Source organism: Lepidochelys olivacea, assembly GCF_965140295.1.
Source record: "Lepidochelys olivacea isolate rLepOli2 genome assembly, chromosome: 5".
NCBI lineage: Eukaryota > Metazoa > Chordata > Testudines > Cheloniidae > Lepidochelys > Lepidochelys olivacea.
The window spans coordinates 85,011,873-85,156,051 of record NC_140415.1 but is presented as its reverse complement, the minus strand read 5'-3'; the positions used below and the strand labels follow the sequence as shown (position 1 = coordinate 85,156,051).

General features: G+C 41.5%; 1 protein-coding gene across 2 annotated transcripts; it reads left to right on the top strand.

The window, feature by feature from the left end:
- Nucleotides 1-65,927: 65,927 nt before the first annotated feature.
- SYK (spleen associated tyrosine kinase) lies at nucleotides 65,928-143,904 on the top strand. 2 transcript variants are annotated; one of them, XM_084628631.1, is made up of 14 exons: nucleotides 65,929-66,601; nucleotides 100,520-100,972; nucleotides 102,119-102,279; nucleotides 115,900-116,038; nucleotides 117,602-117,683; nucleotides 118,495-118,547; nucleotides 127,285-127,353; nucleotides 131,485-131,572; nucleotides 133,028-133,205; nucleotides 135,406-135,615; nucleotides 136,041-136,230; nucleotides 138,303-138,443; nucleotides 138,735-138,847; nucleotides 140,919-143,904. In XM_084628631.1, exons 2-14 carry the CDS (start codon nucleotides 100,559-100,561, stop codon nucleotides 140,989-140,991), a joined length of 1,911 nt encoding a protein of 636 aa, XP_084484757.1. In that variant the 5' UTR covers nucleotides 65,929-66,601; nucleotides 100,520-100,558; the 3' UTR covers nucleotides 140,992-143,904. The 2 variants fall into 2 exon arrangements, with proteins under 2 accessions (XP_084484758.1, XP_084484757.1); XM_084628632.1 differs by lacking the exon at nucleotides 127,285-127,353 and having other exon boundaries at nucleotides 65,928-66,601.
- Nucleotides 143,905-144,179: the final 275 nt, after the last annotated feature.

The window sequence follows — 144,179 nt, the reverse complement described above, 5'->3', positions numbered from 1 at the left end:
ATCCATATAACTGCAACAAATAAAAAGTCTCTCTATTGAGATGGATATTAAAGGCATATGGCCTGTTTCAGCAATAACTGGTTGCCTGAAGGCAAACACATGAAATTTTGCAACCATGCACCAAAGCTAAGTCTCCTACTCAAGTTGTGCATATTGACACTCAGTTTTAGTGAGTGCCCTGCAAGCATATGCCACTGGTTTCCAGTGTACATCATATATTTGCAGTAAAGTTGCCCCCATGCCTTCCTTTGAGGCATTTGTAGACACCTTAGGCTGCCTCTTGCAGTCGTAAAATCTAAGGACAGGAGCCCACTTAATTAGCTATTTCAGGTTTTCAAATTCCTTTTGTCGATCGGCATCCCATGTCCATTGATAATCTTTGTGCCAGAGTGCTCTAAGATTGCTGGTTTTAGCAGCCAAATTAGGTACAAACTTTCTCACAAAGCTGATTATTCCTAAGAATCTTTGCACTCCTCCTTTGACTACTGGGAGGTGACGTGTCTGTAATTGTCTTAACTCTGTTGGGATTTATTTGGACTCCCTGTTCTGTAAGTTTTTCTCCCAGGTATGTGATATCTTGGACCGAAAAGTTTCATTTCTTCTTTTTTTAAAGTTTAATCTTAGCCCTATCCCTTTCCAATGCTCTCTGTAACCTGCAGTCATATTCTTCTATTGTTATCAAAATACCTTAGCTCCTTCTATATCTTCAACTATGTGTTGCACTATCCTATGAAATACCTCTGGTGCAGTCTGGAAAAGCAGTATCTATCATATGGTGTATTAAAGTTACATAAACTTGTGCTATTCTCATCTAAGGGATTTTGCCAAAATTCTGCTGATGCATCCAATGTGGAGAAATATTCAGCACCGGACATTTCTCCAAAAATGTCTTCCCTAGTGGACATGGAAAAATGTTTAGTTCTTTCAAGTCTAAGTCTAAGTGTTCCATCTTTCTTTTCTACAATTACTAATGAATAAACCCATTCTGTAGGTGCTTCTACTTTCTTGACTATCTTTAGTGCCACTAATCTATGTAGTTCATCTTTTGAGCTTTTTTCAGAGCTAAAGGAACATTTTTAGGACAATTAGGCTCTGACAATTCACTTTGATATTCTGTTGGCAGTATTCCTATGACCTTATAGACATCCTGAAGCTGCTCCTCAATACCTGAGTCCCCTTATCCCTCTAATGAGTATAGTCTCTGTATGTAAGCAGTGTCAGGATGAGCTCCACCCTGACATCTGGTGGTGAGGTGTGGCAAGTTGTGGAAAAGAACTTCAGGGGCAGATCTCATTTGCATAGGCACACCCACCGCACCTAGAATGAGACCATAGCTGCCCAAATGGTCACTTTGGCTGCTGTGGGATCCCCAGTGTCTCTGTTATTGGGGCAGGAAGAATAAATTGTTATTACCCTGATTATGGGAACTGTGCTTGGAACTGTACGTGGCCTTTTGTTACGATGGAGGGATTCACCATCATCTAAGTAGCACTCGCTAGGCAAGGGTCATGGGTTCCAAAACTGTGTGAATGGAGAGAGGCTGGGGACAAGTATTAATACTTGGTGGCATCGGCCCCTTGGTGAGGGCCTTATATGCTGATTGCACTTCCTCTTCTCTCCACTGTGGAATATCAGAGCTAATTTTGATTTCATTAGAAGTCTAGTTATAGGCTGCTGAGCTCACTTTGGGCTGACAGTGCACCGGCACTGGGGCTCCCCTACTATAAGCTGAATTCACCTAAGAGCTGAAATCACTGAGTGTTGTGTTAAGTAGTGGGGGAGCCTGAAGATATATTGTGGAGCAGTTTGCAGGACGGCTGGTGAAGCAGTTCAACACGGAGCAGTGTGTGGATGGCAGGAGCTGCTTGTGGGCCGTGGAGCTGAGCGAAGGAGTTCGTGGGGCGGTTGGCGGAGCGGAGCGCAGCTGAGCGAAGGAGTTCGTGGGGTGGCTGGTGGAGCGGAGTGCAGCTGTGCGAAGGAGTTTTGTGGGGCGGCTGGCGGAGCGGAGCGGAGCGCCGCTATGGAGCTATGGGGCGGTCAGCTTCAGATCACGTAAGGTGCCTCTTACCCCCGTCCCATTTCCACCCAGGTTGGGAGGTAAAGCTCCGCCGATAAACTTTCGAACTCTGGGGCTGCCCTGACCAGGGACAGAGACTTTTGAGGCATTGGACTTTTGGGGTTGCTGGACTCAAGAACCAAAGGGAAAAGGGCATGCCCCAATTTGCCTGGGGTGGGGTTGTTTTTGCTCATGGGTTGTGTTATGAATCCGGTTGGTGGTGTTTCCCCAACATAATGCCACATTGTTTCTCTCTGTTATTAAAAGACTTTTGCTACACTCAGACTATGTGCTTGCGAGAGGGGAAGTATTGCCTCTTGGAGGTGCCCAGCGGGGGTGGTATATATTTGTCCCAGGTCACTGGGTGGGGGCTCGAGCCGGTTTGCATTGTGTTATTGGAATGGAACCCCTAGATATTGAACCCGGCCCTTGTTGCTGCCAACTCTGACGGGCAGAAGGGTTACATTTTTGGGGGCTCGTCCGGGATCGCCTGGGTCAGTACCCCTCGCAAGCACCTGTTGAGTGATCCACTACATTGGGAAACAATTTATATTTTTTTTTGTTTGTGCTTATATTTTGAGGAAATTACTGTTTGTATAATGGCTAATATGTCAGGTTTGTTGGGCCCTGGCTCAGCAGCTTCTAGCTCGGAGGCTGCAGCCTCGGCTGATGATTGGACAAAAGCTCTGGGGCAAATATTGGAAAAGGTTGTGCTGCCCCATGCTGAGTCAGACTCTTGTCGTAAGTTAAGATTATTTGCTGGGGAGGAGGAGTTTGAACCCTGGTTAGAGCATACCACTGAAATGCTGCAAGAGTGGGCCGTACCAGATGCAGAAAAGCGAAGATGCCTTATAGAGAGCCTTGGCGGCCCAGCATTAGATGTGATTCGCACCCTGAAGCTCATTGACCCTGGGGTCAGTGTGAAGGACTGCCTAGAGGCCCTTGAACACAACTTTGGGAGCGTAGAGGGCCCTGAAGACAGCTACTGTAAGTTCCTTAATTCCCGACAACAAAAGGGCGAGAAGGCTTCAGCCTACATACAGAGACTGGAGAGACTGCTTCAGAGAGCTGTCATGAGGGGAGCAGTGACTGCTGAGCAGATGGATTAGACCAGACTGGCTCAAATTGTAAGAGGAACTCAGTATCAGAACCCGATTCTACTTCATCTCCGGCTAAGAGAACGACGGGAACATCCCCCAAGTTACTCCCAGCTGATAAAAGAGGTCCGAGAGGAGGAAGAAAGGCAGGCTGCCAGTGAGTTTTGGGAAGCCCAAACATCGGAGCCAGCCAGCACAACACCACTGCAAATGGCCAGTGTACTGATGGTGAGCACCAGAGAGGAACTTGCCCAACAAATGCAGGTCCTGACGGAACGGATAGCTGAGCTGCAAAGTACCGTTGACCGAGTTAAGACTTCTAGGAATAAGAAGCCTCAAACTGTGGCGATTGAGAAGCCCGCACTTAGAGCCACCATCCCCCCCAGGCGAAGGGGGAAAGGTCAATTCTTCTGCTACCGATGTGGTCAGGATGGACACAGTGCTGCCAAGTGCCGTAATGAAGAAAACCCCTCCTTAGTGTATGGAAAGCTGAGGATCAGTTGGGAGAGATCCGGTAGCTGCCAGAGGGTCTGGGGACGGGGACCCCCCAGGTCTGCAGGATTTGAAGATTCCCCCAGAAAAGACTTTCCAGCTGGGATCCCTGCAGGACTGATAGGGCCTCGAGCAGAGGTCATGGTGAGGATCGAAGGGGTGGAGTGTAAAGCAGTGCTTGACACTGGATCTCAAGTGACTATTATATTTCAGTCATTCTACCAACAGATGCTTAGGCACCTGCCTATACAGCCACTGACTGGCCTTGGCCTATGTGGCCTCAGCATGGATGAATACCCCTATCAAGGGTATGTCATAGTGCACCTGGAATTCCCAGAGGAGGTTGCTGGGGTAAGAGAAGAGGTAGACACAGCTGCCTTAATATGCCCTGACCCTAAAGGGACTTCTGATGTGTCTGTGCTGATAGGGACCAACTCCAGTCTCTTCAAGGTACTCGCGGATTACTGCAGAAGGCGGGCTGGGGACCAGTACCTGAATACCCTGATGATCCATACGCTTTGTGCTGAAGCCTATAGGAAAATTGAGAGCGCTAAAAGGGACACATCTGAGCTACCGCTTGGGGCACTGAAGTACGCGGGCACAACCCCCTTAGTAGTGCCTGCAAGGACGGAGCAAGAAGTGCTTGTCATGATTACCTGTCTGAAAGGCAGTAAAGGGACGTTAGCAATGATAGAGCAGCCGATGGGAGGAGAGCTCCCTGAAGGAGTGCTGGTCCCCAGTGGAGTCATAACCCTACCTGCTGAAGCCCAGGAAAGGGTGACTATACTGATTGCTAATGAAACGAGTCGTGATATTTTTGTGAAGCAAGGACAAAAGATAGCAGACCTCTTTGAGCCTGAGTCGATTGTAAAACCCCAGTATGAAACTCCAGTTCCGGCAATAGACCCAGCAAAGTTTGACTTTGGAGATTCACCAGTGTCCGAGGACTGGAAAGATCGCCTGAGGAAGAAACTTTGTGAAAGATCCAAGGTGTTCTCACTGTATGAGTGGGATGTGGGATGTGCAAAAGGAGTAGAGCACAATATCAGACTACATGACTCTCGACCTTTCAGGGAGAGATCTAGGAAGATTGCTCTCTCTGAGATGGAAGATGTGCGACATCATCTTCAGGAGCTGGCTGCGAATGGCATCATTACAGAGTCCCGCAGCCCATACGCCTCACCCATTGTGGTAGTCCGCAAAAAGAATGGGAAAATCCGGATGTGTATTGACTACCGCACCCTAAACAGCCGTACGGTGGTCGACCAGTACACTATGCCTCGAGTGCAAGACGCCTTAGACTGTTTGCTGGGAAGCCAGTGGTTCTCTGTGTTGGATCTTCGAAGTGGATACTACCAGATCCCTCTGGGAGAAGAAGATAAGGAGAAGACAGCCTTCATCTGCCCATTAGGGTTTTATCAGTTCGAACGCATGCCCCAAGGGATTTCTGGAGCACCTGCCACCTTTCAACGTCTCATGGAGAAAGTTGTGGGAGACATGAATTTACTGCAAGTGTTAGTTTATTTGGATGACCTGATTGTGTTTGGAAGAACCTTAGAGGAGCATGAAGAAAGACTTCTTAAAGTGCTTGATAGGTTGGAGGATTATGGTCTGAAGCTTTCAATTGACAAATGCCAGTTCTGCAGAACCTCAGTGAAGTATGTGGGTCACATTGTGTCCCAAGAAGGTGTGAGTACTGATCCTGATAAAATAGAAGCACTCACTACATGGCCACGTCCAAGTAACTACAGAGAACTCAAGACCTTCCTTGGATTTAGTGGCTACTACCGCAGATTTGTGAAAAACTATGCTACGATTGTAAAGCCTCTGAATGATCTTACCAGGGGACATCAGTCCAGCAAGAACAAATCTAAGTCCAAGAATAAGGGGAGGTCCCCAAAGCCTCCTGTGCAGAGACACAATGGCCCCTTTGCACCATTTGGGCCACGGTGGGATGAGAGATGTGAAAGGGCTTTTCAAGAAATCATTACTTGCCTAACTCATGCTCCAGTCCTAGTTTTTGCTGACCCAAGCAAACCATTTATCCTGCATACTGATGCCAGTTTGGAGGGTCTGGGAGCAGTCCTGTACCAGGAAGTGGAAGGCAAATGTAAACCTGTAGCCTTTGCCAGCCGAGGATTGTCTGATAGTGAAACTCGCTATCCCACCCACAAGCTGGAGTTTTTGGCCTTGAAATGGGCCATCACTGAGAAATTTCGAGACTACTTGTATGGTGCTCAGTTCCAGGTGTGGACAGACAACAATCCACTGACTTATGTGTTAACAAGTGCTAAGCTGGATGCTACAGGGCAGAGATGGGTGGCCGCCTTGGCTAGCTATGAGTTCAGCATTCAGTACCGATCAGGGAGAAGCAATGTAGATGCAGATGCATTGTCCAGGCGTCCGCAGGCTCCAGAAGTTGCTGTGATACCCACAGATGGAGTGAGAGCTATTTGCAGTGTGAGTCGCCGAGAGCCAGAGGCCCGTGAAGACTTTCAGGGATGTGTTGCAGAAGCTTTGGGCCTGCCCCCTGAATGCATGCCTTCTGCTTCGGTGAACTATATTGCATTAGACCAATCTCCTTTGCCCATGCTCAATGCGGCTGACTGGCAAGAAGCCCAGCGGCAAGATATTGACATTCGTGATACACTACTTGCCAAAAGGGAGGGGCGAAGCCCAACTGCGGTTGTCCCACCTAACCCGGAGGGTAAACTACTATTGAGAGAATGGACCAAACTAAAACTGATTCAGGGAGTGCTACACCGAATGACCACTGACCCTGTACAAAAACAACGAGCACAACTAGTACTGCCAAAAAAGTACAGAGCCCTGGCCATGAGGGCCCTGCATGATGACTTTGGGCATTTAGGGATGGAGAGGACCCTGGAACTTATTCGTAGTAGGTTCTATTGGCCCCGAATGGCTGAAGATGTTCGCAGGAAATGTGAGACTTGCGCTCGATGTGTTCAAAGGAAAACTCTGCCCACGAGGGCTGCATATCTCAAGAACATCACCAGCAACAAACCTTTGGAGTTGGTATGCATTGATTTCTTGTCTGTAGAGGTAGACAAGAGGAATGTTGGAAACATTCTAGTAGTGACTGACCATTTTACACGGTATGCACAAGCATATCCCACACATGATCAGAGGGCCACCACCGTTGCTCGAGTATTGTGGGACAAATATTTCTCAGTCTATGGATTCCCGGCTCGGATACACTCTGATCAGGGGCGGGATTTTGAGAGTCACCTTCTGAAGGAGGTGCTGAAGATAGCAGGAATTAAAAAGTCTAGGACAACGCCTTATCACCCCCAAGGTGATCCTCAGCCAGAGAGGTTCAATCGAACCCTATTAGATATGTTGGGAACTTTGCGACCAGAGCAGAAGGCAACCTGGAGCCAGCATGTCGCATTTCTGGTGCATGCCTACAATGCCACAAAGAACGATGCTACGGGAGTCACCCCATATCTCTTGATGTTTGGGCGAGAACCAAGATTACCCATAGACTTGTGCTTTGGTGTATCAGAGGATGGAGATAGCTATGAAACTCATCAGCAATATGTATCCCGACTAAGAGAAAAGCTGCGGGATGCTTATCGCTTAGCTACCGCTGCGGCTCGGAAGAACGCAGACCGCAACAAACATCGATATGATGCTAGAGTGCGTTCACAGGAGCTCCAGCCGGGGGACAGAGTCCTGCTGCGAAATTTGGGTATTGCTGGCAAACACAAGATAGCTGACAGATGGAAGGCAATACCTTACCTGGTGATGGAAAAGCTGGGAGATCTGCCGGTCTACAAGATCAAACCTGAAGACGGTCCAGGGCAAATAAAGACGGTGCATAGAAACCTTTTGCTCCCTGTGGGGGAATTGGTAAGCACCCCTTGTGAGATGGGCCACGGCAGGGCCGCCGGGCAGAACAGAGGTGCTAGACCAAAGCCGCCATCCAACACAGACAGTGGGCCCCCTGCAGCTAACTTACCCCTATTCTGCACATCTGAGAGTGAGTCTGAGGAGGAAGACACAACCCTGGTGTATCCTGGGATGGAGACAAGATTTCAGTCTCGATCAGCTGAACCAAACGAGAGTTTTCCCTCTTCCGCCCTAAACCCAATGGCGGAACTATTTAGGCCCCTTTCTGATACCCCGGTGCTGCTGATGAGACCCCCCTGTGATGACACACACAGGTTATTGGACAATGGGGACAGACAGGTAGAGGATGTCCTGGGCACCTTGGACCCTCCAGCGTTAGAACTAGGAGTGCAGGGGCCTACGCCAGTAGCCGAGGGACCCTCCAGGGAAGCCTCTCCATCCGTCACTCAAGAGGATGTTCCCCTTACTTCGGCAACAGAGATTCTCAATAGACGAGACAGGGTGATAAGACCAGTGAAACGGTTAACTTATGATGCACCTGGGGTGACTAGTGAGGAGCCAATACATTTAGCACACAGGCTTGTGGAAGCTAAAGTGGGCTTCCTGAGGCCCTTTGGAGGAAACCAATGAGTTGGTATAAAGGGAGTGTGATTTGTCGGGACGACAAAGTCTCGGCTGTGGGGAGGATGTAAGCAGTGTCAGGATGAGCTCCACCCTGACATCTGGTGGTGAGGTGTGGCAAGTTGTGGAAAAGAACTTCAGGGGCAGATCTCATTTGCATAGGCACACCCACCGCGCCTAGAATGAGACCATAGCTGCCCAAATGGTCACTTTGGCTGCTGTGGGATCCCCAGTGTCTCTGTTATTGGGGCAGGAAGAATAAATTGTTATTACCCTGATTATGGGAACTGTGCTTGGAACTGTACGTGGCCTTTTGTTACGATGGAGGGATTCACCATCATCTAAGTAGCACTCGCTAGGCAAGGGTCATGGGTTCCAAAACTGTGTGAATGGAGAGAGGCTGGGGACAAGTATTAATACTTGGTGGCATCGGCCCCTTGGTGAGGGCCTTATATGCTGATTGCACTTCCTCCTCTCTCCACTGTGGAATATCAGAGCTAATTTTGATTTCATTAGAAGTCTAGTTATAGGCTGCTGAGCTCACTTTGGGCTGACAGTGCACCGGCACTGGGGCTCCCCTACTATAAGCTGAATTCACCTAAGAGCTGAAATCACTGAGTGTTGTGTTAAGTAGTGGGGGAGCCTGAAGATATATTGTGGAGCAGTTTGCAGGACGGCTGGTGAAGCAGTTCAACACGGAGCAGTGTGTGGATGGCAGGAGCTGCTTGTGGGCCGTGGAGCTGAGCGAAGGAGTTCGTGGGGCGGTTGGCGGAGCGGAGCGCAGCTGAGCGAAGGAGTTCGTGGGGCGGCTGGTGGAGCGGAGTGCAGCTGCGCGAAGGAGTTTTGTGGGGCGGCTGGCGGAGCGGAGCGGAGCGCCGCTATGGAGCTATGGGGCGGTCAGCTTCAGATCACGTAAGGTGCCTCTTACCCCCGTCCCATTTCCACCCAGGTTGGGAGGTAAAGCTCCGCCGATAAACTTTCGAACTCTGGGGCTGCCCTGACCAGGGACAGAGACTTTTGGGGCATTGGACTTTTGGGGTTGCTGGACTCAAGAACCAAAGGGAAAAGGGCATGCCCCAATTTGCCTGGGGTGGGGTTGTTTTTGCTCATGGGTTGTGTTATGAATCTGGTTGGTGGTGTTTCCCCAACATAATGCCACATTGTTTCTCTCTGTTATTAAAAGACTTTTGCTACACTCAGACTATGTGCTTGCGAGAGGGGAAGTATTGCCTCTTGGAGGTGCCCAGCGGGGGTGGTATATATTTGTCCCAGGTCACTGGGTGGGGGCTCGAGCCGGTTTGCATTGTGTTATTGGAATGGAACCCCTAGATATTGAACCCGGCCCTTGTTGCTGCCAACTCTGACGGGCAGAAGGGTTACATGTATATACCTAGAGTTTGACCTGTTTTCAAGCCCAGTATAGGCACGTTTTTTTCCCCTGGCATAATTACAGAATTGTTATTTCAATCTTATCTTTTAACTGCAGCTTTAGTTCACATGTACCCAGAGTAGAAAGGAGCTCTCCACTGTGAGCCCTTAGCTTTACCTGTCTATTGTCAGTCTATCCAGTTTTTTTCATTAGACCCTTTAAAATATATTCTGTTACCACATTTGCTTGAAGTGTCCATGGTCCCAAAAGTTCCATTCATTTCCAAACATTTGGTACAGCTGCTTCATTCAAAGCTCCTTAACACAATGCTAACACTGTTCTCCCGCTACACAGCATGCATACATTGTTTCTTTTTGTCCACCTGCGGTTCCTACTTGCACAGTCTTGCAAAATGACTTCATTGCCCTTGTTGCAACATTGTCCAAAGCCTGGCCAATGATGAAGTCTGTTTGCTTCCGCACCTTGTGCAATTCTTTATGTTGTCCTCAACAAACTCCTTTTTTGTAAACTCACTTTTTGCATATCTGCTCTGCACTGCCTTTGTGCTTTCTCTTTGCATTCAGGGTTTGTGAGTCTATCCTTCAAAGCAGTGTCTTGTTTTCCATCCATAAGTGTCAATCTGTTCTGGATAACCTCTGCTGCTTGGCATGTTCTTACTGCCTTGCCAGGTTCAAATCTGAATCTTCCAACAGTCTTTTTTTTTCTAATCTTTGGATCTTGAATACCCAGCACAATTTGATCTCTGATTATTAAATCTGTGAGCTGTACTTAATTACATGTTTGGTTCAGCAGTGTGAGATCCAACATAAATTCTTCAAATGACTCTCCTCACTGAGTTCTCATGTGAAATTTGCATCTTTCAAAAGTTTCAATCATTTCTGGTGTTTAGTAGTCTTCAAACTTGGCATTACCATCTTTTAGCATGCCTTGCTCTGTCTGACACAGCTGCATCCTATAATAAACATCTACTGCTTCCTGCTCTGCAGTAATTTAGAAAAGATAGCTACCTTCTGCTTATCTTCTTATTCATCTAAGCCACTCGCTTGCATGTACAGGCTGAATCTCTGTTGAAATGTCTTCTGGTTATCTGCTTCATTCCCAGATAACTTCAACGCCAGTGGAGCTCTCAGCTGCTCGACCTTCTTTATCCCTGTTGTCTGTCTGTCTGTCTGCAATCACTCTTATCGGTCTACTCCTGGCACCATGTAGTGTTTGTGGGGTCTGCATAAGGAGACTCAGAGTATATTGTTTATTATAGATTCAGCTCAGCAGTGACGTTACTACCTAGATGGCTGTATCAGAACCACTCACAGCTGCTCCTCCTAATGTGTCTATTCAGCTAAGTAGGGTACTCTCAGTCTCAGTCCTTGGGCTGACTCCCCAATCCTGCCCCCTCAGCTCTGCAATGAAATCACACCAATTCCATAGTAGGCAAGGAGGGCAGGATTTGATCTTGTGTGCAAATATGTTGCTACCAGCGTGTAATCATAACCCAGTTGCTGAATTAGGAATCAAATACAAAATTGACTTAAAAACATGTCCTTCCCTTGTTCACTGTCATCCATTATAGTGCTGAAATCATCTACTTCACCCTCCACAGCCCGTTTTGTCAACCTTTCACTTTATCCGTTCAAACCTCCTCAGCATTTTTGCAGACGGAGGTCTTGCATCTCGCTGGCAGTGTTTTAACAAGTAGTGCTCCATCACCTTGCTAAGAATAGCCCAGGATTTAACATTCTTTTGCTGCTGCTGCTGCTGTGGGAAACACTGACCTTTTTTTTTTTTTAGCTGATTAACACTCAGATTCTGCATTAGCAGCCACATTTTAAATAGCAGAACAGAGTGCAATAACCAGCTGCACGCTTTTTTAGCAATTCTGGCTGACTCAGCTAGAATTTCCCTAGGGACCCTGGTGATGCAAAGGCTGGCATGGCAGCTCTGCTGTTTTTGTGCGGGATGAACTGCACGCTCACCTCTCCCTCCCCTATGTCAGCCTGTTCAACCTAGCTCTGCTTGTCAATGTGAAGGTTAAGCAGATCAGTATTCCAGCCTTGTCTGAGGAGGCTAGCACTAGCAATGGCAACAACCAACAGCTATCCTTGGTTCCAGGGCCTCAAGGAGTCTTTCTCCAGTCGTTGGAGCGCCTGTGAAGGGACCAACCACAATCTGGTCCAAAATGTGTTAACTGCATATGGTACATGTGATTAACAAGAACAAGCTGGTAAATAATTGATAGATAGGAAAAGGCCTGTCTGCTAACTATGCTAGGTCTCTTTTGGGCCATATCTTGCTGCCATTTATTTTTATGCAAAATTTCCATGTGCTTCGCAAAGGCAGGATAGGGCCCTTTGAGTGTAACACTTCAGCTATTGCCATTACAGTATTTTTCAGTCTGTTAAACTCACTGATATTTTTCTCTTTGAAGGCCTTTTCTGGCAACCTACATCATTTAAATCCTTCAGGTCAGATGCTCCCTTCCATTCAGAAGTAAGAGAGATGAAGCATATTAGTCATATAAAAACAGACATGTGTCATGATGGAGGGAGAAGTCCTTTATTGCTTTATTGCCTTTTCCCAAATTGTTCCCTGCACCATCTAACACCTCTTGGGCACTAATTATTTTATAGGCAGGGGGTGCAGTTAAAACCTTCATTATGGTTGCAGAGATATTTTAGGCATATGGAATCTTTCTGAAAACATCAGAAGTCAATGCAAGTCCTTTGCAGCTTGTAATCATCATATGGCAGGAGAGGTCAAACTTGCTGACCCCACGAGCCACATACTACAGTCTTCAGAAATTTGAGAGCTGGGGCTCGGGGCTTCAGCCCTGTGGGGAGGGGTTCTCAGGGCTTCAGCCCCATGGGAAGCACCTTCCTGGGCTCAGGGCTTCAGCCCCACTCCTGCTGAAGTGTCGAGCTCCAGCTTAAGCCCTGAGACCTCCCCTGCTCCAGGCAGAGGGGATGCATGGCGGGGTCATGTGGGGTCACATCCCCCCCCCCGAGAGTTTTGACAGGGTTTGCTGGCCCTGCTCAGTCACATAGTGCCGCCAAGTCCCTTCCCTTCATGGCAACTGCTGGGGCCGGCAAGCTGGGAGTTGTGACCGTGGGGAGAGGCAATGGCAAACAGCGGGGAGCTGCAGGGAGGGGCCCCTGAGGGAAAGGTGGGGGGGCATGACACCTTTAAATTATGCACACACACACCCCTCCGCCCCACTCTCAGCAGGCACCAGTCATCTCTGGCAGACGCCCCTAGTCCCACCACAAGGCAGAAGCCCTGAGCTCTCCCCCGCCCCCCCGAGTCTAGTAGGCAGAAAATAGGGGAGGCCTGGGGGGCTCCACGAGTCACATTTTAACTGTAAAAGAGCCGCATGTGGCTCATGAGCCACAGTTTGGCCATCCCTGTCATATGCACTCTGTCCAATGTGTCTATCCATCATGTAATTCACACAACTTGACTTCCTGTTTTGCTGTCTCTCTGGCTGAGTCTAAAGTCATGCGCAATCAACAAACCTCTTATGTTCACTGATCTTCCTGAGAACATCAACCAGTCTCACTAATTATGATATCTGATCCCAGTCCCAAAACTAAATGGCAACGCTCACAAATGTGTCCTAATGAGCTAAGCATGCAGCAATAAAAGAGTAGAATGTTTACTGTGCTTTACACAATTCAAAGCCACTCAAGGGTGCTTTTATTTTCCTAAATGATTCTAGGAGACGTGCATGAAAAGCAATTTTCTGAAGGGCATTTTTAAGATAAGTATGGCTTCTTGTTGGCAGCAGCAGCACCTCTGTTTTGCATACTCATTTGGATGAGGGTGGAAACCACCATTTACCCTTCTGAAAAACATTCTGGGTAGCTGACAATATCCATCTCTTTTTGGAATATTGCTCAAACTTGCATAGATTGTGGGGCAAAGTTGCAGGTACCCCATAAAGAGGAATTTATCACCAAATAATAATAATCATACCTCCTATAAAGCACTGTTCAAACTAAGGTAAGTGTCTGAATCCTTATTTTACAAACGGGAGACGCTGAAGCACAAACGTGAAGTGACTGGCTCTGCAATTTGTTAGCGCACAGTACTTATAGAACAGTGCTGCATGGAGTGATGCTGAGGTTGTGAGTTCAAACCTCACCTGAAGCATCCACTTTCTTTAAGCAAATGGATTCTGCCATTCATCTTGCCCTGTGGCAAATACAATTCCAGCTCAGAAGACACCAAAGTGCCCTTCTTACAGAGTGCAGGGCAGATTCCACAGATCTACGAGGCTCTGCTCTCCACCAGCAGCTTGTCAGGATGGTTCAAGCAGATCCCAGAGTGCTGCCCATCCTGTGATTCTTCATCCCCTGACTCCCCCTCAATCTTTGCAGGGGAGAGGGATAGTTCTGTGGTTTGAGCATTGGCCTGCTAAACCGAGGGTTGTGAGCTCAATCCTTGAGGGGGCCATTTAGGGATCTGGGGCAAAAATTGGGGATTGGCCCTGCTTTAAGCAGGGGGTTGGACTAGATGACCTCCTGAGGTCCTGTCCAACCCTGATATTCTATGATTCTAAGGTCACCCAGCAGGCCAATGGCAGAGCCAGGAATTGAAGCTAGCTCTCCTGAATGCCAGTCTAATGCTCTATTCACAAAGCCACACTGCATAGCTAAAAGAAAAGGAGTACTTGTGGCACCTTAGAGACTAACCAATTTATTAGAGCATAAGCTTTCGTGAGCTACAGCTCACTTCCTCAGATGCATATCGTGGAAACGATATGCATCTGAGGAAGTGAGCTGTAGCTCACGAAAGCTTATGCTCTAATAAATTGGTTAGTCTCTAAGGTGCCACATGTACTCCTTTTCTTTTTGCGAATACAGACTAACACGGCTGTTACTCTGAAAACTGCATAGCTATTCACTATGACTGTAAAACCTGGGGTGGGATATTAAAAAGTACCTAAGTGCACAGGTCCCATTTAATCTCATTAGGATTTTTGCCACTCAGTTACTTAGGGCCAGATTTACAAAGGTATTCAGGTGTCTAAAAATGCAGATAGGCATCTAGTGGGATTTACAAAAACAGAGATATTTTTGTAAGTCACAATAGGTTCCTACCTGCATCTTTAGACACCAGATTATATTTGAAAATCTGGACCCAGACACTTCTGAAAATCCCACCTTTATTGCCCACAACCACATTCTATTTTCATAGATTCCAAGGGCAAAAGGAGCCACTGTGATCATCTAGTCAGATCTCCTGCATAACACAGTCCATAGAACTTCCCCAAAATAATCTTAGAAAAACATCTGAACTAGATGTAAAAATTGTCAGTGACAGAGACTCCATCAGGACCCTTGGAAATTGTTCTAATGGTTAATAACTTTCACCGCTAAGAAGTTATGCCTTGCTTCCAGTCTGAATTTGTCCAGCTTCAACCTCCAGGCTCTGCATTGTGTTATATATTTCTCTGCTAGATTGAAGAGCCCATTATTAAATATTTATTTACCATGTAGGTACTTGTAGACTGTATCAAGTCACTCCTTAACCTTCTCTTTGTTAGACTCAAGGAGCTCAATCTATTTATTTTATCAGTATCAAGCATGTTTTCTATCCCTGTAACCAGTCTTGTGGCTCTTCACTTAGCCCTCTCCACTCTGTCAACATCTTTCTTGAATTGTGGCTGCAGAACTGGACACACTATTCCACCTTTAAACTAGGAATTTGGGGGAGATGGTTGGGAGATGTCCAGGTAATCTCCACGCCAAATTTTAGCATTGAGAGGGAAGAAAACAAAGTAAGAAAGGATACAGCCGTGGCTAGGATAATGGATATAAGGAGGAAGGGCAGTGTGGATACCAGTCTAACAGGTTATACTGGCTGCAGAATGACCGTGCCTAATTGGGTACAGAATGTGAGCGAGGCCAAACAGCAAAAATTGAGATGTTTGTACACCAGTGCGAGGAGCCTAGGTAACAAAATGGAGGAACTAGAGCTACTGGTGCAGGAAGTGAAACCGGATATTATAGGGATAACAGAAACATGATGGAATAGTAGTCATGACTGGACTACGGGTATTGAAGGGTATGTGCTGTTTAGGAAAGACCGAAATAAAGGTAAAGGTGGTGGAGTAGCATTGTATATCAATGATGAGGTAGAATGTAAAGAAATAAGAAGCGATGGGATGGATAAGACAGAGTCTGTCTGGGCAAAAATTACATTGGGGAAGAAAACTACTAGAGCCTCCCCTGGGATAGTGCTTGGGGTGTGCTATAGACCGCCAGGATCTGATTTGGATATGGATAGAGCCCTCTTTAATGTTTTTAATGAAGTAAATACTAATGGAAACTGTGTGATCATGGGAGACTTTAACTTCCCAGATATAGACTGGAGGACGAGAGCTAGTAATAATAATAGGGCTCAGATTTTCCTAGATGAGATAGCTGATGGATTCCTTCATCAAGTAGTTGCTGAACTGACTAGAGGGGATGCCATTTTAGATTTGGTTTTGGTGAGTAGTGAGGACCTCATAGAAGAAATGGTTGTAGGGGACAATCTTGGTTCAAGTGATCATGAGCTAATTCAGTTCAAATTGAATGGAAGGATTAACAAAAATAAATCTGCAACTAGGGTTTTTGATTTCAAAAGGGCTGACTTTCAAAAATTAAGGAAATTAGTTAGGGAAGTGGATTGGACTGAAGAACTTATGGATCTAAAGGTGGTGGAGGCCTGGGATTACTTCAAGTCAAGGCTGCAGAAGCTATCGGAAGCCTGCATCCCAAGAAAGGAGAAAAAATTCATAGGCAGGAGTTGTAGACCAAGCTGGATGAGTAAGCATCTCAGAGAGGTGATTAAGAAAAAGCAGAAAATATACAGGGAGTGGAAGATAGGAGGGATCAGCAAGGAAAGCTACCTTATTGAAGTCAGAACATGTAGGGATAAAGTGAGACAGGCTAAAAGTCAAGTAGAGTTGGACCTTGCCAAGGGAATTAAAACCAATAGTAAAAGGTTCTATAGCCATATAAATAAGAAGAAAACAAAGAAAGAAGTGGGACTGCTAAACACCGAGGATGGAGTGAAGGTCAAGGATAATCTAGGCATGGCCCAATATCTAAACAAATACTTTGCCTCAGTCTTTAATAAGACTAAAGAGGATCTTAGGGATAATGGTAGCATGATAAATGGGAATGAGGATATGGAGGTAGATATTACCATATCTGAGGTAGAAGCGAAACTCAAACAGCTTAATGGGACTAAATCAGAGGGCCCAGATAATCTTCATCCAAGAATATTAAAGGAATTGGCACATGAAATTGCAAGCCCATGGCAAGAATTTTTAATGAATCTGTAAACTCAGGGGTTGTACTGTATGATTGGAGAATTGATAACATCGTTCCTATTTTTAAGAAAGGGAAAAAACGTGATCCGGGTGACTATGGGCCTGTTAGTTTGACATCTGTAGTATGCAAGGTCTTGGAAAAAATTTTGAAGGAGAAGGTAGTTAAGGACATTGAGGTCAATGGTAAATGGGACAAAATACAACATGGTTTTAAAAAAGGTAGATCATGCCAAACCAACCTGCTCTCCTTCTTTGAGAAACTAACAGATTTTTTAGACAAAGGAAATGTAGTGGATCTAATTTACCTGGATTTCAGTAAGGAGTTTGATACCGTGCCACATGGGGAATTATTAGTTAAATTGGAAAAGATGGGGATCAATATGAAAATTGAAAGGTGGATAAGGAACAGGTTAAAGGGGAGACTACAACGGGTCCTACTGAAAGGTGAACTGTCAGGCTGGGGGGAGGTTACCAGTGGCGTTCCTCAGGGATCAGTTTGGGGACCAATCTTATTTATTCTTTTTATTACTGACCTTGCCACAAAAAGTAGAAATGTGCTAATAAAGTGTGCAGATGACACGAAGCTGGGAGGTATTGTCAATTTAGAGAGAGACCGGGATATCATACAGGAAGATTTGGATGACCTTGTAAACTGCAGTAATAGTAATAGGATGAAATTTAATAGTGAGAAGTGTAAGGTCATGCATTTAGGGATTAATAACAAGAAAATTTTAGTTATAAGCTGGGGACGCATCAATTAGAAGTAAGAGAGGAGGAGAAGGACCTTGGAGTATTGGTTGATCACAGGATGACTATGAGCCGCCAATGTGATATGGCTGTGAAAAAGCTAATGTGGTCTTCGGATGCATCAGGCTAGGTATTTCCAGTAGAGATAAGGAGGTTTTAGTACCATTATACAAGGCACTGGTGAGACCTCACCTGGAATACTGTGTGCAGTTCTGGTCTCCCATGTTTAAGAAGAATGAATTCAAACTGGAACAGGTACAGAGAAAGGCCATATTTGGGGTCGGGAAGGAATTTTCCTCCAGGGCAGATTGGAAGAGGTTTTTCGCCTTCCTCTGTAGCATGGGGCACAGGTCACTTGCTGGAGGATTCTCTGCTCCTTGAAGTCTTTAAACCATGATTTGAGGACTTCAATATCTCAGACATAAGGTGAGAGGTTTTTTGCAGGAGTGGGTGGATGAGATTCTGTGGCCTGCGTTGTGCAGGAGGTCGGACTGGATGATCATAATGGTCCCTTCTGACCTTAATATCTGTGAATCTATGAATCTATAATACGCGTGCCAAATACAAACATTAAATAACTTCTCCACTCCTACTCAAGATTCCCTTTTTATGCATCCAAGGATTGCATTAGCCCTTTTAGCTACACCACTGAAGTGGGAGCTTAGGATCAGCTGATTACCCACCCTGTCCCCCAAATCTTTTTCAGTCATTGCATCCCATGATACCGTCCCTCATCCTGTGAGTATGACCCACATTCTTTGTTCTTAGATGTATACATTCACATTTAGCCATATTAAAATGAAGATAGTTTGCTTGCAACCAGCTTACTAAGTGATCCAGATCACCCTTTTTCAGTGACCTGCCCTCTTCATTATTTACCACTCCTCCAACTTTTATGTCATCTGCAAACTTTATAAATGATGATTTTATGTTTTCTTCACTATCATTAATGAAAATGTTGAATAGGGTAGGGCCTAGAACTGACCGCTGTGGGATCCCCGATAAACATACCCACTCAATGATGGCTCCCCATTTACAGTTACATTTTGAGACTTGTCAGTTAGCCATCTTTTAATCCATTTAACTTGTGTTGTGTTAACTTTATATCTTTCTAGTTTTTTTAATCAAAATATCATAGAATCATAGATTTTAAGGTCAGAAGGGACCATTATGATTGTCTAGTCTGACCTCCTGCACAATGCAGGCCACAGAATCTCACCCACCCACTCCTGTAACAAACCCCTAATCTATGTCTGAGCTATTGAAATCCTCAAATCATGGTTTAAAGACTTCAAGATGCAGAGAATCCTCCAGCAGGTGACCTGTGCCCCACGCTGTAGAGGAAGGTGAAAAACCCCCAGGGCCTCTACCAATCTGCCCTGGAGGAAAATTCCTTCCCGACCCCAAATATGGCGATCAGCTAAACCCTGAGCATATGGGCAAGACTCACCAGCCAAGGATTGCAAAACCCAGGAAAGAATTCTCTGTAGTAACTCAGATCCCACCCAATCTAACATCCCATCACAGGCCATTGGGCATATTTACCGCTAATAGTCAAAGATCAATCCCATCATACCATCCCCTTATCAAGCTTAGTCTTGAAGCCAGATATGTCTTTTGCCTCCACTGCTCCCCTTGGAAGGCTGTTCCAGAACTTCACTCCTCTGATGGTTAGAAACCTTTGTCTAATTTCAAGTCTAAACTTCCTAATGACCAGTTTATATCCATTTGTTCTTGTGTCCACATTGGTACTGAGCTTAAATAATTCCTCTCCCTCCCTAGTATTTATCCCTCTGATATATTTATAGAGAGCAATCAGACCTCCCCTCAACCTTCTTTTGGTTAGGCTAAACAAACCAAGCTCCTTGAGTCTCCTTTCATAAGACAGGTTTTCCATTCCTTGGATCATCCTAGTAGCCTTTCTCTGTACCTGTTCCAGTTTGAATTCATCCTTCTTAAACATGGGGAGACCAGAACTTCACACAATATTCCAGATGAGGTCTCACCAGTGCCTTGTATAACGGTACTGAAACCTCCTGATCACTACTGGAAATACCTCGCCTGATGCATCCCAAGACCACATTAGCTTTTCCACGGCCATATCACATTGGCGGCTCATAGTCATCCTGTGAGCAACCAATACTCCAAGGTCCTTCTCCTCCTCTGTTACTTCCAAGGGATGTGTCCCCAGCTTATAACTAAAATTCTTGTTATTAATCCCTAAATGCATGACCTTGCAATTTTTACTATTAAATTTCATCCTATTACTATTACTCCAGTTTACAAAGTCATCCAGATATTCCTGTATGATATCCTGGTCTGTCTCTGTATTAGCAATACCTCCCAGCTTCGTGTCATCCGCACACTTTATTAGCACATTTCTACTTTTTGTGGCAAGGTCAGTAATAAAAAGATTAAATAAGATTGGTCCCCAAACTGATCCCTGAGGAACTCCACTAGTAACCTCCTTTCAGCCTGACAGTTCACCTTTCAGTAGGACCCGTTGTAGTCTCCCCTTTAACCTGTTCCTTATCCACCTTTCAATTTTCATATTGATCCCCATCTTTTCCAATTTAGCTAAAAATTCCACATGTTGAACCGTATCAAATGCCTTACTGAAATCGAGGTAAATTAGATCCACTGTGTTTCCTTTGTCTAAAAAAACCTGTTACCTTCTCAAAGTAAGTACCAAGTCAAATGCCTTACAGTAGTCTGTTACATCAACACTATTATCTTTATCACCCAAATTTGATATCTTTTTTGAATGAGATTACAAGTTAATTTGACATGTCTATTTTCCAGAAAGCCATGTTGTTTGGCATTAATTATATTACCCTCACTTAATTCTTTATTAATCAAGTCCCATATCAGCCACTCCATTATCTTGCCAAGGACTGATATCAGACTGATATACCTATAATTACCAGTGTCATCTCTTTTAAAATATTTGCACAACGTTAGTTTTCTTCTAGTCTTCTGGAACTTCCACAGTGTTCTAAGACTTATTGAAAATCAACATTAGCAGTCCAGTGAGCTCCTCAGCCAGCTCTTTTAAAACTTTTGGATGGTATTTGGGTCCTTTCTTTTTAGTGCTATCACACTCATACACTGAACCTCAATGGTGGTCAGCTGGGACCACATAACTGAAAAAAATGTAATCCCTATGACCTTTATATTGAATAGGTGGTGGTGATGGGGGGAAGGAGGTTAGATGTGAGAAAGTTAACAGCGGTAAGTGAACAATATCAGGCCTCTTATATGCAATTCAAGCTGTGGCTCTTGAGTTCAAAATGTTTTTTTCTTGATGTACACTAAAAGTATATCAGCAATAGAAAGTTGAGATACCCAGGAGCAGTTCATGAATACAGATATCTCAGAGACACACACACAGCTAGTTGCCTCACTTGTTTAAGCTGGAAACAAAGTTTTTCTATCTACTGTAGCATGTTAGGGATGTGATTGTAATAAAAATGTTCCCTGTTTGAAATGTAATTGCCCTTTTCTGTTTAATTTGATTGTCCACTGTTCATTTAAATTACCCACTGTGCGGGCTGTGGGCTATAATACTGTGCAAACACAACAGGAATATATACTATTTGCTTTTCCTACCATGTTACAGAAAATAATGTAATTTTAAAAAGAAAATTCACTGACAAAGACCCACTATACCACTAATGAAATACAGGCTCGTTACACAAAGGATACTGCAATTTTTACTGTATAGTAAAATACTAACATGTAACAACATGGATATTTTAATGAACTTAAATGACCACTAGGAAGTGGACTGTGCGCACTAAGTTATTTTGTATAGATAACCAAACAACCAGTTTGCTCAATCAAAACTCATAATGTCATTGAAAGTTTTTCTTGAAAAATAATTCTAGGATTAAGTCCCAGGCATCATCAATGTTTGGTCATTCAGAATCCAAGTTGCAGGCATGACATAGATATTCCCAGGTCCTGGCATTTTTACAATGTAAGAGTTTAAAGCACTGGATTTGCTATGCTAAAATCTGCTCATTTACACTGGTGTAAATTTGGCATAACTGCACTGGAATCAATGGAATCACTTCAGAATTAAACAGTGATATCTGAGAGTAGAAATTGGCCCACCAAGTCTACATAATTACTATAAAATCATAAACATGTTAATCTAAACTATTCTTCTAGGGTCAAATTCTGCTCTTGTTTGTACCCACATGCCATTGACTTCAAATACAACAATACTTGGCACACAGTGTAATAACACTAGGGGTGAAGTGAAAATAAGAGCAGTTTTCCACCTTGTTGTTGTTCTAAGCATGAACTGAAGCACCAGTAGTTTTATTTAAGATGACAACACTTTTATGCCTCAGTGAGACATTTTATTTCCAATCTTATAGAACATCCTAAAATTGTCTCATAGTCCACACCTTTCCAGCACAGCTTTTGTACAGGAGGTAAGGCTGGAGACTTGGGGCCAATACTCAGCAGGTATAAATCGGCATAACTCCATTGAAGTCAAAGTTGGAGCTGGGCCAGTGCACACCAGCTGAGAATCTGTCCCTTTCTGTTTGTGTGTGTTCTAACTAAATGGGAACATTCCAATCTGTAAAGTGTTGATTTCCTGCAACAAGGATGAGTGCTGGTATATTGCACCTGAATCAGTTTTGTTGGCATAGGCAGAGAGAATTAACTTGCATTAACTGCTGCCACTTCATCCTTCTTCAAGTACATGATCTCACTAAATCTAACAAACATTCTTCCTCTGCTGAATTTGCTGAAGTTTCCCAGATAAACCTGACAACCCTATTCCATTTCTGTAGGGAAGTTAAATGTTTCCTTTTATAAAATACTCTCAATATAACATAAATAACAAGAAGAACTATGTTGATGCATAAAAACTGGAAATAGGCAAACTGTTTATTGACTTAAATTTTGAATGGAAAAAGAATGGCTGAAAAAGACATGTTTAGAATTGTTTTCATGACAACCTGGCCTTGTTGCCTGTTGTCAGCGCCTCTGATGCTGTGTCATTCCCCCACCACCACCCACATCCTTGGTCTTTGTCCAGCCTCCTGCTGTGAAGTCTGAGAGATATCAGGTTTTAGGCATGCTCAGAGCATATCTACAGAATTGGGCCCTGCTAGCAAGAGAGTGGTTCTCCTGCCTAGTTTAAAAATTCTGCTTAGGAGACTTCTGAGTTTTAGCTTGAGCTATGGCTCTGAGCCACGTGTTAGCTGTGGGGCATCAGCAGCACTTAGGCAGCTTTAAAAATGCCAATCAGTGAAAATTTAGGCACATAGTGGACTTAAGACATGGGCCCAGAGCACAGAAAGTAGCATAAACTCCCCTGTGCACCTCGTCTCTTTAGTGAAAAATATTACTCAAAACTAGCACAACAGACTTAGCATTTATCTTGTCAAGCTGTTGCCTTTCCTTCCCAGACCGTACAGACTTTTGTTTCTTGACTTTAGCAAAGCTTTTGACACGGTCTCCCACAGTATTCTTGTCAGCAAGTTAAGGAAGTATGGGCTGGATGAATGCACTATAAGGTGGGTAGAAAGCTGGCTAGATTGTCGGGCTCAACGGGTAGTGATCAATGGCTCCATGTCTAGTTGGCAGCCGGTATCAAGTGGAGTACCCCAAGGGTCGGTCCTGGGGCCGGTTTTGTTCAATATCTTCATAAATGATCTGGAGGATGGTGTGGATTGCACTCTCAGCAAATTTGCGGATGATACTAAACTGGGAGGAGTGGTAGATACGCTGGAGGGGAGGGATAGGATACAGAAGGACCTAGACAAATTGGAGGATTGGGCCAAAAGAAATCTGATGAGGTTCAATAAGGATAAGTGCAGGGTCCTGCACTTAGGACAGAAGAACTCAATGCACAGCTACAGACTAGGGACCGAATGGCTAGGCAGCAGTTCTGCGGAAAAGGACCTAGGGGTGACAGTGGACGAGAAGCTGGATATGAGTCAGCAGTGTGCCCTTGTTGCCAAGAAGGCCAATGGCATTTTGGGATGTATAAGTAGGGGCATAGCGAGCAGATCGAGGGACATGATCGTTCCCCTCTATTCGACATTGGTGAGGCCTCATCTGGAGTACTGTGTCCAGTTTTGGGCCCCACACTTCAAGAAGGATGTGGATAAATTGGAGAGAGTCCAGCGAAGGGCAACAAAAATGATTAGGGGACTGGAACACATGAGTTATGAGGAGAGGCTGAAGGAGCTGGGATTGTTTAGCCTGCAGAAGAGAAGAATGAGGGGGGATTTGATAGCTGCTTTCAACTACCTGAAAGGGGGTTCCAAAGAGGATGGCTCTAGACTGTTCTCAATGGTAGCAGATGACAGAACGAGGAGTAATGGTCTCAAGTTGCAGTGGGGGAGGTTTAGATTGGATATTAGGAAAAACTTTTTCACTAAGAGGGTGGTGAAACACTGGAATGCGTTACCTAGGGAGGTGGTAGAATCTCCTTCCTTAGAGGTTTTTAAGGTCAGGCTTGACAAAGCCCTGGCTGGGATGATTTAACTGGGAATTGGTCCTGCTTCGAGCAGGGGGTTGGACTAGATGACCTTCTGGGGTCCCTTCCAACCCTGATATTCTATGATTCTATGATTCTATGACTGAATATGAGTGATTTTTATCTATCAAATAACAAAATTTCCTCAATCGGAGGGACTTGACCCTGTGGCTAAGTAAAGACAATAAAGTTACCCCTTTGTTTTCAATACAATCTTTGTTTTCCTTTTATTTAAAGATAAAGTCTGGCCAGTTTTGCTGAGTTTTTGTGTGTGTCACATTAGGTAGGTTTCACTGTACATCAAAGTTAATTATAAGTCAGTTCTACTGTATCTAGAGTAAAACTTGTACCAAGCCTTTCTGTAGTCTTCGGGCCAGATGCTCAGCTCCTTCCACCTTTTCTTCAGAGTCTATGTTGTAAGCATTTTTAATAAGTAGAATGTACAGTTCCACTTCTAACAAAGGAGAAAAGCAACTATTTCTCATCGGTTGCTTTAGACCATATTTTCTTTGTGGGAATCAGCATTTTTTGGAAATTCATCACAGAAAGCTAAGAACACTGTTACCAGAATAGGTTTTCCTCTCATCTGGCCTACTAAGAATGCTGCAAAGGGAAGTTCGTGCCACGTCTGAGAAGTTGCCTTCTTAGAAGTGTGAAAAAAACAAACTTTTTTGTCTGTTCCCTTTTCTGCAGCTTTTCACAGTTTAACTAGCCAATAATAGCAATCCAGAATGTCCTCTGTTGCAGCAACTCTGAAATCTTAAAAAAACCACCCTACAACATGGCAAGTTTAGGGGGAAATAAACTAAAATGTAACTGACAAATTAGAAGTGAAAACACTCATTCTAGTTGCTTCCTCTAATTCTTCAAGGAAGGATTAGAGATAGAGAGCAACATTCAGAAGAGGTGTAAACCAATAAAACTCCCTTGAAATCAATGGAATTCAAATGACTTACACGAGGAAAGAATTTGGCCCAAAGGTGACATTTCACAGATTATTTTAAACCAATACATAATCATGTGGGGTGATGTAGTGATTCTTTAGCCATAATTAACAGAGAATTAGTAAGGAGAATCTGAACCCTTTACACACTACCGTCTCAGCAATCCTGGAAAATGATTAGGGGACTGGAACACATGAGTTATGAGGAGAGGCTGAGGGAGCTGGGATTGTTTAGCCTGCAGAAGAGAAGAATGAGGGGGGATTTGATAGCTGCTTTCAACTACCTGAAAGGGCGTTCCAAAGAGGATGGCTCTAGACTGTTCTCAATGGTAGCAGATGACAGAACGAGGAGTAATGGTCTCAAGTTGCAGTGGGGGAGGTTTAGATTGGATATTAGGAAAAACTTTTTCACTAAGAGGGTGGTGAAACACTGGAATGCGTTACCTAGGGAGGTGGTAGAATCTCCTTCCTTAGAGGTTTTTAAGGTCAGGCTTGACAAAGCCCTGGCTGGGATGATTTAACTGGGAATTGGTCCTGCTTTGAGCAGGGGGTTGGACTAGATGACCTTCTGGGGTCCCTTCCAACCCTGATATTCTATGATTCTATGATTCTATGTTCTCAAGTTAGACTCCAAAGTGTATTTCAGAATAGCCTTCAACCTTACACTCACTCTCTCTTGCTCTCTCTGACACTGTCATAAAAATCAAGCTGGTAAAAAAGCACATCAGGAAACGGACTTTAACCCAGAAAAGCATGGAAATTCAGCGCTAGTGCTGAAGTCCCACTATTGTAAGACTCAGTAACATCAGGATCTGCAAACTTGTCCGTGGGTCTTTCACATCGAAAGTGATACAATACCTGTGCATGACAGGATGAATTCATAATGGAGTTATAAGTAATAGCCAGCATGGATTTATCGAGAACAAGTCATGCCAGACCAACCTACTTTCCTTCTTTGACAGGGTTACTGGCTTGTTGGATAGGGGAGAAGCAGTAGATGTAATATACCTTGATTTTAGTAAGGCTTTTGACACAGTCCCAAATGACATGCTTTTTTTGCCTCTGTCTTCACTAACAAGGTCAGCTCCCAGACTGCTGCGCTGGGCATCACAAAATGGGGAAGAGATGGCCAGCCCTCTGTGGAGATAGAGGTGGTTAGGGACTATTTAGAAAAGCTGGACGTGCACAAGTCCATGGGGCCGGACGAGTTGCATCCGAGAGTGCTGAAGGAATTGGCGGCTGTGATTGCAGAGCCATTGGCCATTATCCTTGAAAACTCGTGGCGAACCGGGGAAGTTCCGGATGACTGGAAAAAGGCTAAATGTAGTGCCAATCTTTAAAAAAGGGAAGGAGGAGGATCCTGGGAACTACAGGCCAGTCAGCCTCACCTCAGTCCCTGGAAAAATCATGGAGCAGGTCCTCAAAGAATCAATCCTGATGTGCACTTGCATGAGAGGAAAGTGATCAGGAACAGCCAGCATGGATTCACCAAGGGAAGGTCATGCCTGACTAATCTAATCGCCTTTTTATGATGAGATTACTGGTTCTGTGGATGAAGGGAAAGCAGTGGATGTATTGTTTCTTGACTTTAGCAAAGCTTTTGACACTGTCTCCCACAGTATTCTTGTCAGCAAGTTAAGGAAGTATGGGCTGGATGAATGCACTATAAGGTGGGTAGAAAGCTGGCTAGATTGTCGGGCTCAACGGGTAGTGATCAATGGCTCCATGTCTAGTTGGCAGCTGGTGTCAAGTGGAGTGCCCCAAGGGTCGGTCCTGGGGCCAGTTTTGTTCAATATCTTCATATATGATCTGGAGGATGGTGTGGATTGCACTCTCAGCAAATTTGCAGATGATACTAAACTGGGAGGAGTGGTAGATATGCTGGAGGGGAGGGATAGGATACAGAAGGACCTAGACAAATTGGAGGATTGGGCCAAAAGAAATCTGATGAGGTTCAATAAGGATAAGTGCAGGGTCCTGCACTTAGGACGGAAGAACCCAATGCACAGCTACAGACTAGGGACCGAATGGCTAGGCAGCAGTTCTGCGGAAAAGGACCTAGGGGTGACAGTGGACGAGAAGCTGGATATGAGTCAGCAGTGTGCCCTTGTTGCCAAGAAGGCCAATGGCATTTTGGGATGTATAAGTAGGGGCATAGCGAGCAGATCGAGGGACGTGATCGTTCCCCTCTATTCGACATTGGTGAGGCCTCATCTGGAGTACTGTGTCCAGTTTTGGGCCCCACACTTCAAGAAGGATGTGGATAAATTGGAGAGAGTCCAGCGAAGGGCAACAAAAATGATTAGGGGACTGGAACACATGAGTTATGAGGAGAGGCTGAGGGAGCTGGGATTGTTTAGCCTGCAGAAGAGAAGAATGAGGGGGGATTTGATAGCTGCTTTCAACTACCTGAAAGGGCGTTCCAAAGAGGATGGCTCTAGACTGTTCTCAATGGTAGCAGATGACAGAACGAGGAGTAATGGTCTCAAGTTGCAGTGGGGGAGGTTTAGATTGGATATTAGGAAAAACTTTTTCACTAAGAGGGTGGTGAAACACTGGAATGCGTTACCTAGGGAGGTGGTAGAATCTCCTTCCTTAGAGGTTTTTAAGGTCAGGCTTGACAAAGCCCTGGCTGGGATGATTTAACTGGGAATTGGTCCTGCTTCGAGCAGGGGGTTGGACTAGATGACCTTCAGGGGTCCCTTCCAACCCTGATATTCTATGATTCTATGATTCTATGACAGTCTCATAAGCAAGCTAGGGAAATGCAGTCTAATAAAATTATTATAAAGTGAGTGCAAAATTTGTTGAAAGACCATGCTCAAAGAGTAGTTATGGTTTACTATCAAAATGGGAGGATGCATCTAGTGGGTCCAGTACTATTCAATATTTTCATTAATGACTTGGACAATGGAGTAGACAGTATGCATATAAAATTTGCAGATGACTCCAAGCTGGGAGGGATTGCAAGCACTTTGGAGTTCAGGATTAGAATTCAAAGGACTTTGGCAAATTGTAGAATAGGTCTGAAATCACCGAGATGACAAGTGCAAAGTACTTCACTTAGGAAGGAAAAATCAAATGCGCAACTCCAAAATGGGGAATAACTGGCTAGGCAGTAATACAGCTAAAAAGGATTTAGAGATTATAATTGATCACAAAGTGAATATGCGTCAGAGATGTGATACAGTTGCAGAAACAGCTAATATAATTCTGGGGAGTAATGACCAGAGTGTTGTTTGTAAGACACTGGAAGTAAGTGTCTGCTCTAATCAGCCCTGGTGAGGCGTTAGATGGAGTACTATGTCCAGTTCTGGGTCTCACACTTTAGGAAAGATATGGACAATTGGTGAGCATCAAGAGGAGAGCAACAAAAATGATAGAAGGTTTAGGAGACCTGGTATTTGGGGCATGTTTAATCTTGAGAAAAGAAGACTTAAATGGAGTCTTGGGACCTGATAACTGTTGTCAAATATAGTAATGGCTTTAATATAGAAGACCACAAGCAATTGTTCTCCATGTCCACTGATGATAGGACAAGAAGTAATGGATGAATGTGCAGCAAGGGAGATTTCAATTAGATGTTAGGAAAATCTTTCTAACTATATGGATAGTTAAGCATGGGAACTCATTATCTAGAGAGGCTGTAGAATCCCTGTCAGTGGCAGATTTTAAGAACAGGCTGGACAAACACCTGTCAAAGATGGCTTAATTTACTTGGTCCTGCTTCAGTGCAGGGGGCTAGACATTATGACTTCTCAAAGTCCTGTCCAGCCCTGCATTTCTATGATTCTATGAATTTCAGCTTCATCTTTGAGTTTCTTGGTATTTAAGAATTAGTCAAACAACTGATAACATGATAACTTCATTAGAATATTCATATGTTGTATGGGCCTGGTTCTTCTTTTATTTACTCAAGAGTAAATCAGGAGTAACTCCATTTAAGTCAATAGAATTATATGGGCCCTGATTCAGATCTCAGTTACATTAGGATAAATGAGGAAGCTCTCCTGTGTAAAGCCCAGGTGTAAGCGAGTGCTGAATCAGATTCACTGTATATACAACCAGCATGAGAGGAGAATGAGTTCCCATGTATCTTTTATTTGGAAGACTGAGGCCTCTTGATTCTGGCTGAGTTCTACTAACATCACAGGGTGCAAAGGAGATTTTATGTCATCTTTGCATGCCTCCAGTTCTGGGGCCACTGGAAGCTGAATCAGCACCCAGAGCAACTTCAATAGACCCGGCAGTGGTATACACCAGGAAGTAAACCAGCTGAATCCCATTGTGTTGCAGGCCTCAGAACCTCAGAGAAGATGTAAGAAGAGTCTGTTTGTGTGAACCTCCTGGATTGTGTCTGATATCTAACTGGGGACATGACTAGTATCAGTTCTGCTGCCAATTGCGTCTAGCTGCTCACAGACCCTATAAGCTATTCCAGCAGTTGTGGACTGCCAGGGCACAGCAGTACTACAGCGCCTCCCCATTTTCCTTGTCCGTGCCCCTGTACACAGTGAGGGGCAAAACAGGGACATTGTGGAGCTGACTATACTGGCTTTTTATCACCTGGGGATTCCCCCATGACATGAGACTCCTTAAGAGACTGCTTAAACCAGCTTTATGGCCCCTTTGTGCCACCAGACTGGCACAAAAGGGCTGGAACAAGGTCAAGTATATGGTCCTTAGTCTCTAGTACTGTTTTTTTGGATTCTTCAACATGTTCCTCAGTTAATTTTCTAATACCTTCCATCTCATCGGTACTAGAGCTATGAAGGAAATGGCTTTTCTCTGTGCACTGGGTTCATGTTTTGATTTTATTTCTCATTTGTCTGAACTAGAAATAGAGATGTGCTATATTGGAATCTGCTAGGTTATTGCAGGCAGTCAAAAACAGGTTTGCCATGAATTCAAAAATAGTGCAGGGTTGGTTTGTTTGTTTGAATCATTGGTGGCAATAAATTGAATCAGCCAGTTCATCTTTGCGTTAAGAATAATTATCTGACATGTATGATTTTTGTTTGTTTCTTTTGACATACTGTGGCTTGTTTCACTATAACTGTTTCTTTTACTGTGTAAAGCAAAAAATATGTGGCATGACAGAATACTACAATATGTATGGAGCAGTGCTGGAAATTCAATCTAAAGTATATTGTACTATGACTCCGTGTTTTGTTTTGTGTCTTGGCAGGTAATTGAGAGCAGAAGCAGCTGAGGAAAGTGGGTCGTTATTAAGCTAAGGGCAATGGATAATTTACTACATATACTCTTGTTTAAGTTAAGTGGTTTACATCTATAAACAGTGCTGTAGTTCATGTTGTGAAAGCTACAAGCATAATTGACAAACAGAAAGATCTTTCGAACTTCAGGCCTTTGACTGTTTATTAATAACCTTACACATTTCAGGAAACATTCTGACACCACAATATCAACCAGGTACAGTGACACTGTAACTATTATTTTTGTTTTGGTGTTTTCATCCTATCCCTACCATAGTTGATTGAACCTAGTATTGTTTTCAGTGTTGTAGCCATGGGTCCCAGAATACCAGAAAGAGAAGGTGGAGAAGGTAATATCTTTTATTGGACTAACTTCTGGAAGGGGCAACCTTTCAAACTTTGCAGGTCTGAAGAAGAGCTCTATGAAGCTTGAAAGCTTGTCCCTTGCACCAACAAAAGTTGGTCCAATAAAAGATATTACCTGACCTACCATGTCTCCCTAATGTTGTTGATAGTCTCAGTTTCCCAATTGTCCCTTCATATGCTGCCTTATTATACAGCACTCTACCTTGATCAACAAACTAGAAACCAGGACAAAGCAAACAAATTAGGTCTGCACTTCATTTACCTGTGGGAATAAGTTGCAGTTACAACCATTTTAAAGCCCATTTATATTGTCAGAGTATTGTAAAGGGGTCTAATTGTAAATGGGGCCCTTTTTATTTCCACCTGGATAACATGTAATTCCTGGGTAACACATGCAATTACTTCTAGGACCAAATTCTTCTTTCACTTCTACCAATTAACCCCTGTTGAATGATCCAAAGTTATTCAGGGTGGAGCATGTCCAATTTTCCTGTTTGTATATGAAGTCTGGGTACATATAAACAGAAGTGTACATGAACATGAATTCATGTACGTATGAATTAAGTGCAGATGGGTTTCTGCTCTAGAGGTCAAGGCAGAGGGGCTAGAAGGCAGTTGAAATCATTGAAGCCAAAGTAGAGCTAGCAGGTGCTTCCAGCTGCATAGGAACATTAGCCTAAAGGTAATATTTAATAGTGTTTCCACTATTAGATGGGATAGAAGACCTAATTATTCATCTTTATCTAGATTCTCTTCAGTTATTGTCTGGGTTGCCTGCCTGTAATTGAAGACAGAATTTAACCCAATGGGATTATGCTAAACCAGAAATCAGTGATTTCCCCCATAGATTTATTTTTGTGTTAGTGATTTTTAATGTTTATCAAATATGGGAAAATAATTTCACATATGCCTTTGCCCTTTTACAGATTTATTTATTTCATGTTTAAAAATAATCTCAGGCCCCTTCCCCCCATAAATCTTATAAAACAAGGATATTTTACTGAGATACCAATAAATATGACAGAACTGTACTGCCCCAAAACAATAGTCACTCCCACAAATTCTAATTTAACTATCTTTCATTATTGCAGATATCCAAAGCACGATATTGAGCTGCTAATAATTAGCACTTCACATGCTCAAAACTATGTACATTCACTGATTACTTAATCCTCACAGCCACCCTATCCCCATTTTATATTCAAGGGAAACTGAGACAGTTCAATTAAGGGATTTAGCCAATATTTCCGATGCCTTGTTTATTCATTGAATGCATATTGACCCATGGCTCTTTGAGAACCTCAACCACAATAATGATCACTGAGGCTGTGTTAACTACTGGTTCCACATCAATGCTGCTTATCTCTGTACTGTGTTTTTACATATTCAATCCCCACAGGTCAGTCAGCAAAAAAGCAACATTTTGAAAGGCTGGTTCATCCAGCATTTGAAAATTATCAAGAAAATACAATTAGCACAGATCCTATAGCCTGTTTATCCTGTTAGAGTATGGTGATAGAGTGAATAAAAATGCCTTGCAAAGCTTTTTAGGCTTAAGAGGGTGTGACAAAATTGATATAACTGAATCTGAACCAAGTCAACACTTGCCAACCATGTACTACTGAAATCTATTCACATGAGAGTGCTTTTAGGAACTGAAACCTACGTAAACTAACAGAGACGTTTAATTTCCTGATGGTCTCAAAAGCTGTTTGCCAAAAAGAGCTGTACATAAATTGAACATATTCAAGGTATGTCTAAGTATTTTTAGGATCAAATGAAAGCAGAGATCATGGCCTCATAATCATGCAATATTGAAACATAGTATTGAGTGCTATAGGTTGGATTGCTCTAGGGCTGAACAGCTCCAGATGTACATGGGCCTGGAAGAGCATAGGATGTCAGAATTAACTCCAAAGAAGATGCTGCTTTAGATTATACATTCAACTAATTTATTTGCATGGCAAATTTTCATATAAAACATGTCTTTTGAACATGAATATTAGTAAATCAAAAGGCATATGGCATTGTACATTTAAACTAATGCTATACCACCACGAATGACTCCATAAAAATAGTATTGTGGGACTGCTTCTTGGTGACTTCAGGCCACACTAGTATTTGCTCAGTTTACCAGTAAGACACTTTTTCCTAATAGTCAGCCTGGAAAAGTCAGTTAGGAATTGGGAAATCAAACTGTGCTCCTTTCTGCACTTATATTATTACCAATAGCCTGCCTCAGCTGAGATGTATTATCTGTATACTCGCAGACTTGCAAAATTGTTGTTAACATATATCAGCCCAGGCACAAAATCTACTTGCTTGCCTTGTGCTATGATAATTATGAGACAACATGGTGTTTCACTTGCCTGGGACCAATGGCTATGTTTATTGTGGACAGTAAGTCCCACGTGGCTTTCCCCATGTGATGTTTTTCCCCAGCAAATACAATCTGAATTTGAATTACCCTGATAAACTTCAGCATCAAAATGTTTGAATATCCAGACAGAGAAAAAAGTATGTATCCCATGTTGATGGGAAAATGTTCCTAATGCATTTTAGGTTCAAGTTAATTGTTTTGCACATCTTTCTTTAGAGCCATCATTTTTAAGTGAGTCACAATAAAAGGTAGAATTAATTATAAAGAAAATGGAGGAAGCTTTGGATTATGTTATACATTATAAACAGAGCAACATAAGGGTTGAGATACCCCCCCTCATCCCATATTAAATAAACCTTGTCTTCCTGGTTGTAATTAAACTGGACAAATTTGTCACAGAGATATTTTGTTGCATAAGAAAAGGGGTATGTGGTACTGAAAAAGTGTTACAGTGGCAAAACAAAATGCAGCAATTACAATTTTATGGATTCATTTACCTTCTGTTTTCTAAACATTCTTCTAATCTCTTAATTAATCATAAATTATTCTTCTGATTAGTGTACAATGCTGATTAGCAATCTCCTTTATCAAAGTGCATAACCAGGGATGAATGAGATATACAAAATGCCATCCTTGAACTAAATATTGAAGAATTTAAAATCCAGATCAAGACATGAAAAATTAGCACTTTTGCAACAGGTCCTTATACACACACAAATCAAGCTGCCAAAGTGTCACATCTGAAGATATTAATCACCACTTTGTCAGAGTCTTTCGTTTTCAAAACCACTTTGGTCTATTTATACAATAAAAGGTCAACTATAATCTGGTAAAAATGCAAAAATAAAATACAACCAGTTTTGTTCTGATGCAAAAGTGCATCCTTGGAAAATGTTAAAGAACTGTCATTAATATGTGATGGAACAAGCCAATCCTTAGCTCACCTGTTTCTGAGTAAGTCTTAAAGGGAAAGAACAGAAGCAAAATCTGCAAAAGAAATGAAAGTACCTTTAGTTATTTCCATCTATCATGGAGGCCTGCTGTTGCTATTATTATTTAATAATTCTATTATGATACTGCCGAGAAGCCCAGAGTAGGATGAGTGCATCATTGTACTTGATGCTGTACAAAGAGGTAAGCATTCCCCCAAAAGAGATAGTATCTAAGAAACTATATTTTGTTCTGAAATAATGTATTTAGCAGCAAGATGGATTTCTGAAAGTCACACTGATGGTGTCTGGTTAGAAAACTAGCTAATCACAAAATCTTTGCATCTGCAACAAAAGTTTAATATAACTGACATCCAGCTCATTTGAACCCAGCTGTACACCACCAGAGGATTTCTTTGTGTCAGGTGAATCCCCAGCTACTCCTTGGATGGGGAGTAGAGAAATCTAGCCTATATATGTGTCCAATCACATCATTCATTTTCAACTTAGACCTCTGGTTCCAAGGATTATTCACTTTTCCTATTTTCCCATGGTGTTTGAGTTCTCTAATGCAGCTGTCCCTGCTGATTCTATGGCTATTATTAAAATGCAATCAATAGGGAAGTGGCATCATGTGGAGAGGTTTCTGAGATGTCATCAGTGGCTTTTAGAGTTGTTATTCACACTTCATTATCCATTACCAGGCTATGCATTTAAACCTAGCCTACCTCTCAGGGATCATGCCTGGCCATGACTTAACAGACAGGTATCAAATATTAGACCACTAGTTTTATTTATCAGTGCTAGAGCTCTACGGTACCTGCCTGGCTGTAAAGGTCCACACAGGTTGCAGATGTGAACGACACAAGGGGTGGAATTCAAGTTTTTCATAAGAAATCGGTAGTTGGTATAACTGCTTTTCCAGGGCTCTAATCTGTTGAAGGAGGACCTCAAAAAGGAAAACCAAAGTGCCTTCATAGTCCCCAAAACTTTTCATCCTAGAGGCATTGAGTGCAGACCCATTCTTCAGTACACAGCTTTGTTAATAACTCTTCAACATTCTCTTTTTTTCTTCAGTGGAGAGGGAGCATAGAACATTGAACCCTCAGCACTAGTTCAGCTTTCCAACAGAAAGAAGGAAATGTTAATGAACCCTCACTTCCTCAATTATTATTAGCTGTATGGGGAAAGTGCCTAGTTTGTAAAGGCATTTCTCTGTTTTTGACCTCCAGATCAGTAGCCTTGCTTGATTCTAACCCCATTGCTCTATGATTTTAAGAGGAAGTTCTGCTGCTCCTATTTCACTGGTCTTCTTGCTGGTTCAGTCCCAGTGAGTCTTCAAATCTTTGTTCCAGTGAATGTGGTAATATCCCAGGAGACTAAGCTATATTCAGTGGCATACCTTCAGAGAGGGCTGCCACAGATTAATGTTCAATTCCTGGTCCTGCTTTTGCCTAGGCCTTGGGCTCAAATGTATTAGAGGACAAGCACAAAGATGAATGTGTGTGTCTTTGTAGCACAGTTATACAGCACAGCAGAAGTTGTGGAGGTTGTAAAATAATTGTGCTCTGATCTTTGTGATCTGATCTCAGTGAACTGAATGAGCCAAATGCTTTACTCAGTTACATAAGCACAACTTCCTCATTCTGTAGGGATTGCATTACATCAGGACAACCAGCTAACCACTCTGGTGGAAGTTGCATTGCTGACCTTTACATATGAATACTCTCTTTATTATCTAAATAAATTGTTTTAATCACTTTTCATACCATCTATTTTGTAAAGTTCAAATGGATTAATTTTGTATCAAACCATGATGTTGACCTTTCAATCAAAATTGTTTTAAAAATCAAGGAGAACACACAAGGAGAATTTCAATTAGACATATAGAGTAGGTGCTGTAAAGAGTATTATTGCCTCAGACTTCAGAGACAAATTGAGGGTTTGTTCTCTAATTAAGTTTAGTGTTAAGAAATGACTTTTATTAATGCCCTGGCATGTTTTGTTTGCTTGCTTGTTTGTTTTCACTGCTGAAAGGTGGAGTTATTTATCCACGTGGTCTTAAAATAATTGGAATGAATGAAATGGCTGAAAAATATGCTTAAGTAGTCAATGAATCATGGACCTCTCTGAATTTGAGGGCATTGCATTACCATTTATGTCTCAATATAGTTAGATACATACGATAGTAGTTACCAAAAAAAAAAATCCACATTTCTCTCTCCTTTTATATTTGGCTGAATTTGGGTATTTGTGGTATTTCCTGCTGCAAGAACAGTAAAGTTGTAAAATTAAAAAAAAAAAAACCAGCACACTACAACAGGAAAGTAGCAACTGGGAACAGAGGGGGAAAACTGGCCAGATCATAGGCGCCGACTTCTGCTTGCACCAGTGGGTGCTCAACCCCAATCTGCCTCTGCCCTGACTCCACCCCTGCCCCACCCCCATTCCAACCCCTTCCCCAAATCCCTGCCCCGGCCCCGCCTCTACCCCTGAGCATACCATGTTCCCGCTCCTCGCCCTCCCTTCTGGAGCTTGCTACAGCTGTTTGGCAGCGGCAAGCACTGGGGAGTAGCCGGAGGAGCGGGGATGCAGCGTGCTCAGGGGAGGAGGCAGAGGCAGAGCAGAGGTGAGTTGGGGTGGGGGGGAGGGGAGGGGAGCGTGGCTGCTGGTGGGTGCAGAGCACCCACTCATTTTTCCCCGTAGGTGCTCCAGCCCCGGAGCACCCACGGAGTCAGCGCCTACGGGCCAGATAGCAACCCTAGACCACTGCCAATAGTAAGTAGTGTGCGTAACATGTAGGGCTGCAAGTGCCACTGGGTATACAGGTCTGAGGAACAGCGGGGGGGGAGGGGGAGAGGAATAAACATGGGGAAATAGTTTTACTTTGTGTAACTATTTCCCCATGTTTATTCCTCGCCTTCCCCCCCTCTCGCCCCCCCCCCCCCCCCGCCGCTGTTCCTTAGAGGTTCTTGTCAACTGCTGGAAATGGCCCATCTTGATTATCACTACAAAAGGTCGTGTGTCTCCCCCCTCCCCCCGCTCTCCTGCATGTAATAGCTCACCTTACCTGATCACTCTCGTTACAGTGTGTATGGTAACACCCGTTGTTTCATATTCTGTGTATATAAATCTCCTCACTGTATTTTCCCCTGAATGCATCCGATGAAGTGAGCTGTAGCTCACGAAAGCTTATGCTCAAATAAATTTGTTAGTCTCTAAGGTGCCACAAGTCCTCCTTTTCTTTTTTCATAGGTATTGTAGATGACATAGTCCTAGAAACGTATATTTTGCTGTCACTTGTGTATGAAGCAGACAGTGAGTAAATATGGGGGTGGGGAAGTGTTACTACAGTGTTTGGAACCTTTGTGGTAGAATACTAGTGTGTTTTATAAATGTGCTTGCCTTGTCGTTTATTGTCTGGCCATTGTTGGATAGCTGTTGAAAGAGCACATATTAAGCATGTATAGACATGCAAAAACCGCAACCCCAAAATCTTGGGGTTATTTTCAGCAGTGTAGCCAAACTGCCTATGCCAACTGTTAAATCATCAGACCTGGTCAGGAACCAGAATTTTCATGCCGGGGGAATTCTGACGTTTCAAATATTTTTTTCATTATGAAGCAGAACAAAATGCTGAAATTTCAAAATTTCCTATAATAAAAAAAATCTGAAAAATTTTGATTAGGGACTATGGAAATGTTTAATTTCAGCAGTGCTGAACAACATTGCCATTTCAATTAATTTCATTTTGACTATTATATTAAAATATTAATTTGAAGATTACATTATATTTATATATTGTAGTTGACTTAATATTATGTACCTATAATATATACAGCATTTAATTTAATGCAATATAAAAGTCAAAACAAAATGAATCGAAACAACACTATTGAAATTAATTTTTGACATTGTTGGAACAAAATGTTTTGACTCTTGCCCATCTAAAAATATTGTCAAAATCCACATGTTCCCGCAAAACATTTCAATTCTGATGAAACTATTTTTTGATAGAAAACTGTTCTCTTAACAATTTTTCAACAAGCTCTATTAAGAATGCCATGATTATGTGCTATTTTGCATCCTCATGGGCACTTTGGAAACTTATCCCTTAGTTCCATGTCCCTTCCTCCCACTGAGAGCAAGGAGCCCCAGAGTAGGTTACATCCCATTCCCTACCACACTTTTGGGACAGAAGAAAGGATTTAACAACAAGGCAATGTTACAATGTATTGATATTATATCAGGATTTGACGAGATGATTCCTTTGTGCCTGTGTGCTGTTCCATCTAATTATAAAAGGGCTTTTAAGTGTTGGGGACTAAGTATCAATGAGACAGAGTTCTTTAGAAATGATCATCTATTTTGTGATTCTGAAATAACTGTGTTGTTCAGTAAGCCTGACTTGAACTTCCTTGATTAGGAAAAACTTGATGAAAATTAGAATGCAAATCCATTTAAATCAACATCTACATAATGAGACTCATCTACAGTAATTGTCTCAGATTAATCATTTAATAATATTTTTAATGAACCACCAATGAAACTCTTATTCTTTCTTTTATTTTGTAGTGGAGACGTGCAAAATATGTTGATTCTGAGTAAATTAACCTTGGATGCCTTTATATGCTCATGTAAGAAGGCAAGTGTCTGTAACTAAATCAGTAACAGTCAGGGTTCCTGTGATGGGGTATATAAACCCCACACTGGGATAGCAGGGTCCAGGTGCCTCTGTCCTGCTGCACCTGCAGAGCCTGTGCCAGCTGGAGGAGGAGCTTAAAAGGGAGCGAGACAGCTCAGAAGGGGGCAGAAAGGATAGTAGCAGAGACTTATATTGGGAGTTCCTGAATAAGGGTCCAGCTAGACTCCTAGCTGCACTGGAAAGGGCTACAAGCAGCAGCTAACCCAAGCCCTAGAGGAGGAACTATCCCTTTCCTAGAACTAGGGAACCATTCACTCCATCTTCTGGTGGATCATCTGTGAGACTTTTGACCACACCCTGGACTGGGTGGGTAAATGGTAGAAAGTGGCTTAGGGAGGCAGCCCTAAAGAGCCTGTAGGTGTCTGAAATTGCTGCCTCTTGGAGGACTCTGGACCAGAGCTCAGTGGTGAGGTTGGGCCTTGGCTCTTCTATCAATTCCCCATCCTGCAAAGGGGGCACAAATCCCTTCCCTCCTGGAGCTAAGGGGGACAGATACACTGTAAGACCTGAGGTTAGGCCACACTGCCCCCCGAGATCTGGACATGGGCTGAAGACTTTTGTGTGGAACATTGGACTTACCTGTATATTTTTTGGACTCCTTTATTCCTGCGCCCTCAGAAGGGGGAAGACTGAACTGGGGACTTGGCCAGAGAATTGTATCAGTATCTACTAGAAAGGAGTTCACCATTGCAATGGAGTGACCATCAGCAACGGACGCTAGAGGGAGAATCATGACCCATGCATCTAATCAGTATGTGGAATGGTTGTTAAGCACAGCCTGTCACTGCTTCAATGAATATTTCCTCCAAGATTTTCTTATAGCAACAACTTTCTTGGCAAGCGTTTTTCAATAAATTGAAACCGTTAGACACAGGTTAGAGTTAGATGAAGGCAAATAATATCAAAACAGGTACTTGAAGCCATGGACTACAGTAGTTGCTCATGTGTTAATTTTGGACTATACTCTGCATACAGATCAAGGAAAATGAATTGTATAGGTTCAAAGAAATAGCTTGTTTCAGATAAATAGACCATCTGACCCTGTGCTCCTTTTCAATGTTGTAGTTAACAATTGGTATAGTATGTGGAGGGACTAAGAGTCAGATTAGAGTTAAAGGAGAAGAGAGACACAGTATGAATGATCAGATTGTTTTGGTACGCAACATCAGGGACCTAACGAAGATACTTGAATAGACAGGAGAGACATGGCATTTGGTCTCTGGGTCCAAATCGCAGATGCAGCAATTAAAACAGACAGGGAAGATGAGGAAAGTCAGAAGTTACAAAGGGGATTCTGGCTGGTGAGAGAAGGGGAATAACAATAATGGAATTTCTTGCTGGTATTTCCTACTGCAGATCTTCTCTAATATTTTAGGCTCATTTTTTATTGTAAACCAAATGTGCACTTGTTCTCCACCCACAAAACTTCGTGTGTGATTTTTGTTGCTCACGAAAATCAAAGACTAGTTGCATAGCCTGGTGCATAAGCTGTCCCCACACAGCTCTGCCAGTACATCTCAGTCCCAAATACAACACCTCCACTGTTCCTATCCTGAGCCTCTTGAGCAGAAACTGTTAGTCATGTCATATTGCGTGGGGAATTCGTGATGTGAGAAAACCCTGCTATAGACTAGAATGATGATCAAATGCATTTTCACTTGTGAGCTCTGAACTCAGGACTTTAGAGGTATAAGACTAGTGTGTGAATATACTGCCCTGCCTGGAATTCCTTACCTCTTTTATTTTCAGCCACTTAACAAGCTTGTTGATATCTTGCCATCAACTTATTTCAAGGGCTCAATTCTCAAGTGAGTTATGACCCCTCTACTCCGGGTGGCAGAAGTGGCTGTAATCTATCTACATATTCTCAGCAGAGAATTCCTCTGGCAGAACTCCCTAGTGTGACTGTGTTAGATCTGGCACCCACCAGTGCAGGGATATGTTGAGGGGATAAAGGGTAGATGATGGTGGAGAGTTCTGCTATGCCAATCCTTCGCTATCATGACAAGAACAATCCGTCAGTGGCAAAAATTAGAGTTGCTGGGCAACTCTAAGGGGAGACTGAGTATGAGAGAGATGTAACCTTCTCTCTTATTGTCCTTCTTCATCTCCCTAAGAGCTGACTGGAGTTCTGGTGCAAGACAGGATCTTGCCTAACATAGCTAAAACTGAACAATCTATTTGCCTGATCTATCTAGGTACTTATAAAGCCCTCTTCAACTGGGTATCTGGGTGTCTGAGATTCCAATTTCCTCCACTCCCCCATTCTCTCTCACTATAGCTAACTCCACCACCATCAACTCTGTCCGTCAAGTCTGTACAGATCTTTGATTTCTCCCTTCTCCTTGGTTCCTCACATCCAGATTGTATCCAGATCATATTGTGTCTTACCCACAACATCTCCAAAATCTGACCTTTTCATTACTCCACACCAGCAAAAATTCTCATCCAATGCCTTTATTTCACATCTTGAAAACTGCGGCCTCCTTTCTAGTCTCCCTGACACCAGCATTTCCCTCTTCAGTCCATTCAAAATGTTGCCATTAAGATCTTGTTGTTTGCCCCTTGATCTGACAACCTTTGAATTACTCCAGAGCCAATGCCAACTTTGCTGTACCAAGTTTAAGCTTCCCCTCATTTTCAAGAACTTACATAATTGTCCTCCCCCTAGTATTATTTGGATTACTTATGGCACTGCTGTGCAAGGCACTGTACAAACAAATAAGAGAAATGGACCCCCAAAGACTTTTCAGTCTAAGAAATCTTACTCTTAGCTGATTTTGTTTTTGCACATTGCCCCTTTGGAAATACTGGTGGAGCAGAAGGAATATTCTTGATAAATATTAATGATGAGACACTAAGTGGGGAGGACTTTGAGTTAATACACAGAATTCTTTCCCAATTGTCTGGCTGGTGGGTCTCACCCACGTGCTCAGGGTCTAACTGATCACCATATTTGGGGTCATGAAGAAATTTTCCCCCAGGTCAGATTGGCAGAGACCCTGTTTTGTTGTTGGTTTTTTTTGCATTCCTCTGCAGTAGGGGGCACAGGTCACTTGCAGCTTTAAACTAGTGTAAATAGTGGATTCTCTGTTACTTGAAGCCTTTAGTGACTTAGCCAGAGTTTATGAGTCTATTACAGGAGTGTGTGGGCAAGGTTCTGTGGCCTGCAATGTGCAGGAGGTCAGACTAGATCGGGGTAGGCAATTTATGGCACGCAAGCTGATTTTCAGTAGCACTCACACTGCCCAGGTCCTGGCCACTGGTCTCGGGGGCTCCGCTGCTGGCCTGGAGTACCGGCCGCCGGCCCCCTACCAGCTGGGGTTCCGTCCGCTGGCCCCACTCAGCCCGCTGACTGTCCCGGATCCTGGCCACCGGTCTGGGGGCCTCTGTTGCTGGCCTGGGGTCCTGGCCGTCAGCCCGGGGCTCTGCAGCTGCCTCCAGCTGTGGCCCACTGGCCTCAACCTGGGGCAGTGAGGGGTGCAGAGAGGGACAAGAGGGGGCACAGTTCAGCACCCCCACCTTAAAAATTGTTACAGCACCACTGTACTGGGATATTTTTAAGTCCTGATTTGCTGTGTACATCACTATCACGCCACGTGGAACAGCGTACTGAGTTTGACATTGAGATTAGAATGTACATGCAAGAACTGGAATCAGAATTTTCTGACAGATTTCAAGCGATTTGGCCTAATGCTTCCTTTTCAAATTAAACCTGAAAAGTTCAACGGAAGCGACTTGGATTTGTCTGTATTTCAGTGGATGGGTGTTGAAGAGTTTGAAATGCAGCTCATTCAGTTAAAAAGCTCAGAACTGAGGACCATAGAGGAGACATGAATTTTAGGGTCTCAAACAAGCTCAGACGACAACGATAGTCTTGTATTCTCCTACTGGACTTCTTCCTAGAGGGTCTGATCAGTATTACATTAATGTATCAGAAAACATAGTATTAACTAAGTCTTTGTACTGAGGATATTTATGCTCCTTTTCCCAACTCGTGCTATGTGTGTGAAACTGTTTACTAGGATGGCAAGATCTTATAGGGCCTAGTGTTTTTGACCATTACAATGCAAACATTTCAGCTTATAGTCCACACAGGACTCTATCAGGTATTTGAAAGGATTTGATGTGCCATACCACTCATGGGAACACGGTGCAGAGCAGTCTATTACAACATTAGCAACAACAGTAATTCTTTACGCGATGTTGTCAAGGTGCTAGGCCTGCTTAAAACTAGATTTGCCTCTTGTTTGCCCCTTCTACTCTACTGGTTAAATCCTGGCCCCATTAAAGTCAATGGGAGTTTCCCTACGGATATCCATGGCAACAGAATTTAACCATATGCGCTCTGCTCTAATGATCAGGGTATTGAAGTGCATGAGTGCATTTCCAGTATTTCATGAGAGAGAACTCGGAACGCTCATAAAAACAGAACAGGCAGGCAGAATGAAGAATTAGCATGCTGTGGCACTCATAAAGAAACCGGGTTGGTTCTTGGTGATCATCCTAGTTGAGAAGCTAGACTTATATCACGGTCGTAATCCTGGGGTCTAACTCTGCTCTGCAACACCTACACTGCCTTCCTCTGGGTTTCAGGAGCAGAATTTTCAAGAGCAGAATTTGAGCTCTTGCTTTTAGGCAACCTCGGGACGTTTAGGGGTCAACAGAATAATTTGTGTCATTTTAAAAATAGGCTGCATACTTGGCTTGACACTCCATGACAATATTTCTCTAAATAAATCCTAGGCACATTTTTAATATGACACTCTGGTAACCCTTAACCCTGGTTTATTATGAGAGATTTTCTAGACATTTAGAAAATGAACATGGTCATAGACCGTTAATCCCTGGAAAACATCCCCAGCACTTCACAGAGATGAAGGAACACATTCTGTTCTCACATCTGTGAAACCCACTGACTTCACTGGGCTAAAGCCTGTCAAATGATCTATTCTTGCTCGCTCTTTTGCCTTAACAAGTCTGTCTGCAAAAATTTAGCCAAAAATTCTTTCTGAGGAAATCATGTATGAAGTACAAGGAATCTCATTGTCTTGATCAAAGAGATATTTACCTGCATCTTGTGAACCAAAGTATGAAAAGCTGATTTTTACATCTGATATCTGTTGGTTTTGCTTGTCTTGTTTTTGCTTAGACATCTGCATTGCACGTGGAGGAGGAGTGCTTTGTATTCTAAAAATCTGAGTGAATGTTGGACCTGTTTTTCAAAACCCAAGACGCAAAATGTATGACATTTCTTATCTTCATGTGTAATTTACCACGCATATAAATGAGATGTACGTGCACATAAATGATAGGCTTTTAATCTGCTGATTGCACATAAATATGTGTTTTGTTCAGAGAGTAGTGCTAATTAGGCATGGAGTGATGTGCATTTTTACATGCAATTGCGCACACACTTTTGCATACAGTCCTAGTTTATTGATGGTTTGAAAAGCAGGCTTCAGTGCTGGGATAAAAGGATTTAAAGAACATGCTTGAACTAGGCATAATATTGCTTGGTCTTCAGTTGCCACAGCAATGGGGTAAATTCTTATACCTAAAGATAGAGGTCAAATAGATTGGCAGGTTTTTCCACAAGAATTCTGTCAATTTACTCTAGTCTTTACCTGCAGCACCTTTTTTCCCAATCTTTGGCCTTTCGAGGGCAGAGGCTGCCAGTCACGTGGTGGTTTAATGATGAACACAATTGTGGACTAAGGCGAAACAGGAACATTAATGTTCACTTATTATAACCTATGAGTAAACTGGGATTTGAATTCAGGTCTCTTGTGTGTCAGGCTAATGCACTAACCTGTTCATCTGCTCCATTAGTCTTCCTCTCTAGAAAGCTGTTAGAACTGTATAGCAAACAAAGCGCAGGCTTTCTATTGTTAGTATTTAGATATATGCATTTAGGAGTTACCATGCAGTTCACTTTGCTAGGGCAGTATCATTCTACAATGAACATACAGCTTTGCACAGGAAGAAAAAGGTGCTTTCGTAGTCAGTGACAGACAAAATCATTCAAAGGGTTTAGAAGTGAGTAACTTGTTCTGTGCCTGTGCATTCAGCTTTGCAGCCATTTACACTAATTTAACTAATTTTATTTTTTAGTTTTAAGTTCTCTCTATTTCGGGGTACTAATGACAATGGAATTCATTAGCATATGTAATATAGAATGCAAATGTATGTATATGTGTGCATAATTTCTGGGGCAACTGAATGGTACAATAATTGGTATAATAAATGGAATTTATAGCCTCACCAATTTGTGTCCAACCCAGTTTGGTACCAAAATTAAAGCAGTATTGACTCTTAGAAGAAAGACCAAGTAAGGAATGGTGTTTGGAGAACACATTATCCTGTCATATCAGCAGTGCTCCTTCTAGAACAGGGTTGAGCCTTATCGTGTCTTCCACACATGGCACTGGAACTCCGTGAATGGAACTTGTTTTTAAATCCACACTGGCCAGGTAAACTATGTTTAAACTATATTAGCCATAGACTACCAAGATGAGTGGGAAGGAGATGCGATAAACTGATTCTCAGATCTCAGTGAAGCTGGGATACTGCTCTCACACACATTGGAGTTTGAGGTAAAGTAAAACAAAAGATTTTTGTTTGCTTTCCAAGAAAGATTCAGCCTGAAAGGGGCATGCTCGGTTCTAGAGCCCATGAGTAAGGCTAGCTGTGCATTCTCTCTATATATATTTAGTTAGGGATTATTCTGTGTGAACTCCTGTAATTAAGACTTTGACCTTGGGTATCTGGACCCTTTCCTTTCTTCCAGCTGTAATAAAAATCTCCTAATGTCCTGGATAAGAGTGCAAGTGGGTAAGAACATATCCGGTGCTAGGTACTTTTGCATTTAACGTCTGTAATGCTTTCGTGCTGGCCTTTAATATTATCTCACACTAGGTACTCTACAAGGTAAAACAGGGGAAACTGGAAACGTTCATTGATATTTCGAATGCTAAATGGTTATCAGACAAGTCCTCCTTTTCTTTTTGCGAATACAGACTAACACGGCTGCTACTCTGAAACCTGTCATTCAGCAATATGCCTTCACTGTTACAATGTGGTTGCAGTTCTTTAAAATCAAGGTTCAGTAAGTTTCAGACAAAGAACTCTGTACTACTACTGTGATAAACTCTGATAAAAGTAACATACTACCTATGAAAAAGACAAAGGTTTATTTGATTTGTTTTGTGCATTGAGATAATTTTAAAAGAAATGGTTATTAAAAACTGTTTGACAGTATTGCACAGCTTGTACATTGGAATGAACAGTATGTGGCTTGTATTTCAGAAGCTGGGACAACCCAAAAGCTCATTCCAGGTGAAATCAACAAAATCTGAGAATCATAACCATTTTGCGAATCTGTATTTAATATTTCCTGCAACACACCATGCCACCTGCTGGAAACAGAAAATAAGGAGCATGGAATTGCACTACCCTCTACAGGACATAGAGGGTAAATCAAAATGCACACACAGTTTTATGACCATTAGCTGTACATTTTCTAACAATATGGTAAAGCCTAAAGTTAGGTAAAACTCAATGGAAATTCACTTTATGTAAAGATTGCAGGATTTAGCCCAGTATCTTTGTAGTGGTGGCATGGAGGTTTAAAAAAAATACAAAACCAAAGATATAAATTGAAAATTGCTAAAACAGTTTTTGGTGGATTTTAAGTGGAAACTTTTGTTTGTCAAAACAAACAAATAACCAACTCATACTTACAGTAATAGGCATGGACTGAAGTCTAATGACTGTGTATACCAATCTGGGGGGGGGGGTGTCACTCAGAATGGGGGCTAGGCTACAGAGGCAGAGCCTTGGTTGGAGTGGGGCCTGTAGTCTAGGGCCCCAGGCTGCCATAATCCAGTTCTGCCTTGAACAGCATTTGCAGAGCTTAGCTGGTGGATACAGAAATAGTACTAGCTGGGCTGCTACCAAAAAATCAGCATTGAGAGACCTCAGAGAGCAATTCTCAAGGCTTCCTCTTAAAGGGAAAGTTCCCCTCCAGACTTATGGAGACAGCTGGGAGTGAGACCAGGTGATGAAAGTATAGTCTTTAACGGTGGGACTCTCAGCCATCCTTAAAGGGGCAATAGATTTCAGGGGGGATATCATTAGTCTATGGTGAGACCACAGAGGGTCAGAAGTGGATAAGGCCAGTGACACAGGATTGGTGCTCAGAAAGGTTGTGGCTGACAGGGTCTTTCATGGTGCTATCAGAAATAGCTGTCAAAGGAGAGCCCCAGTTGGAAGCAGACATTGCTAGAATACCAGATGTCCACTCAAGTTTGGCCTGTAAGGTCAGAAACACACATGCATATGTGTATTCACACTTACAGGAGATTAGACTTTGATAAGTAGCAGGCGTCAGAAGTGATAGTTCATATATTTGACAGGAAACTATGCTGTTAGGGGTGAACAACTGACACAAGCTGTGTAGCTTAAACTTTCTAATGGGAAGATGTTGGTTAACAATAGATAATGGGATTTTCTTGGCTGTTTGGACAGTCACCTTTCCAAGTTCACCCATCTCTCTGCTGGAAGAAACATACAAACTAGGGAGGCTATAGGGATATATATAAGGGGATGGGGGAGGGAAGGAAATGTATACTTGCACTGAATTATGATGTTGGCTGTGCTTCATCTTTATGATCTTGTAGAATTCCATAAATATTGGGAGCATCCTCCATCTATGTTTGTTGCAACTGCTGTGTCAATATACAGCACTTATAACTGACAATTACAGGCTGAGTTGCCTAAACGTCTACCATGTAGCAAGATGTGACTGTTTCAGAATTTCTTGTTTGTACAGACTAGCTTTTATCTTATTTTGTCCAAACTGTTTCTTTCTCAGTCCAAGCTGCCACATTTGATTGATAAAACAATAACTTATAGAAGTTTACTAAGGAGAACTGCACTACTGTGTCATAAAAGCTCTCAGCCTCATTGGCATTTCCAAGGCAATCTCGTTCACACCACAGCATATTTAAAGAATGGTGTGCTGCAGTGAAAGGACAGGTCAGAGCCTCTTGTAATGATCCTACAGAATAGGCGGAAGTGTCAGCAGGGTGTTCTAGTCTGAAAAGGAATCCTGCTTGTCACAGCAGCTGACTCTGTGCTCCTATACTTTCAAAATTAATGAACGTTTGTGCAGGTGACTATTGTACCCTGCCATCTTGTGTTGACTAAATGCAAACCTCTTTTAGCAAATACAAAGGAAAGGAGAGCATGGTGTTCTGTCCAAACTTCCCTCAGCTGTTTCAAAACATTTTCCCTGAGCTTCTCTCTGAATAAACTCGGACTGCAGTCCATTTGAAAAAAATGTGTATGAATGTATTGGTCTTGAATGATGCTAGGCTGGCAGTCCCAGAGAATTAAGTCTTCCATTTATTCACAGATCTGTACAGCATGGGCTATGACAAATTAAAGCTTCTCAGTACTTTTCTGCTACTGTTTCTCATTTCATCTCTGGAGGTCAAAATAATTTAGTCCCACTGCCCCTCAGTCTTTGGTCTCTCTGCTGAGACTGCCAACAAAGGAAACAACTAAAACCAATTGTGGAGGTATTGGCTTTCATTTTGTAGATACTCGGCCATTGGTAAGCGGACTAAGAACTCCACATAAGCCATCAAACAGCAATCAGATAGTACCAGTGTTTTGCCATCCACCCATTTAGACTGAATTTGAACAAATGTCCTTGGGATGTTGGCCTCCTTTTCAAGTTAGACATGTCTATGTTTAAGCAGTACATACAAATCAATGAGACACTAAATTAATGTAATAAAAATGTGTTTCTTACTTGAGATATATGTACATTGTCGCTGCTGTAGCTTGAATTTCTGGGACTGAATTGTTCATATAATGGTATGCAACTGAACCACTTTGGTGCTAGAACTGTTTTTATTTGGCATCAAGTAGATGAAGAGAAGATGCACTGACTACTTAAGAACAGTCTTATAAGAGGTGTGGCAAGACAGCCCTTCTGCCTCACTGGACTTAGTGCTCCCTCCTCTGGCAGGACCTGGGGTAAATCAGCCCCCTACGCTGGAGCGTGTCTGTCTTCCCTCTTTGGGGTTTGTTTCTCAGAGCCTTCCTGGTAGGCCTTGGGGCAGGCCTGAGGAGTGCTCCTCTGCCAAACAAAGGGAAAAAGTCTATAACGCACCAAAACAAAAGGGGAATACATTTCCCTGGCCCCCTCACTGGGGCAGGTGTTGTCCGATCGCTGGCCCCAGGGTGTCAGTCCTTCCCCTAAACGGGCACTGGGTCTTGCGTGTCTCCCCTATGGGGAGGAGAGCACTCTCTCACACTGGAGAAAACGTATCTCTCTGCTGCCTCCAGCCTTGCAACAGTTTGTCTCCTCCCCCCAGGAGAGATATTATAGCAGGTTTCAGGCAGCCCTTAATTGCACTGAGGTGTCTCTAATTGACCTGAAGTAACCCCTTCCCAGCTTGTAGGAAAAAGGGCCTTTAGCAATCTAGAGCTAACATACCTGTTTTCCTGGACCCTCCTGCAGCCATCCGGCCTGACTTTGTCACAGAGGAAAAAGGTTACAAAACTTGTTAATGAAAGAAATTAATGTAATAAGTTATCTTGCTTTTCAACTCTGTCAGTTACTTAAAACTTTACTAAACTGTAATCATTCAGGCTGAATTTTTTCATGCTCAGTGTCTGTCTCACACTGTCATTTTTTAAAAATATATATAATTTAAGCTCCAGCTAAAATGGTTTGTCCATTCCCAAAGAGGATAATAGGGGGAAATGTTTTGCCCATCTGAGAGGGTGAAGGAAAACTTTTATAACCTTTCATTGATGAGCTCAGGTGCCATCGTGCTTTGGAACAAAACCTTGGAACTCTGCAGAGGGATTGCCCTTGTGTCAGAGATGTGTCATTTGCTGTGAAAATTTCCCCCAAAATTTGGCTTCTAAAAAAACCCCTCAGTTGGCACATGCTCAGTAGAGATTTGTTAGACTTGGGCAGCAAAACTCGCTAAAGATGCCACCTCTGCTGAGCAGGAATTGTTGCAACTGCTGCTCCAGGTTGCTGTGCTGCTAGACACCAGAGTTGACAGTGGGAAACTATCTGCCCTGTAGTCTCCAGCTGCTGTGCAGAGGCAGTTTGGAGGATCTGAGTTTTAGAAAAGACAAGAGCTCCAACTAAGGAGGGAGATAGCAGAAAGAGTAAATTGGGACAAAGACTGGGGAAGACTGGGACAGGGTGGGCAAGGACACTGAGGGTAGGTCTACACTTAAAATGCTGCAGCTGTGCCACTGTATATATCTTGATTTTAATATGGTTTTTGACATAGTCACACATGACATTCTCTTAAACTAGGGAAATGTGGTCTAAAAAATTATTATAAGATGGGTGCGTAATTCGTTGAAAGACCATACTCAACGAGTAGTCATCAATGGTTTGCTGTCAAAATGGGAAGGTGTATCCAGTAGGATCCCACAGAGGTTTGTTCTGGGTATGGTATTAGTCAATATTTTCATTAATGACTTGGATAATGGAGTGGGGACTACGTTTATCAAATTTGCAAATGACACCAACCAGGGAGAGGTTGCAAGCAGGTTGGAGGACAGAATTCCTCCAATTCAAAATGACCTTGCGAAACTGGAGACTTTGGTCTGAATTCAAGATGAAATTCAATAAAGACGAGTGCAAAATACTTCACGAAGGAAGGAAGGAAGAAAGAATTGGAATTTCAGTCACAGGAGGTTTTTAACAAAAGGTTAGACAAACTCCTGTCAGGGAAGTTCTAGGTCTACTTGGTCCTGCTTCAGTGCAGCGGGCTGAACTTGATGACTTCTTGAGGTCCCTTCCAGCCCTACATTTCTATGATCACATACTTTTTTCCAGAGGACCCTGCAGTGCACAGTATCGATAGTGCTCACTTACTGCATAGCCATTCAATATTTTATTTTATCCTGGTTCAATGTGTGGCCTATGACCTTATTTACTGACCACCGTTCAAATCCTGCTCTAAAGACAGAATTAACAACTTCTTCAGGACATTTTTTTTTTAATGGTGCACATCTCTGTGCTATCTGTGTGCTCCACAAACATTAATTTATTTTCACAACATTCCTGCAAATGAGGGGAAATCATTATCTGCATTTGATTAGATTGGGAACTGAGGCACAGAGAAATGGTGTCCACTAATTTTGGGTGTCCAATTTGAACTCACTAAGATCTTTTTTTTTTTTTTGGCGTACTTAGCATTATTTAGCACTTGCTGTGTTCAACGTATAAATCCCATTAACATCAGTGGCAGTTGTGAGTTCTCAGCACATCTGCAAATCCTGCTGGAGGGTCTCAAGTAGGGCATCCAGAAAATGAACTCACAATGACCACCTGTGAAAAGTTTGGGTTTAGTGACTTGTCTAGCATCACATAGGAATTTTGTGGCAGAAATAGAGAAAGGATCAAGTTCTCCAGTGTGTCATTCAACTGTAATCATGAGATCCTTTTTACTTCATGAATGAGGCAAGGGATTTCAGGATGACACACATTCCAGCTCCTACATAGACAACCTTACTTAGGAAATGCCCAAATGTTTGAGTGCTAGACATTGCAACTTTAATATTGTGTGTGTATGTGTATGCAACTTGTATTCCTTTACAGAACAATATTCTCCCAAGAACAATACTGTGTTTTTGTGGGTGTACTATATACTATTATAAATATAACCTTTTAAAATTCAGAGCAATCTATTCTCCTTTAAATGTGAGTGGCGACGTAGGAGCTAGTGAGTCTTGGAGCTATGTAGTCTAGTTGTTAGAACACTGAACAGAGTGTTAAAAATGGGCTCTAGGCTTGTCAAAGCCTGGCTGTGAGACCTTGGACAAGTGACTTAGGCTAGCAGTTTTAAAGGACCCTAAGGGAGTTAGGCATCCAACTCATTTGTAAATCATGAGATTTGGGCACCTAGACCCAGTTTTTGAGAAGTATTCAAGTGCCTAAAGATGCAGATAAGTGCCTAGTGGGATTTTCAAACACACCTAGGCACTTGAGTCTGAGTTAAATGCCTAGACATTTTTGAAAATTCCACTAGGCACCTAAATACTTCTAAAAATTTAGCCTCTTGTTCCCCTAAACTCCTTTGAAAATCCTTGCCTCTCTGCATCTGTTTCCCTATTTCTAAAATGGGAATAATAAAAATAACACTTATTAACAAAAACAGGTGTTGAAGCATTTGGAGGTTCTCTCTCTTGCAGGTTTGTAGCAGTGCTGTGGTGAGGATCCAAGCACACAGGAAAGGATATTCCTCACATGTGGTTAAGCTAGCTGGACATACCATAGACTGTGTTACTTCCTTCTCCTCAGGGCCTTCTGCAGTATAGTGTCCATCAGCCATATGACTTTTTTTAACCTAGACAGATATTTTTTCTTGGATTTACATAATCACTTTTATTGATTATCTGTGCCAACAAAACACAAATTGCATCTTTTGGTACATTTCCCTTTATCATACATAGCAAAGAAAGCGATTGTGTGTGTCTCAGGTACTTATATGATCCTCATGACTAAGCACCTCATAATCTTCAATGTATTTATCTTACAGCTCCCTGTGAAGTAGGAAAGTAGTAGTTTCCTCATTTTATAGAGGAGGAACTGACACACACTCCACTGAAGTCACAGTAGGTACACTTGTATAAAACCAATGTAAGTGAGATCAGAATCAGGCCTACTTTTGTTTCCTGTTCAAGGGACACAGTAGTGGAGCTATGAGACTCTCAGCAGTTTTGGTTCTTAGGGAGTTAAGGAGATGTTTTATATATGGGTTTGCACTTCGAGTGAAGCTCTTCTGCAGTTTCAGCTTTTAATCAATTTCTCCAATGCTCATGCAGTGAATAAAGAAAGAATTCACCCAGTACCTGACTCCAGTTCAAGGTTCACTCAAAATGTTTTTTGACTTTGTCATATTTGGTTCATGTTTTGAGCTTGAAATGACTCTTTCCTAGCTCCATTCTGGAGCCCTGTAGAGATAGCTTTGCATGACTTTGACTCTTGCTCTTCCTCCATTGCTGTTCATAATCACACAAGCAAGTCAGCCCTAATTTCTAGTGCCAAAGATGAAGGAAAAGCACCATCTTTCTAACTCCAGCTCTTTCCATCTCTCATATGCACCAAACAGTTGAGTTGGCTGGCTGTACAGGGGGAATAATTCCTCTCAAAGCTCCCCTACCCCACTGCCAACAGCAAGCTATGCCTTAAAGGCACACTGAGTCCTAAATTATTTAGTCAGATAAAAGCTTAGTGTGTGCACATACACACAGAGAAAAGCATGTTATAATTTACCATTTTTCTGTCCTTCTGTCTTTTCTCTGTCACTTGCTTTTATGGTGTTGAACAAAAAGCAAGCAGTTAAATGGACTAAAATTTCAGAGATGGTAACATTTGACTGGAATTAAAGTTAGGCCTTCTTTAAGACATCCCTTTTTTTAAATACACACTGTACACATAGTCCCTTTGGGAAGAATCCCAGTGACTCATCAAATGTGACTAAATGAATGACTCTGTATAATCAACATACTCACCAGAACAGGCTTCTGAAAGATTAACAGTGTACATTTTTCTGTCTCCTGTTCCCCAAATTGTAGGCATGTGTGGATTCATACACAGTATTTAATGGCAGGGGAAACCCAACAAACCAGTTCCACTACAAGAAAGAGATTATAGTATTCAAACCACTCTTAATAGTAAGAAAAATGTATTGTTAAATAAAATTTAATATAACGGTGTGTGTGTATATATAAACTTTAACAGTTATAACTTAACTGTTTTTGAAAACTTCTGAGACTAGCTGTGAAGAACCAAATCAGTTGTTGTTCTTTCAGTACTGAATCAAGCCTCAGAAACCAAAATGCAGAAGACAACTGCTATTTAATCACCTAAAAGACATAAATAGCAGTTCATGTCTCAAGATCACAAAATTTCAGGTAACCATGCCTTCGGTTACCTGACAGCAACAAGCAAACAAACCAAAACTGACAATGAAACCTTGAAATGATCTGTCTGGACTCTTACTATTATGAAAAACCCTATGCTGAATGTAAAAAGAAAACTAGGTCATGAAGTTGGATTGACAATATTTAAGTCAGTTTGAAATAAACTCAGTGTGTGTGGCGTTTTAAAGCCTACTTCATATTTATGAATTAGTCAAGCCAGTCATGTTTCACTTGAAAGTAAAAATAAGGATAAGAAGCTCCACATGTCATTAGTTATTTTCAATTGTGAAAATCATTGGTTGCGTCCTTAGCTTACCTACTTCCTCTTGGGTGTCTGTAGTTTTCTTCTAGCTAGACTAATATTCACTGACTTCCTGACCCCAACCTAACTGTGCATGTTCTCATTATCCATATAAATATCTAATCATTTTTGGAATCCTGCTAAAGTTTTGGCCTCAATGATACCTTGTGGCAATTAGTTCCATGGGCTAATACATTTTCCCCCCATAATGCACTTCCTTTTATCAATGTATGTCTTTCAGTTGCATTGGATGTCCTCTTGTTCCTATATTATAAGGCTGCGTAAATAGGATTGCCTCACTTATTGCTATGGTCCAGATTCAGCCTCATGCATTGACTTCAGGGCTTAAAGTTAGGTTGTTATACCAATAAAATAAAAACCAGCAGGATCTTATTAAAGGGAAAAAGGCAAAATACCACATTTATTGTGAATACAGAAAGAATCATAGTAAGCAGTTAGTTATAGCTATAACATTCCATTCAATTTCATACAAACACACACCCACACACACAGGTTCTGCAAGGTTGTTATCATAGTTACCAGCCTTAGAGTTGCTCATGCCAAGCCACTGGCCAGGTGGCCTGGACATGAGGAGGGAGCAGGGCCTTGTCAGATGCTCATCTGATGCTCCTGGAAGTTGGTTTGCAGAATCAGACCCCAAAGTTCTCACTTTTTAGAGTCTATTTTTATAGGAATTTCTTCCTATGCCAGTCTATGGGAATTGCTTCATCATGCTGTTGCTGAATCAATCAGCAGATAGCACATTCCTGACGGCTCCAAGATGTTATCTTGTTCTTTGGTTCTCCCATCCTTGAGGCTGTTGGGTGGATTCCAGTCTGCCCTCCGGGGGGGGGGGGGGTCCTCTGGTTATTTCCACTTGACGCCTTCTTCAGCCGATGGACACTGGATTCTTAGGCTGGCACCTCCCTGATCATTCAGTTATTATCCACACCAAGCATCCATCTACATACATCCTCTATCGCTATTTTAATCACAATTGTTAATACAACAAAAGGGCAGGGAGTCTCTGGGTGCTGTTTCTGTTGTTAGAGTATTGCTTTGAGTCTCTCTCTCTCTGTGAATTGCTTTGAGAATAGACTCTGTCTTAGAATGTACTAACACAATTAGCAGCTTGCAAGTTTCACACATAGAGGGAGAGAAACAGTACCAAAAACCAAGAGACCTCTTAATTAGTAATACCCTGGAATTGAAACTCTGGGGAATCAAACTCATTTGTGATTTTAATACAGAACTTCTTTAATATGCTCCAACATAATCCCCCTTTTGACACTAAGATTTATAATCGTCAGTGTCACTTTCTATGTAGCCTATTCAAGAGAAAGTACTGTGAGGCAATTTGAGTTTGTGATTCCAATTCATGAAACATACATGATCCTAGTGATGTATCTTTACTACAAGGTTCTGGGGCAACAGGCAAGGTGAGGCACACCCACTTTTGAGGAGTCCATTCGGTACAACCTCTAGTGTCCAATAGCTTCCCTCCCTCCCCAGCCCACTGGCTCAAGGTCCAGGGTAGCCAAAAGGATCCCATGTGTAATATGGGGAGTGGGTTAACCTTCAATACCTTTGCCTCCAGGGACTGTTGGTGTGCAATTTTGACAACAATTTCTCCCATTAACAAGTCTGGTTTACAATACTGGAAACATATTGCATCCATTCATATTGATAAGTGTCAAACAATGATCTCTTTTTTAACAAATGCATCAAACCCTTAATATTTCCCAATATGACCCAGAACATTTTGTGTTCCAAAGTAGCTAGTGCAAGTATCTGCATTTCAGTGCATCCCATAGCTATGGCTGTGTAGTTTCCTATTTCTAATATTTTTTTTCTTATGGATAAGCCATGTGGTAGTATTAAGCCATTACTAAAGATTCCATTGGCCTTTTAGGTTACCCAGACCAATTTGGACCAAGTCTACATTGGCATGTACTTGTTTTTGTATCAGGCTGTCCTGTAGCTGGGACAGAAAGCTTAATTTATTTTTAAGTTCCTGCAGGTCTTCAGTATTTTTTTTTAAACACACAACAGTGCTAGCAACAACACAAAACACAAGACAAAACATAGAACACAGAACACAATTTCTATTGTGACAGTAGATTCATGGTATTGGGTTGCTTTTCAGCTGGCAGCTTTTCCTGATTTTCTGAAAGACAAAAAGAACATGTTTCTACCCCTTTTGGGGTGGCAGATTATTGCTTAAAATATTTCTTTTACAAATACCCTTGCTGATTGCAGGCAAAACAGAGAAATTGCCCCCATATTTTCCTGTTTTTGTTCTATAGGCAGGCCAGGTTTCAATGGCTTTTATCTTTTAAGGGTTATGGGGAAATTATCCCACTGTTTAGTCATTAAATCCCTGAGTTTTCCTTCTTATACAGTAGACCAAGTTTATAATGTTTTTCCTGCTGTGTTAAGCTTTAAGTTTTATTTACAGGTAATAACTGAGAAGCATCATTACCATACGACCTTAAAGGATTTTTCCAAAAATCATACATACTATACGTTGTTACAGGGATACTTATTATCATTAAATTTATTAAAATTATCTTGTTATCCCATGCCTTTTATTTAGACAATTTGTTTGCTGACCAGGTATGTCCTTTATCTGCAGCTCCTTTGTGCTGCTAGTTCTTTCCTTCCTTTATCATTTAGGTAATTTGCATTTTCACAGAAACTTCCTGCTTTTGGATTTAAAGCCATCAGCAGCTCAGAGACTCTGTCTTAGGGACACAATCAACTTTCACCAGAGTTTTGATTACTTTTAACTTCTGCTTCCAAAACACACAGCAATCTGAAAAAGAAAACCCAACCTATTGTGGCTCCCTTTGGAGCCCTAATAGCATTTTAATTAAGTAGCATGGTATGTTTGCATTTCTTTTGCCCCTTCTACAATATACCCTGCACATGTTCTGGGGCAAATGCACATTTCTTCCATAGTTTAACTTCTATAACATTATCCAGATCCATTTTTACATAAGGTGTCACTATTTCTTTTTTTGCTTACAGAGTTTTCATGTACCTTTATCAAAGTGACAGTCTGATTACTCAGAGCCATTTTAAGACTCAGTGTTTCTAACATTGCTTCTTTTTGTTTTGTGCACCTCACCCCTGCTGTTGCTTCAGAGAGGCACTGTCTTTTTTTAATTTTTTTTTTTACTACAACTCTCATCTGCTATTTTGTTACAAAAACAAACAAACAAAAAACAAACAAAAAGAATCCAAATTTTTTTTTTATATTCTCCTGATTTTGACTGCCCTGCTGCAGCCACAACTTAAAAACATTTTAAATTTTGTAAAGCATTGAGTTACCTTTTAAGGGTTAAATGCCAAATCCCAAAGCCAAACTAATTACCTGTGTCTAGCAAAAAGGTCTGTCAGTTTTGCAACTTTGAATTAAAGAGTCAAATGGATTTTTAGTGGCATTATTTAAAACAAAAACAAAACTAACTGGTCCTTACAACTTTACATATTTACACACACACAGACAGATACATACACATTTTCTTTTCCTTAACATCCCTTCCACACTGCTCTGTTTTTTACATCTTTACATTCCCTTTATACATTTGAGGCAGTTAAGTTCCAATAGAACCCTCTTATGTTCTTTTAGCAAATTTGACTAAATTGTCCAGTCAAATGATTTTAATCAGATAGTTTATTTTTGCCTGGCTAATTTACAGACATTCCTTTGGAAAAGGGCCCATTTTTCTTTCAGAATGGCTGCAAAGAAACCAAGAATGCTCTAACACTTTTCCTTTTTAACATTTTCGGTTAAAAGTTGTTTGGGTGAAATACAAAGTTTAACTGCTTAATTCCCTCCAGCCTCTGCAGAGTTAACTTTTTTTTTTTTTACTCTCTTTTCTCTTTGTAATTATGCCTGGGGGTGCCATACATAGGACCTTCTCCCCCTTTACCTGCCTCCCTCCAGCCTCTGCAGAGTTAACTTTTTCACTCTTTTTGTATTCTTGGAGTGCCTCTTTCACTATTTTCAGCTGGCTTTGGGTATTTGTAGCCAGCACCTTCCAATTGTCTGCTCCCTTTTCCATTTGTGCCTTTTCCTCTTTACATGAAGACAAGCGGAGGGAAGAATCCTTACATGCCTCCCACAACAACCAAATTGCTGCTGCATCTCTTTTGGCAGCACTAGAAGGTTTGTATATGAGGATATACTGAGCCAATCTATCCTCTAGGTCCGAAATAGTGCAGACATCAGCTAGGGCTTGTTTAGTCCAAGGACTGTGCCCAAATTTTTGAAGGATTTGTTTAAAAGGTGTAATTTCTTTAACAAAAGGTGAGGTTGGAGTTCCTTCTGACTCCATTCCTCCCTCTAGTACTGGCTCACCCTGTTTTCTTTTAAACATCTTAACATGGATATTTCAAACTCTTTGTCACTGCTGGTATTACTTAGCAAGTGACACAGCCTAGATTCTGAAATCATAGCTTAATCTATGCGTTTTTCCCCTGCTACCTTCCCGGAGGCCAGCAGGTCCCCTGCTACCTTCCCGGAGGCCAGCAGGTCCCCTGCTACCTTCCCGGAGGCCAGCAGGTCCCCTGCTACCTTCCCGGAGGCCAGCAGGTCCCCTGCTACCTTCCCGGAGGCCAGCAGGTCCCCTGCTACCTTCCCGGAGGCCAGCAGGTCCCCTGCTACCTTCCCGGAGGCCAGCAGGTCCCCTGCTACCTTCCCGGAGGCCAGCAGGTCCCCTGCTACCTTCCCGGAGGCCAGCAGGTCCCCTGCTACCTTCCCGGAGGCCAGCAGGTCCCCTGCTACCTTCCCGGAGGCCAGCAGGTCCCCTGCTACCTTCCCGGAGGCCAGCAGGTCCCCTGCTACCTTCCCGGAGGCCAGCAGGTCCCCTGCTACCTTCCCGGAGGCCAGCAGGTCCCCTGCTACCTTCCCGGAGGCCAGCAGGTCCCCTGCTACCTTCCCGGAGGCCAGCAGGTCCCCTGCTACCTTCCCGGAGGCCAGCAGGTCCCCTGCTACCTTCCCGGAGGCCAGCAGGTCCCCTGCTACCTTCCCGGAGGCCAGCAGGTCCCCTGCTACCTTCCCGGAGGCCAGCAGGTCCCCTGCTACCTTCCCGGAGGCCAGCAGGTCCCCTGCTACCTTCCCGGAGGCCAGCAGGTCCCCTGCTACCTTCCCGGAGGCCAGCAGGTCCCCTGCTACCTTCCCGGAGGCCAGCAGGTCCCCTGCTACCTTCCCGGAGGCCAGCAGGTCCCCTGCTACCTTCCCGGAGGCCAGCAGGTCCCCTGCTACCTTCCCGGAGGCCAGCAGGTCCCCTGCTACCTTCCCGGAGGCCAGCAGGTCCCCTGCTACCTTCCCGGAGGCCAGCAGGTCCCCTGCTACCTTCCCGGAGGCCAGCAGGTCCCCTGCTACCTTCCCGGAGGCCAGCAGGTCCCCTGCTACCTTCCCGGAGGCCAGCAGGTCCCCTGCTACCTTCCCGGAGGCCAGCAGGTCCCCTGCTACCTTCCCGGAGGCCAGCAGGTCCGGTTTAATCTGTTTTCCCTACTACCTTCTCGGAGGCCAGCAGGTCCCCTGCTACCTTCTCGGAGGCCAGCAGGTCCGGTTAACCTAATAGAAATGCCTAGCTCACTAGAGCTGGCGGTGTGCACACCAATATTTACAATAACTGAGGTTTTTTACCAATATTCCCCCTTTCGCAATTCTCCACCAAAATGTTATACCAATAAAATAAAAACCAGCAGGATCTTATTAAAGGGAAAAAGGCAAAATACCACATTTATTGTGAATACAGAAAGAATCATAGTAAGCAGTTAGTTATAGCTATAACATTCCATTCAATCTCATATTTATTCACACATTCATTCATACAAACACACACCCACACACACATACACACCCACACACACAGGTTCTGCAAGGTTGTTATCATAGTTACCAGCCTTAGAGTTGCTCATGCCAAGCCACTGGCCAGGTGGCCTGGACATGAGGAGGGAGCAGGGCCTTGTCAGATGCTCATCTGATGCTCCTGGAAGTTGGTTTGCAGAATCAGACCCCAAAGTTCTCACTTTTTAGAGTCTATTTTTATAGGAATTTCTTCCTATGCCAGTCTATGGGAATTGCTTCATCATGCTGTTGCTGAATCAATCAGCAGATAGCACATTCCTGACGGCTCCAAGATGTTATCTTGTTCTTTGGTTCTCCCATCCTTGAGGCTGTTGGGTGGATTCCAGTCTGCCCTCCGGGGGGGGGGGGGTCCTCTGGTTATTTCCACTTGACGCCTTCTTCAGCCGATGGACACTGGATTCTTAGGCTGGCACCTCCCTGATCATTCAGTTATTATCCACACCAAGCATCCATCTACATACATCCTCTATCGCTATTTTAATCACAATTGTTAATACAACAAAAGGGTGGGGAGTCTCTGGGTGCTGTTTCTGTTGTTAGAGTATTGCTTTGAGTCTCTCTCTCTGTGAATTGCTTTGAGAACAGACTCTGTCTTAGAATGTACTAACACAATTAGCAGCTTGCAAGTTTCACACATAGAGGGAGAGAAACAGTACCAAAAACCAAGAGACCTCTTAATTAGTAATACCCTGGAATTTAAACTCTGGGGAATCAAACTCATTTGTGATTTTAATACAGAACTTCTTTAATATGATCCAACAAGGTCAGTGCTTAATAAGAATATTGCTGAATCAAGGCCTATACCATTCATTATTATCAATACAGCTCTCATCTCCTCTCATTCATCTTCTCTCAAACTTAAGCAGTTCTAATCTTTTCACTGCTTCCAAGTCTCTAATCATTTTTATTACCAATCTCTGAACTTCTGCTGTTTCTGCAACTTTTTTCTTTCAGAGATAGTCATCAGATCTGAAAATAGTATTTGCAGTGAAGGTATATTGTTGAATTATATAATGGGGCTAGTACTATTCTTAGTGTTATTTCTTTTCTCATTCTTCATGCATCCTAATAGTTTGCTTGCTTGACTTCTGCTGCTTATTTAGTAAAAGTTTTCATTGGGTAGTCCATGATGACACCTAGGTTTCACCATTACAGAACATGCTCGTTTAAAGCTGTGCAATGCTCCGCTATAACGTCATTTGGCCGCCTGCTTTGTCCACAGCTGGCATCCCCCCATGTGCCTCCCGCCCGCTGCTGGACCCCGCAGATCAGTGCCGTCCCTCTGCTTCCCCTTCCTCCTGCCCACGGCAATCAGCGGTCTTGCAGCGTTCAGGAGGCTTGGGGGAGGAGCGAGGATGCGGCACGCAGCCTCCTCCTGCTTGCAGTAATCAGCTGGTTTGCGGTGTTCAGGAGGATCGGGGGACGGAGGGGGGAGGCTGCGCGCCACGTCCTCGCTCCTCCCCCCAGCCTCCTGACCGCCACAAACCAGCTGATTGCCACAGGCAGGAGGTGGGGGGAGCAGGAGGAAGGCGCTGATCCGCGGGAGCACAGGGGAGCCGATAGGGGGGCTGCCAGCCTGTTTAATACCTATTTTAAATTGCTTGTTTAAAATTGTTTAAAATGTATATAATGCCTTTTGTCTGGCAAAAACAATTTCCCTGAAACCTAACCCCCCTATTTATATTAATTCTTATGGGGAAATTGGATTCACTTAACATCATTTAGCTTAAAGTCGCATTTTTCAGGAACATAACCACAACGTTAAGTGAGAAGTTACTGTAGAAAATATGGGATATTATACAGCAAGCGATATTGTCTGTTGTGTTTTCCCCCACACTATCAAATCACATTAGCAAATCTATATAAACCCAAATTGCCTATGTATCTTAGCAGGCTGGCGGATTCATTTTTTGTTTTTCCTCACTTTAATTCTTGTTTAACGGCATTTCATTTTCCCTATAGACTGCCACCATTGTAGTCCCCTCACATCCAACTATATGTAGGTGAAATCCCAATAGCAACATAAAAAGTTAGTACTTATACTGTATGGAATCTCTTAGGGCCTGATACTTATTAACAGTTAGACTCTTTTATACTGCTCAGGCAGCATAAAGAAACCTTAGTGTAAATGAGAATCTGACCCTTACTCTTTGCTACTTGTGATCCAAGTCCAAAACTCAGTTCATTCTGACTCTAATACTTGTTTTTGTGCGACAATGTCCCTTTCAGGCTATCAGCTTTTAATTTTCTCCAATGTTGTTTACTGTTGTTGTACTAACAGTGAATTACTGCTTCTTTCAGTAGTTAATAACTCTCAACTGATATATATCTAGTACACGATGTGATTGAATTCAATAAATTTGATTTAATTTTCCTTTTCCTTATCAAAATTTGTCGCTTCTCTCTTCCTCTGTACACTCAATGGAGCCCAATCCTGCTGACATTTTCTATTGGCATAGAGCTTCCTCCCATGAGTTGTTCCTTTGACTTAAATAGAGCTAGTCACTGCAGTAAGTGCTACACCAGGTATGTTCACTTTCAAAATGAAATATTTCAAGGTTTCATTTCAAAATTTGCCTAATTTCTTTAAAAAAAATTTTTTTAAACACCCCAAACCAAATTGTCTTGTTTCAGGTTGAACAAATAGCTTTGGCTCACCCAAACCAAACTTTGGTTTTGGTTTTGCCAGAGAGCCAAAAAATCAATTATTTGCACAGCTCTAGTGAAAGGGCAGGAAAGTGTTGAGGGTGGAGGAAGCCCCTGTACTGGAGCAGCAGGAATGAGCTGCGAAGATAAATGAGGAGCAGTCCTTTACTGGGGGGCGGTGTCCAAAGGAAACCCTGCTTGTGTGCCGTAGCAACTCCAAGGGACGCAGAGGAACCTTACTTTGGAGTAGGAGAAGCCATGGGGAGCAGGAGCAACTCGAGAGAAATGGGAAGAACAGAAGATCAGCTCAAGACAAGTGCTAGAAGGTGGGGTCTGCTACAGTGGGCAAATGAGGACACTGATGCCACTTCCATTATACCTGTATGTTTTGAAGACAGGATCTCTTCTCGAAGAAGCTCCACATTCTTGGCCAGGCTTATGTGGCTTTGGCTGCTCAAAGTAGCAAATGTGGCTCAGCTCAGTTTGCTGAAAGTTATCTCAAAGTGAAGAGCTGAGCAGGTGTTCTCTGAACTGTCTCTGCATTACTGTGGGGGCATCTCCCAAGCTGGGGCCCACTGCAATCACAAGTGGTACAGCCTGATGGAATCAGCCCTGAGTGCTATGGTCTAAATGGATCAGATTGCAAAGACAAAGGATTTTGGGGACTTCCTCCTGCAGATGAAATGTAATGAGAAATACAAAATTAATTACTGATTATGTTACACTGGTGTCCCCTTTGTGCATTCACATTGAAGTAGCTGGTCACAGATTCCTAACATCTATCAAATACTTTCAGAAGCACCATGCATACTGTGTTTTCTTTAGCCAGCTACACACTTCCACAAAAAGATGAATGATTTGAATTGACTGATAGCTGGCATCCTTTGCACAGAGTATAATAGTACATAGTAGAAAGAGTTTGTTGGTTAACAAACTTGAAGATTTTCCCCTCCACCCACAAAAAAGTCAATATATTTGTATTTGAGGTACATCTTTACATTTACTTGCATTAAGTCTCACGTGAAATGCTAACAATGATTTTAAAAAAAATTGAGGGGGAAAAATGTAGACAGCCTCATGGAATTCCAATTTCCTTTGCTTGAATCCTCCTATATTGCTTATACATAACCTGGGATCATTCTGTACCATATATTTCAATGGTGATTTCTGCTTAAAAGTTAATGGTACAATATGCCCCCTGATCTTGATAATGGTTTTCAAAAGACATTTTAACCAGATTATGTTCCATTCAGAGAGGGAGGGTGGGACTGTCCCATTCAAAATTATAATCAGGTTTTTTAAATGGTTTCTTGGAATAGTTTTTTTTTGTTTGTTTTTTTTTTGCATAGTTTAGGCAGGGCCTATGGGCAATGGGACTACAGCACAATGAGTGCCAGGAAGATTGCAAAATAGGAAAGAACTAGAAACAGAGGTATACTGCTCAGATAAATACCCTCCTTTAGTATAGTCAGGAGATGCCAGAATTTAGAACTTTCAGGCTCTAATGTTTGTAAGGTTTTTCTTCCATGTTGTGATAAGAAAAGAATAAGTAGATTCCTATACAGAAAATAAGATCCTGTTCCCTCCATTAGCAAGTGTGAAAGGTTGAAGAAACCTCTGAGCTTCCCAAGGAGCTTTCACTAGCGGGCAGGTTACTATTAGAGAGTGATCTGAATAGCCTAGTTAAATGGTCACCGCTAAATGCAAGGTAATACATCTGGGAACAAGGAATACAGGCTACATTTACAGGTGGGGAGGCTGTCTTGGAAAGCAGTGACTCAGAAAAGGAATTTGCGGGTCATTGTACATGACTGTACAACGTACAATGGGATGATTTAACTGGGAATTGGTCCTGCTTTGAGCAGGGGGTTGGACTAGATGACCTTCTGGGGTCCCTTCCAACCCTGATATTCTATGATTCTATGTCTGAGCATGAACTCAGTATAACACTGTGGCAAAAAAAAACTAACGCAATCCTTAGAGGTATAAAAAGTGGGATGAAGTAGGGGAATGATCTTGCTCTATATACAGCATTGGTAAACCAGTACTGGAAAACTGTGTCCAGTTCTGGTACCCCCATTTCAGGAAGGATATGGAAACACTGGAGAGAGTTCAAAGGAAGGCCACAAAAGAAATCTAAAGATTGGAAATCAAGCCTCACATTACAAAGCTTGAAGAGTTCAACCTATTCAGCTTATCAAAGAGAAGGTTGAGAGGTGACTTGATCAATGTGTCGAGGCACTCACACATGAAACATAGCTAATAGCAGGGGCGTTTCATTCTTGTTGACAAAGGCGTAACAAATTCAAGGGCTAGAAGCTGAAGTTAGACAAATTCAGCCTTGAAATAAGGTACAGTTTTCTAGCTCTGAGGATAATTAAACATTGGAATAGCTCACCCAAAGAGGTGGTGGACTCACCATTGCTTGGAGTCTTCAAGACAAGAGTAGACATTTTTAAAAGATATGATTTAATCCAGTTCTGCAATACCATTGCCTAGCCAGTTATTCACCATTTCCTATTGGGCTTTTTTTTTCCCCCTTAGTGCAGTACTTTGAACTTGTCTTTATTAAATCTCATTGATTTCAGACCAATTCTCCAATGTATCAAGGTCATTTTGAATTCTAATCCTGCAAAATATTTACAATTCCTCCCACCTTTGTCATTTGCAAATTTTATAAAAGTGTACTCTCAACTTCATTATCCAAGTTGTTAATACAAATATTGAATAGTAACAGACAGCTCCCATTGTACCCCTTAACTACTCTTTGGGTACACTTTTCCAACTAGCTGTGCACCCACGTTATAATTATTTAATGTAGACCACATACAACACACATTGAATATGAATCAACAATATGATGCAGTTGGAAAAAAGGCTAATATCATTCTGGGATGTCAGGATAGGAGTGTCATTTGTAAGGCCCAGGAGGTAATTGTTTCAGTCTACTTGGCACTAGTGAAGCCTCAGTTGGTGTATCATATCCAGTTTTTGGCACCACACCTTCAGATGTGAACACTCTGGAGAGAGTCCAGAGGAAACTAACAAAAAGGATCAGAGGTTTGGAAAACAGGAAAGACCGGAAGAAGTGTTTCTTCTAGAGAAGAAGAGGCTGGGGATGGACACCTGCTAACAGTCTTCAAATACATTAAGGACAGTTATGAAGAGGCTGGTTATCAACTGTTCTCCATGTCCACTGAAGGTAAGATGAGGTAATGGGCTGGATGTCCAGTAAAAGAGAGTTAAGTTGGATATTAGGAAAGACTTTCTAAGGATAAGGCTAGGTAAGCACAGAAAAAAGTTAGCCCAAGAGGTGGTGGAATCCCTCTCACTGGAAGTTTTTAAGAACAGGTTAGAAAACAAAGAGCTGTCAGGGATGGTCTAGGTTTACTTGACCCTGCCTCAGCCAGTGGGGGCTGGACTTGATAACCTCTCCAAGCCCCTTCCAGTCCTACATTTTTTTTTTCCTTTTTGATTCTATGAAACCCAGTGTGGGCGGGTTCCCTTGAACTCTTTTGGACCAGAAAGGAACGTGGGAAGGATTATGTTGCAGATGAAACTGGCCTGGGGGAAAGGCAAGAGAGGGAGGTGTGGAATTAGGGGAAGTGTTTCACAGGGACGGATTAGACGCTGCAGACAGGAAAGGGAGAAGAAGACAGCTGAGGCAAAGCCACCCAGCGCCGAGCTGGTGCCTCCTGGCTGGGGAAGCCGCGGGCCTCCCTCGAAGAGTCAAGGCTGTTAAGCAAATGGAGGGGGGAGCAGCTGCGGTCCTGCCCAATGAGGAAGTATGTGAGCTGAAACCAGGCTGGGAGGAAGTAGCCGGGGCTACCACAGAAAATGAGGAAGCGAAGGTTTCGCTCACCCTGAACGCAGGTCTGGGAAGCAGCGCGCTGGGGTCGAGCCGGGACCCCGGCAGCAAGGCACAGCGGCTGCTGCCTCCGCTTCCCGTTGTGCTGCTCCTGGGCTGGGGGCGTCCCCCCGGGGGGAACCCGCCCCGCTGAGGTGTGGACGCTCCGGCAGCCTCGCCGGGGGGCTCAGCTGCAGCTTGCCCGCGGCCACCGGCTGCCTCGCTCAGCCGGGGAAGGCCGCCGTTTCCCGCCCCGCGGCCAGGATCCCGGCGGATCGCCAGCCCGCGGCACTCCCCATGCGCCGCGCCTAGGTAAGAGGCGCTGCCTGCTCCGGCGGGGGTGGGGCGCGCTGGCAGGGGCACGCTCGGGAGTCCGGCTGGCTGCGAAGGCAGGGACACGGGTTGCCGCTTTCGTGGCCCTGCATCTAGCCCGTCGCTAGCGGATCGGAGAGCGGGGGAAGCTTCGCGGCTGGACTGGGCTGCCGTTGTCAGGCTCACGTTAGGAAAGGGGCGCGCACGGGATGAGCGTGGATCGATTTCTTCCGCGTTCGCCTTCAAGGTGCTTTATACCTAACCGCCCGTCGCGGCGTCTTCCACCCTTTAAATACAGCCTGGGAGGATGTTTTGCCCCGTTCCTCGTACGTTGGGTTGCATCAAGTAACGAAACATTTAGTAGAGGGCCCCAAGTTGCAAAATTCACACACTCCCTCACACACACACCCCCGCGCCAAGTTCTGAGGTGTTCAAATCTGCAGTTTTTGTTTGGGCCCATCCCTAAGATAACATTTAAATTTCCTTCACACCTAAAAGCCAAAAGTTTCCCCAACTAGGTTTCTTTGTTGCATCCTATGCTTACTTTTCATGTATAATTTGAAAAACGGTGGAGTAAATGATACAGGGAAAAATACACACCATGCCCATGGCAAATCAAAAATACGAATTAGTCAGTCAAACAAAATTATTACGGACACTTTTTAAAAATACTTAATAAAGTCATAAGGAAAAAAATAACACCAAAAAGCAATTTAAGGAGGCATATTCCACTAAACTGCTTACTTTGAAAACAAATAAAATGTACCAGTTTGAAAGCAAACAAAAACCTCTGTAAATTACAACTGTCTTTAAAATCAGCACAAACCAGTATTCAAGTAAATGAGCCTACTTAGATACATGAATGTGAGACTGATTTGTTCTGTAAACATAACAAACAATGCTCACAGTTTGCATGGGATGAAGTTATTACAGGGATTCTAAATACAATGTACTAATTCAGGGGTTTGAAGCCTGACCATTTTTTTTGGTCAAATGTCTTTGATGATTTTTTCTAAGGAAAAAAATGACAGACTAGCATTAGACACACTGAAATGAGTTGGATGCTGTCACCACTATTTATTTCAGTTTTACACCAGTGAAACTCCATTGACTTTAATAGAGCCACAGGTACCTAAAACTGGAGGAGTATAGCAAGTGGTGTGTCAGGCCAATTTTTGGGCCAATCTAACATTCTTTTCTTAGCCACAAATACCACTGACTTCAGTGGAGCAGGATCAAGCCCCAAATTCCCTAATTTGGCTTAATTATAAAGTAGTTTTGGAAAGCATCTCCCTCTTATGACAATTTTTTTTCCATAATTCAACAAGCCATTCACATTCTCACTTATAATTTTTGTTAATATCCTTTATTTTGGGCTTTGTCTTGAGAAGTATACTTTGTACAAAGTATTTTCATTTTCTGGACCTTTGGACCCAAATGTGCAGTCTGATCCACATGCATTGACCCTGCACAGATCTGATAAGAAGATCAGGGCCATAAACTGTTACAGCCTGAGAGCACTTGAAGGGGGTACTTTTACAGGAACTATGACTCTTTCCTTTTTCAGCCATTTGTTAAGCTTAAGACTGATAAACGCAGAAAGAAGGAAGCTTGAGACATGAGTGTTTTTATTTTCTGACAGTTTTTTGTGGAGAGGAAGGTTATGAAGAAGGCCTCATCTTGAATAGATAAAACAACTTGGAATAAATGTTTTAAAACCATTTTAGGAAGATCAGAATGACTAAACTAATGACTAATATTTGCTCTTATTTTCATGTTCAGTTGAAGGAATCATTAAAATCCATAACAGTATTTTATAAAGCTTTCAGGTTTTGTTTCTACTGAAAAATATTAACGCCCAGTAAAATGAAAGTTGTAAATTTTACTTGGTTACATTTCTACTTTCAAGTCATCATGGTCGTACTTATGTAATTGAGAGCGAATTTGACCTAAAGTCGGGGGGCAAGTTATTTTTGGAAGAGGTTAATAAGTGTCTTTTAAAAAATACTAGGAGCACAAAAAAAAAAAAACCTGTTAAAAGAGTAGTATTAATGTTATAATGTTTTCAACTTTAGTAAAAACAAGGAGGAGTCTTTGTGGCTACCTTAGAGACTAACAAATTTATCTGGGTACAAGCTTTCGTGGGCTAGAACCCACTACATTGGATGCATGGAGTGAAAATCCATGCATCCGATGAAGTGGGTTCTAGCCCATGGAAGCTTATGCCAGATAAATTTGTTAGTTGATTCCTTTTTTCTCTTTCCATTTGCTGTGTAAGTGCCTACTCTTGCTCCCACTAAAGTCAATGGTAAAACTGCTGTTGAAGTCAGAGGATGCAAGTTTTAGATTTTTTTAAGGCAAATTACATTTTTCTTTTCCTTTCCAAATGCTGATATGATATACTGCATTGAGATAAAACTTGGCAATAGTATTCATGTTGTATGAGTCTGATGCTGTTTGAGAATGTTATTTATGTTAATTTCGATTTTGTAAGTGTGCCTAATTAGTTGATCTACAGACTGATTCAAAACCTACTAAAGTTATTAGAAAGACTCCCACTGATGTCACCGGGCTTTGGATCAGGCCCTAGAGGCAGAGGAGGATAGGGAGTGACTAAGCCAAATACTTCCTCCATTTGCATTTGGTTAAATTCAGAGTAACCCCAGCGAAGTAAAGGAAATGAATGTAGCTACTATAGTAACTGAGAGAGCAAAATTTGGCCCTTAGAAAATATGTGAATGTTAATGGAATATTATAGATCCATTTCTCTCATTTGAGTGAGGTAACTCCACCGATAGCAGTGGAATATTCCATATTTACACACTGGTGAAACTGAGCAAAGAACTGAGCCCTGCATAATTAGTTAGCCAGGGATTTCAATTAGGCTACTCAAGTACTTTGTGAATTGGGGCCAAAGTGCTTAAAACCTCTCAGGATCAGGCCCTAGACAGTTATCTCATCAGGTCTAGCTCAAATGATCGTTTATTCAGTTTTGGCCTGATCCTGTAATATCTTATCAGTGAGAGCTGTTGATCCCACATAAGTCAATGGATCCAGTCACGTGAGTAAAGACTTCTCTCACATGGACAAGGGTTTGCAGAGTCAGGTCCTTTAATTGCAAACTGAACAATAATATTGTTTTATTATAAGAAAAGAAATTTCACATTACAAATCCTATTTTCATTTGAAATAACAAGAACATCTTTTTAAATGTCTCACCTTACAGTTACTGAAAATCCTCTCTTCTCTTTTGGTATATGAGTAGTCTCACTGATTACTCCCATAAGTAAAGACAAATCATGTGATTAAGTTTTGCAGGATCAGACCTTGCACACTATCTGCATAGTGGAACACCTAAGGAATACACTGAGCAATTATTACTGGTTTTGTTAGTATTATAATTTTGGAAATGCAAAAAGATATTTTGTTGCAAAGTTATAGTTAAAATTACAGAAATAAAATGCTGAAGTTAAGCTTCCAACAACAATATTAACTTGCTCATATGGTATACGTGTTTATGATTTACATCTTACAAAGAATGACAGCTAAAGATATGCATTTAACCAGAAAAAAACAAAGACAAAGTACTATGTGTGATTTATAGCTGAATTAATGTTGCACTTGGACCTCTCATTTTTGCATTCCCAGAATTTTTGTAATTTTAAGTGAGCAATTGCAACAGTTCATTACCGTGATGTTTTAACCTTAGTGGAAACTAAAGTTCCCCTCCTTGGGGGTGAATCCACTAAGAGTGTACGAGGCATTGTTGTTGCAGGGAGGTGCAAATTGTGCTTCTGTAGGGCAGAGAGATCAATCCAGACCTCACTGTAGTATAAGATTATGGAGAAATATACATACATTTGATACAAAATATCACCTACTGCAGTGGAATGAAGTTATGTTATAAAGTTTTTAGCCTCTCTTTTGATTATTGTTCACATTCCAAAGTTAAAAATAGGTTATAACTTCCTGTCCATATAGTCAAATTGACTAGGTGAGCACTGCAAGAAAAAGCATTTTAACTTTATGGTTTGCGTTTTTGTATAACTGCACGTGATTTCATTTGGCTTGCACTTTTGCTGCTGTGTGTTTTTATCCTTTTGCAAAGCGGTGAGATTTGTAAATTTGCAATATGAAAATTCAGCCTGTTGTAGTGAAGCAGCTCTTACGTTGGTAATGCAGTTTACCCTGTCACGAACCCCCAGTGTGGGTGGAGATAGGTTGGGGAAGCAGGTGCAATAATGGCAGGAAATGTAAGAATAAAAACTGTACCAGGGAAATAAGTATTATAGAATTATACAAATACTTAAGGATTATAGAGCACAGAAGCATTTCCTAAATCTTTTTAAAAACTGCATTAAAATCCTTACCTCATAGTACAGATTCATCACAATTAGCAGTGCTTTCTTTCCCCCACATATACACATTCTTTTTTAAACCCCTTGGTTATGTGTTGTTTTAAGTTGCTGGGGTAAGTGAGATAAGACTACGTTCAAGATCCATATTCTGACCTCATCTACACAGTCGTATGGAAGTCAGTGGAGTTCCTCTCCCTTTAAAATTATGTAACTGAGAGCAGAATCAGACTTTAAGGTAGTTAATTTAAAATTTACACCACTGAATTAGAAGTGATCAAATTCTGCTCTCAGTTACACAAATTTTAAATCAAGAGGGACTCCATGGACTTCGATGGAATTACTTGCAATTTAAAATGATGTCACAGAGGGAAACTGACTCTCTAGAGTTACTTTTAATTTAAATTAGTGAATTGAGAGTAGAATTTGGCCCAAAGCACAGATAGTTTTTCAAAGTTGTACTATATTCTGATACAGCAACATTTACATTAAAAATCTAGTGTGGGAGTTTTATATGTAAAGATCAGGAAAATACACAGTAGTCTGATTTGCACTCAACCAGTTCAGGTACATGCTCTTAGAGCTCTTGTGTATTGCAGTACTCCCACTTTTGAAAATGTGGCCTGTATCATTTATGTGTGAACTCAGACTGTTTATTTCACTCAATCAAATCGATGATTTTGACATGGTGGAAAGAACTTTTGAATATAAAATCTCCTCCAACATCTAAGCCTTGTTACATATGATACATTTAAAAGAAGATGATGGACAATTAATGCAGTATATGCCTGAGTTAAAAGGGGAAAATTTACTGCACATCAAAGCAGATATGTGAATTCAATAGGATACCTTTTGCTAGGAGCGCTGTAAAACAGATAGTAGCATGTGGCAATTATTTTTGTAAATCAGATGCCTGGGTTAGCTGCCTTTTAGATCAAGAGGATGTCCAATAAATTGACAAGACATATGTTATTTTTATCCAAACTATGACCATTTTTTGTTTAAAATAGAGTCCCTGGTCTGAGGTTGTCAGGGTGCCAGGAAGCCATATATGGAAAAAGTGATTGGTAAAGAGGGAACTCTTTTGGAGTGACAGGTAAATCTTTCATTCTCAGTTCTGATGGGGGCTTTGTGTGTCATGCAATGCCTGGGTAAACTGGACTTGATGAGTGGACAGAAAGAATAGTACGGATCTGATGGACATAAAAATCCCCAGAGAAGTGATACAGGAAAAAGTGCCAAAAGAGGAGGGCACAGTTTCCACCATAATATCCACTGGATATTTTTATGTGTAGTAGCAACAGTAGGCGTGGCTACTGTTTAGTAGATGCATCCCATGCCCAAACAAAGGAAAAGGGCCACAACATCAGTACTCTAGAAGCAAATTCCTATATTGGCTTTTTTCTGGCAAGTGTCGAGCTGCACTGACCAGGAAGTCAGCAAGTAACCTGACTTGGTGTTCCAGCAACTCTCAGTGACCTCAAGGGTAGTCAAACCATCATAAGCCCAGGAGAAAGAAAAAGCAAGTGACCAGCCAATCAGTGGTGAAGATGTTCTGAGCGGGATTGATTAGAGGATGAGGGAACATGAGCAGCTTGGAAAACAAGAGCAGATATTAGAGAATATTTTAGAAGCTTTAGGAATATGGAGATCTAACAGGTGCCAGGTAATCATAATACTCTGATCCAGATCCAGCAGCTAGGATAGAATGAACCTCAGTGGTACCAGTATTGGTCATTGTTTCATACCTGATGTAGTGGGCACTATACAGTCATTTACAATTTGCAACACAATAGCTAATATTGCTCAGAAGACAGCACAAGAGAACACTTTTGGCTACCAAATATTTTCCCCGCCTGGCAGCTTCTTATAGTGGCAGCAATGCAAAAACTAAAAACATATTGCCTATTGGCCCAGAACGCTCTGGGGCCAGGTGCATCCTCTTTCTGCCAAGAATGAGAAAGGGGCCTTTATCAAGAGAAATTTTCCTCCCATTGTGAAACTATTTTTGATTGCCTCATAAAGTAAAACAAATAAATTTCAGCAGTTTTAGCTGAACTGTTTGTTCTGTGGATACAGAATAGTGTCCACAGGACACAAAGCTAGATCTTCTCTAGAATAGTTTAGACTGGTGACACACTGAAGTACTAGGAGTGGTTAGAAGCCTTTCATTCCACAACATGTCCTCCAGATACGTGTCTTGGTTGGTTGAAGGCCAGGCAGGAAGAACTGGCTCCACTGCTGGAGGAAAGTGTAAATGCCTCTTTTAGGGAGACAGGTTGATGGCTTCTCTTACAGAAGCCATTATCTGGGCTTTGCTTAAGAAACCAACCCTTGATGTTCACAATCTGACTAACCGTTAGCCATAACATCCTCTATTAGCAACATTTTTATTTTTTCTTTGGCTCTTTCTTGGTGGAACCCTTTCCTTTGGGACTGAACTTGTCTGCCAGCATGACTGTCTGCATGGACACAGGGAAATGTAAATTGTACCCTTTCTACACCAGTGAGGGTTAATTTCACCTGTTTCCTGTTGATACCTTAATCTTAGAAAAATTAGACTAACTCAGTATACTTCAGCAAAGTTTACCAGGAACATTGCTGAATAAGCTTTTCGGTGTACTGTAATCCTTTCTGTCCTAGGAGATGAGAAGGCAGACTAACTTGTTTGTGCAAGTCCCATCTTAGTTTCGCACTTAACACACTTTTAAATAAGATACTGCGAATTTATCAGTAAAGATCTTGTGTCAGGTGACATCTCTCTGAATGAGGAAAGGGCCTGATTCTGCCACTTGTATTTTCATTGAGTTGAATCTTAGTCAAATATGACTATTCACAGAGCAAGGTAATTCTCAGGCAAGGTAAGGACAGTAAATTGGCCTAAAGTGAGCAAAGTGCCCATTCAGATACCTGTCTAGTTTAGTATTAATCTGACTTGATGTGATCTGAGAGACAACCCAAAGAAGAAAAATACCTGGAGAGACTCAACACTGGAAAATAGTTTAACAGCAAGTTTCAGTGCAATGAATGAATTAGCCTGTGATTTAAGCCTTCTTACTTTAAGAATACATGGTTATGGTGGTTGATAATACCTCTTTATTTAAGGAGAACACTATTATTTATATGTAGGGTTTTTAGAACTGAATTTAAGGCTGAGATGTTCAAAGCTGAGTAGGGGAATGGGAGTCAAAATTCTTTAGGCAACTTTGAACATCTCAGCCTGAAACTACTGGTTTAAAAGATGCTGTGAAATCCTTTGCTGGGCCAGATAGGACAGTGTATTATTATAAGGAATGTGATCGTTATTCCAACCAAATTTTTCTAAATGACCCTTGTAGCACTGATTAATTTAAAAAATGCACCACTAATTTTGCCCTCGGCCTACATTTAAATAAGGCTGTGCATGCATGTCATCCACTGTAATGCCCTTGCACAATTCTTTTTCAAGTAAGCAGATGTTCAGCTTTTGCTGAAGCACCTCTCATTTTGAGGGAGGGCTTGTATTTTCTCCCATCTCCTGTTTTGTTTCTGGTGAGATCCTCCTTTACTAGGCAGCCTCAGCTTCCAGTGTTGATACACTTGAGTTCAGAGGGGTAGCTAGTCTCCTGGAGCCCATGCTAGAATGTCATAAACAAGGATGAGTCAAACCCAGGGTTTGAAGGGATGGTGTGCACACACATCCAGATTTAGGGCCTGAGCCTTCAAGGTGCTGAGTCGATCCTGAATGAGGCCAAGCAGCCACACAACCAGTTGCAATCTGTGGGAGTTAAGGATGCACACCACTATAAGGAGGTGCTCAGCATTGTTGCTATTTCTTTTGTTTGGCAATCAGGCTGAAAATCTCCAAGGTTAGCCTTTCTGGAAATTGAGTGTTCCTCTCCTACAGCATTCCAGTACTTCAGTTTCTTCTCCCGCATGAACCCAGGAAGCACAGGGGTACATCAAACAATTTTCTTTAAAGTTAACCTCCATAAAAGAGTTGGGTGAAAGTTTGATTTGTATTTTATCCTTCCTTACTGGTTTGTCATAATGGCCTCGGGATTACAATTCTGATCTCCTCTAAAAGGAGAATAAGCTCCATCTGGAAATGTGCTTCACCGCCATATTTACTGCCACTGCCTCACTGGTCCTGAAAATATCCAGGGCATTGGATAGACAGTTATGGTTATTTTTAGTGTTTCTCCTTGCAAATGTACTGAGAAAGTTCTTGTTTAATTCCTAAACTGCTTTTCCCAATTCTGCAAGTTCAGTTTGCAGTTCACCCCACTCTGCTGTAATGGTTTCTTTTGGTTTCTATGTTTAGCATCCCAACTATGTTGTTTTATTTTCACTTTTTATGTGTTAGCATTTCTCTTTATTTGTATCCTTTTCAGTTGCTGCTTTTTTTTTCTTTTCTGTGCTACTGTACTTTACATTTTTGATAAATTGTGCCTAAACATAAGGCATAGAAAACAGCAGAAGACAAACTTCACTTTATACCAAAGTATGACCAGAAATCAAGTGGGTTCAAACATGGCAAACTAGGCATCATTAAGCATACTAGAGGGGGTGTAAAGAGGCCATACAGCAGCCAGAGCATCCAGGATAAAATCTAGTCAGCCAGATTTCTTTCTGAGGGTTCTCAGGGAGCGCACACCAGTGGGGCAGCGACCTCACCCTTGAAAATGATGCAACATACTTCCGTCTCTATATGTAGATGGGTCTCCTGGACAGTGCAATGATGGAGCTGTGGTCCTACCTCTTTTCAAGCAACCGGGGTATGAGAATGGATAAGGGACTATGCTTCCCCATGGAATTCTGATAGCCCCTTAGTAAGAGGCAGAAAAGCTCCTTGCATTGTCTCCTCCTATCATGTGCAACTTCATCGAGGCTATATCTGGTCCATGCAAAGTAATGCACATTGGAAAACATAATCCCAACTATACATATAAAATGATGGGGTCTAAATTACCTGTTACCACTCAAGAAAAAGATCTTGGAGTCACTGTGAATAGTTCTCTGAAAACATCCACTCAATGTTTAGGGGCAGTAAAAAACAAACAGAATGTTGGGAATCATTAAGAAAGAGATAGATAATAAGACAGAAAATATCATATTGCCACTATATAAATTCATGGTACGTCCACATCTTGAATACTGCATGTAGATGTGGTCACCTCATCTCAAAAAAGATATATTGGAAAAGGTTCAGAAAAGGGCAAAAAAAGATGATTAGGGATATGGAAAGGCTGCTATATGAGGAGAGATTAATAAGACTGGGACTTTTCCACTTGGAAAAGAGACGACTAAGGTAGGATATGGTAGCGGTCTGTAAAATTATGACTGGTGTGGAGAAAGTAAATAAGGAAGTGTTGTTTACTTCTTCTCATAACACAAGAGCTAGGGCAGCCAAATGAAATTAATAGGCAGTGGGTTTAAAATAAACAAAAGGAAGTCACACTTAGTCAACCTGTGGAACTCCTTGCCAGAGGATGTTGTGAAGGCCAAGACTATGGCAGGGTTCAAAAAAGAACTAGATAAGTTCATGGAGGATAGGTCCATCAATGGCTATTAGTCAGGATGGGCAGGAATGGTGTTCCTAGCCTCTGTTTGCCAGAAGCTGGGAATGGGTGACGGGATAGATCACTTGTCTGTTCATTCTCTCTGGGATACCTGGCTTTGGCCACTGTCGGAAGATGGGATACTGGGCTAGATGGACCTTTGGTCTGACCCAGTATGGCCATTCTTATGTTTTTATCTTCTTATTGTTTTTGTACAGTTCTCTGCAGTGTTCTGCCTTCAAGTGCTTGCTGTATCATAGAATTAATTGTTTTAAACTAAACTTGGCTTGAAAAGTTCTCTCTGGGACTACAGTATATTATATATTCAGATTCAGCCTTGGGCAAACATTTATGTCTTTGTTATTTAAAATCTCAAAATATGAGTTTATGCCTCTAATACTCACTATGGGTTTAAATGAAGTCAATGGAAAGTCTTCCATTGGGCCTGATCCAAAGCTCGAGATCAATCAGCCTGAACCTGCTCTATTTGAAGTCAGTGGTAGCTCTGCCTCTGTCTTTGACAAGAGCAAAATTGGGCCCATAATTGTATATATATATATATTCTCAGACTTTACAATACACACGTAATTATGCTTATTACATTATATAGTATTATTATTCAGTGTATGACAATACACTGTATGATAGTGTAACAATTTTAGAAAACAAGTGTTTTGCCTACAGTGGAACTGAATTCATAACAAAAAATGGACACAAGGTATCATAAAAAGTCTTGCTTGCATATACTGTAATTTAGTTCAATAATTCTTTAAGAATTAAGGTTGGCTGTTGGTTCCATGAACTGATTATATTACTGTGCTCCCCAATACAGGCTTTGTCAGTATTGTCAGCTTGATTGTAGAATAAGAGTTAATGAACATTATTACAATGTAATCATTGTGAACACACAACATCAGTTGGAGTCAATGAGAGTTCTGTGTGTGCAACTAGAGGCAAATCCTGCTCCTTTTCCACCCCATTTACTCAAGCTGTGCACTGGGTCTAGTGTCAAACCCATTACACATCTCTGTGGTGCTGGCGTATTTGGTATTGTCAAGGTTCCTCCCCCACTCTGAACTCTAGGGTACAGATGTGGGGACCTGCATGAAAAACCTCCTAAGCTTATCTTTACCAGCTTAGGTCAAAACTTCCCCAAGGTACAAAATATTACCCCTTGGACAGGCCGCTACCACCACCAAACTAATACTGGTTACTGGGGAAGAGCTGTTTGGACGCGTCCTTCCCCCCAAAATACTTCCCAAAACCTTGCACCCCACTTCCTGGACAAGGTTTGGTAAAAAGCCTCACCAATTTGCCTAGGTGACTACAGACCCAGACCCTTGGATCTTAAGAACAATGAACAATCCTCCCAACACTTGCACCCCCCCTTTCCTGGGAAATGTTGGATAAAAAGCCTCACCAATTTGCATAGGTGACCACAAACCCAAACCCTTGGATCTGAGAACAATGAAAAAGCATTCAGTGTTTTACAAGAAGACTTTTAATAAAAAATAGAAGTAAATAGAAATAAAGAAATCCCCCCTGTAAAATCAGGATGGTATATATCTTACAGGGTAATTAGATTCAAAAACATAGAGAACCCCTCTAGGCAAAACCTTAAGTTACAAAAAAGATACACAGACAGAAATAGTTATTCTATTCAGCACAATTCTTTTCTCAGCCATTTAAAGAAATCATAATCTAACACATACCTAGCTAGATTACTTACTAAAAGTTCTAAGACTCCATTCCTGTTCTGTCCCCGGCCAAGACGACTACAGACAGAGACACAAACCCTTTGTTTCTCTCCCTCCTCCCAGCTTTTGAAAGTATCTTGTCTCCTCATTGGTCATTTTGGTCAGGTGCCAGCGAGGTTACCTTTAGCTTCTTAACCCTTTACAGGTGAGAGGAGCTTTCCCCTGGCCAGGAGGGATTTCAAAGGGGTTTACCCTTCCCTTTATATTTATGACACGCCCCCCAAATCTCAGCTAGGGTGAAACACTGGCTGGGATTTCTTCCTGGAGCTCTAGGAAAACAGAGTTAATAAGACACATGCATCTCTAAATATACTACCAAGTACATAAAGACTAACAATATTTTCCACATCTCAAGGACGATTTTAACCAGTTGATTCTGGGAAACTTTCACGGGAGAGTGCATCAGCCACTTTGTTAGAAGCTCCTGAGATGTGTTGGATGTCGAAATCAAAATCTTGGAGAGCTAAACTCCACCGAAGAAGTTTTCTGTTAGTTTCTTTGACGGTGTGAAGCCACTTTAGTGCAGCATGGTCGGTTTGCAGGTGGAAACGCCGTCCCCAAACATATGGGCGTAGCTTTTCCAGAGCGTAGACAATGGCATAACATTCTTTTTCAGTGACTGACCAGTTGCTTTCCCTCTCAGACAGTTTTTTGCTGAGAAACACTACAGGGTGGAATTCTTGATCAGGTCCTTTCTGCATTAAAACTGCTCCCACACCACGCTCGGATGCATCTGTGGTTACTAGGAACGGTTTGTTAAAGTCTGGGGCCCTTAGTACAGGGTCAGACATGAGTGTCGCTTTAAGCTTGTTAAAGGCCTTCTGACACTTTCCGGTCCACTGAACAGCATTTGGCTGTTTCTTTTTGGTTAGGTCTGTCAGTGGGGCAGCGATTTGGCTGTAGTGCGGTACAAATCGTCTGTAATAACCGGCCAAGCCTAAGAAGGATTGAACCTGTTTCTTTGACTTTGGGACAGGCCACTTTTGGATAGCATCCACTTTGGCCTGTAGGGGGCTGATAGTTCCTTGACCCACCTGGTGTCCAAGGTAAGTCACTCTGTTTAGGCCTATTTGACACTTCTTAGCCTTAACAGTTAGTCCTGCCTCCCTTTCTTGTTCCTTCTTCAGCTGCATGAGTTCTATCTGTCTTTCATGTTCCCTTTGTTTTTCCTCAGCCTGAAATTTGGCTAATTCCAGCTGTAGTCGAGCTGAGGATTTGGCCATTCTAACCTCTCTGTTTTTAACTAACTTTACACCCGAGGTTTAGAAATAAACAAACAAAACTTGGCTGTAAAATTTTGCTGTGCTGGAATAGAATACCTATTCTCTGATAGTGATTGTCAGCCTACAGAAAAAGACAATCCCCTTGTCTCTGCTCTGGGCCCAAATTAAAGCAAAAAACCTCCAACTACTTGCTTACCCAGCCCAAAGAAAAAAAAAATTCTTTTCAAACCTGTGCTCCTTGTAAAACAAAACAAAAAAAATCAAAATCCTAAAAAAAACCCTGCCACTTTTGTCTCCAGGCAAATGGGTAGAGCACACCCCCCCTATTTACTTTTAGGAAGAAAAGAAAAAAAAACCTCTGGGTTGGAAGACTGTGAATTTCCCTGCAGGAGTTAAGTACCCTGCCTCCAGGCAAAAAAAACCTGCAATTCACAAGATAATCCCCTTTTGTCTCTGCTTGGCCACAAAGCAGAGAGAAAACAAGCTGCTTTCAGTTTCAAAGCTGCTTTCTGGACTTCCTAAAAATTCCTTTTTAAAATCTGTATTTCTAGTTCAAAAAATCTCAACTGGATCTCAAAATGATTTCAGGTTAATCCCACCACTGTGCCACCATGTCAAGGTTCCTCCCCCACTCTGAACTCTAGGGTACAGATGTGGGGACCTGCATGAAAAACCTCCTAAGCTTATCTTTACCAGCTTAGGTCAAAACTTCCCCAAGGTACAAAATATTACCCCTTGGACAGGCCGCTACCACCACCAAACTAATACTGGTTACTGGGGAAGAGCTGTTTGGACGCGTCCTTCCCCCCAAAATACTTCCCAAAACCTTGCACCCCACTTCCTGGACAAGGTTTGGTAAAAAGCCTCACCAATTTGCCTAGGTGACTACAGACCCAGACCCTTGGATCTTAAGAACAATGAACAATCCTCCCAACACTTGCACCCCCCCTTTCCTGGGAAATGTTGGATAAAAAGCCTCACCAATTTGCATAGGTGACCACAAACCCAAACCCTTGGATCTGAGAACAATGAAAAAGCATTCAGTGTTTTACAAGAAGACTTTTAATAAAAAATAGAAGTAAATAGAAATAAAGAAATCCCCCCTGTAAAATCAGGATGGTATATATCTTACAGGGTAATTAGATTCAAAAACATAGAGAACCCCTCTAGGCAAAACCTTAAGTTACAAAAAAGATACACAGACAGAAATAGTTATTCTATTCAGCACAATTCTTTTCTCAGCCATTTAAAGAAATCATAATCTAACACATACCTAGCTAGATTACTTACTAAAAGTTCTAAGACTCCATTCCTGTTCTGTCCCAGGCCAAGACGACTACAGACAGAGACACAAACCCTTTGTTTCTCTCCCTCCTCCCAGCTTTTGAAAGTATCTTGTCTCCTCATTGGTCATTTTGGTCAGGTGCCAGCGAGGTTACCTTTAGCTTCTTAACCCTTTACAGGTGAGAGGAGCTTTCCCCTGGCCAGGAGGGATTTCAAAGGGGTTTACCCTTCCCTTTATATTTATGACAGGTATGCTTGTTTAATTGTCAATGCACAGGAAAATCTCATTCATGTGCAAGTATTGAGGAGTAGCCAGTCTACAGGACAGTCCACCAGAAATAACTGAAATGCTTTCCATTCAGCATTAGCAAATCCCCATCAGGTCCTAATTTTGGCAGCTGGCAGAGTGGATACCATGCATTGAAAATCGTTTTGCCTATAAGGGATCATTCTTCTATCCAAATGTTGCAATTTGTGTCCCAGATGAAATGTTTGCTTTCATAGAGGGCATCTTTCTGCCAGAGGCACTGGATGCTTCATGTCAGCATAAGTATTCTCTAGGCAGGTAGCAAAAGGATGATTTAATAAGCACTAAATATGTGATTTGTTTTTAAAAAAGCAGAAGTAATATTTTAAACTAAATGTAAAAGGAAATAGTAGGGCCCTACTCTTGCCCCACTGAAAAAAGATATAATCAAGGGGACACTCACTATGTGAGGCACAAATGCCAGGCAATTTTTCAATAACTTGCTTTATTTAAAGGATCTGATTAGGATGACATGATTTTCAAACCAACACCTGTCAAAGGGTTGTGGGAGAGGGGAGAGTCCACCAGTCATGGTCTTGTTGGGGAGGTGAAGATTCAAGTGGGAGAATTTTGGGATCAAAAGGGGGGGGTTGAGGTGAGGTGAGGTTCTGCTCCTCTCTCTCCTCTCCCCAGCCTCAGCACAGAAGCACGAGGAGTAGCACTGAAACAGCTTTATAAATGTCAAAACCAGTCCCATTTTTTTATAACCCAAAGCCAGGAGAGCTCTCAAAAAAATCAGGAAATTCTTGTTTTTTTTCCAGGTATCATAGAATATCAGGGTTGGAAGGGACCTCAGGAGGTCATCTAGTCTAACCCCCTGCTCAAAGCAGGACCAATCCCGAATTTTTGTCCCAGATCCCTAAATGGTCCCGTCAAGGATTGAACTCACAAACCTGGGTTTAGCAGGCCAACGTTCAAACCACTGAGCTATCTGTCCCCCAGGGTATCTACTCACCCTATTGGTGGGAGGTACAGTGTTGCCAACTCTTGTGATATCTGCTATTTCTTTTTAAATCCCCATCTCCTGGAGTCATCTGATTACATGAGAATCTCAACTTTCACTTAAAATAAAAAGGAAGTTTCTAGTCCATGTGCTTGCAGAGAAAAGCTTGACAATGTGAACCCAAAAGGCTCAAAGACCAGAAGGCAAATACAAAATGTTTTTTCTTTAACGTATCATTATTTTTAACCAATTTAATGGTATTTTGGACCCGTTCATGATTTTTGAATGCTTGGGGTTGGCAATACTGCAATATGTGAAAGGCCAGGAGAAGGGCTGTCCATGATGTGTCACAAAAAAAACAGGAAAAAACACTGTTTTCTGTATAGCTGAGAAAATACACTGGGACAGGTGCTGAACACAAGGACATTCCCAAATTTCAGAGACATGAGATTACCTTAAACCCATTCCTGCTCCCAATGATGTCAACGGCAAAGCTCCCATTGACTTCAGTAAAGAGGAACTTTGGGTCCAAGATATGACTAGTGGTTCAAAGATCTTCTTCTGTATAAGAGTCAGCATATAGTATGTCCTGTTCCCAGACCAAAACTTAATTAAATTGGAGTTATGTTTAGGAATACACGTCACTATCCTAAATTATTTTTTTTAAAGGCTTACAGGAACATTTACAGCTTAGAAGCAACCACAAGAAATTCAGGCAATTCAAAGTTAAGGGTGAATGTAACTGAAACTCAACTACTTTAAAGTATGAAAATGCACAGGAAGGGTATCCCTCAAACAAGATGATTTTTATCTCAAAAGTATGGAAGCAGAGTAAGTGTTGAGGCAGTGGTAAAAATGGAACTTGCTATTAGGGTTGTCAATAGACTTTCAGAATGTAACAATCAGAGGTGCAAAGGACAGCATGCTATGCAATGAGGAAAGTTTTTGGTACCCAAGAAAGGAGTATCTTAGAGTTTGAATTACAATCAACAGCAGAGACAAATAAAGAGTAATTGAACATTTGCAATAGAAGTTAGGTGATACTGGAGTCAGAAACAACAGCCTAGTACTTAAAGCAATCAAAGAGAATGGAAGTGGTCGGAACTACTTTGGGTCAAGAGTAAGATCGCTATCTACCAGTTGCTTTATTGCCACTGAGAGCAGGGAAACCAAATGTTGGGCGGGTGGAGTGGGGGAAAGGGTGAAGGTGACTGCAGGCTTTGAGGTGGGTGGAGAAGCACTGGGTGAAGTCTGCAAACATTCTGCCTTAGGCTTTCATACATAATGCAGTCAGCCCTCCAAGGAAACCCCAGTGTGCTACATGAAATTTATTGTGGATCCCATGGAGGTCACTCTTTCCCTTGAATCAGTATTGAACTATGTTTCAGCATGATGTTCAGGGGCATTGTGAGGAAGTGCCATCTATTGGATGAGATATAAAATCTAACTCTTGACCGCTTGTGATCATTAAGGATCCCAGGGATTTTGTGTAATAAATAGAAAAAGTAGTCATTCCAGTTTGCATGGCTGAGTTTCAGTTACTCTCCTAAACTGCATATTATTAAACAGCTACTAAGTTCCTCAACTTCTGGATAATTTTCCCTTTTTCCTTTCCTTGGGTTTATTGTGAATAAAAACTCACTTTTATAGTAGACAGTGAAAACAAAGGTAATCCTGAACCAAATTAACAATATAATCTAAACAATATAATCTAGGCACAGGAAAGTTACTAGCAATCATAATATGTCATGTGTGAAAAATATGAAGATGAGAAATGAGAATTGACTTACTGATATTTTAAGTCCATCATACTTGTTAAAAATACTGTAAAAATGTAAGTTTCTGCTTTCAAAGTGGAAAAAAAATAAGTATGGATTTATAGCACCTCTGTAACTACCCCAATTTACAACAGCATCAAAGGTAGTATTAAAGAATTCTATGGACTATATATTAACCTCAATCCACACACAATTCACAGATATAGATAGCTAATGGTGAGAAATATTTGGATGTTATCCTTGTGTGTTATAAATGTTATATTGCGGGTGTTCCCTTGCATGCTAATCCTACTACACTTTTTCTGTCCATGGATCAAGGGCAGTTTATGGACTTTAATGCATTAACCACGTTGTTCTGATGTGAGGCCAGAGTGATGTGTAATATACTGTATATTTCATCTTGGTCCAGATCTTCAGCTGGTCTCTGTTGACATACCTTTATTGATTTCAACAGAGCTATTAATTTACAGTAGCTGAGGATCGGGCTCCTTTTACTTACAAATAGCAAAGTGCTATCGCTTCGTGTTTTTAATAATCTGTCACACCAGTTCACTACAGAATAGAGGCTGATGCAGAGCAGGTATGAAATGCTCACAGCTGGATCGGCTAGTGTTGAAACTGCCACCAAATATATATTCTCCTTTAGAAGCATGTTTAACTCCTTTAAGTATTAATGGGTGTTATATAAGGAGAAAATATACACCTAGTTGTTAGACCAAAAATTGGAGTACTGTTTGCAAATTAGCTAATTTTGCTTGAAAGAATATTAACTAGGCCAAAATCCTACATATACTGACTTATCATTTTGAGTACAAAGGAATTCCTCAAAATCAGTATCTAATTCGTTTGGAAGAGTAATATAGGAAGCAGTCGTGCATAAAATATTTTAGGAAAAAGTTGTACACTAATGCTGTTCAAATTTCTCTTCAATATGTAATCAGATAATTGTGAAAGTTAAAGTTGTAAAAGATCTGTTGAATGATGTTTTTGCTAAGAGAGGCTTGTCCCTGTCAGCATATATTCATTTTGTGCAGTCTAGTTTTAAATGTTCCAAACTATAAGAGTTCCCACTACTTCCTTGGAAGTCCACTGCAGCATGCTACATCTTGTTGGTAGAAAGTTTTTGTTTTTGTTAAAGATATTCAGCCTACATCTTCTTTTTTCTTAATTTCATCCTATTACTCCCAGCTGTATCCTTGTGCATTACACTAATCCCTCTACACCCTTGTTTTTCACGCTGTTCAAATATGTACAGATTTTATCAAGCAAAACCCCACTTTATTGCCAGTTAGCCACGTTTTTAATATTCCCTCACAATTCAGTTCCTTTACTTCTGAGATTATGGCTGCAAGAGCAGACTAACTTGCTGTCCCCAGGTTTCTTTCAGCATTATTGTTTCTTCTCCTTACTGATTTTCTTATTATTTTTATTCTGGTAGCATCTATAGGTGCCAGATCTGTTGTGCTGGGTACAATATAAATGTATCACAGAAAGATGGTCCCTAAGTAGAAGAGGCAATAGGTGGACATAATGGATGTCATAATGGGGAGGGAACACAGACATAGCTCCTCTGTAACTTCTTCCAAATTAGTATTATCTGTGACTGTAATTAATGTGCCACTAAACTCTAGTATAATTTATGTTTTGTATTTCTGTTTTTTGGATGTGTATATGATCTCAGTCTGTGTGGAAAGACCTACTTCCCTGATGTTATGCTGTTTGCCATACGGCAGGGGTACGCAACACTGACTGCCTTATTGGTAATTTAGCCAGCCACCCATCCATGGTGGCACCTAATTTGCTTATATATTTACATATATATATTTAAATTTAAACCAACCATAATATTTGCTTATAGTTCTATCTTCTTTGATAGATTATTGTCACAATCACAGGGCAAGGTGTATACTTAGACCCCTTTGCTGTCCCTCTTAAACTCAGACCTCTGGTTAACAGACTTTGTTTCCTGATTCAATCAGTCTTAGACTGAATCTTAGGGCTGCAGTCCCCTATTTCCCAACTGTGTTAACCTGACAGACCTAACTGTATTTGGCAGCTGCAAGAAATTTTCTTGCAGAGCCTATGACCAGCAGCCGATTAAAGTGACTCACAGTAGCTTTTTCAAAATCAGTGTATTGTTTGTTCACCCAAACGATATAACAAACCAACAAAGTTAAAATAACAAATGGTCTATATGCCTGGATCTTTTCATTTCCTTGCACATTTTGGTAAGTGCTACTTAGCCCAGGTACCCACACTTCTGGGCTGGAGGTGTGGGGGCAGACTGCCCTGCTGCAGTTTCTCTATCCTAGTGTCTCTCCTGCAGTGTCTGCTCTGAGTAGCTGCTGCTCACTTACAAATCCCCTTTTTTACAGTTTGGTTTCCTGTGGATCTTGGGCCCCAGCCTGGAAATATAAGCCTGCTAATCTTAAGGGAGCCAGGCCTGGGGTAGGTAGGCACTTTCCACTTAATAGCCCACTCATTTTTTTCTTAAGGGCCTTTGAATTATTTTTCCTGCTTCACCCGCCCCCCCCCCCCCCAGTATCTTATTTATAATCATTGTTTTGTTTCCCAACAGGCCCATACTGACTACTGAATTGAACCAGTCTAGTCACATATTCCAATAGCCAATGCAGAGCCAGATGGGGTTATCTTAATAGCTAGGTCACACATTTATAAAATTGTTACAGATTAACTCCGTTCTTCACAATAATCAACACTGCTTGTTGTCGGAGTGACCATAAGTAAAACACCACACTTGATAGCTTGGTCCTCACTATCCTGTTTCACAGGTAGGGCAGTTTAAGGTTCATGGACTGCAGCTAGCTCTAAAGTCACACATTATGTATTCCTGCCCTCTGTTATGGTACTTTTTTTCCCTTCTCACTTTGGCCCAAATACTTTCCCCTGTGAAAAGACTAAGGATAAGATTATGACACTCTTACTCATGCTGAGTAGTGCCTAATGCCATGAGTAGATCATTGAAATAAATGAGACTACTTGCGGATTAAGGTGCTACTCCATGTGAGTAAGAGTTCCAGAATCTGTCCCGAAGTAAATGGGCTTTGCACAGTATAGTTCCCTGAGGACTGGGGAAGACAGATCTTCCCTAGCTCTCCTCCACATTTGCATGTGCACCTCTGCATGGAGTTCTGGTCTGCACTGTTATGCATCCCTTGGCTATTCCCTCACACCTCTCCTACCCTGTCCTGGCATTGCCCATTACCCCCCACTCCACATTAGTCTGGATGGAATCTTGGTAGGGTGCCAAGTGATGATTTTGAGGGAAACACACTGGGCTCCTACGGTGGTTTAGGAGGAGGGGTAAGATTTGTGCCATAATCAACTTCTCTTAGTTGCGACTGGATTGTTGATCCTATCATTGTATTTGAATCCCAGAAAGAAAGGCAAGTCAGTTATGTAGGAAACCACTGTAAAAGGAACAACTCCAGAGAGAGAAGTTGTCTAGTGCGTTTCATATGTGTTTTTGTACCGGTGCATATCTATGTGCCATTATATCAAACATTTAAACACTGTCACTTGACCTGAATATACCTAACAATTCTTGAAGAAGAATTCAGGCATACCGAAGAAACTCTTACTGAACTCTATCAAAGTTACTATATCACCTTGCAAACTCATGTCTAATTTGTGATTCTCTCCTATAGTTATGAATAAATGGATTATAAATATTAAAGAGGCCTATAAGGATTCTTGCTGTTGTTATTTCTGTTATGACTGAGAAATCTTCAGCTTTTGTTAAATGGAACTTCTTATTTTTGTGTGCTGTAACAATCTTTATTTCATCTTCTAAAAAATTAAGAACTAATGCTATGTCCCTGAGGCCAGTCCTAGCATTCTGTCTTCAGCCATTCACAGTGCAGCTGTGCAGAGTGTGTAGCTGTCTCTTGGTTAAACTATGTGGCTTTTGTGTGTCCACTAGCTGCAGTGAGAAATGGAAAAGTCTGTGAGATTGTTACATGTATGGACAGATAAACATCTAAATGCAGAAAAGCAATGCACTGGTGACATTATGAGAGTAACCAACCAAATCTCAATGGGGTATTTCACAGAAACGGTTATAAGAAACTTCCTGTTTCAACTATTATCTACATTAAACTTATGCATTTACTCATATAGAAAGCCTATCCAGAATGTAATTTGCATGGCTTTCCAAGCTATCCAGGTTTTAGAAGGTTAAGGATACGGGATCCACATTGGACCACCTTATTTAGGGGAAATACTAGCTTGCTGGAGAGAAGTGGCTGTAGAGCTGCCTGGGAGGAGAAGAGAGCTCCTGTGAATGAGCTCCTTTTCTCTTGTACTTTTCACCTCCTAACCTGTGAGTGGCCTGTCTTCCTCATTCTGTGACCATGAAATCCCTAGGAGTTTCCACAGAGCAGAGCCATAATTGAATGGGGAGACAGATCATCACATCTTGGCTTAACGGATGCGACATAATTTTTACCTAGGAAGGGGGTTCTCCCTGCCCCAGTCACCATTGTATAGTATTAATAATCCTCATTCTTTCCTGGCTGTACTTCTGGACGGAGCTGTCACTGAGGAGATCTAGAGCCAGACCCTCATCTGATGTAAATTGGCATAGCTCTATTATAGTCAGTGGAGCTATATGAATATTTAGTAGCTGAGAATCTGGCCTGTAAACCTGCAACCAATTCATAATTCTTCCGTGCCTCACTGATGCTCTCTCACACTACTGGGGGAGATACACAGAGCTAAACTTTAACTCAAAGCCACATTCCTGCCTGGATGGCATGTGAGGGACTCCTCAAGGGGAATTCTGGTAGACATTCGCATAATTCACCCTTGTCCCAACTCTGACACCCCAAGGGAGGGTTGAGCATGTGCTCATTTCCATGCCCAGCATCTGCGCGAACTAGTACTGAGGGAGGTGGCAGGGGCACTGCCTCTTGGTGAGTCCTGTGCCACAGATGAGGTTAGCTCTGCACATTGCCTATTCTCTCTAGCCATGCAATGACTGGCTCTTGCACAGCTACTCAAAGCTGGGAGGAAGGCTTCTTGCATCCTCTTTTTCTCCTTGAACACCTGCACTGGGCCAGTCACAGTCTGATCCTAAGTATTCACTTAGAGGTTGCAAGAGGAAAGACAAACCAAAAACATTCAGTGCATCCTTCAACACCATTCCCCTAAGCTCAGTTAGCTCAGTTGCAATATGATATTTGAGCGAGCTCGAATTCATGACTCTGTGCTGGGAATGGGGATGCCACAGGCCCTTTTATAATACTTAATGTGCATGCTAAAAATGATATAAGGACTAGGTAATATTATTCCAAGATCAGTGCCCAGGTGGAAGTACCCCTTTAGAAGTAGCATATAGCTGCATAGCCCAAGAGCTTCTGTTCTCCAGTAGATGTGAAGCCTGTTTGATGGCTCTTGTGAGTTGCTCTTCTTCCAGAGCAAGTAGAAGAATGTTTCCTTTCTCACCTCCTTTGAAAGATGCTGCTTGATGGAATGATATAGGTTTAAATGGAACTTAAAATATTCCCTCCACCCCTGCAAAAAAACCCAACAAGCTAGCAAAGTCTTCTGTTTTGTTTGTAGGTGTAGCAGTAGGGATGAGTCCTGGTTCTGAACTTAGTTTCCTTTTGGTTCATACTTTTCCCCCTTCATTTGAATTCCAACTCAGTCTTTTGCTTTATCTTGGGCTTTAACCACACTGGTGAAAGTGACCTGGAGAATCTCACATTCTTTGATTTTTATGTTGAAAATGCACCTATTACTAAATTGTATTAAACACACGTACTTCATTTTCTAAAAAGAAACCAATTCAGTGACTAATTTAGACTAGGAACTATACTGTGGTTGTACAGCCAATCACTTCCTTTGCCAACAACAGTTCTCATCCTCATGGCATATAGCATTTTCACTGAAAGGAGGTCTCTCTTTTACAAGATACTAAAATCAGACAGGTAAGCTTTGACTAAATCCTTGGCTAAAGGTCAAACTAAAGCTTTGACTAAAACTACCAGAGATGAATTTTCATAGAGATGGGGTTTCATAAATTCAAATACTGACTCCTACCTTATAGCTAAAAGTCCTAGAAACTAAGAAATGTCAGTAACTGAAATACTGCAACACTAATAGATTTGTTTATTATCCTGTGTGTTATCTGAAATTTCTGATGGATACCAAGAAAATACTGCCTTTATTTTTATTTCATTTTAGAACACCTTTATTGATTTAAAACAGTAACATGGTAATGGCAAATGCAAAATAAATAAAACAAGCTGCAGTTACTTTCATCAAATAATTCTGTATACCATTCTGTATCTATGACAATTATATGAGAGAATAAATAGCAGATATTTTCTGTGTTCTGGATGTGTTTTAGTAGCCAGGCGACACTTGGACATGTTTAGCTTTCCCTGAGACACTGTGAAAGTTATCACTTAAAAGTGCCTGTGTGAAATCCACTGCTTTGGGATTACGTTTTAGTTTTTGCTGAACCTAAAATGGCAGAATTTATTTAACTAGGTTCATATTTCTTAAAGTTTACTTGGAGTTTTCAGGTCCATATGAACACAGGAATTTCAAATGAACCTCAAGCAAATTCCAGTGAAACATATCAGTTTATTAAGAGAGTATATTTGGGGGGCTCACTGGCCCCAGAATAAAGTAAAGAGCATTTCACAAATAGCAGCAGAACAAAGGGACCATTTCCTAGTGCTTGTGGAAATGGGCACGCTGCCTGCTCTATACTTAGAGATATTTCTTATGCCAGTAGATAACACAAGGCAGATGGCTGATAGTGTCTGCTGGATCAGAGTCCAGGTAGATTGAGAGAAGGTTCTGGGTCTGCCCATGACTTTAATAATGTTCCCCAAACCTTAGTGAATTTCAAAGTCATGTGAAATCCCAAACCATGTACATTTCAGCTGGTTTGTTGTTTCAAAGAGATAGTTCTTGCCTTCCTTTTTGACCCTTGGCTTTGGTTCCTAATGCCCACCCTAACAACTAAACTAGACTGCTCACATCCCGGTCTGCTGACACTCTAGCCGGTCAGCTGACACTCAGTTTGTCTTAGATGGGGACATGTGATTAACCTAGACTTAGTTAGTTAATTGAAGGGTGAGTTCAGAGCAATCGAGAGGTCTCCTATTCATCCAGTCATTAGTACCTCTCAGTTTAACGGTACAAGGCAGCAAAAGGAAACTAGGGCTTTTAGGGTGGGCTGTAACTTGAGAACCCCTTGGTGAAATTACCCAAAATTTGGATGTCTAACACTCCCCCATGAGGCACATCAAATTTCATAGCAGTCCGGTTAACTATTTGGATTTCAGAGCACTTCCAAGAGTTGGGTTTTAAAGCATATACAGTGGTGGGAATGGAAACCCTCTAGCTGTTTTTCTGTATTGGTACAGGTGCAATATAAAAAACTGTACATTTTCTTAAATACTGTTTTCAGCTGTAATAATTTGTCAACCTTTTATACAAAAGTGCACAAAATTAATGGAAGTTACAGCACATATTACCTAGTTGTGTTTGGAAGCTATGTTGAAGAAGGTTTTAGACACATGGTCTGGTATGTTTTCTTGTGTAATGCAGAAGACAGTGTTCTGAAATGAAAGAATGCAGAAATAAAGCTGTACACAGGAAGATGCAGCCTTAAATGCTGATTATGCCCTGTGGTATCCCTTCCCTCTCAATTGTTTTACCTTCTATAAAGTTATATGTTCATTAATCTTTGAATAACTTGCATTCCAAATCTTCTAGGAATGATGTATTTGAACAGCTAGTACAATTATATGTAATTTAATTGCCCACAATGGTAGATGAAATTCTTTGCAGCTTGTTTCACATGTCATTTTGCTTGGTTTTAATTATGTTGATATAATCCCCCATGTTGCCTGAGAGATTTCTTTAAAAGTCTTGAACTTTTGTTTGAATTATAAAGCTGATGAATTTGGGCCTCCATTTCCTTCTGATGAGCAGACATTATACCAGTCCTTACAGTCAATTAAATTACTTTCTCCCTTCTTTGTAGAAGAAAAGACAAGAAAAGGAGGCATCTATCTCCTTCTTAATTAATGAATTTTCTTATATCCACTTGTATAGAGTGATATTATCTGTTCACTGCGAAATACTAAGCAGCATTTCCTCTGGTTCTTGTTTCTTAGATTCAGAGTACCCAATAGAAATGCAGGGTGTATAATTTTTTTTTTTGCAGTAGAGACTAGTTAAACTGGATGAATAAGAGTTTATTTTGTTGAAAGACCCAGGACTGAGCATGAGTAGTTCCAGGACCCAGACAGGGGTGCTGGAACAATATGTATTGCAGGGGTGCTGAAAGCCATTGAACCAAACTGTAAATCCTGTAAATCAGTGTTTCCCAAACTTGGGACGCCTCTTGTTCAGGGAAAGCCCCTGGCGGGCCCAGTTCGTTTGTTTACCTGCCACGTCCGCAGGTTCAGCTGATTGCGACTCCCACTGGCCGCGGTTCACCGCTGCAGGCCAATGGGGGCTGCTGGAAGCAGCATGGGCCGAAGGACGTACCGGCCGCCGCTTCCTGCAGCCCCCATTGGCCTGCAGCGGCGAACCATGGCCAGTGGGAGTCGTAAGCAGCTGAACCTGCGGACGCGGCTTGTAAACAAACCGGCCCGGCCCGCCAGGGGCTTTCCCTGAACAAGCAGCATCCCACTGGTGTAAATGATGGAAACCACTTCAAGCCAGTGATGCACCCCTAGTTCCAGCACCTATGGGCCCAGTATACCATCTGGCCTTATCTACAGAAGCACTTGTGCTTAACTTTATGCAGGTGAGTTGTTCTATGGATTTCAGTAGAACTATTCCTGGGCATATTTGCGGGACTGACTCCACTGGGAGTTGCTCTTGTGCCCCTGATCCAGCAAAGCACTTATACACAAACTTACCTTTAAGCATGGGATTAATCTCATTTATAGTACTTTGGTATTCCTCATTTGCTTAAAGTTGAGTATGTGCATATGTACTTTGCAGGGTCATGGTCAGGCAGTGACTGGAGAGTTGAACCATAGTTTGTATGAGTATATAGTGGTATGTCATTTAACTTGTACTGGGATGAAACTGAAAGTGTGACATTTTGTATCTGAACTTTACACCGTGGTTCAAAAAGTGATATAAGGACTAGTTTGAATGTTTAATTGGAAAACTTCATTACATTTAAATTAGGTAAATTATGCTATATACAACATAAATGGTTGAGTGTATTAATGTTAAAATTTTAAAATTTACCTTATGGTGTATCGGCAGCTAGTTTAGATTTTGGTGGGCAGGTGTAAATAAATCCTTCATTCCTATTCTAAGATGTATGGCCCCAGTTTGGCAAAGTATACAAACAAGTGCTTAAGTCCATCCCTCTTCATCAAAGCACCTCAGCACATGCTCTAGTCTTCTTAATGGGACCTAAGCACATGCCTGAAGTTAATGACCTACATACGTGCTTTGCTGAATAGTGATGGCCTGCTGACGAAGGGCCTTGAGAAATAAGTGAGCTGCTGTATTCTGCAACTGTTGTAGACCATTTTATCAATTTCAAGGAAAGCCCAGTTAGGAACACATGACAATAGCCTACCTTGGATAAAATGGTGAGATGTGCATCAGAGAGAAGCAGGTGGACCTTCTGGTTAAGCAATACAAGGCAATAAGCATTCTTGACCATTACTGCAGCACTGGCCTCCAGTCTGAGAAAGGTAGTCAAGGGTGACCCGTAAATTCAGGCAGTCTCAAAAGCAACATCTGTACTTCCTGAATAATAAGCATGCACAAGCCACCTGCTAGATTCTCAAAATATTTTCTTCTACCCACAAGCAGCACCTCTGTCATCTTTGAGTTGAGTCTTAACTAGCTATTTCTCATTCAGATAATAAAATGTCTAGCTAGGCAGTCCATAATGGGCTTATTAAAAAGGAAGCTAATGGTGTCATGTGTCATCAGTACTGAAGGGAGAACAGACAACAGCAAATTTATATTTTTAGTGAACTCAAAGTAACAGTTCCTTAAGCGTTTGTTGAACAAAGTTCCAAGATCTTTTTCTGCTTTCTCCTTTAGTGGAAAATTGCTTTTACAAATTGTACTATATGTTCTTTGATTGCAGAATGAATTTAAATAAGCTTACATATATATGGTTATTAAAACATACTTGCTAGGCAGAATATTGAATCCCTATAATTTTTCCATATACAAAAAATTCCTTTGGACTTTGATACCAGAAATCTATTCAGGCAGCTAATATAAAAAGCCATAATTTATATCCATTGTTTTTACTGAAAAAAATTGGATTTTTAATCATTCTAGAACTGGGATCAGCAACTTTTGGCACACGGCCCATCAGGGAAATCCACTGACAGGCCAGGACAGTTTGTTTACTTGCGGCATCCCCAGGTTTGGCCGATCGCCGCTCCCACTGGTTGCGGTTCGCCATTCCAGGCTAATGGGGGCTGCGGATACCGGCGGCCAGCACATCCCTCGGCCCGCGCCACTTTCCACAGCCCCCATTGGCGTGGAACCTACATTTCTGTATCTAGATATGCTGAAGGCAGTGTCTGTTGTAACCAGCATATTGTATTTGCATTTAGCATTGACTTTCACTGAGACTTAGGCCTCTAAATCACTTAGGCGTTCTTGAAAATTTTGGCCCTGTGACTGCTACACACTTAATGTGACTGACTTCAGAATCCTTTACTACTTTTTAAGAATAAAATGAGAGTTTTCTGAAACTTTGTTTTCATTAGGTTTCTGAATTAACAGCAACATAGAAACTTGACATCAGAATGTCAGGCAGGGTTATTAAACTGGCTAAAAACCTGAGGGCTCTGAAGAGGGTCTGACTCTGGGTGATTGCTCATGAGGGGGAAATGACATGTCTGAATCTGAAATAATGCTCCCCAGTTACAGCTTCATCTAAAGCTCATTGAAGTGAAAGGAAGCCTTGACCTCTGTAGCCATTGGATCATGCCCTTAATTAACCAGGAAGCTCAGCATTCTCCATTCCCACGCTAGGGAAAGTAGAGATAGAGCTGGTGCTAGGGCCAGAGCTAGAAAATTCTAGAAACTAGTAGCTGAGAGTCCAGTTCATATTCCAGAACAATTTCCAAAAAGAGAAACAATTTTTAGGTTTTTCCGGATCATGCAGATTGTTCAAGCCCTTAGTAGAGAGTCGAAGTATATAGGATTCTGAGGTGAAGTGTTTTGAATTTGGCTAAGTCTAAGGGAGTGCTGTGGGACTGTAGCTGCTGCTCAGTGGTTAGCTGAGAAAGGGACAGAGTGGTGATGTAGCAGAATCTGACATGGTACTTCCCCACTGCCAAATAGCGGTACTACTGACTCCAAGCATTCACAAATCAGAAGACTAACCAAAACAGGCCCATGTGATTCCCTTGTTAAGAATGGTGTGGTGTTCTGCAGTGATAGCTCAAAACACTGCAGTAACATTATTGTCAGCTGTAGCGTTTGGGGACAATTAAAGCAGAATACTTGAGTATATTTTATAAGGATTTATTTCCAAGCTGAAATATACATAACCCTTCCTCCCCCCTCTCCCCCCATTGTTCCTTAGACGTTCCTTTTAACTGCTGGAAATGGCCCACCTTGATTATCACTACAAAAGGTTTTCTTCTCTCCCCCGCGCCCCCCCCCCCAGCTCTCCTGCTGGTAATAGCTCATCTTAAGTGGTCACTCTCCTTACAGTGTGTATGATAACACCCATTTTTTTCATGTTCTGTGTGTATGTAAATCTCCTCATTGTATTTTCCACTGAATGCATCCGATGAAGTGAGCTGTAGCTCACGAAAGCTTATGCTCAAATAAATTGGTTAGTCTCTAAGGTGCCACAAGTCCTCCTTTTCTTTTTGCGAATACAGACTAACATGGCTGCTACTCTGAATCTTGTTCCGGTGTCTTTGCCTCACCTTACAGCATCATTACAGCACCATTTCTAGTAGCATGATGCATTACAGCACCATTACATGAATTACAAACATGATGCTACTAAAAATGGTGCTGTAATGCATGTAATGGTGCTGTAATGCATCATGCTACTAGAAATGGTGCGGTAATGATGCTGTAAGAAGAGGCAAAGACACTAGAAACAAGGTTTATGTATATTCCAGCTTGGAAATAAACCCTGGAGTGGGGCCATGCCGTGGCACCCCGGCGCCCTGGCTGGAGCGCCGGAGTGGAGCCGAGCCACGTGGTGCGGCCCCCGAACCTGGCGCCCCGGCTGGAGCGCCATAGCAGGGCCAAGCTGCTTGGTGTGACCCCTGACCCGGCACCCCGTCTGGAGCTCTGGGGCCAGCTTAAAACGGTTCTGCAGGCTGTAGTTTGCCCACCCCTGCCCTAGGTCCTTGAATGATTGCCCCTTGCCTTACCTAACAGCCTGCTAATTATGGTCTGCTTATTTTGTTGCCTGTAGGCAGTGACAAGGGTCACTCAAGGGTCTTTGGCAGAACCAGCTCTTGGAGGACTCCATTGCTGGCTGCCTTACCTCTGTTAGTTCTATTTAGTTCAGTAGATTTATATCTGACACCTTCTGGGGGCACTTCCCTTTTGGTTTTCTCATTCCTCTGACAAGTCTGTAACTCACTGTTTTGGGAGTGTGGTCTGTTTTTGATGCTATTACTATTCTTTTATCATTATTGTATATGGTTGATTGGCTTCTCTTCAGATTTTGTATTTAGTTTAATCATATAAACAGATGAAATAAATATTATGAGCAGGAGTTATTCCTGGAAACTCTTATTAGTGCTAGTGGAAGTGTGAATGGGTGTTCATCCAATTTTGCAGTTTAGAGCATTTTTAATGTAAAATAGTTAGTTTTGTTTTAGATAATTATTTTTAAGAAATGAAATTTTGCCCTTCAACACTTCAGAATAGTAATAAGTTTTAGTGTGTTTATTGTAACACAAAATTCTTTGTAACAAGCAAATAATGGATTAAATATGTGTGTGTGGCTTATTTTTGTCTGCTGTAGGCTGTTATAACTGAAACAACGATGTCTGTGGATCAGAGACCACCTAAGACAACCTGGTGCCCCAGCAGTTCAGAGCCACGCCCAGTCCAGAGAGCCTTTATTGTGCAACCGAGGGTGATGACCGCTACAGCATTCACCAGCAGTGTGGGAGGTTGGGGGTGGAGGGTGTCTGGGAGAAGCAGGGAGTGCATGATGGGTGCTTGCAGGAGACTAGGGGGATTGTGTGGGAGGTTGGGGGGTATTTGGAGGAAGAACATGGTGTATGGTGGGTGTTTATAGGAGGTTGTGGGGGAGTTGCATGGGAGGTGGAGAAGCAGAGTTATCCCTGATTCACTCTCACCCCCTCCCCCGCACACATCCCTGTCAGGAGCAAGTACCAGGTGCCCACGTGCCCCCCCGCCTCATAGCTGCTGAGCCCAGAAAAATGGGAGGCACTTCCCCATTTCTGCTTCCCACCCTCAAATCGAGCACTCTTCCGTGTGTGCGCGCAGGGGCCTTTCCAGCTGGTCTGACGTGAACAGACTACACCACTGCAGTTCCAGGAGGGTCCACACGGGGCAATTAAAGCACTATGTGTTAAGGTGCTCTGTGATTCATATCTCCATAGACCGGTTTGTGGTACCCCGTAAAATCACTTCTCCCAGAAATCTGTTATGTGAGGTTACTGCCTAGTTTGCCTATAGCTAGAGTGGTCTCTGCGGTAGATAGCAAGAAAGAAACTCTTCATATACTTCAAAGCACAAGATAAAATTCAAATTTACTTTCACTCTATTTTATTTACCCTACATTTCCTTTCACTTTTTCATCCTAATTTGTGTTGTTATTTTTCCATGTTGTGTATATCATGTATCCCAGAACATAACTGTATTTTAATAACTGCACAGTAAATTCAGAAAGCAGGCTCTGACACTGGTCTAATGAGTCCAAAGTATAACAAATACGGCAAGAGCGGGAAGCAAATATATTGTTGAAATAATAAACCACATAAGAAGATCAACTTTTAAGCATCTATTAACCTAAATGTCTCTTTACTGACTGTATTATGTGAGAGTGACTTCACATATTCACTCTTAAGAGCTTTGGGTCTATCATTAGATGCCCAATGGATTCAATTCATTGAAGAAAAGCCTTCATAGATTTCATCTTGCGCAGACAGTCTCAGCCTTGTGAATAGTTATTTTGTATGAAATCAATATTTGATATCCCTTATACATCACCATTTATCTTGTTCTTAAATCAATTCTCAATTTTCATTGGTGATTTTATGCCTTTTTAATTTTTTTAAATTTATTCTTTCATATTTAATGCATAAAAACTGTATTAATAGATTCTTAAGGTTAAGAACATAAATGTCCAAACATCAGGCTATTCAGAAGTATAGGGAGCCTGTCATCACTCTGGGTGACCAAAAATCCCAGGCAAGGTATAAGTAGAAGTGTGTAGCAAGTGACTCTCTTAAACCACAGATTTTTGTTTCAGACCAATCAGGGTAGTAAATACTGCACTGCATATCACTATGCTGTGTGGGGCTGCAGTAGCTCTGTAGCTCCAACGTGTCCCTTTCCCGGCACAAAGTGAAGACAAGAAGATTCACATAGCAATAGATCTCCTGGCCCTGATCCCAGTCCCATATGTGTCCTGAACCCTGTTATGCAAGGGTTGCAGATCCCCTGAATAGACTCCCTAGAATCCTACCCCTTCCCTTTGACACTGAAACCACACTAGTTCTGCTGCTGGGGATCCTGCACAGCAACAGAGTCAGGAATTGCCCTTCTCTGAGGCCTGGTCTAAATGTAAAAATTAGATTGACCTAGCGACATCACTCAGGACTGTGAAAAATGTTGTGCCCTGACCACATAGTTAGGTCAACCTAATCCCCTGGTATATACGTGGCTAGGTCAACAGGAGAATTCATCTGTCAACCTAGCTACTGGCTCTTGGAGAGCTGGATTAACGACACTGACAGAAAAACACTTTCTATCGTGTAGACGTAGGAAGCACCTACACTGCGGCACTATAACAGCACAGATTCAGTGCTGTAGCTGTGATGCTGTAGTGGTTGTACTATAAACACGGCATGGCCTAAAGAAAAGGATATACTGCATTCATGCCGCACACTATCACCAGTAAATTGTAACCGCTTCACTTAACAGCTGGTTTTTTCAGACTTAACAAAACATCCCTTCTTCACTGAGGCTGTAGTCTCTCCAAAAAAAAATCATTTTCTTATTAAGGAATGTGGGAAAATATGTGGGAAAAAATTTCTTAAATGTTCCTCTCTCCATGCTGGGCTATCTCAGAAGCAGCCACACTACATTTCTGTATCTCACATTTGAGCTGAAAATAAGTATATAAAAATTAGCCGAAAGGATATATATTATCTGAAAATTGTAAGCACCTGCCAATAGGAACTTGGATGAAAGAATCTCATGAAATCATAACCACAGCTGCAGTGCTATAAAAAGACATATTTGGTCATGTCATATATAGTCTACTGCTAGTTTGAAAAGTGAAACACCTATTTTTTGGTCCCCCATAGTGGAACAAAGTGGAAGTGAAAAGTGGGAGGTGTCTTTCTGCATCTGTAATCTTGAATATTCTTCTGTAGATGTCACAGTCCAGTGGGATCCACAGATGGTATCTTTGAACTGGCCAGAAATAACCTGGCACAGCAGGGTCCAAAGTAATGCAATAGGCTGGTCTACCTTAGCCTATAAAATCCACTGTTTTTTTGTAGACAGACTAGTAAACTTGTAAAACAGCATCCCAGTGTAAGTACTATGGATTAAACATGGAGTCAGATTCTTAGTTGGTGTACGTTTGTCAGCATTGCTCCATTAACTTCAGCAAGGCCCATTGTTTCTACTTCTAACAAAACACTAGCTTTTTAAAACTGAAACATTGTATCAAGTGAATACTATTAATGAATTGTTTAAACAGCAAGAAACAAAATCTGCCCTCAGTGACATACATACAACACCAGTTTACAACTATGGGGGGTCACACAAATATGTCTGAGAACAGAATTTGGTCCTTTGTTATTATGAGTGTCCTTTCTTATTTTGAGAAAAAAATATTACTGCTTTAATTAAAAAACAAATAAATCATGATTCTGTCAATACAGATGTGAAGTATCTGGATGTGCAAAAGGGAAACAGTTATTCAAATGTAATGTGTAATGTCTGTATGCTACTATATATAAACACATGCTGTCCCCCATATTCGGTAATCTTGTACTCTCAAACTCAAAGTGCTCAGCTTTCTTTCAGATGGTGAATTCATGATGCACGTGCAAGACTTAGCAGATTCAATGCAGTCACCTTATTAGAAAAAAACAAAAAACTAAATATACAAAATGGCATCCTTCATGCAAGTTCAGGAGCCAGACAAAATTGTTCTGAGGGCCTAGCCGCTCCCAGGGCATACATGGCATGCACTCCACATATGCAATTGATTCTAGGGTATGTTCTGCCATCATCCCATATGCAGACTGCCCTTTGAGTTCAATGGGAGGTTTGCATGAAACATTGCAGGAAATGGCCTTATGCCTTTTTGGTCCCAAAAATAGTAATCTCATGTCTGTGTTGTAGAGTGACAAAACAGTTAGGACCCCATCTTGCTCCTGTTGAAGCCAATGGCAAAACTCCCTTTGACTTAAATGGGGGAGGATTATTACCAAATTCCTCAAAGTATTGTCTTTTGTTTTTTCCAGTGGATGCTTATTTTTCCTTCGTTCCTTTCAGGTACAAAACATTAATCCTTGCTGATCAAAAGGAAAAGCCATGGCCGCCAACATGGCTAACAGTGCTAATCATCTGCCCTACTTCTTTGGCAATATTACACGTGAAGAAGCAGAAGATTACCTGATGCAAGGAGGGCTGAGTGATGGACTATATCTGTTGCGCCAGAGTCGAAACTACCTGGGTGGCTTTGCTTTGTCCCTGGCACATGGAAGGAAGGTTCATCACTACACAATTGAAAGAGAGCTGAGTGGCTTTTATGCCATTGCAGGAGGGAAGTCACATCTGAGTCCTGCTGAACTCATTAACTATCACTCAGATGAAGCTGATGGTCTTGCTTGTCTACTGAGGAGACCTTGCAACCGGCCACCAGGTGTTGAGCCAAAAACAGGGCCATTTGAGGATTTAAAAGAGACCCTTATCAGGGAATATGTCAAACAAACTTGGAACCTACAGGTAAATGCAATCCCATTTCTGCAATAGAGATGCTTCACTCTGAATTTTTACAAAGTCAATATTATATGGGTTCCAACCCATTGCTACTGCTGTGTAGTGGTTAGGTTTGTGTTAACGCTGCTATATTTGCTTGTGTTTTATGAGCCTTTATTTTTCAGTACATTGTATTAATTTGGCCATAAATGTATTCTTTCCTGAAATGTGGCACAGTTTATCATTTATTTTTTAAGTGTTATAAGACCAAATCTCTCTATGCCAATCAGGATTGAAAACAAACCAAAAAAAGGAAAATAGGTAATTGTTAAACACACACATTTTTGTAAAGGAAGCTGTTGTATACAGAGTGTATGTTTGTGCTTGGCGCACAGTTATTTTGTGTTGTATCCTCCCCTCCTGGCCTGCTTTGTTTGTATGTCTATTTAGATTATATACAATTTAGAACAGGAACTTTTCTTGCTACATGACTGAGAGTTTAAACACAGCATTTTTATACCAAAAGCCTTAGTCTGTTGGTCTGTGAAAACCCATTTGAACCAGTATAGGCACGCAACCTGAAGGGGCAGTACACCACTGGAGTTGTTTGCAGGTTCAGTGACTAGCCTTACCACCTACTGGAGTTCCAAAGAATTCCTAGCCCAAAATGATATGTAACCATTCATAAACTTATACAATATGACAGGTTTCAGAGTAGCAGCCCTGTTAGTCTGTATTCGCAGAAAGAAAAGGAGTACTTGTGGCACCTTAGAGACTAACCAATTTATTTGAGCATAAGCTTTCGTGAGCTACACGAAAGCTTATGCTCAAATAAATTGGTTAGTCTCTAAGGTGCCACAAGTACTCCTTTTCTTTATACAATATGGTCTCCCAAAGATACCCATTGCAATATCTATCACAAACATAAATTCCAGATGTCTGAATTTCGGATTGTCTGTTTGAATTTAGTTTCTGCCCTATGAGTCCAAAACTTGAATAGTAACCAGATTAATTTGATCTAAAACTCTGATTATCCACAGACTTTGGATGTGTCTCACACAGTCCAGTAATTGGCATTTACTATGATGTTGTGTTTATTGGGTTTTGTTTTGTTTTTTGCACTGTAACAGAAAACAGTACAACTGACCCTTCTGTGCTTTTCCCACTCTGCAGGGTAATGCCCTCGAACAAGCTATTATTAGTCAAAAACCACAGCTGGAGAAACTGATTGCCACTACTGCCCATGAGAAGATGCCTTGGTTCCATGAGAAGATCTCTCGGGAAGAATCAGAGCATCGCGTTCTTTTAGGGACAAGGACCAATGGAAAATTTTTGTGAGTACTTTCATCTCTGGTAGTGGCAGTTGCCACCATGGTTGCTGCACCTCTTCCATAACTAAATCATGAATGAGACTGTGAGAAAGGAGTTGGGTGTTCACTGTGGGAAAGCCCAATGCAGTGTGACATTCATTGCTGCTAACCATTCCAAAGCTAAGCAGATGTCTTCGAGATTAGTTTTTCACCTTTACTCAAATGAAAATATAGAGTGAAAGCAAGCGTCATGTTTTGTTCAAGCAGACATTGAGGTTAAATCTGTATGAAGCAGCAGAGGAATTCAGAGTGTCAAGAAAATTCCATTCAGCTTTATATTATGACTGAGGGTATAGTACTGAATGTGATATCAAAGAAATACAAAATACTAGTAAACTATGTTATCATTTAGTGTCCATAATTATTATTTGTTTTTCAAGGAGGCAATGACAATACTTTGTTCTGCAACTAAGTGGCAGCAAGAATGTAATTAAATAATGCTCCTTTCACTTTATCATTCCATTCTGTGTCTATTTCTCTATCCACTCATATAACCCCTCTACTGTTTACCTGATCACAAACAAGACATTTGGGATAATGATTAATCAGAGCTAGTTTGTCAGGAGAAGAGGTGGGCTGAAAATTTTCCAATGGGACAGTTTTCTCTTGGAAAATGCTAATTTGACTCAATCAAAACATTTTGTGGGTTGAATTCAATCCGGAATTACAAATTGTTCTGGTGCCTCAGAAAATGCATTTTCGGATTAATTTACCATTCACCGAACAAATTTTGCCTAGCTGTAGTCACAGTTCCCTCCCTGGTCTGCTCCTGGACCAATGCAGCTACACACTGTAAACTGGATAGGGGGCAAAGTGACAATCTAGCCCTGAGTCATTTTCCTGGTTTCTGTAATAATTTGCCCAATATGTGTTTTCCACGGTAGAAGTTGAGAAATAAACCACTCCTTTATTAAACAGGAACAGGAACTCCAACACTTCTGTGAGTGATAGAAAGGAAACAAAGCTTTAGGTTACAAGTCACACACATCACATAAATATTCCTTCCCAAACAACAATATATAGCAATGTGTATAAGAATCTACCTTGTATTTATAGACTAAGCACTGTATACACTTGTTTCTGTGACAGTAGCTGCTCTAAAACAGATTATGTGGTTTTTTTCTCTTGCTGGTACAGACAGGCAAGCTTGGCAGCTTCATGGAGTGTAGAATTTCTGTGCCTTCTCAATAGGTGTTCTCATCTTCTTCCTGCTATTTCTTGGAATTTACTTTGTATGTGGTCTGAGTTAAGACACGCAACTGAGCAACTCCGGCAGCCTGCTTGTGGCAGCTGTCTTTATTTTCCGGAATCTGTACACACATCATGGAAGCAGCTTCCAAAGCAGAAGAAGCCTAACAACAAACAGAAGAAGGTGCAAGAGCTGTCCTTCCTGAAACACTTCTTTGCCTTCAGTGGAGATAAGTGCTTTCTGGTCACTTTGAACATCTGCTGTTCCCAGTAGGGGTTGGGCAGTTATGGCTTCAGCTTGCTTGAGATGGTTCTCAGCAGCTTTATTGGAGAACCTGGACTCAGCACACAGCTTAGTGTAATGAGGTTCACTCACCACTCTGGTGCCTTCTGACGTCTATCATGTGAATTAGCTCTGCATGTCAGTGCACCCTTTTGGGTGGTGCCTCACCACCATCACTCCTGCTCTAGGGCCCATGTCTCTCCAAGGACTGCAGTGTCCTCTTCAGCAACACAGTCCTCCGGCCATGCCACACACTGTGCTCCCCCCACCCTTCTGGGGGACCTGCAGTCCACTGTTCAGCCACCTCCCTTACTGGCTACTGCAGTGAATTGTCTGGCCACTTCCTCATGGCCCCAGCATCCTTTTTGCCTTTGCCTCAAGGCCTCAGCCTGCAAACCCCAACAGCCAGCCAGGAGCTGTCTCTTGCTCCCCAGGTCCCTGCTTACAGCACTGCTCTGTCCAGGGTACTGGCAGTTCTCTCAGCCCTCCAGAGACACAGTCCTTCCTCCCTGGGCTCCCAGCAGAGAACTGCCTTCCTCTGCCCTGCAGCTCCCTTTTTATATTGGCCTTCTTGCCCCTGATTGGCTGCTTCCTTCAGCCCTTCTCTGATTGGCTGCCTCCTGCGCAGCCTCCCTAGGACTCTATTAATCCCTTAGACCCGAGTGTGGGGCAAGCACCCCATCACACTTAGCAATGAGGGAGCTCACTTGGTGTGGCAGAGACCAGAAGTCAACATGAAATTAGAAGAGAAGGAGGTTGAGGAAAGCTAGGGCTTAGTAGAAGGAAGGTATGTCAAGGGTTTTCAGCACACTGTCCGACTCAGTAGTAGGCTTGCGTCAATTGCTGTCATCTGATTTCTTGAACCATTCTGCCTTTCCCTTTAGAAAAAATGTAGCTAAGATTGGAAGATTCCTAGTGCTGCTATATGCTCTTCTGCAACCATCTCTAGAGCTTATACACCCAAGAAATCTGTCAGAGTCCTGACCAACTTTGCACTTCCTACTTTTCCTACTTCTCTTGATTCGGTGTCCAATAAAAGGGTCTGAGTCTGAATATGTCTAACATCTAGATCCCTTCAGGAGTATCTCATAGGAGAACTGGTGTTATCAAACCTGGAAAGTTTTCACTGCTATGAAATATGAAGATAATCCAGAAAGAAGACTTTTCAAGGGCTCCCCTTATTATTGAGGAATGGCAGGTGAGAGAAGGCTCTCCTATCCCGTTTAAATTCAGAAGATTACAGATACCACCAGAACTCAAGTACTCTGCCCCCCAGAACAAGCAGATAAGTATATAAATAGCTGTAGGTAGTTCGGGTTAGGAATTCTCAAAGGTCATTTTATGCTCCTATCTGTTCAGAAAATGTAATCACATACTGAAGTGCACAGATACTGCAGGCTTTGTCTTCAGAAGCTGAGTGGAAGAAGATTCTTATGCTCTGGAAAAGAAACAGTCTGTCCAGTGATTTGTTGCTGGAGTAGTTTAGTGCTATTCTGGTTCTTTCTGTGTATTTTCCAGTCAAGGTTCCTGCTTCCCTGATGGACAGAACAGAATTAACCATGGTGAGAAAATTTCCGAGTGGATGAGACTTCCTCTCACAGGTCTGCTCTTCTTCTATACCTTGGGACACTTTGGTCTGATGGCAGAATATTGAGTAGTGCTGGTTCAGAGATGAGAGTTTCTTGAAAGAGTTTGCTGACTGTCACACAGAGGATTGCACTTGACTTCCCTTGCCTATTCCTGGATTAGCAATACCTTTTCCAGTGAGAAGTTCTGAGTGTGACTGGATGTGTATTCCTGCTCCCCCCAGAATGTTCTTGGTTTTTTTCATGGCTGGTTTCTAAAGAGGTCTCTGAATCAAGTTTGTGCAAGTCCACCTCAGCCATTTCATCTTTATATGGTCCCATCAAGACAGAGAAATCGATTCTCTTCCCTATATCCAAATGCTTCTTTGTCCTCTTCTTTTGAGGAGACCTAGGCATTGACCATTTGTTCTTCAGTAGATCCTACGATTGGTTTTCCAGGTACTTGTAGAACCCATTCAAAGCTTTAGGAGCCATATCTTTAGAAACTGTAGGAAACTAAGAGTGACACATAAGAACTTCTTTCTCTTTAGGGAGAATTTTCAGTTACTATCAATGTAGCTTGCAGAATGGGGGAAGAGGTGTCCTGCTCATTTCTTTCCTTCAGTTCTGAGGTTGGGCGGGGGGGGGGATTCCCCCTCCATCCTCTACCCCAAAACAATCCATTTAGTGTCAATTAACCTCTTGTTTTAAATATGTTATGTTGCAATGTCTCTTTGCAGCAGAGATGAGTGAGATCAGAAGTTTTACATAAATCATGCTCATAATTTATAAAAAGTTAACAATTAATTTTTTTGAGATTATAACAAGGGAAAGAAGGCTACTAGTGGATTAACAATTGTTTCCCATTACCTTAAGGCCAGGCCGAACAGCTACATCCAAAATTGTGAAGTCCCACATAAGTATAGTGATTGACAGGAGGTTCTGCCTCTGGAATTTGTAAAGTGACTACCCAGCATCTCTGTTTTTTTTCAGTGTACTTTTTGGCTATGTTTACACTAGAGACCCTACAATAGCACGGGTCTCCCATGAGCCGCTGTAAGGTCTCCTGTGTAGCCGCTCTATGCCAATGGGAGAGAGCTCTCTCACTTTGGTATGATTAAACAACTCACAATGAGCAGCAGTAGCTATATCAGTGGGAGATGGTCTCCCGCCAACATAGTGCTGTCCACACCAGTGCTTCTGTCAGTGTAATTTATGTCGCTCAGGGGTGTGTGTTTTTCACATCCCTCACCGACAAAAGTGCTAGTGTAGACATAGCCTTAGTTGACTTTGTCATTCCCTTCTGAAACTTATTGGCCATTAAGTACTCCAAATGCCATTAGGTATACTTACATTCTTTGGCTCATTGCTTGTAGCATCCACTGTCTATAAATTCTGTTACTGGATAGGAGGGTGGAAGAGAACTATAACAAACAGAATTACTAGTGAGTAATTTTCTGATGCTTAAGTGATGTTTATGTGCAGTAAAATAGTTTCACTAAAAGTGGTAATTTCTGGGAACTTGCTGTGAATGACTTCTGTGAGGTTCTTCATGACTTATGAGGAGAGGCTGAGGGAACTGGGATTGTTGTCTGTGGAAGAGAGGAATGAGGGAGGATTTGATAGCTGCTTTCAACTACCTGAAAGGGGGTTCCAAAGAGGATGGATCTAGACTGTTCTCAGTGGTAGCAGATGACAGAACGAGGTAGCAGATGACAGCACTGTCTCAAGTTGCAGTGGGGGAGGTTTAGGTTGGATATTAGGAAAAATCTTTTCACTAGGAGGGTGGTGAAGCCCTGGAATGAGTTACCTAGGGAGGTGGTGGAATCTCCTTCCTTTGAGGTTTTTAAGGTCAGGCTTGACAAAGCCCTGGCTGGGATGATTTAGTTGGGGAATGGTCCTGCTTTGAGCAAGGGGTTGGACTAGATGACCTCCTGAGGTCCCTTCCAACCCTGAGATTCTATGATTCTAAACCCTCCCTGACTGACTGATCTGCCTGTTCTAAAAAAAAAAAAACTGAGTTAGGTATATAATGTGATGTAGTCACTAGAAAACTGCTTCATTACCCCCTCAGCTTCATGCAGATCATTTTTCAGTTTCTAACAGCGTGGCTGGTTGTGTTAGCACTTTGCCCCAGATGCAGAGAGATCTAGTTTCTACTCCTAGATGATGTACTAGCATTTGAGGAGTAGAAGATCAAATCAAGGTTTTTTCTCATTTATTGCAGAAATAGCCTTACTAGTTAGCATTTTTAAGAACTAGAGAAAGCATTTTCTCCATTTCAGAACATGGAAACATGTTTTCTTTGCAACAAAAGAGGTCTGGGAAATTTTACGGCCTCATCACCACCCCAACAGGTGGCATTCATTAAATGAAGAATAGACTGAAAGTTCATTGCGATATTGTTGTAAAATACTTGTCAACTTTCTTATTATTTCATTCTTCTCTCTGCGGGGCTCTAAAATTTGATTAGAAGTCTATCAATTTTCAAATACAGGTTTGTGCGTGGTCACAGTAAATTCCCATTAAGAAATACAATAAACGTTTGCCAACAAGTACAAACCAGCCATATCAAAAATGCCAGTTTTCTCCTGCACTTTCAATGGAAAATACCTGTGGTATCTGTTTGTCTGTGCTGCTGTTGTTAGTGGTGGCCAGCAGTGCTTAATTAGTGGTTTGGCAGTTCATGGCCCCAGTACCTCTGGGCTTTCCGCATCAGTTATGAATGTGCAAAAATTGCTTGAGCTCCAGCACCTAACTAAGCAATAGTAGCCAGTATACACCTGACTTTGAATTTGTAAATTTAGTTTTATAAGCATGTGTTTAGAAGATGAACTCCTACAAGACATAAAGGCTAGATTTAGAAATTTAGCCGTACAGCTTCAAATCTTTCGGTTTGAAATGAGATATGTAATTTCTAACACATTTATAAACTTTTAAATTCAGCATTCAGTACAAACACATACATCTTCTTTAATTATTGTAATTACATACGATCGTGTACATGTTATCAGAAGGTTCACAGCCACATATAGTTTGTATATTGCTTGAACATCCATGTAGAAGTACCAGGAAGGAACCAAAACATAATTTTAATATCACAAGGATGCCTACAGTATCTTTTGAGCTTGCCAAGGCCGAGCAAAGCTAGTCTAGTCCATTAAAATGACTAATGGCATCCTGCCCAGCATTATTTGATGTGATATTATACCTGATGACACTAAATGCTTTTCTCATGTACTGGAACAATTGATGCTGTTTTTTTAAGTGGGAATCTAGTCTCAGCAGTCTGCTTTTCTTTTGAAATACTGCCTGACCAAACTACATGGTGCTGAATTGTGTAATGCACATTTGCATTATTTTTATTAGCTCTGTATCTATAAATAGGACTGGGAACTGCTGACATCGGCTATCATGAAAATAAAAATATCTATGATACTTTAATTAGGGAACTGGAAAATTCTACCCAACTATTCCACTGATAAAGGTATTACAGGATCATGTTAGTTGTTGACTGTGGGCCAGATAGCTCTCTCTATTCTATGGCCTGGGGGTAGGACACACATACACATGAGCATGAAAAGAGGATGCGTAACTACACTATATGTTTCCTCTTCTCGTCTCACTTTCCACCAGACTTACTGTCAGCCTTTTTTTGGCTACACTTTCATGGGTGTTGGACCCAATGGAAAGTAGGGAGCACTTGTCCCCACCAATATTTAACTGGGAGGAGGGACTTTCCTCCCCCACAAAATTACCAGCCCCTTTTAGTGCTAAATATAGCCTTCAAAATGTAAACTGATGACTAGGGTTGGAAGTTGGTGTCAGTGATTTTTTTTGTATAAATTATAGCTTGCTTACAGTCCCTGTAATGGCTTCACGTGGTTGCTCTTTAGGGGTCTGCAAAGACCCAAGCAGGAACCCAATATTTTGAGAGGGCCTCCAATCAATTCACAGTTGTGATTCTTCAAGCATCCTTGAGTTCCACAACATTCCAAAACCAAGTCTTTTGTCACTAACTTCTTCCAAACTTCCCCAACGGTAGAAGGTCATGAATTTTCCACATTATATATACAATATTTTTCCCCCAAGTTTTTTTTATTTTTTTACAGAGGGGATCATTTGGTTTTGTTTGGAAGCAAAAGGTACTGAGATAAAATCGAGACTTTATCCAAGAAAATGTTTAAATGAGCCTACAGGATTTACATTTATCCTTGAAATAGCTATCAATTGTCACTTAACCTTACAGTCGTAAGGACCTAAGAAATCCAAGGGACAGATTGAGTGGAAGAATTCCAACCAATGGAATGAATAAATTCTGTTTTTACTGCACCACTCAATACTTAATTTTTGGTTGCAAATTCATTGTAACCTTGGTGTTTAAAATATAACTAGTACAAAACATTTGGATACCAGTGTGATTCCACCTGTTATTGCTATCTATGAGAGCTGACTTCATAGGAATAGGAGCAATCTTTTGTTTCCAGGCATTAAATGTTATATTTTACTTCTCTGGGTGTATGTAAGTGTTGGGATGGAGGAGCAGGTGGTATTCTACTACTGGTTTCTTTAATTGATCTTGATTTTTAAAAAAGTTTAAAAATGTACAATGCCTACAGAAAACCATTTTGGCAAGGGATTTATTATTGTATCATCTGAACTCCTGCATGGGAATTTATTGAAGATTCATAAATGCTGTGGTGCAGGGGGGGATAGGATAGCTCAGTGGTTTGAGCATTGGCCTGCTAAACCCAGGGTTGAGAATTCAATCCTTGAGGGGGCCATTTAGGGATCTGGGGCAAAAATTGGGGATTGGTCCTGCTTTGAGAAGGGGGTTGGATTAGATGACCTCCTGAGGTCCCTTCCAACCCTGATATTCTATGATTGTACAACCCGGTTACAACACACAGTCTAATCAGTTACATTGTTTTTGCAATTCTGAAAATTACTAAACAGAAACTTCTGTATATGCAAAATAATGTAGGTGAACCCCAAATCCAACATGGCGACACTGATGCGGCATTGCCAGTATCACCCTGCCACAATGAGAGCTGTGCAAAACTTGCTGATTTCACTTATCCAGCTGTTCAGAAAATGTTATCATTTTCAATTTAGGTAGTTCTCTCTTTGTTAGTTTCACTTTAATTTTTAAGTTTGTTCAAACTCCATGGGCAAAGGAGACACACTAAGTGGTGAATTTTATTAAGTGCTAAGCAGTATATACTTAGCAAGAGTTCCTTGGGATTAGCTTAACCTAGAAAACCATGATCAGTTTCACAAGTTACTATTACAAAACCAAAATGAAATTGTGAAACCCAGCTTCTAAGAGCACTTCACACTGTCTTGCAAAGGCAGCAAGCATTTAGTTTTGAGCTGTGACAACACGTTTGAAGGCCATCTGAAAGTGTGCAGGCTCTTAATTGCATCATAGTGCTAGCATCTTAACATCACAATGCTATGTGATATAGTAACAATGGATGTGATATGATTTGATTTGATTCATTGAATTCAAATGGGACTTGTTTGAGCTTGATCATGGGTTGTTCTGAACTGCTCATTCAGCCATTTTGCATGCAAAGTTATATTTGTTGGTTAAAATGTAAATGTACAGAACATAAATGTGATTGGAACACTGACTTGCCAAAAGGGGAAATAGAATAAGATATTTTTTTTCTGAAACAAAAATAGCTTGCCTACCACTTTAAAAGAAACCTGAACCATATTGTTTGTGGTTTTTCTTAACATATAGGTACTTAGCACACTGACTTCCTGTACTGACTGACCAGTCAAGAGCAGCAAGGTCTCTGCTAAAATGGAGAATGACTTGCAGTTTGTTGTCCTGTGTATTGCTGTTAATAATTAAAAGAACTAGAAATAAATGTTCAGAGTGGAGAGCATTGTCTCCAAAATAGATATGCAATTTTGCATTACATTCCATAGAATTCAGACCTCCATTCAGAAAATAACTTGCACCATATTAAGAAATATAATCTATTATCTCCCAATAACATGTAAAGCAATCCTGTATCCAGTATATTGATCTGCTCTACTGAGGCTGACATTTTACATGCGCAGAGATTATTACTGTTAATGAGTTACCTTCATACAGTCTCTCAGGACCAGATATCAACGAGAGAGTAGACTCTGATTACAGTAAGTTTTTTAAGGATCACAGATGAAAAGGAAAATATTCTGAAGTAGGATACAGCTTTTCAGGGACCAACATGTGCCTCCTACTTGGTGTCCTGACCTGGCTTACACTTTGCTGCTTCTACATGAAATGAAGGCAGAGAGAAAAAAGAGAGAATCACACAACTGTGGCTCAGGCATTTCAAAGTGTGCTGGACAAACTCATCCATATAAATGCCACTGGAAACCTGGTATTTTCTGTGCAGGCATGAGGAGGAGAGAAAGGTACTGGGACTCCTACCTGCCAAGAGATGGTGGGTGCAAGGAAAGGAGAGACTCCTTCCATCTTACGTATAAGAGAAGAGGGGAAACAAACACACACATCAGGAACCAGGAAAGGGGAAGAGAATTAAACCCCTTTCCTTCACAGCAACCAGGAAAGCATTACAAAGCCCAATGGAGTTACAGGAACGTGACCTAATTGTGTATTAATAAATACAACACCAACAAAAGCCTCTCAGTACCATGTCTGGGTGTGACAGATTTCTGTTACCAATCTGCCTGAGGCGTCAGGTGATCAGGCTGAGGCCACAGGATCATTAAGGGAAGAGATGACCGAACACACCAAGTGTCTAAGTTTTAAAGCTTTATTGATAAAATAATAAAATAACAGCAGAGAGTGATGGGTGCTCCCCACGTCACTCAGAGGAAGGAAGAAAGCATTAGTACCCGAAGCCCTAACCCACTTTCATACTCACACCTGCACTACCCAAGGCTGGACAGGCCTGGGTGTAATGTAAGAAGAAGAGGGGCAGAGGTGGACAGGAGTTCTGTCCTGTGCGCACAGGTCGTCCAGGGTCCGCTGCCAATCTCCAATTTGCTTCAGCTCTCGGGCGGGTTTTAAACCTTAGGGTCCTTTGGGGGCATCTTAGTCTGGGATTTCTGCCTCCCCTCCACTCCCTCCCCATGTTCTTTGTACTGGTCCAAGCCGGCCTTTCATGGCTTCTTCAGTTTTCCCAAAACATCCTGGCTTTAGGGACACTACATTAGTTGTTTTCCCCCTTGTCAGCCTTCACTGTCTTGCTCGGTTTTGCAGCTGCTGCAGATTTATGCAGTTGAATCTTCTTTTCTCGCGGCTGGTCGGAGTTGGAATCCAGGCCCCCCCACCCCCATCTTTCTTGGCAGGCCGCCGAGCGTCAGTTGTGTGCTTTGGCCTTGAGCTGGAGCCAGCGTCTTATCTTCAGACTGAGCTAGCCGAAGTGTTGAGTTAACTTGTTCTCTGCTCTCTCCCTTCTTCCCCCTTTAGCCTCTCGCAGCCTGCAAAGGAATCTTCCACTCCCCACTCACACCTTTGACCCTCCCCAAAATGCTTTGTGATGCTTGCAACAGTGTTAGCAACATGCAGTGCTGATCTGCCTTCCTGTGTGTGTGTGTGGGGGGGGGGAATGGGGTGTGACATAGGTTTCATGCCATATATTTACCTCTAAGTTCTTTGAGAAACTAGTTGACAATGATTAAGTATAAGATTATGTCACAGAGGTCACAGAACTCACAGATTCCATGACTTTCAGAGACCTTTGTGACATTTTCTGCTTCACCCCCAGTGTGGAGGGACTGGAGCTGTCAGCCGGTGGTGACCCAGAGCTCTTAGCCACTATTGGTTTTGGGGAGACCTGTAATTCCCTGCCATCATGGATCGTGGTGGGGCCTTGGAGCTGTTAGCTGCAGTGGTATTGGAAGCTGCTGGACCCCTCCCACCCCCATTGGAGCTCGGGCTTCAGTCACCCCTCCATCAGCCCATTATTTTTAGTAAAAGTCACAGACAGGTCACAGGCTTCCAGGAATTTTTGTTTATTGCCTGCGACCTGTCCGTGACTTTTACTAAAAATAACCATGGCAAAATCTTAACCTTAACAATGATTCAGCTTTTCAGTTCTTTAATACTGTGAACTCATTTCAATATCATTTAAACTCTGAAAGCTGTTTGACATATAGACCTGGCTGAGAAACAATTTTTCCCACCCATGAAAAATTTTGAATTTGGGGGGTGAGGAGGTGGACAACCAAAAAACCCTTTGTCTCGAATTGGGAGAAAACGGTCAAAACACTGCAATTTTTCACAGGCAGGAGAACCAAAAATGGAATTTTTTGGCATATTTTCTTGGCTGCCTGACTCCCTCTACAGGCAATTGCCCTGGGAGTTGGGCCACTTGCCTGAGTCGGGCAGCCTGGCCAGCCAAGGAACCTAGGGAGCCTGGCAGTCTGACAAATGGGCTGCTCAGGAGTCCAGGAAGGCATGTAGGTGAGGTGGCAGGAAACCAGACAGGTTTCAGTCTAAAGTTTAGTCAGAATTGACACGTCCCCTCAGAATGTTGCAATGTAGTTGAAGCTGCATTTTCCAGTGGGAAGACGTTACATCAGAAAACGTACTGACCAATTCAGTTGACAGCCTCCTACCAGCAGTGTTTGAACCTGGGGCCTCTGGATCTAAAGTTAAAAGTCTACTTTTTCTGATAAAGGACCAGTGTGACAGCATAGAGGCAGTAGCATGCTCAAACCATTTCCTGGGGTCAGCCACTGAAGGGAGACAAACCCATACTGGATTAATGTGACTACAACGTGCAGTATGGTTTTAAAAGCAGTACTACTGAATGCAGGCGCTTCATATATTGTTTTAAGACCTCCTGTTTAGCCAGTATCCTGGCTGAATGTGAATAGTACACATTTTTTTGCACTACATTCCATGGTCTCCTAGGTAACTTTTGATTGTCCTTATCTTACCAATGAAGATAATGGGGAGAGAACATGGATCATCTTCATAACCTAGTATTATGTAAAATAAATAAGAATTGCACTTGAATTCCAAACACATAAGGACACAGAACCAGGATTTGACTTTTTGCCACAGGTCCATTAAGATGAGCACTCTGTCTGGGGCAGTAGCTATAAAGAGATACTTCAGAGAGAGAAAATCATTGTTGCGTGCATAACCAACAGTGCAATGCTTTATGTATCCACTGCAGACTTTGCATCCGGAAGCATAAAATCTAATTTGCTTAACAAATATTAACATAATTAATAAAATTAAACTGCTTTTTAAAATCCTGCTCTGTTGTTTGAACATGACTTATAGTTAAGGTAAACTTTTTTCACAGTTATTTTTAGAAAAAGTCATGGACAGGTCACAGGCAATAAACAAAAATTAACAGAACCTCCTGACCCATCTGTGACTTCTACTAAAAATTAAGGGGAGGTTTGATGGGGGGACAACTGAAGTCTGAGCCCTGCTGTGTGCAGGGCAGGGTCCAGCAACCACCGCCACTGCTGAGAGCTCTGGGGCTCCCTCGCCACCCGCAGCAGCAGACAGCTCCATGGCACTCCTGCCACCCACAGTGGCTCAGAACTCCATGGCCCCCATCCCAAGGCTGAAGTGGAAAATGTCACAGAGGTCTCTGAAAGTCACAGAATCCATGACCTCCATGACATAATCCTTACTTATAGTAGTAAACACCACAAGCTAATTCAATGTTTCTCTTTTTATTTATGCTTATCTTAACCTGCTATTAATTTCAGATAACCCCCGCCCCCCCCCAATCTTTGTATTAGGATATAGGATAAAAGAATGAATAATCAGTTTTCACTGTATCTACCTATCTGCTGTTGTCCACCTTATTTGAGGTACTAGAGAGACGTAAATACAACTGTTATGTACAAGAGCTCTGTCTCTGACTTCACTAGGCTTTGGATCAGGCCGGCAAGTGCACAAAAGTGCATGCATTCAGAGCCCTTGACTCACTGAGGGAAGGTCTACACTACTGTTTAATTTGATCTAACTTACTTTGCTCAGAGGTGTGAAAAAGACACCCCCTCTGAGCAAGGCAAGTTATAATGACCTAAGTGCTATCCACACTGGCGTTATGTCAGTGGGAGACACCCACCCGCTGACATAGCTTCCACCTCTTGCGAAGGTGGAGTAATTATGCTGACAGGAAAGCACTCTCCTGTTGCCATAGAGCGTCTTCACTAGAAGTGCTACAGCAGCCAGCTGCATCAGTGCAGCTTTGCCGATGTAGCACTTCTCGTGTAGACCTGCCCATAGTATGCCTGTTGGGCACAACACAGGATTCTGCTGTTCCCTAGCAAATAGCGCCACATGTTGGAATTTCCTTCTCCCCCCTCCCCCCCCCTCCCTGAAAGGAAAATGACTTCAGAAAATTCGAAACAAACTTTAGAAAATTCCATTTTATAAAATTTACACTAAAAGTACATGAGAGTTTTAAGGGAAGTACTCAAAAGCTGGGATGCAGATTTAGCCCTATTTCCTTTTGGAAAGCTTGTAGAAAATATGATTTTTTTTCCAAAATACAGATGCTTGCTACTAGTTGAGAATAACCTTTGATATTTCTCTTGTCATTTCAGAATCAGGGAAAGGGACAACAATGGATCCTATGCTCTCTGTCTGCTCAGTGAAGGAAAAGTACTGCATTATCGTATTGACAGAGACAAGACAGGAAAGCTCTCTATACCAGATGGAAAAAAGTTTGATACCCTCTGGCAGGTCTGCTAAATTAGTCAGTTGGGTAACTCTCATCATGTTTTTATAGCATCAAATAAGGCAGTTTCTGTTTTACTTTACTGCACATCTGCAATCTTTAGCTAATTGGCCACATATTTCTAACTTAATTTTTAGTGATTTTCATCCTTTAGGGGAAAAGGGGGAAGTAGTTTTTAGTATAGAAGGCTATGTAAGTGGTACAGGTAGTTGTTGGTTTTTTTTAAATATTTTGACTTAATTTAAAATTGCTCTAGTTATATTTAAAGAATTGTACATTTCCTTGAATGAAAAGGCATTTTCATTTGTAAAAACAAGATTAAATAATAGCTCTATGGCATTTCTGTAACATCCTTTGTGACAAGCAAAAGGCAGAACTCTGGTATGGTAACCACAAAGGGAATAGTTTAGGATGCTAGGCACACATAATCCTCTTTAGCTCTGTGACTCGCTAGCTGGCAAACTGAGAGATACAGCCTGCCCAGCATTACCAACACTGTCTGTCTAAATCCTGGCCCAGATTAAGTAATCATGGAATGGATTGCTGATTATACTATAGTCTGTAATAAAGATGAGGCACTGCAAGGAATAAATATGGGTAAATTGAAAGCACTAAAGAAAATGAAACAGTAGCAGATTTCTGCTGCCGCCTATTGTTTAAAAGTATATTAACACAAATTGTTATAACTGTATGTGTATAATGTAAAGTCTATAGTGTATATAGTAGTTAGCCTTTATAGTATATATTATATATATAATATATTATAGTATATATTATAATGTAAGTCTTTATAGTATATATTATATTGTAGTATATTATATATTATATATATATAATATAATATATTATAGTATAGTATATATTATAATGTAAGTCTATAGTTGTATATAGTAGTTAGCCTTTCCCTTAACTATGCATATCCTTCCTGCTTAATGAAAAGCTGACAAAAATGCTGATTTACTAGTGTTCTCCACTATTGATGAGGAGACCTGTATGGGCAAAGCAAATTCTTCCACCACAGACAGATACTGGTGGGAGGCAGGATTTGCCTGTGATCCTAGAGCTGTGTAAAATAAATAAATGCATACACACACTCCTCCCCCCCCCCACTCCCTCGCATAATGAATATGTACTATAGATGCTGTGCACACACAGGCACAATTTAGAAAGATAGGATTGAGAGAAAGTACTGTGGTGGTCTGAACAGAGCTGCAAATCCTGCCTGCATTCCCCCATCCCACCCCACAATAGAGAGTAGAATGACTGTGATTCCACTGTCTGTGTGCAGGGAAAGCCACCCCAAAATGCGAAGGCCAGTTCTAATAACAATACATGTCTTATTAACATCACAGTAGTGTCTACAGGCCCAGCCAAGGGACTGTACAGGCATACAGTGAGAAGCAGTGCCTGCCCTCAAGCATGTGGGCATGACAGACAAAGAGTAGGACGGGAAGCAGAGGCACAGAAAGGTGAAATGACTTGTCAAGAACAAACAGCAGGTATTACTGCCCATTATTTTCTTTCCTCCATTACCTTCTGACATTCTCTCTTCTTTTTTGCCCTGGTAGTTAGTTGAACATTATTCATACAAACCAGATGGGCTGCAAAGGGTCCTCACAATTCCATGTGCACGTCTTGGCTCAGAAAATGGTAAGTTATTCAGATGATTGTAAAACTCTAATGTTCCTGCTACAGATAAGAAGAGGTGTGTGCATTTTCTTCATTACAGGAATAGGAACATGCAGAATATTATAAAGAATTGCTCAGGGATAATAGTGATATACGGTATAGTAAGTAGTGTGAGAAGGTGTGGGGAGATTCTATATTATATAGAGCCATATTCTTGCCTCCAATGAATGCTAATCATGATGGCAATTAGTCACAGAATCATAGTTGGAAGGGACCTCAAGAGGTCATCTACTCCAATCCCCTACTCAAAGCAGGACCAATCCCCAACTAAATCATCCCTTGCTATCCGCAAATATTTTAATTCTTCTTGGGATGGTTTCTCTTTCTCAGGAGGTGAAGTATTGTCTGCAAGCTTTTCAAGGCCAGTAGGCCTGGCAAGTATTCTGTCTAGTCCAGAAAGCAGAAAAAAATTCTGGGCCAGGTTCTTAAGGCTAGTTTATATAGCAATAGGGGGTGAAAGTCTCAACAGGTCATAAAAATGGCTTTTTCTTCACTTGAAAATTAGTTCTCATCAGAATACAATATTGTAGCATGGTGATAACTAACATGGTGTTGAACATGACTTACCAATCAGTGTAGACAGTGATTGTTGTGTTCAATATCTCGTCAGTTGGTCATAAGTAAAACCTATTGGAACCATAGTATGTAAAATCAGTAGTTTGGTAAGAGGCCATCCACCTGCTATTTTTCACTGCTATATTCCCCACTATTGGTAACAATGGCAGCAATCTGTATGCTTACAAAGTCATTCTTATGTGTGATTTCCTTATAGCTAACATCATTTTTGACACCCGTCCGCCTCCACTTCCTGGAACGCATCCTAAGGTAAGAGTAAGCAGTAGCAGTAATGCTTATGTTTAAGAAAAGCAAGTGAGATCCTTAGTATTTCTTAGCATTTTAGGAACTTTAATGAATGCATGCTCAGTTATATGCAGCACATAATTTCCTGGGCTTGTTTTATAGGCACAAGATTCAAATATTATGATCTATCATATGAAAAAGCTACACTATGGCAACATTACTGGCTAGATCCTGCACTAACTATAACAGCAGAGGGGGAGCTGAGATACTGCATAGTGCATCTTCTGTTTCAGGAACCTGCTGGCTAAAACAGAATCACTTTGCTGAATAAGTACAAATTATTTCCACAGTTAACACTTGTTGCTGACATCTGGTTTTGCAAAGTCTGATCCAACATGCGCTGAAATCAGTAGGATTTTTTCCACTGACTTCAGTGAGTGTTGGGTTGGGCTATAGCTGACTGGGAGGCTAGAAGCACCCTTGTTTGACCACAAACTATGTACCCTTTAGGATGTGGTTTGCAGACAGAGATGACAGCCAGGCCCATGTGCTGGGCTGTCTGGAAATATTCTGCCCTGCTGCTTCTGCAAAAGATGAAGAGGCAGTCAAAGATTATCTAGACTTTCTTCTTTTTTCTCCTCACTGCTGCAGGGGGCAGGATTTGGCCCCAAATTTGAAATTTTAATTATACAAAGCACAAGAAATTCATAATTGAGGTTCACACCAAACAGAACTGCCCTGCTTGCCCATATGGACTGCAAAAGAGTCTTTAATTACATGATCGTCAAACATATGCAATCATATCACTTGTTATATTTTAGGAAAATACAGGGATACTTTCAGAGGCACAAACCTATATGCGACTAGTTTTTAAAAATATCTAAAACGTGAATCTTGTACCTTTGACACTTATGAAAGTTTGACTCAGGTTTAGGATTCCAGTTAGGGAAACATCAGATACAGAAAAACAATACAGGAAGAGTCTGAAATTGTTGAGCTCTTGTGAAACTCTTTCTGGGGAAGAATGAGAGAGCCAATGTACCCAAACTAAGACTGTGTTTTAGGCCTACAGGGGCCCATACCAGCCAGAGCTTGATAAGTGGGCAGTAGTTAGGTAAACTGTCCTGGTTCTCCATGAGTGATGATCAGCTAAAAACGAAATGTCACATAAACAGGCGAGCATACAATACATGAGCCTGTGGTGAGGTGCGGGCTGGTGATAGCATTTAGGTAAACAACAGCATGGTACCCTATGTTCAGCCTTTTAGTGTTTGATCAGTAACAACAGAACATGAAAGGCAGTGGTGCCAGAGAGGAAAATGTAATATTTAAAATAATAATAATAATGTAATACCTTTGCCAAGCAACACACAAAATGTGACAATAGCATTTCTGCCTGATGCATGCATGTACATAGGCTGCTTGAATACTCACACCGGCCTCAGGGACAACTTTGACTTAGTCACATACTAAGGGCCAAGTCCCGGACTAGCTCACACAACCCAGTTAGAGGGGTGACTGCACCACAGCCATTACTGGAGCCTCAGAGGGTCAGGGAGATTGACGTAGTAATTTTTAAAAAACAAAATAAACACTTTTTCTCATATAAACAAGAGCTGTGCATCTTCACCTTGATCACAAGCTTTGGGTGAAATCCTGGCCCCACTGAAATCAGTGGGAGTTTTGCTATTGACTTCAATGGAGCCAGGGCTTCACCCTGTGTTTTTAAAGAAGAAAAATTCCTGGCTCTCAAAAGTGCTGCTTCCCTGCCCCACTGGCTCAGATTAGCTCTAGCTTTTGTGCTGATGCTATGACTGCTCAAACTAATGACTGTGGCCTGCCATCCATTCACTTCATCACAAAACACATCCACCTCTTACTGCAAAGGTAGATTGTTCAATGGCTTTTTCCACAGAGAAGTAACCCCAGGAAATACTTCCATGAGACTGAGAGAGATTTTTGTGAGAATACTGTCCCAATCTGCTATATTATCATACAATATCTGGATTTGGGCCAATATTTGAAAAAGTGGCCCATAGTATTGGATGCCTGAATTTTTGCGTGCCAACTGAAGACACCTTAAAGTGGCTTGATTTTCAGAGACTAGGAGGCCAATGCTTTCTGAAAATCAGGTCTCTTTGACATATGCGTCCAAAACCATTAGCCACTTTTGAAAATCTTGGTCTTGAGGTTTGGCTCATACAACATATGTGTAACTAAAATTCTATTCAAATGTGAAGTTTAAATATGTCAGTGATACACAAGTCATCTTATTTACACAACCTTAGTGGAGGCAAAATGTTAAAATTCAGCTTATGCAAGAACAGAAAATACTACTTATATGCTTGCAAGTTTATAAAGGAAAAGTAAACACCTGAAACTCTATAAAGTGTTATCTTAGAAAAAACAGTAGTTCTATTTTTTTTATACTATTAGCTGAATAGTAGGTTAAATTGACCAATGTTGTGTGATCATATAATGAAAGAACACAGGCCCAACTCTTCTTTCCACTTCATCAGTGAAATTGCAGTGCAACTCTAATTCTAGTTGTATCATTATAATTTAATGTTATTTATATCTCCATAGTTTTTCATGATTCTTTACATACTAAGGACCTGGTCCTGCAAACACTTAAATGTGTGTTTTTACTCATGTGAATAGACCCATTGAGTTTAAAAGGCATGAGTAGAATTATACATGAGTAGAATTATTCACATGAATTATACATGAGTAGAATTGTTCACATGAGTAGAATTATACACATTCTTAGTGATTTCAGCACTGGGGCTCAAAACACTAAAACTTCAAGGGACTTACAGGGATAGACCTGAGTCTTCTGCCATGGAAGTGAATAGAAATTTTGCTATTGACCTAATTTGAAATAGTTTTGAGCCCTTTCTTAGACATATGATAAAACAGCAAGGAGGGTTGGGGAGAACAAAGAGTTCAATGTTGTTATGTGCATACCTTGTTAGTTCCTTTTCTAAAATTATTGCTGTAAAGAGAATATATTCTCAGTAATATATAATTTATAGACTTTTCTGTAATTAACATCTGAACATTGGTATTGCATTAACAGAGTTCCTTGTATGTCATTTCTATGCTTTTTTAATATAAAAGGAAAAAATAGAAAATTACAGGGGATCGTTTTATCTACAGAGCTCAAAAGGTTTACTTACTGTAGTTGAATTCCACATGGACATCCTTGTGGAGAAACAGTAACTCTTGAACTGTTCAGCTGACCACTTATGCAGCAGTTCTTATATACAGGGCTTAAATGAAAAATTAATTCAAACGTCACAGATAGAAATGCATCCTCAGAAGAATCAATAACAATTGCAAACACTGATGTAGACCATGTAGAATTCGCAGTTAACCATCTACTTGATTCCAATACACCATTTTCATAGCATGCTAGGTCTGTTCTATGATCAGAGTTTTCAGAAATCCTGGAGCATTATATCCCTTTAATTTTACAAAGCTGGATAGCAAGGAGCTCCTCCCCTTACCTGCCTCTTTCTCTTTAACCATGGCAGCCAAATCCACTCCCCTCTTCCCACAGACCAGATTCTTCCTGCCTGCCAACCAGCATATAGCCCAAGTCCTTCCTCCATCTCCACGAACCAGAGAGTCAACAGGGTCTCCTCACCTAAGCAGATTTCCCTCTGCCTCTCCACCTTCCCTCATACTCCTTATTCCATATAGTTCTGCCTTCCTCTCCCTGTCTTGCTCCAACAAGCCCCTGTCACCTACCTATCTTTGTCCTGGCTCCCTTCTTCCTACCTTACCCTGCTGCTGCTTCCCTTAGTCTCTGGTCTCTTGTTACTCCTCATCCCCTCAATCATCTTCTCTCCCACTTGCTAGTCTGATCTTCCTTTACCCCTATTCATAAACAAGCCCGCCATGCCACTAGCCCCTCTTGGTTACTATCACTTTCCCACTCCTCACTCTGTTCTTGAATTCTCTAGATACAAAAACCAGCAATGAGGAAGTTACCAAAAGGAGTGGTATATTTTGTGTGAGAGATGTATTTAATCATGAAGTAGATGGGGAGGTTTGGATCTGAAAATAGCTAGGCAGCCAACTGAGCTGCAGAAGAAGCTGACATTTTCCTTTCCATGATACTCCTATTTTAAACTTGCAAGCACATATTTCTTTGGCCCATATTTTTAAATAACAACACTAGCCTCTACTTTGAAAGAGAGAAAGCTACAAAGAATGCAGGACTCAATTTAGCATAAATACCAATGGTGACCTATAAAACAAAGAGGAGGTGCTCAGAGCAGGAGATTTAATGTGCTACAGGAGAATATTACATAAAGAGACCCCTATTTAGTGCCTGCTATTCCACAAAAAACATTTACAGTCAGTAGACACATCTGCATGGAATTCTTCCCAGATTCATGCATCAATGAGTACCCTAAACAGGACTCTACAGTCAGAGATATCATCCTTTGCTTCTTAGACTTGGCTATTGCCTGAGCTAGACTGATTAGGGGTAGAGTGGGAAAAACTTTTCAACTGAAACTATTTTCAGCCAAAATAGGCAGATTTGGATCCACTAAAAACACTTAATGAATTTGCATCCATTTTGCAAATTGTTTCAGTGAAAAAACAAAATAAATCAAAACAAAAAACTGGAAAAAAATCTGTTTTGTCAAATGTTTTATTTTGACGTTTTCAAAATTAAATTCTTTCACTTTTCAATTTTTAAATGACTTTTCATTTTATTTAAAAAAAATTAAAAAGGAAAAAAACTCATTTGATCCAAAATGAAGTTTCATTTTAGATCAAACAAAATGTTGTTTAGTTTGACCCAAAATGTTTTTTTGACTTTTTGAAAACTTCCAAAAAAATTGTTTTCATGTCAACCCAAAAAAATATTTTTATTGCCAGTGAACCAAAAAAATCTATTATTCAAACATTTCTGATTAAGAGGCCCCAGCTTGTCTTGGAAAAAGCACCTAGAAATAAAGTTGTGTGGAATGTAAGGCGATAGATAAGCAGTGCAGGAGGAAAAGATCATAGAATCATAGAATATCAGGGCTGGAAGGGACCTCAGGAGGTCATCTAGTCCAACCCCCTGCTCAAAGCAGGACCAATCCCCAATTAAATCATCCCAGCCAGGGCTTTGTCAAGCCTGACCTTAAAAACTTCTAAGGAAGGAGATTCTACCACCTCCCTAGGTAACGCATTCCAGTGTTTCACCACCCTCCTAGTGAAAAAGTTTTTCCTAATATCCAACCTAAACCTCCCCCATTGCAACTTGAGACCATTACGCCTTGTCCTGTCCTCTTCTACCACTGAGAATAGTCTAGAACCATCCTCTCTGGAACCCCCTTTCAGGTAGTTGAAAGCAGCTATCAAATCCCCCCTCATTCTTCTCTTCTGCAGACTAAACAATCCCAGTTCCCTCAGCCTCTCCTCATAAGTCATGTGTTCCAGACCCCTAATCATTTTTGTTGCCCTTCGCTGGACTCTCTCCAATTTATCCACATCCTTCTTGTAGTGTGGGGCCCAAAACTGGACACAGTACTCCAGATGAGGCCTCACCAATGTCGAATAGAGGGGGACGATCACGTCCCTCGATCTACTCGCTATGCCCCTACTTATACATCCCAAAATGCCATTGGCCTTCTTGGCAACAAGGACACACTGCTGACTCATATCCAGCTTCTCGTCCACTGTCACCCCTAGGTCCTTTTCCGCAGAACTGCTGCCTAGCCATTCGGTCCCTAGTCTGTAGCTGTGCATTGGGTTCTTCCGTCCTAAGTGCAGGACCCCGCACTTATCCTTATTGAACCTCATCAGATTTCTTTTGGCCCAATCCTCCAATTTGTCTCGGTCCCTTTGTATCCTATCCCTGCCCTCCAGTGTATCTACCACTCCTCCCAGTTTAGTATCATCCGCAAATTTGCTGAGAGTGCAATCCACACCATCCTCCAGATCATTTATGAAGATATTGAACAAAACCGGCCCCAGGACCGACCCCTGGGGCACTCCACTTGACACCAACTAGACATGGAGCCATTGATCACTACCCGTTGAGCCCGACAATCTAGCCAACTTTCTACCCACCTTATAGTGCATTCATCCAGCCCGTACTTCTTTAACTTGCTGACAAGAATACTGTCATAGACTTTGCTATGTTTGCAAGACAAGCCTCTAGTAGTTCCAGTATTTCTTAGCTCATGAGAGTGAAGATCACAATTTATGGCTTTGGAGAAGCTCCTTGTGTTCATCCTCTGGAGCATCAATGACTAACAGAGCAGTAGGGTCTCCTGTAATATTATCACTAAGCCACCAGACAAGATGTCAAAATCCAGTTCCCTCTTCTGCCACACTGAGGTCTCCTTTGCAGTGAAACCAGAGCAGAAAGGGGAGACAGGGTGTTGGAAGGCTGTACAAGAGGTGCATACACCACAGAGAGCATGAAGCCCTGCTCATCATTCCCATATATAGCAGTACTCCACTGAAGAGTTGGGCAGGGTAGAGACAGTTTCCTTCCCATCATGTAAAGGGACCCTAAGTAAACTTCTTCAGACACTGGCTCTACCACCTTGGGGATGATTCCTTCACCCTGAGCATCTTCCTAAAACCTTGATTGGATTTAGGCCAGGAAATGAGTTTAGGATTTGAGCCTGAGATCAGTCACTAACAATACAGAGAAGCAACAAGTCTAGAGCACCCAGATTTCAGTAATGGTCATCTGTCCAAGTATTGTTATATTAATATATTTATATAGTAGTTACCATGAACTAGGCATGTAAGTCCTAGGCCCAAACCTAATTAGTTTTTAAATTTTTATGAGTGCCAACTTATTTAGACTGGTACTGCCATCCTCCTTCAACTTCTACCAAATATTCATTTTAGGATGCATTTTTATGTCTGCAATACTGTCATGTGAGTTAGCCATTATTAGCTTTAAAGCCTTACAAACAGCTGTACAGGGGTCGGGTCAAAAGTTAAGGAGTGACTGTTACAGGAAAAGTGTGATGAACAGTGCTCACCCTACACAAAAACACTAAACGTTTTAGAAGAATGTTTCCCAAACTTGGGACACCGCTTGCTCAGGGAAAGACCCTGGCGGGCTGGGCCAGTTTGTTTACCTGCCGCGTCCACAGGTTCAGCCGATCGCAGCTCCCACTTCACTGCGGCAGGCCAATGGGGGCTGCGGGAAGCGGTGCGGGCCAAGGGACACACCGGCCGCCGCTTCCCGCAGCCCCCATTGGCCTGGAGCGGCAAACTGCAGCCAGTGGGGGCCGTGATTGGCCAAACCTGTGGACACGGCAGGTAAACAAACTGGCTCGGCCCACCAGGGGCTTTCCCTGAACAAGCAGCATGCCAAGTTTGGGAAACACTGCTTTAGAAGATATGTTCATTTGTTGCAAGATAACTAGAAAGTTCCCAAAGGTTTTTGATCCCATATGGAAAGAGAACATTGTCAGATTAAGGAAAATAACCAATTCAAATATGCAATTTTTAAAATCTTGGAACTTTGATATTTCAGTCCTAAAATTTATCTCACACCACACAGCACCCATTCCTGAAACAGGAATATGTACATGTTGGCCAAGTTTGATGTTTTAAAACAAAGCTGCTTTTTTAGTTGTGTGAAAGCAAATGGTCCTTTTAAAAAGAAAGCTTTGGGGAAAATACAGCTGATAGACTCTTTTTAAATAATAAGATAATTCAAAATAATGTCCAAATTAATTATTTGAAAAGTTCTAAATCTTCAACCTCAAAAGTAAGTTCTGAGACTGTTTTACGTGACTGAAAAGAGGAGTCAAAGTGTCATCTCAACTGTAAGTGTGTAATCGTTAGTCCAACACAATACTATTTCAAAAATTTAAATGTGTGCTCTTTGTACCTGTTTATTTCTTAGAGAAAGCCATTTAGGGCTAATCAGTCGCATTAGGCTAATCAACTCATATAACATACTTGCTGAACAACATATTTGCTTTTGTTTTCAATTAATTTATATAGACACGACTGCATTTGTGGAAATCAAAATCTATTGTTGTTGTTGTTTTTCAAAATACTGTTTTGCGTTCAATTCAGCTTATGTAGTTTTTTTAAAAAATAACCAAATAACCATCTTATGTTAACTCTAAAACCAAGGTGGACTTCAAATGGATAGCTGTATTAACCTTAATACATTATAGGTGGAGTATTATTTGCTTCACATTAGTAAATCCTGTTTATTTAGGGAGTAAGAATTTCACAGTAGTAGTGGAAGAAGTTTACTGTGTGAATGACTGGGAGAAAAGCCTAACTGTCTTTGATTTATAACTGTAGTCAAATTTGCCTTTTGTATTTCTGCAAAGTATGGTGTATTTTCCAACTTTGGAAATTCTATACAATATGAAGGACTAAATTTTGCTCTACACACATGGAACCTCACTAAAATTAGTGGGATTGCAAGAGTGTAACTGGAAGCAGAAATTATCCCAGTGATGCTAGTCAACATGTAACAGTTGTGTTTTTCTCCTTTATGTTGGGATATAATGATTTCTAAAGGAGAGATTTGAAGGGGGAGGGAGTGATATGGTTTAAGGAAGATCTGTTGGAGATTTTACATGCTACTTTTGCATACTTTTTGATACAGTGTAATAATTTAAAAGTATACTTAAAGACAGAGTAGAGAAAATAACAGGAGTGTTTTGGAAGATTGTTCTTGTAAAAATACACCTGTTTATAAATTACCGTTAGATATTTTCCTGACGCATTAACTGTTCCTCTTTGACATTATGGTTTCTAGACTTGGTCAACAGGTGGAATTATCTCAAGACTCAAATCGTACACCTTTCCAAAGCCTGGCAGCAAAAAGGTGCATAATACAGTCTTAGTACGTTTTTGAATGAGTGAAAAGATTTACCCACACTTGGCTAACCTCACTTCTTTTTCAGCTTGCTGATACTAAGCATGTGTCTGGCTACTAACAATTTGGTCGTGTAGATTTGATAATCTTTTTGCTTCTAACCCTTGTTTTATCTAATCACAAATCATATGCACAGATGTGGTCTTGGTTAATGGAATTACACCAGTGCCTGATCCTTAGCAATGGTAGAAGATTTGTTTTGTATTTTTAGATAACTTATTCCTCACATCCAGAAATGTTAGCACTGTTTTCAGTATGCCTGAGATACAATATAAGGGACATACTTTTAAAAATAATAAATTATACCAGTACAAAATTATATTTCTAATGTAAACAATTACTAGCCATCAGAAAATTGGCTTGTTTTATGTATTAGTGAGTACATTTAGGGTCAAATATTCAAACAACAACTAAAATGCTTCTGCAGAACTTATGGGCACAGATCTTGTCGTTATGTCTTGGGGTTGATCATGCGTTGTGCAAGTGCAGTGTTGCAAGAATAAGCACAATTAAGTAGGTAGTGGGTGCCAGAGAACTCAATCCTGCATTAAAGAGAATACTCCTACATGGCCAATAAATTATCGCTGCACAGTGATAGGTATAGAGGCAAAATCTCAAGCACATACCTAACAGCTTCATTGCATATTGAGAATAACACTTATGTCCTTTCTTCACCCATACCTCACCCTTTTTTTACCCTATGTTCTTGAAAGTAAAGAAGCAGACACAAAAGATGCTTGAGATTTACTCCTGGTTAGTGTGGAGCACTATGCTTAGTGCTTACCTTATTTGTCATGCTGGAGCACGAACAACCTTTGCTGTCTGCTGGGCACCATGTGAGGACTTGCAGAAGAAGGCCTTGTTGTAAGTGCTCCATTTGCATGCACATGTGCTTGTTTGTGGGCACAATACTTATGGACACAGATTTTAAAGCCCATCTGAAAATTTGCCCATGATTTTGAATGTGAGGAGTGTAGGTGTTTTTGTTTGATTACATTGTTGTTGGTTAATAAGTTCCTTGGAGTCTGAATTCTTTCTAGGCATAGATGGGGGAAAAAGCCATCTTGGTTACTGGTGCTATCTAATCAATGCCATTTATCCTCAGTACTTACCACCCAACTCCCATCCACCTTCCCAGTAGGCTCACATGCACACTGGATCACAGGCGACATGGAATGGAACTCTGTGGCGAGCACCATCAGGAACAAAAAGTAGTTTCTATAAGCACTCAGCAACAAAATACTATAGACAACCAACAGCACCCTTATCTGTTCCTTCTTCAGCAAGTCGATACACCTTCTAATCAGTGGTATTGCAGGTGACTTGCACTACCATCATTGACTCCTGACCGTCATTCAGTTTTAGGTGACTATCAACCATCCTAACCGATGCATTAATAGTGTTTCATAAGACAAAGTATTGTTGTATTATCTTATGTTTCATAGCAAAGTCTGTGTCCAAGAATTTAAGAAGGAGATTTTCAAAGGCAGAAATGGGAGTTAGATGCTCCTAACTCCTGTTGGCTTTCAGTGGAAGTTGGGCATATAACTCTCATTTCTGCCTTTGAAAATTTCTCCTTGAAAAATTTCCTTCAACATGCAGTCCCTTAAGAGGCTAGCGACATTCTTGTTTTGCCACATTTATTCTTTCAGAACTAAACTTCTAGCACGAATGGCTAATACACAACTGTTCAGGATTTCTTCTCACTCCTTCAGAAACAAATGTGCGTGTGGTTATCAGGCGGGATCTCGCCGGTTACAGATTGACAGCCCAGAATCAAACTACCTTGTGAGATTTGGGCTGAAAATGTGGACTGTTTCAGGGAAACTACAACTCTGTTTCCTGTGGCAATATAATGCACATTAAAAGCTTTGGGGGATCATATAAATTACAGATAGAGAAAACCTCTCCTCTAAACTACCTGCCTTTCAGTGCTATTACATATTTACTAGTGTTTTCTCTACCCTACTGTTAAAAGTTCTAAGTGATCGTGCTTCCACTATTTCCCTTGGAGGACTGTTCCCTCAGTGGGATACATCTATTGTGAGAAAGCTTTTCCTTATGGCTAAATTTTCCCTTTCTCAGTTTCATGCCATAACTCCCAGTGATCCCAGTAAGAACCCAGCATTTGATGGAAGATTATGGAATCCTAGTGGTATGACCATACATTGATCTAAGGCTCCAGAAGCTGCCACACAACAGCTACAACCATATTAATTACTGTAGTCCAGTCTCTTTCATGCACTTTGTGACAGTGGAAGGTAAAAATTGTGGGAAAAATGAGGTAGAGTGAAATAATAAGACTTCTGTTGCTTTCAAAGGGTGCAGGACATGGGCCCCAAATGCGCAAAGTGAATGGATCTCAAGTTAGTGCTAGGAAAGGCAGCCTTGTCTTCTGACACATGGATTTCAGAATCACATTTTGAAAGTCTGTTGTGCAACAAAATAATGTCTGGTGGCTGCAGTATAATAGCACCCTAACAAATAATAGCACCCTAACAAATAAAATAGGTGCTTTTGTGTGGCTGTTGTGAAGACAACTGCAGTCCTGGAGAGCAGTTTCTGTTATTATGCACATATTTGTAAGGGAAGCCGGATATTTTTAGGAAATGGGAGGTAGCTTCTGAACCTTGATTTGATAGCCATTCAACAGTACATGTCTATGAGTACTCAACAATAATGCAGGTTTTATGATAATGCAAAATTACAACCCATGCTCAAAAATTAACGTACTGAGCTGGACGTCAAAGTTTATTTAGACTTGATTAATTAGGAAGATTATTATTTCTCCTTAATTACAGCCAGTAGTTTCTAGAATGTGCATTTTAAAAAGTTTAAAAATAGATCATGTTTGATTTTATATCTTAATGTCAAATCAAAATGTTTCCTGGCAGCTCCTTCAGTGACTCAAAATAGACAGTTCACACATTCCTTTAAACAAAGGAAGTTCAAGTCACCTGGCAAAAAAGAAAATTTAAATCAACTAGTGCCATCTAGTGGGGGCTAAAATGTCTTAGCCAGTGTCTGGTCTTTGCTTAGCTAGTAAGGTCTGAGTGCTAACTTATTGGATTTTGGTTATGAATATTAGTAAATGAAAGAGGTAGAATACTTCCATATATAAATTTGGATCAGGTACAAATCAAAATATCTTACTATTTATCAAAATGCAAAACTAATTACTTTTTGGTCTTTCATAACTTTAAATCTTTATGATTCAGGCTCCAGGTTTGTATTACTATCAAGCATGTATTTGGCTCATAGTTTCAATCAGCAAGTTCCAGTCCACTAGAAATTCTGAGCTTGTCATTTTTAAGCCCTTTTCCCATTTATGTCCTCATTTCTCCTGAGCTTCTGTTTGAGGGGAAAAAATTGTGCACTCCAGCCATATTCACTCCCCTACAACAAAGTTTGCAGTGCGGGTGGCATAACTGGCTCTACATCTGCTGGAGATTCCCCCATGCTGGAGAGGTAGGGTGAGTTTCTGGCCCCTTTGTGAAATGAGACAACCATAAAGGGGACTGAGTAGGGCACAGAATCTGGCCCATAATCTTTGATTGCCTAAAAGTATTAAAGTCATCTCTATCTACCTTTGTTTTCCTCAAAATAGTGGAACTGGAGCCATTTCTACAATATGTGCATTGACAATAGATATATTTTTGTGCTCAGAATTTCTGTATGGCCTGGGTTTGGAGAGACTTAATCAGGGCGTAAAAAAATTAAAGAAAAATATTGAGGACTTCTAGTGTTACACTGAAATAGGATTTGAAAACTGCATGCAAATTAAAATGACCACAGGATAAGATTTGTGCATGAACCATTAAAGTTAATTATCTCACAACCAATGCTCTGAATTATTTGCAGTACCTTGTTCTGCTTTAGCAGCATATGTTTTATTTGGCCTGCATATTTACTCAAGCAATAACCTGAAGAATGAGATAAGCTTGGTTTGACCCCTTTCTTATGCTCTAATTCTCCACCTACATCTTTCTAGCATACATTATGCCATAATCCCCTGAAATAAACTGCTTTCAAGGGCACCATTTCTTAAGCAAACTGAAAAATTCTATTTGTGTGCTGCAGTTCCATCCATCCATTCCTCATGATGATTCAGCATCTTTTAATCCTTATGTGCTGCAGAGGACGAGAGCTCTAATGGGAGCTGAACAAGGTAGGCAGAGATATGTTATGTCAGTACCAAAACCTTTACTCTCCCTGCCAATAGTAATCACTACCAAGCCCAGACATACAGAGGAGGATCCTTCTCTCCCTTTCCCATGGCTCCTTGACACAGGGTCTAAGGTTGTATGGAACCCCACTACATTCTCGGCTCTCTTCCTGTGAGCAGCAACACATGGACACAGCATCCTGGTCAGAGGAGTTGGTACAATATGAATAACAGCATGGGGGTGATTTATGGATAGCCTGTTTTTCCCCTTTGGGCAGTAATAGCACAGGGCTCAGTGCTGGCATAATGCCCTTTACGTATGGATAAGAGCTCAGACAGATAATTCAGTGTTTGTTCAGTAACAGCAATGCTGTCAACTTTTAAAATATGTGACCGTTTCAACAAAGGAAGACATTTCAAACCATTTAAAAATGATTACTACTTGTGGGCTAGAGTCTACCACATGCATCTTCGGGCATGTTAGATGGATGAAGAGGGGCTCTGCAATATCTGGAACCTGCAGGGAAGGTGCAGGTACACATGGTACCTGGTACACATGCCTGCTGTACCACCCTTGAAGAAGGGTGCAGAATATTCCCACCACCACTAAACACACACACACACAAAATTTTGAGACCTCAGGTTGTAGAGGTACAAGTGGTCACCTAATTTGGTTTCCAGAACCTTCATCACCCGTCATGATGTAAGAGAAGGAAAGAACCCAACTTGGACTTTTGGATGCCAGGTTGATCAGGGCAGGCGGTTAGTAAAACATCATGTTCCTTTTAAACAGAGAAAATTAGATCTGGAAATCATTCTGACAGTAAACACAGAAGTTCATGATGCCAGTTTTACCAGAGTCACTTTTCAGAAAAGCACTGTGTTTTTAAGTTGATGACTGTGGATATTTATGCGGAATGGAAAGGGTAAGGGCATACAAATAAGATGTCACCATATAAATGAACTTTTTCCCAAGATTAAACAATGGATCAGACTATAAGCACAGGCTAACATTTACAATGACACACAGTAGAGTACATCCACAAACATTGTCTCGGAAAGACTTCACTTATTTATAACAGTCTATTTATTTTCCATGTATTCAAGGCTGCAAAAAAAATGGCACATCAGTGTACCAGCAAGGACAATGCAGGTAGTGATGACAAATGCTACACTTTCCACTGCTGGTGGTAGTAGAAAGGAAAATAAGTTGATAAAAAGATGAGGTAGCTCACCATTCTTACCCCAATGCCCCCCAATGTGAGTAATGCCACATGTGTATGAAGCTATCAGTAGCTAAGCTTTTTTTAAGCAAATACTCATACAGCTAAACCAGAGGTATGAGTGACAATTCTGATCACCTACGTTGTGAATACAGTAGGTGTGAAGGCAGGAACTACCATAAGTAACTGACATACTTCCTGTAATTTGATAACTTGTTCATTGGTTGAAATGCAGGAGATCAGAGGGATGCCTTGCCCATGGACACAGAAGTCTATGAAAGTCCATATGCAGATCCAGAGGAGATAAAACCAAAAAATGTCTCCCTAGACAGAAAACTGCTGTCTCTGGAGGAAGGAGAACTTGGCTCTGGTAACTTTGGTACTGTAAAGAAAGGGCTCTATATGATGAAAAAGTAAGTTTTTACTACCATTTCATTTAGTGTCACAAAATGTTTTACATACAGTAACTGAGGGTGAAATTCACACACATTTCTCCCTCTGTGTCCAAATATATAAGCTTCATGTACTCCCCAGCCATTATTTTAGCCCATATGGTGTAAATGTGCCCAGTACATCGATATAGTGAAATCTGGTTTGTCCTATGAAATCTGGCTGGGGGGGAGGGTAGGGGGTGTGGTCACGGTGTTGCCACCCTTACTTCTGTGCTGCCTTCAGAGCTGGGCAGCTGGGGAGGGGCAGCTGCTGGCCAGGCGCCCAACTCTGAAGGCAGCACCAGTGTCAGAAGCAGCACAGACATGAGGGTGGCATGGTATGAGGTGGGGTCATCGCTTTTTGCAGGGGGCCAGGGCCGGCCTTATGGGTGGGTGATGGCCCAGGCTGCCATGGTCAGGTGAGTGACGTGGTCATTACACACACACACACACACACACACACACACGCAGCCACTGCAAGGCCCCTTTAACCCCCTTGTGCTGGGTTTAGAGCCAGGGAGGGGCAGGGCTGGGCTGGGGGCATCCCGTCTGGGAGCTCCCACCTTGTGCCGGACTCCAGCTGCTAGTCCTAGCTGCGCTGAGCAGGGACAGCGCTTCCTCTTCCCCTGCACAGGCTGCTCCTGGGGCCGGGTCAGACCCAACTCCAGGAAACTCTGCAGCTGCTGGCTGGGAGCCCAGCTCTGAAGGCAGAGCTGCCACCGGCAGCAGCAGCGCAGAAACGAGGGTGGCAAAAGCGCATCCCCCCACAGTAGCCTTGTGACTGCCCCCCACAACCCTCTTTTGGGTCAGGACCAGTGTTCCCTCTAATTTTTCCCACCCGTGTGTGGAATGCATTTTGTTATGTGCACCAAGATGGAGGTAATGTGACACATGCCCTTCATATTGGTGCACATAACAAAATTCATGTGGTGTGGGCGGGGCCAAGGGGTTCAGAGTGTGGGAGGGGGCTGGGGCAGAGGGTTGGGGTGCAGGGGTGTGAGGACTTCAGCTGGGGGTGCGGACTCTGGGGTAGGGCTGGGCATGAAGGGTTTGGGGTGCAGGAGGGTGCTCCAGGGCTATGGCGGGGAGAGAGGACTCCCCCCAGCTCTCTCTCCCTGCAGCAGCTCCGGGGCTGGGGCTTGCAGGATAGGTGTCTCTCCCCTGGCAGGCCAGGTCGGGGCTGCGTTCAGGCCAGGGGAAGGGTGCTGCAGCAGGTCCAGGCTGGGGCTGAGTTCGGCCTGGGAGAGGGGCACCACGGCAGATTGGGGGCCGGGCTAGGTTGGGGCCAGGGGAGAGGCGCCCCTCCCCTGGCCACAGCAGGTCCCCGCGTGGGTTCCCTGAGTGCCTGTGTGGTGCTAAGAAGACTGCTGTGCAACCGCACAGATTACAGGGAACTTAGGTCGGGACCCCAGTTGTTACAACACTGTGACATTTCAGATTTAAACATCTGGAACTGGTGAAATTTACGATTTTAAAAATCCTATGATTGTGAAATTGACCAAAATGGACTGTGAATTTGTTGGGCCCAAATTATGACCATTCACCACTGTTCTCCAGACAATGACTTTCCCATTCAGTTGCACATTCTCTAAGTTACAGCAGCCTTCCCTGGCTGCCCTATCTGCCAGTGTGCTGACTAGAGTCTCTGGAGTGCTACATACTCCTGGTTTGCCCCCAACACACCAGTCCCACCCACCCAGAACACCATATCAACCTGCCCCTTTACCAGGGCTTATGAAGTGGTCCTTAGAAGGCAACCTTATAGCTATTTTCCATGTGCCTGCACTAGGGAAATCCTCCCCCAGCCAGACACAGGGCTTTCAGGGCCCCTTCATACTGCTTCAGGCCTTTTATCCAATGTAAAGGGGCCAGAGTGGGGATGAGGATCTTGCGGTTGTTTACAAGACCCTTCTCTTGGATGCGTGTGCATTGTTTCTATGATTCCTTCAATTCTATCTTTCATTCAGCTGTCTTCACCCATTGTAAGAGATACTCTTGTTACACTTTTTTGCCTTTCAGTGCCAAAAAGAATTCAAACATGCCAATTGTATCACCACTTCTAATCTCTGCTATAAACCTAGAAGTGTCAATGTCGGTGTACGGTAACACTTGAGAAATTTGTGTGTATTGCAAGTTAGAATTTTTGTTACAGGTAATCCCACAACTGGACTTTCTTTTATAGGGGTGCCAAGCCAGTAGCTGTAAAAATTCTTAAGAATGAGAATAATGATCCAGCCGTAAAGGATGAATTACTGAGAGAAGCTAATGTAATGCAGCAACTGGATAACCCATACATTGTCCGAATGATAGGCATATGTGAAGCTGAGTCCTGGATGTTAGTAATGGAGATGGCAGAACTTGGACCGTTGAACAAATTTTTGCAGAAAAACCGGTATGCTGGCTTTGAGTATGTTTTATATTGTTTTATCAAAAAAGGAAATGAGATTGGTATGTTCTTTTTAAAAAAAAAAATTGAATACCAATGAAAATGGGCTCTTTTCTTAAATCTACAGTGTGGAAAGCTACTGTAAGACTCCTATGTATCAAACATTTTCTGATGAAACTGCCACATTTTTGAATAAATGAAACATTTCCAAATGCCCCACTGTCAATTGCCTGTTGATCTGAGAATACAACTCTTATTTTTGTTCAGGAACCACTTCTGTCATCAGTTCTAATTAAAGTTTATTAAAACATAAATGAACACGATGACCCATATGATGCAAGGAAGGTCATTTAATGAATTTGTACAGTAACTCCATTAAAAGTCATGAAAATGAACTACTGACCTCTTACAGACCCAATTATGACTTTCAGACATGTCAAGGAAAAGAATATAACAGAGCTGGTGCATCAGGTTTCCATGGGGATGAAATACTTGGAGGAAAACAATTTTGTACACAGGGATTTGGCTGCAAGAAATGTGTTGCTAGTTACCCAACATTATGCCAAAATTAGTGACTTTGGACTTTCCAAAGCTCTTGCTTCTGATGAGAATTATTACAAGGTAAGATTAGTACAAGGTATATGACTTTGATAGTGATGTGATTTTGTTTTTTATGGAATGATTTTCAGTGGAAGTAGTTATTCTAAAAGTTGAAATACAGAACACATTTTATTATTTTGTTGCCTGTTAGTAGGTAATTAAAACAAAGGAATGGCCTTACTGAACTGTATAGAGCTGGTTGGGAAAAAAAATTCAATGGAAATTTTTTTTACTATTTTCCACACACAAAAAAAGGGGGCTCGGGGAATTTTCAGCCAAAAAGATTGGTTTTGGCCTAAAGGCAAAGACTTTTCAGATATTGTTTTTTGATTACAAGTCAAAGTTTTCTACAGAAAGCAGACACTTTCCTTGAAAATTTTTGTTCAGTCAAAAGCCCAATTTACTGTTGAAAAACATTTTCAATTAAAAACATTTGCCCAGCCCTAGAAATGGATTCTACTACAGAATAGTGTCAATCCATTTGCATATATTTTGCATCCAAACTCTTTCAACATCATCAACCAAAACTAAACCTAACACTGTTGTTATTGAAATATGATGATTCATTTTGGGAGGAGGTTGAATGAAAACAGTTTGGTTAAATGATGGCTAAATAAATCCTTGTATAGAGGGACTGTTCAGTTCAGTTTTAAGTGAATTATGCTGCCTGCATCCAAAGGAAAGGAAATGACTGCCAAGTTTCATAAAAATATAACAGTCCTTGAGAGTCAAGAGAGACCTTTGGGCCCATCATATCTTCTTTTAATTCCCTTATCTTATATTCTGATTTTGCTCCCCCTGTTCCCAACACAAGAAGGTTTTGTCCTTTTTAAGCTGGAGCTGGTCTGTTGTATTTCCTGAAGAGCAGAATATCTAGGGCTAAAATGAGATCCAAGTCCTCTGTGGAAGCATTTTTGGATGAACTTATGATACCAGCCTCTCCTCATGTTTTTCACTGCTCTGTCTTTCTTGTCAAAACATCTCCAAGGCTAGGTGAATAGCCAGATATGCATGTGAGGCTTTGCAATTCAAATCATTCCTTGCCCCTGTCCTCTCCTCCTCTTCATCCTACTCAATCGATTTATCATCATAGGTAAGTTAGGGCCAACCTGCATGAATGCTACATGAGCGGTAGCATTGAGGGCAATGCTACATGAGCGGTAGCATTAAGAAAAGTGTGAGGATGCTCATTACAATTGGTGTTGGGGAGCCACAAACAGTAGAAATATGTTTTTAATTACAAGTAAAATGTTTGGGATCAGGATGAGCTCTTTAAAAGCACAGTTTGTTTCAAGTGAAGAGGGGACCTTAACTGAGGGCATGTCTACACTACCCCACTACATCAGCATAATTACTCCACTTCTGCAAGAGGCCACCATGGCAAGGTGTGGATAGCACTTTAAGCCGATGTAACTTATATCGCTCAGGGGGGTGTTGTTTTCACACCCCTGTGTGACATAAGTTACATCAACTTATGCAGTAGTGTAGACCAGCCCTGAGAGTCGATGACAAAGGTGCATTCCTCTTTCCCACTGAAAAGCAGAGTGGAGTTTCACAGTGACATTGCCTTGTGATAACTTGGTATTGCCACAGAATAGTGTTAAGAAATAACTTAATTAGATTGCAACTCAGTATCATAATGCAATGCTGTCAGTCCCTATGCTGTTTGAGGCAAAAGGGAATCTCTGCTTGAGACCGAGTTCTGCCTTGAAGCAAGTATGAGCCTCAGGTTAATTGGGTATGTCTCAGGTTGTGCAACTGAGACTTGATATGAAAACCTTTATTTTTAAAAAAGTGTCAAAACGATTGAGTATTAAATTAAACAATAGCATGCAGCAGATGCCATTAAAAACATGACCAAAAATAATTTGCAGATAAATTTACCTTTACTGTGGTATTCCTGGTATTCCTATGCTAGAACATAGAGTGTGGAATACTGTGAATAGCACAGTAATAACTCCTCTGTGTGTGTGTGCATGAGTAAGCAATTTGAAGGCATTGCTTTACATTTCTTCAGTTAACATGGCATATTTGAATTTTGATAACTGTAATTGTTTCCACTGCCTGCTTTTTCTTTTGTGACTCATTTTTAGGCACAAAGCCATGGGAAATGGCCAGTCAAGTGGTATGCTCCAGAATGCATGAACTTCTACAAATTTTCTAGCAAGAGTGATGTTTGGAGCTTTGGGGTTCTAATGTGGGAAGCTTTTTCCTTTGGGCAAAAGCCATATAAGGTGAGTATTTTTTTTCAGTTATGTTTTTGTCGAAGTTAGTGAAAAGTAATAACCTCACACATGTATATGTGCACATGCGTGCACACACACATATCTGATAGATCTATTCTGCTGCAACAAGTGATTCTCCCATGCCAGGGCAATCCCCAGCTACCCATTTGTGGAAGCTTGATGAAGCACATGGGCTATAGTGTGGCTCCAAAGTTTGCTGTGTCTATACCTTTCATATTCTAAGTGACAGCACGGATGATATACTCTAGCTGCAACTGAGGCTTTATCATTCTGTTTTAGGGAATGAAAGGAAGTGAGGTTGCCCAGATGATTGAAAGAGGAGAGCGAATGGAATCTCCTGAGGCTTGTCCAAGTGAGGTCTATGACTTGATGAAACTGTGTTGGACATACAAGTAAGTGTAATGTGACATTTTACCTCCTGTTGATATTTCTTAGGCAGCTTAGCTTATATGTAGAAAGAAAACAAGAGACATTTGAAAACATATACTTTCAGCTGATGTTTTAATTAGAAACAATGAGCTATAATCTTCAGGCAGTCCATCATGCTTTCAAATAAGCACAAGTTGCTGTGGAACTATATGCCCTTACTATCTACCTATCAAACAAAAAATGTATCTGATTTCAAATGTGATATTTTCCACACTGCTTAAACAAGAATAAGGCATAAAAATGTTCTGGCCAAAAAATAGGGTTTCATCAAAATCAAAATTGTTCACAGGCAAATGTCACTTTTGATGATATTTTTAACAGAGTTTTTGTTCCATTTCAGTTTTTGAAAACAAGAAAATTTCCAATTATCAGATATTTTCCCACTCCCTTCCCCCTTGAATGCAATAGAATCACTGAAGTCTAGATTTTTTTCTACATTATATTCTCTCTCTCTCTTTCTTCCTCCCCCTCACCCCCCCATCTTTTCAAAACATCCACAACTTTGGAAAAGTTATTAAGAGGAAAAAGTGGGGGGGAACTAACTTTTTTAAGACTGAAGTTTTGAAAAGTTACAGAATGGCTAAGTTAATTTCATTTTTCCACTCTATAGTTTTTCCAAAGTTGAAGAAATTTTGAAAATGTAAAGCACAAAAACCCACCCTAACCTGGACATTCCTTTTATTGCACTGTGTGATAAATATTCAAAAATTTGACATGTGAAATATTTTTACTTTGAAAAAACGTTTTTTAAAAAGTTCTTTATTTAGAACTCTGTAAAATAGAAACAACTTGCAAAATATTTCAAAATTCTGATTTTTCCTCCCTATATTTTGTCTACCTCCTATAAAATAAATATCAGACTGTATGGGGACTACAATGGCTATGCAGTCTTTTGGTGTCTTCACATTTAAACTCAAATTATTTAAATTTATGCTTTTTACACTTCAAAATCAGCCATGGTGAGAAGACGGGTTCTTAAACTACTACAAATTCAGTGTTCCTGCAAAACAAGACAAAAATCATATTGTATGCATCACAGGTACATTTCAAAAAGAAACAGTCTTCTACATATGAAAGCAGTGGGCCAAACTCTGCTTTCAGTTACATTGGCATAAATTGGGAGAAGTTCCTTTCAATTTACATCAGTAAATAACTGAAAGCGGAATTTGGTGGATGGTATGTCATGGCAGGAATACAGTCCTCGTGAGCACAGTGCTTCTAGAAATAACAACAAACATAATGAGCTTCACAGAAATATAATTTCTTTCTTATAATCAGCCTGACTTTCTTCCCTGATTAATTCAATGAATGCAATAAACAATTGTTGATCACATCAGAATCACTTCTGTCAGGATTAATTGCAAAGTCTTAAACACTTAATTATGACATCATTGAATAAATATATTATGAGAAAACTAATTATTATATCCGTGAAATAAATGTACCAGGGCAAATGCTAAGGACAGTGCACCTGTGCTTGAAAAGGAATTCTATACCCATATAAAGTAAATGGATCCATGTATAATGTAAATTTCATAAGGACTTGTTCTCAATTTAATCAGTTGCCTGAATTAATAGCGGGTAAAAGAAACTCATTCTAGCCATGTATCCAGGACCACGTTCAGAGATGAGCAGAAGCAACTCCAGGGCTGTGGTCATAGCTCTCATTATGAGTCAGATTTTGCACTGTATGGACTATCTTCCACACCTTACATCTGAAATAAATGAGGTAGAAGGTAAAGGGGAGCAGTTTTATCCTTTCGTGCACTGGTGTATCACTGACTCTGGCTACATATAGTAATAGGTAATATATTGCATTGTCTAGATGAATGATGGGTTAGTTGATCTGGATGTACTTTAGTGTGACAATCACCGTTTGGTGTTCTCTCTGGTGGTAATTCTAATAATATCTTCACCATTTACATGAACCTTCAGCAAAGTCTGGGGGTATAAGGAGATGGAACAGTGGTCCAAAAGTCATTCCTTTCACAGCTTTCCAATTACTATACCGTCATATCTCTCTTCCTCTTACAGGATTGATGACCGACCAGGATTTTCTGCTGTTGAACTCAGACTACGTAACTACTATTATGACATTTCACATTAACAATGTGGATACTACGGACCTTATGCTCACTTTGGTCTGCTGAAAGCTCCCTTCTGAAAATGAAATCCAAAAGTTTTAGCTTTAGAAAACATCATGACTTCAGTGTCGACAACATAAAGAGCTTCAGCAGTACCAAAGTTCAAAACAAAGCCCTTTGTAATAGACGCCTTTACTTGCTTTCAGTGCAATTTCCGGCCCTGAAATATCTTTTCAAAAGCAGACATTGCTACACTGTGTGCAGCAAAGACAGCATAATAGATCTTTAGAATTCTACTAAATTAAGTTTGTTTTATTTTACATACAGCCTTCTTGTCTTTGGAGGGAGGGATGTATATTGCAAATTCCATTTTCTCTCTTTCATCTCTCTTCCTCTCATGCATATATTTGAATACAGAACCAGCATAAAAGCCTTGCCACTAATTTTCTCACTACTGTTATTTACGCTAAAAATTGCTCAGAAGTCCCCAAGCTTTGATAAAGTTTTTTCTCCCAGGGGGAGGAAGGTATTGATCTTTGACTGTTTAATTCTTAGTTTATATCCTAATGTACTCTACCTGGACCACTGAAATCCTCTCAAGTAAAAAGCCCTACACTCCCCTGCAGTAATGCAAGGAGAGAGGAAACAGAATTTGTGAATCCCTACAGTGTGGCAAGGAAGCATCCATTCCCCTCTGAATTCTCCTCTTCCCCCGACCTGCCCCCATTTCTATTCAGGACTCTCCAGCTTGTCTAGGGGAATAGTCATATATACAAGAGGAGTCCTTGGGGCATGCTTCCTTCTAGTAGAGGGAGTAACAATGCCTCAGTTAATGTTGCTCAGTATTAAACTTATTGTCTGTGCCTGCATTAGCTGAGAGAGCATTGGTTGGCCAGTGGAAGCATCTCCTTTTCTGTCTTACCTTTGTCCTCTTCCTCCGATGTCTTTTATGGATTATGTCTTTTAACAGATTTCCTGATGTTGTATGCCAAACAGCTACCACCTCCTCTTTCAAATTCCTTCTCTTCCACAACGCGCTTCCACAGATTCCAAGGCCAGAAGGGACCATTGTGAGCATCTAGTCAGAGCTCCAACACAGGCCATACAACTTCCCCAAAATTCCTAGGGCATACCTTTTACAGAGATCCAGTCTTGATTTAAAAATTGTCCGTGATTAGCGGGTCCACCATGACCATTGGTAAAGTGTTCGAATGGCTAATTACTCCCGCTGTCAAAAAGTGACACCTTATTTCCAGTCTGAATTTGTCTATCTTTAACTTCCAGCCATTAGATTGTGTTACACCTTCCTCTGCTGGATTGACAAGCACATTATTAAATATTTGTTCCCTCTCTAGATACTTAATCGAGTCACCTCTTAACCTTCTCTTTGTTAAACTAATAGATTGAGCTAGATGGCATGTTTTCTATCCTTGAATCATTCTCATGGTTCTTCTCTGAACCCCCTTCAATTTATCAATGTCTTCCTTGAAATGTGGGCACCAGCACTCTAATATTTTATAATAACGTCATTGCATAAAAAGGGAACTCTCAAGACATTTGAAGTGCAACCAGTTTTTCACTTCTCACTCTGCAGGAATCAGAGCATCCCCCAGCCCCAATCCCTTTATCCCAAGGGATCCATCTGCCTCAATTTCATTACCTTTGCCCTTCCCATAATGTTAGTGTTTGTGCTACCATTATAGCTTTCATCTTGCATTAGACTGTAAACCCTTCAGGAAGGAGTCTTTGTCTTTCTGTTTGTTTGCAATGCACCAAACTCTCTCTGGCAGTGTATAAAGATAACAAATCATTCAGTTCCCCTGATTGTTCCCTATTGCCACTTTTCTCCAGTCTCATTTTAAATATTCCAAGTTTATCCTGATATGTAGCCTAAATTTTCATTCCCTTTTTTAATTACAGCCCCATACTCCAATACTGTTTTTGAGCCCTGTATTCAATCCTAAATAATTATTGGTATTTACACCTTCCAAATATATGTAGACTATTCTTATAAGATAACTAGTTCCCAAAATTAATTTATTGGCATGCACATAAAAGGATGCACATTTTTTTACTACATGAAATACGGGTATGCAAAGAAGAATAATGTTTAAGGTTTGATATATTTATTTCTATGTATTTTCAGAACATATGTATTTTACCATGGCATTAACTGGTATTTTAAAAGTTAATTTAGATGGTATTTTTGTCCTTTGAAAAAGAAATTGATTACACAGGGCCAATGTTTCAAACATAGAAGAGGGTTATAGAAGTTTGGTTTCCATTGTGAAATATTTGTAGGTACTGTAGATCTAATGTAAGAGATCATTTGTTTCTTTTTACTAAATTAAAGATAAATGGCCTATGTTTTCAAAAGTGACTAGTGATTTTTCAATGCCTTAGTTTTGAGGTGTCCAATGGAGGACATTGTAAAGGTACCTGATATTTAAAGACACTCAAAACCATGAGTTGCTTTTGAAAATGAAGGCTATTTATCTTTATCCAAGTGGGACCAGTATATAAATTGGTTGGTTTGAAAAGCTAGATATCTCAGCATCTGTTTTTCTGCATGGCCATGTTGTCCGGAAGTGGCCTCTATTTGATTTTTGAGCACTCACTTTTGCACAGACAATTTAGAATCTCCATGTGCGATAATCCACCTGTGCATGAAATTGGATGTAAATCAAGCACAAGTGAGATTTGAGTATAAAATCCCATCACCAAGAAGGGCTACAATTCCACATGCTCTCGGACCCTCTGAGAGCATGGCCTAATGTGACAAAGTTGGGGAGGCCCAACCTCCTCCCATTTCTTTTTTAAAACATTTTTAAAAGTGAAGAAAGATCCTGATTAGTATTATTTTATTGTTTTTTAGCTTTGCTCTAAAAGCCTACAGCGTATGAATATAAAGTTTTGTGACCTAAATGAATATATTATTAAACTGAAATTAAAGGTATTCTTTTGTAAAAGGTTTGGTTGTAATAAGAATCCTTTTTAAAAATATATTTGACTGTGATATAGTTATGTTTTATTTACTGTCTTCTAACCATTACTGATACAAGGTAGTGAATATGTATTTGTCAAATTACTGTGATTGTTTATTTTGAGCCTGATTGTGATTCCCTTACTCAGGCCTGGTCTACACCTAAAATTTAGGTTGACCTAGCTGCATTGCTCAGGGCCAAAATTTTGCACCCTGAGAGACATAGTT

Excerpts from the sequence above, each read along its gene's own strand:
- SYK (XM_084628631.1), top strand. The coding sequence starts at position 100,559 with ATGGCCGCCAACATGGCTAACAGTGCTAATCATCTGCCCTACTTCTTT. Across the intron at positions 100,973-102,118 it reads AACAAACTTGGAACCTACAG|GGTAATGCCCTCGAACAAGC; the intron begins GTAAATGCAATC and ends CCCACTCTGCAG. Across the intron at positions 117,684-118,494 it reads ACGTCTTGGCTCAGAAAATG|CTAACATCATTTTTGACACC; the intron begins GTAAGTTATTCA and ends ATTTCCTTATAG.